Here is a 120,414-nt window from a genome sequence, read left to right on the forward strand (position 1 = left end):
ATTGAAATGTAAATTAGTTGGAACACAGACTATTGTTATCAGTTTGTTTGATAGAGTTTAGATGTATATGTTAGTATACTACCATTTCCCCCTGTGCCATCCCCTTAATCTAGTCTGCATTTTGTAAAAATTATAATAACTGCAGTTTTAGGTAGCCTCATTGATTACAATACCCTGTAAAGTTTTCCCATGGGAGCTCAGGTCTAGCCATAAGGCTTTGACCTCTTCAGCACTGTAATTCAGATCACAGTTCCAGTGCAGGTTGTGTCCAGATCTTAATACAAAATAGCTTGTACTATCCTAATAAATACAACCAAGCTGTGTCATGGGAAATGTACTATGTTGCTGTCTTGTGTTAAAGATGTCATAAACACATGGGATTTCTACTCCTTTGGTCTGTTCGGTTTTATTCTTTTGGTCTTGTCAAGCAGTGTGAGCATGTCCCCGGAGAAGCTATCTTACCAGTGTCTCTTTCAAGTAGAACAGTTCCATTATTCCCCTTGTGCAGATTAAGATTTTTTTTTGAAGCTGCAACTAAGAAGGGTAAATTTTGAAACAAGTTAAATGCCAAACTTTGCTGAAATCAGTGGAAGAATAAAGCCTTCTATCTGCTACTTTCTCAAAAAAAAAAAAAAGAGAAAAGTTAATCCTACAAAAAGACTAAGAAAATGTAAAAACAAAAACAAAGAAAACCCAAAATCACAACACTGTAAACTGTACAATCAGCTGGAATGGGTTATATATTCAAAGCTTTATTTCCAAACTCACCAGATCTTCTGGAGGAAAGCCATCTGGAAAGTATGCTTTCCAGGTCTTTATTCCTGATATTGTCAAACTTGCTATATGCTTGCAGGTCAATTCCACAACATACAGATATTTCTGTACTCATTCTGGTAGCCACTTGTTTGTGAACTCCAGATGTGTGACAAGCTTATGTTGCCAATAAAAGTAGTGTTATGGTAGATTATCAGCAAACTTGTGATGCTATTGACATGCATGAGCACAAGTACTTGAACATTCTTTTTTTGTTTTGATTTCCTTTATTCCCATTATTCCAGCAGTCTGCACGTGAAAGCTGTAAAAGTAAGAATTTGCTCTCATAAACTTGTCCCATGACTATTTCCTGTATTCATTTGGTGCTTCAACAGATAAGTAAGATTTTTTACAGTGGCAGAGATGTTTTTGGAAGAAACACAGGAATGAATTTGTGTTCACCCTGGTCTTAGCTTCCAGTGAGCATCTGCTGTAACTCACTTAAGATGGGTTTCACTAAATGTTACCTTCACTAAATGAAGAGAGCTAGGAGAGTCATTAAAATACATACTGCTTTTTATCTTCACGTATTTACAGCCACATAGGGGCAGAGTTACCAGTCTAACATTGCCTAAAGCTGAAACATACATCCCACATGACACATGAATGATTTTTAAGAGGTTAATTTAAAAATGAGAGTAAAAAGGTGTCTAATATTTTTCCTTTCTTAAATTTCTTACTATATATGAGATAAATATACCTTGGAGAACTCCATCTAACAGCACTCAAGCGTACAAATGCCAAACAGATCTCCATTAAGTAAAAAACAGTGTCAAATTAAAAAAAAAAAAAAGAAAGATTGATTTCCTATCAGTGAATCTGCAAATACTGTGATTTACTGTGGGGTGTCAGTGACATGATTTCAGATAAAGTTGATATAAATTAGATACGTAATAATCTGGCCAAACGTGCACTTAATCTATATTTTGTTAGGTTAGTTCTCAGATTCCTTAGATTAGGAGCTCATCATATTTTTTTAGAAACTAATAGCATGGTCCTTTTAAGAAGATAAATTTTTATCTTGCTCAGATGGTGTTCTCAGACTGTCTTTCCCCTTCTGCCCTAAACTACTGAGTTTAATGTCATTGTATTTATAGTGATGCTCCCTGCCCTTATCCCACATTCCTTTCCCTGCTGTCCTTTCTTTGATGTAGCTCATTTTGTTGTTATATGCACTATATGACACATGTCCATTCAGTGATTATTTTATAGCAAGGGTACTTTCCCATTGGCCTTGTTTAAAAAAGGTAGTAGGGGAATACTTGTTGGTTTCACCACATATGTAGCTGTGAAGAAGCAGGAGGAGTAGAATTCTGCAAATCATAGTGCCTTTTTTGTTGTTTACCTGCTCTTATCAATTAGTTTAAAGACAAAGGCAGAAAGACAAATTAGAGACGTGTAGGGGGTTGTTGAGGTTTTTAATCTTTAACAAAGCTGTGGTATAACAAAATGAACTAATTTAATCAGTGCAAATGTTGACAGGCATTCACAGGAACCCAGGAACTTCATATGCTTTGACTTTCAGATAGAGTTTTAAAGTTTGTCTCAGGAACTTTCACCTCTGTGCTAGCATTTTCCTTGTTCCACACTAACTTTTTTCTTTTAAGTTGTCTAGCTGATTAGCATTATTAGGTTAAACCTGTTTTAGCTGTTTGTTTGTTGTCAAAGCTAATGGAAGGACCATGGGCCCATATGTATTTTCTAGTCAGCAGATCCAACAGAAGATACTATTCCCTGTAATCCTTGTGTTTAGTGCTGGTTTGTGGTGATTACCGTTTGGGCAGAATTGTGAACAAGTCAAAAAACTGTACAAAAGCAATGTTACATGACTGCATATTAAAGGTATCAATTTCTGGAGGTTTTTGTATCATGTATTTTGATGTTTGTTTATAAGTTAATATTGCCAATAATATCTACAGTTCTCATTTGCCCTGCCTTTCAACCAGGAAGCCTTCTCTTGTAGGCTAACCAGTCAGCACACCCACAATTTGGAACCTGTGCTGCCTCTAACCCTCTAATGAAAAGGGCATGCACGGAGCTCAAAGAAATAGATGACTGTGCTGGTGTTGTAATGAAAAGAAAGGTAAAGAATGTAGAACATGAGAAGAGCTGGAATTTTGGTGGGTGCATATGAAACCATTTTTAATAAGAATATTGACATTCATTCAGCAGCTGTGCTTTACTGAATGCTAATGTGCAATAATAGTTTCAGCCAGGCACAAACACATATTTTCTCCTTGTAAAATAGAAGTAATGTATTTCCTATGTGTAAGAATTATATCCTATTATACCAAACATGGAGCAGTCACCCTGCTCACCTGTAGAAAGAAAAGCTTCCAGTTGAATTATAATACTGTAGATACCTAGGAATCAAAACAGGAAATGAGGATGGAAATAATTCTAGATTTGTTAGTACAATGCATCAGAACCTCAATTATGGTTCTCATTAGTAAAGCTGTATTGAAGTCATTGAGCTGTATTTAGTTACCACTGTAACTAGACTGTAGCTCAAAATGTGTATGGATTGAATCCATCCTCTGTGGCACCAGTTCAATTATTACTGTCAATTTACAGTATTGATATTAATATTAGCAGCTCCAAGGGTCCTCAGGGATCAGGAGACTGCCGATTAGACACCTTGGGGTACGTTTTTTTAAGTACAGTTTCCAAATATAATTTGATAGAAGATCAACCAAAAGAGAAATCAAACTTTTGTATAAAAAATATTGCATATAGTATGTGAGAAATGGAGAAGAAACTACAGACCTACAGTGTATACTGAGCCTGCAGGAAAAGATCACTTGCCTCTAGCTGCTGAATGGCATTAAGGTGTGTCAGTGCCTTTGGTAAGCTGCGCAGAGCCAGGGAAAGGAGCAAGAGACTTTTTGACACCTTTGATTTCTCCATTTTTTGTATACCATCCATTTATGTTAGTCCCATGTTACTTTGATTGAAATCAGAAGCTGCCTTGTGAATAGTGTAGGTACATGTTTAGCTTTTCACACATAGAGCAGTATCTACATTCCTCATGAAATCCTCTAATTCAGAGAAATCTTACAGTGACATCTAGACTTAGTAGAAAGCACTTCACATCCTTAATTTTTTTGTACTTTCTGTATATAAAATCTAATTTTAAAACCCTGCATTTCTTTTCAGACACAGTTCCTTTGTACAAAATCTCTATGTGGAAAGCAAGGGTTAGGCTTCCTGCACCCACTTCACACCTGTTTGATTTACTGAGCATTCCTTAGCTATACCTTACAGAGCCAAATAAAGGGCTGTTATTGCAGCTCTGTTGTGGAAGGGTAAGAGAAAAAAATCTGGGAAGAGAATCAGGACAACTGTATTCTTGACCTCAACTTCATTGCTTCCTTGATTTTCTTATTAAGTACATCTTCATCCTTGTACTTATCATTCTCTCTAATATGACATGCCATAGGGATGTGTGCAGTGTAAGTATTCCTGTTAAATTTTCTAGGACAAAACCATAGCAGCAGAAAGAGTAAAGTTGCTTGATTGGCTGCATTTTAAGCCCCTCTTTATATTGGACAGTAGAGTAAATGAAAGGTGAGAATACACTATGAAAGATAGTGTCTTGTCATGGAGAGGATATTTATGGATTGGTACAGGAAGCTGATATTGCTGTCATTCTGTGGTAAAATGTAGGATTTCTATTTCTCTTCCTTGTCCTAGTATTTACATGATTTTTTCACCTGATGTCTGTCTCTTTCAAAGACAGTTTAAGAAGCTATGATATCCTACATGGGAAAGCTATGCAACCACACAGAGCATACTAGGAAATATTTGCATCATCTTGACTTCAGCTGTGATACAGCCATTTTACAGGAAAAGCTCTGTTAAAATGTTCCTGGCACAGAGGTGTGTGTATTTCTAACCTTCCTGCAAACCATTGAGCTGTTGTCTAAAGCACGTATCAAAGTAGCTTCTCTAGCTTCTCTAGCTTCTCTTAACGTCTGTCTTAAACCTTTGGAGAGCTGAGCACACCCTTAACTGCTTTAGCCCTCTTACCTGGATTTAGTTTTAGTCATTCCAACTGGCTGTTTAGACTGAAAACAATAATGCTAAACAGAGGTTGTTTCTTTCATGTTTTTCAAATGCACAGTGTATGATCCTTATCTGCTTCCTATGGGCTCTGCAAAGTAAAATCCTGTGCCTGTAGCTTTATGGATGAATGGCACAATTGTAGAAGAGACAAGTATTGGGAACTTTAGAGCAATGATGCAGTCCGGCGGCTGTCAGGAATCAGGATTTCTATTCCTAATTCAATCACTGACCTGCTAAATAAACTTGGGCAAATAACTCTCTCTTGTCTTTCTGCCTCTGTGCCTCTAAATGTTTGTCTGCTGCTCAGATTAAAGCAGGTGGTAACTCAGGCTGTACTATGCTAGGAATGATTATCACAGAAATGTTTTCTAGAATGTAATAACCTCAAATTTTCAAGAATTATGAGAGAGGTTGCTTATTGACTGTTATTAAAGCTGGGACAGTTTTTGTCTCAAAATAATTAGTCTAAATGGACACACAAAAGGGAATGTGGTGGAAGTAGAGGAATAAGGCAGTCTGTTTCAAGGCTCATAGCAAGCCAGTGACAATAAGGATTCTTGTTTCCCCATGTTCATCAACTCCTTATAAATGTGTTTCCTACTGGACTACCTAGCTACTTTGGGTCAGATTCTGTCTTAATGATATTCCATAATGATACAATATTACATATTTACTTGGTCATCTAGAGAAACTAGTACAAGAAGTATCTTTGAAAAGATGATACCTTTGGGTTTTGGCTTCCTTTGTTCTCTCTGTTCATTAAAATACATAAAGACAAAACTCCTTTTATCTGAGAATACCAAGGAATGTGATAAACACCAAACTGCAAATCACACCTGATAAGTAGCTAATAATTATCCCAATTTTATAGTTGAGGAAATTAAGCGAGGATGGAGTTGTTTAATTTTCATTTTTTTGTGTGGCTGGTTTGTATTGGCATGACAGCTGAGTGTCCAGCCCTGAAGTTCTGACTGATTTTATGCTATTGTCATACTTCTGAGAAGAAGCAGTGCTCTTCCATAACAGGACACAGCACACAATGTAAAGCAAGCAAAAGCATTTACTCAAACAATGGCTGATATTGGGCTGCAAGTAGACTGCGGAAACTTGTCTGTAATGTTACAGATCAAAAAAATGTTTCAGTGGATATGATAACATGTCACAGGCAAATATAGTGTTACAGGCTTTCATTACAGGCTTATTGATACATCAGACTTTGAAGGGCTCTGCAAAGCAGCTTCAACTTCAGATAAGGAGCTGAAGGCATAGTGCTTAATCACTGACCATTCACAATTTTCTTTCCTTTGGCAGTTCGTGTAAAGACAGTTTTGCTTCTTGCATTGGTTCATAAGCATCTTTAGTAGTATGTTGGATAAAGCACTGATAACACAAAGCTAATTTGTTTCAGTTTTTTCTATGTATATTTTGATTATGAAGGCCTTTGCATTAACTTAAAACCACAAAATGTTATAAAAAAAAGTACAAATTCAATTGCTTCAGTCTTTGTCAGAAGAAGGATGTATCATAGAGCATGGAAGAAATTAGGGAAAAGTGAGCATAACTGTTCTGCTGTAAACCACTACTGGAGGTATTTTGTGTTCCTTTTTCCAGGGAAGACTAAATCTGAGTATGTGAGCTGTACTCCAAATTTTAAAGGAAGGACAGAGGATTCAGAGCAGGACAAAAAGATGGAAACTTGCTGGATTGTTTACTTGTGAATTTAATGTGTAAATTTAAATAACTATGTCAGTGTATTCAGCACAATTCAGATGTATGTGTAATGTAAAATAATTCTGCTTGTCTAGGAGGGGCATTCTGCTGCTGTTGCTCATGTAGAAGCAAGGACATTGTGTACTGTTAAATAAGAAGGCCTTCTATGAGTTCCAGCCTTGCAGCATGTTAGACAACTCTGAGACACTGTCCCTGGGACAAAAACACACAGAAAGGTTCTTTACTACCTCTTCCTGCTTCAGCGTTGTATGTGGGCTGCAAGTCTCTCAGAAGTATAGCCAGAGCCTACAGGAGGTTACAAACCATGGCTAGATGGAAGTAACTGTTAGGATGTTTGCTGAGCTGGCAGCTTTAATTTTGTATCTGAGCTGTAACTGAATTGAAACCCAGTTCAACATCTGTTTCCCAAGCTCAGTTTTGAATACAAAGTGGATTTATTCCAAATCATAACTAGAGGCTCTTATAATTCATGTTTTCCTGACAAGCCTGAAATCTATCACTTCTGCTCTTTTTTATCACACCCCAAAACATAAACCAGTGGAAAAAGGCTGGTTTTCCCTTCATTATTTTTCTGAGTTTCAGATTATTTTGAGAATTAAATAAATTTGATAAGACATGCCTTTTGGAGGAGGCACTGGCAGCTGCAGGAGCTCTGAATCAGCTTTCTTCTCCTTTTGGAGTATACATTCTTTTATTTATACCAACTGCATTTGCAGCCAACTGCCTGATGATGACATAAAGGAGACTCATGCCTTAGTGTATCTGAATTCTGGTGAATTATGAGGCATAGTATAAATTATGTCATTGAAGTCTTCAATGTGCCATACTCAGTCTTGGTTTCAAAATACTTTTACTCTAGATCCTCAGTTAACCTATTGCTTGGGGAGATCTGCTATTTCGTACTAGATTCTATAGCATACATATAAAAAGGAAAATTTGCTGTTCCTACCCTAGACACATAAGGCTTCTATAATGTTTCATGTTTATTAACATATGTGGGAAAAAATCAAGGCTGGGGTTCAAAGTCTATTAAAAGAGGCTGAGCATCTAAATCTCCTGGTCTGCTCTGAAATATATCTTCAATACTGTACACTCCCCATCAAATAATTATTTCCTTATTTCTTGAAGCCATTTATTACAAAAACAGCATCAGATTAGGTAAGGATATAATTCTTTACTCTGTATAAATTGCATAACATGTGAGAAACATTTACTGTCTTGAGCTGTCATGAGATGTTCATCTGTAATATTTGCTAAAGCCCATATATTGCTATTCCATTCCATGGTGATCTGAAAGGCTAGACAGTACTCAAAGCAGAGCCCTGAGCAAGAATTGCATAAACTGCATCCCTCTCCTTCAGGAGGCCCCATGATTCAAACACATCCCTCTGAGTCAGAATTCCCTCCTTCCTTTGTTGCTGCTACTAGAACACAGGAGTTTTCCTGCTGGTCTGTGCTAGTGACAGATTACACCACCTAACATGCAAATGCTGGCTAACCTGTACTGACCCTGAGAAAGGACCGAATGAAAGTGAATTAAAAGAGCTAGGATCCTGTATGAAAGTATATGGGTCCATCCTCCTTGTCTTGAGGTAGTCCGAGGTTTTGGGGGTGTTTATGCTTGTAAGAAATATACTCTTCACTTCTCTTCAGTGTCATTTTCCATACATGAATCTCCAACTAGAAACAGTTTTCCTTGGATGACTCCTATTGATTGATAGGAGCTTGACTAGAGGAATACATGAAGTAAGTTTTTCTGCTTATCAAACTACTGCGAATTTTGTGCATCTGTGGCATTTAATAAGTGCAGGTCTGTTGTCATGAGCACATATTACCTGAAACCTAAAGCTGGATCAGCTGTTGCAGGTGTAGAATATAACATATGCATTAATTGACTTAGAACTTTACCAATATGCATTCCCAGGGAATATTGAAAAGTTGCATCCACATTAAGAACAATATCTACAAACAAATCAAAACAAGACTCAAATTTGGTGCAGTTTCAGGTCATAAGTAGATCTTCAGTGCAGTCCTGGGTTTGTATTGACTAATGATATATTAGTCATAATGACTAATGACTTCATAATGACTAATCAAACAAAAAATGCTTATTTTACTTCCTAGTTCTTTAACAAAAAAATTCTGAAAATTGTTCAAGGCTAAAGTCCCAATTATAAGAGTACTAAATTCTCAAAGCAGTAGCTTGTTATTCTTGCTCCCCTTCCTGCATCCCTCTTCCTCCAGGAGCAGCAGTCTTCCAGCTGCCTGATATCATGTAAAAAAGCCAGGGTCATGTAGATGTCACTTCTTTGCTCTGTAACTTAGCTCTTTGCATGCTCCTTGATGTTGCTAGAGTTCGCCATTTGAATTTTACCAATGTGCTAATTACAGAAGAATTTGAGTATCTCCAGCAGTCAGCTTTTTGACAGCTGTGATATGTAATTGTAAGATTTACCTTAGTAGATCTATAGGCAGTCCATCCCATTATCAGTCTGTATGCTAGATGGAATAACCTGATATGTGCCCTTTTAAAGAAAATTATTAATGGACAGTGTAAAACTCCCAACTAGGAAATTATGAAATCGTGAAAGTTAGGCTTTCACATGAAATACATTGGTAGAGTATGAAATACTGTAAAGATTCTAACAGGTGAGGTGAAAATGCAGTCCCATGTCTATCTTTCAAAGTTTTAGGAAATAGTAAAAGTGTTTTCTTTGCTTTGTTTTAAATTTCTCAATTATCTTTTTTTTTGAGATCTTTGTGTATTTATGGTTTATGCTAGAAACTGCATCTGTTCAACTGAGAGCTTAATCAAATGTGCTGTTTACTAATGCAGTTTATAGGATTACTTCTTTTTTTGGATTCCCCGTCTTCTCTGTGTTCTTGTGAAATGAGCTATATTGGTTATTTGTTCAGATCTTACATGCACCTGAAAGCAGCATTGCACAACGTCTCCTCCTTCGGAACCGGGCTACAATGATACCAGCAGCATGTATATGCACTTGGTAGCCTGTAATTCTCCATCCTTTCCACATTGGGAAGATGCAGTAAACTTTACAAAAAGTAGGGCTTACTGTTTCTAAAAGAATTTGAACCATGAACTGTTTGTTTCTAACTTCTGTTCAGTGGGCAGCACAAACTGCTTCCCAGTTCACAGCCCCCATGGGGTTTTCAGAGTGTGCACTTCATACAGCATTGCTTGTAATATTTTAAGAGATTACATATCAAAACTTCTGTTGTGATCATTTAAAACAGCATGTCTGCACCATTACCTGGTAATATGCTTTTTGCTCAGCAGTCAATTTTTACATTTTTTTACTTTATTTTTAAACAGAAAGTACAAGAAGGTTTATGTACAGCTCATGAGTTTTCTGTAGAAGTGTGTTTCATTAGTAGGCTTCAGATCTATAAAGCCTTGTGCATGTGCTTCATTTTACTTACAAGTGTCATTTCCTGATTTTTGAGGTGATTATTCCATTACTGAAGTTCATTGTTTGCCAGGTGCACAAATCTGAAATGGTTTTCTTAATTTTTTCATTGAATATATGAGATTGGAGCTTTTGCAATAAAGATTTTTAAGAAAACATCCACAAACCACGCTGCAATCTTTGCAGAAAGTCTTAAATTCAAAATAATCTCTTCACCACCATATCTAAATACCAGATGCAGTAGCTTCAGGATCAGACTCTCAGCAGGAAGCATTGCTGTCCATAGACACTATTAGCAGTAGACTGTTCATGAATGTACATGTTAGAAGATTAAATTTTCTTGGCAAGCAAGGTAGCCCAGGGGTTAAAATCATGTCTCTTGGAACATCTGCATGCTGGAGTCCTTCAAGTTTTAGCATGCTATCTTCAGGATTATGCCACAGATTAAAGAGTTTTATTTTATCATCAAAGTTCTGTAACTAGAATCTCTTGGAATAGGAAACATGATCTGTTTTGCTGACTGCTCTGGGGGATTTCTTTTTTTTTCACAGGTTTGAAACTTAATGTTCCTTGACATTCACTTTAAATTGAGACTTGATATCCAGTAAATCAAAATAAAGGTATAAATTTGAGTGTGGAAATCAAGATTAGTTTAATGTTTACTATCCTCACGCAAACTGGATTTCTCTTCCTTTCTACAGAGTGACAATTTCAGAGGTATTCCTAATGTGTATGTTGACATCCTACAAACTAGATCAAGATTTTGACTATTTGTTTAATGCCTGTCATTTCATACATATATGAATCTTTTATGCATTGTTAGTTTGCCTTCTGTTTCACTGTGTGAAACTATACTATTTCTATTTTTACGTCAAAGCTTTTCCCTGTAGTGAGAAAAAGTACAATGTATGTTGGTGTATCTGATATGTATTTCTTTAATTACTTCGTAGCTTCTTAAGTTTTCATTATAAGCAAAATGTTAAGACTGAGATTATAATTTCTTTAAAAAAAAATGTAAGTATCTAGATTGTGAATTGAAAAAGTGGCAGAAATTTCCACAAGCAAGCTGTGGAGACCTCATAGCAGCCTTCCAGTATCTGAAGGGGGCCTACAGAGATGCTGGTGAGGGACTATTCATTAGGGACTGTAGTGACAGGACAAGGGGTAATGGGTTAAAACTTAAATGGGGAGGTTTAGATTGGATATAAGGAAGAAATTCTTTACTGTTAGGGTGGTGAGGTACTGGAATGGGTTGCCCAGGGAGATTGTGAATGCTCCATCCCTGGCAGTGTTCAAGGCCAGGTTGAATGAAGCCTTGGGTGCTATGGTTTATTGTGAGGTGTCCCTGCCCATGGCAGGGGGGGTGGAACTGGATGATCTTAAGGTCCTTTCCAACCCTAACTATTCTATGATTCTATGATCTTAGCAAACCCTTGTACCTCTTGTCTGTATCTTCGTTGGCCATTCTTCCATACTGTCTACCTTCAGTTCTACATCTTGCCGCCTTATTGTCCTGCTTACAGGGAAGCAGAATCACAGGTACCAAGCTGCTCAAACCAGCTCTCAACACATTCTACCCTAGAAAGGCTTGTTAGACACACAGACTGCAAGTGATACGCAGATGACTAATTCTGCTGTCAGCTCAGATCTCCATTCAGCTAAGGCTGGGCCCAAGGTAATAAACCTTCTCAGATATTAAGACAGTTTAGGTGTGCCTGTGCCATGTATCTGGAATCAGAAGCTTTGGGAAGCTTGTTGTAGATACACCTAACCTGGCTTTGTGTATTTGTATGGCTCTGTGCCCAAGCTTGTAAACTTTCCTGGAAACAGCCATACTGGGGGCTGTGTGCAACACACAGAGTGGCCTTTTGAGAGTTACTGGGGTCTGGAAACAGTGTTGTACTGATATTTCTATTACCTCTGGAGTGAGATTTCCTGTATATTCTGACAGTGCATAATAATAATATAGTAAGACAAGTCCTGAATATGCAATGGACCACTCTGCTATTGCAAATGCAGCTAGTATTTTAGAAAGATGTTTTTCATACATTTGCACTACAATTAAAATTATGAAAATAACTGTAATAGAGTTCCTTGAGGGTAAACTGGTAAAACAGGATTTGCCTTGTTAAGTAAGGAGTAAAAAACCCAAACAAACCCAAACTAAAACCAAACACCAACAAAAAAAAAACACAGACATCCAAAAACAAGCAAAAAAGAACAAGCTACCACACACCATTTTCTTCTATGAAAAAGTGTGCTTGGAAATGTATTTGTTTGAAACCAAGCATATATATGTCAGATTTGTGATATGCAGAGATACAAGTTTGCACAGGATGTTTTCACATATTAATATTTTCTGTGCTGGCACAGAAAAGACCATTTACTGATCCAGATCTCAGACTATTTTAGAAAATGTGCAATTAAAAAGGGTGTGTGATGGGGGGAGGAGGTAGACTGAGGTAGACTTGCTGGAATGGGATCAGTCTTACTCAGGTTGCTAACATACTTTTGAAAGGCGGAGTAATTTACTTCTGTACCATGGCCATCAGCTTATTAATAAAACTAGGAGAAAGAGCTATAAAGACTTCAAAAAGAGATAACTTGGTGTAATTCCTTTCCTGTTACCACAAACTGAAAAGGAACAACTCCTTACAGTGAAGAAAGAGTAAACGTGCAGTCTTGTGAGCCCTGTGATGGAGCAATATATGAGATACAACAGTACTGTGTCATCAGTGAAGGCTTCTGAGAACATACAGGATTGACATTATCTGGTTTAGACTTTACTCACTATGCTATTTAACTATTGTTGTAAGTTGTGCTCTGGTACATAGACTATGGTCTTAGATATCTCTGTCCTTTCCTCAGAATTGCCTATACTGTTATAAAGCATAATAAGAGGTTTGGTATGATGAAATAATTTTGCCTTGGATACTGCATGCATTCTGTCATGCAGCAGTTGCTGTGAATCGAGTGGAAGCTCTTTCTAGTATTTGAGCTGGATCTTCAATGAGGGTAGGCAGCTGCTGCTGCCAAGTCAGCGGAGCTAAGCCAGTTTGAACAAGGTAAGGATTTGGTTCCGTACACTAGTAGTAGACACAAGTGGTTGCTGATGTATTTGAACTATGAGAGCACTACCTGATTACTGAAGGGGCCTGTAGGAATAGGTTTTGCTATACCAACCAGAGAGGAGAGACTCTTATTTTAGATACAAATAGCAAAAAATAATAAATAAAAAAAAAATCTAATATTGAATACTGACAGCAGGAAATCTTTTGTTGTACAGAAATGTATTGAAAAGCCAAACCCATCACTCAATGGTTGATACGGATAAACTACTGGCTAAGTGTAAAATTGTGAGCCAGTCTCTTAATCAAAGTGGTACATTGAGTGTCACTTAGGAAAATTGAAAAGTAAATACTTAGACACTCCTAGTAATTGAATGGTTCTTTAAGTGTAGGTGAATAGCCCCACCTAAAACCAGGCCCTATCACTCCATATTTCATTCATTGGATGCAAGTTCTCTTGATAAAATTCTATATGGAGCAATCTTATGGCACAAAGACACAGAAAATGATGTAAGAGATCTTTCCTTGATTTATTTTTAAGTTAAGCAGAAACACAGGTTTGGTTGAGTGTTGATATCAAGTGGGTGTGCATCATCTTCAGGCTGGTCGAGTAATATTTGTAAAGGGTGCAAGTACAAACTGGATGTCCCAATACAGCAAAGCCATGGACGCAATAGTTAGGCATGTGATGGCATGCATGATACTCTACCTGATGATCAAAAGGGAAGAGTGCTTCTTGAAGCCAAACCAACAGGTATATCAATATTGTGAGGACAGCTGGGAGGGTGTGAAACACTAAATGGATGGACACACACAGGTGGTTATGGATGTACTCCATTGAGTCCCCAGACTTTAAAATGTGAACATAAAATGTGTCCAAGAAAGTGCTGCCTTTCCTTTATCTCTCAAGAGGAGCTGATGTGCCCATACAGTGGCTGGATACTTTAACCTGATCAATACAGCTAGACTAATTTGGGAACGTTTTGGTCTCGCTGCAAACTCAGAAATGGCAATTCCTTTTCTGTGAAACTCTTTCAAGGCCGCAAATGCTAGATCCTAACACTGTTAATATCAAGCTTTTCTATGTATAAGAGAAGAAGCACAGTCTTTGTTAAGAATGTGTAGGTTTATCTGTGGGTTTTCTGAGAGTGCCTTGCTGCTGAAATTGAGATAACTGTTAGGGCAGCATTTCTATTGCTAACACGTTGGGAAAGAAGGACCATAGGAGTCAACACAAACACCAGGATTAGAAAGAAAAAAGTTAAATACAGTATTTGAATTTCTGTAGCTCAGCAATTGACTGTTGAGGGGACTAGTTTTGGATGAGGTTGACAGGGGCTAAAAGGCGTGGCACTGAGTGTATCACTGCAGTGCAGTTTGTCAGGGTGGTAATGGGACAGCCTCATCAGCAGCTTGTGCCAGATGGCATTAATGGACAGCTTCTGATGTGTAGCAGCTACTGTTAATTTTCTATTACAGATTTTCAGTACCTTTTAACTTGTTACACTTACTTTTAGCTATAATCTAAGGATTATTAATCACAATAACTAGTTACAAATTTTTCTTGTGTTTGCAGGAAAAGAAAATACAAAGTTAAAGATATGCTAACATGTCTGTTCCAATGGACTTTTTTTTTCGTAAAATACAGCTTTCTAGGCATTTTCTTTAAACCCTCTCATGTGGATGGACAATTTCACCTTTCATTTTCTTCCTAGCCTCTAAATGCTGTTTTCTTTGCTGTGGCCAAGGCTCTGCTCTACTTGTCATGTCCCATTTGCTGCCACCCCAATCAAAAGCAAGTGATTTGGCACATCTCTGAGACAGCTGTTTTAAAAAACAATGTTCCAAGGACATAACTAGACGCTGCTATTCCCGGGAACCAGCCTGCCTTTCAAAGCCCATTTGCTTTATTTTATGTGCTGCTTCCTGTTCTTTTCACATTCTCCTCTCTTTTGTCTTTTAAGCTTGAACTGTAGAGATTCTCAGGGACAGATTATAACTTTCATCCCAGGTGAGATCAAAGAGGGTCTGTTAGAGGCCTGGTTGTCTCTTTTTCACTTAAAAAAAAAAAAAAGCAAACTTTCCACCATCTGCTAGAGCCATCAGATGTACATACATTGTAGTGTGTGGAAGAGGATCTAAGGTAACTTTCTGAAGCTGTTTTCAACACCTTCCTCTGCCCTTGACAGTTTATTTTAAAGGATCTAAATGCAGAATCTGAGTTTGTGGATTATGGCAAAGGAATCAGTGGGGTAGGCTCACGAATTCATTTCCAGCTGCTGTATTCCTGTTGAGATACCAAAGTACCTAGACAAACTGAGATCTGATTCATTAAAATACAGGCAGTGCAATGTAACTTCTAAAAGGTGTTCACTGTTCTTGAAAATTCCACTGTTAAATTCAGAGTAATAGGTCAGTATGTCATACATGCAAGTGTTACCTGGGAAAAGTTTCATAACTGCTTTCCTGGAAGCGTTGCCCCATTTTATCTCAAAATCTAAAAATTTAGTGTCAAGGTCGGCTTTTACAGTCAGGAGAAGGTAACGGATACAGGGTCTGCTCATTATCAGAACCTCCATACAAAATTGATCCCTTTCTCCTACTTATCATTTTTTGGCTTTCCCACTGCCTTTTTACTTTCCCTCATCTCAGCATTCTGGATTTATATGATGTGTTTTGGTTCCATATGGAATAATTGGTGTCACACACCAATACTGCTGAATTAACTGGTTTCTAGCCCCAAATGGAGCAATCAGAAGCATGCAGTTAGTTGCCTGTGCTGAAATAGTCTTGTGTTACTAAACCCATAATTGACAACTATGGCAATAGTTAAAAGAAGGGGAAAATATGGTTACTGGATATGGAAATCACTGTAGAGTCTGTATGTTGGTTCTGTACAGGAAAGAGGAACAGGAAATGGGAAAGCTCCCTTATTGTCAGCATAAGAATTTAGCATGGAGACTTGAGCTGGGGGTACATGAACCTTCAGGAGAGAGACTGAGGAGGGGAAGAAAATCTTCAGTAAGACATGGAATTTTGCCCTCAGCTGCAGTGACTTGAACAAGTATTTGAATTTAATGTATAAAAAAACGCAGTTGAATAAAAGGGTTGGAGAAGGTGGGAAAAGACAGAACAGCAGGAACTTAAGAAAGCAACAAATTCTCAAGATGGCTTGAGTTGAGGAGGGCAGAGGGGGCAGCTGCATTACTACATTTATTCCTTCCCTGTCATTAGAGGTTGTGCACGTTTTGCATGTGTATGAAACATCATTTCTCTTAGAGCCACCCTTAGCTAGCAGCATTTGTATGACTTCCATAAAAGATCAAAACCAAGTTCTGTGGACTTCATAAAATCCCAGGAATGTCCCCTTTGGGAGGGTCAAACTCTGCTGGGGAAAGACAGAATAGGAGTTTGGTTTAAATTTTTGTTCAGTTGTTACTCTGTAGGAGTACAGCAACCTAAAGGCTGGTAGTTTGGTGACTGAAATCTTGGACATGAAGGGTTCTTCCTCCAACATATGCCACTTCATCTAATAAATTTGTCATTATTCTTAGTGTCTTGCTTGGTTGTCCACTTCCAGAAGGGCAAAAAGCACAGAGAGGGCCAGAAGAACTTACAGAAATTCTAAGGAAAGTCTTCTAAATCTGGAGAAAATTATTATAGCAGCTGAGAAATACCACTGGGGTGATGGTAACTGTGTGGTGTATTGTTACCTAAGGATATTGCATGGAGATCTTTGTTATGCTAGAGGTTTGCTCTTAGGGTAACAGGCTTCATACCTGCAGTTCAGTCAATACAGCAAATGAAGGTAGCTGTGATATAGACTAGATTTTTCCACGTTACCAAAATGTTTATGACCAAACTGCACATTATAGCCTCAAGGCTTGCAAATGTACATGATGCTTTGAAGAAGAATGTAGTGTGTGAATTCCTTCAATGTATATACTCCCTGATTTCCCCCTCAGGTATAGACTCCTGCATTTCTTCATTTGAGACTTCTTTAGCATGTTGTACGCCAGACTGCATCAGACAGTTACTTCAAAGTTTTGTTTCTTGCACTGCACTAAATTTGTTTGTTTGTTCTGCAGCCAAATGCAACACCTTCTTCAGCTGAGGAGAGTTTAACTGAGGATCATCCTTCTGAACCTTCCACAGAGATTCTGAAATGGTGCACTGCCATACAAGTGGAATAAGAGGTGAGAGAGCACAAAAGATTGTTATATGCTGGTTTTGTTTGGCATCTGGTGAAAATTGGGTATTATTTTATTCAGCATTGAGTTACTTAATTGGTGTATCCTGTCAGTCTCAAAAATTGCAAAGGATCATACTGTGTGTGACATGACTGTCCATGGTTTATAGCATCAACCTTGATGTGCCTCAAAGCTTTCCTGTAGAATACTAGTAGTAACTACTTAAATACACTTCTGGGTAATCTGTTATTGAGTTGGGCGAGGATCAACATTGTATAAATTCTGGGACAGAATGTAGAGAAGCCAGTTTTACTTGTCTTCTGGGTGAAGCTGGTAGAATATAGACGTGCTTTGCTCTGTTTCTGGATTTCTTTGAATTTTTAAGTGTATAAAGGTAGTAGGATTACCCTGTGTATACCTGAGAACAGAATTTGGATTCCATAACTTTTTAGGCATACTCCTAGATTGATCCTCTTGATACTAGTTTGTGGGATTGCTTTTATCTTATGCAGTACTCTTTATATTAGGTCTCCATGTGGCTGGTTATTAGTGAGGTGATGGTTCATGGAGCATATGTCCTAAGGGGAGCCTGGGATTTCTAAGTGGGTAGTCTCACAATAACCAAAAGAAACCAACTATTGCCTTTTTGTCCTGCTGTCCACTTAGCTGAATATAATTGCTCAAGCACAGAAAAGCTTTTCAGCACAGTTTCCCTGGGTCTGGGGAGCTGCACTGTGACTAGTCTTGTTACTACAACAGCTTCTGTAGCCAGTAGCAAACATGAGAATGGTGCAGTGACTATTGTTATATCCATTTGGTCTCAAACCATGAGAGAGGTGGACTACAGCTGGACTGACTGGAAAGTAGGGTTTGGCACAAGTCCAGGCTGAAACGGGTTGTTGATGCTGTCCTGCAAAAATGTGTCATCGCAGCATCTGTTTCTGATAACATAAAAATTTATATTTATGCAAAATGTTGGCTGTTCTATTTGGAATAAATCTGTGTGAGAATGTGAGTAAATAAAAGGCGCTTATCAAAAGAAGCTCGGTATGAAAGGAACTGTAATTTCAATTGCCATTGATACTCATTACAAAACTAGTGATAAACTCATCTGCTTAGGAAATAAATGTCAGTGTACTTCTGTAATTTAAATGAGAACTTGTAATATGGAAAATACGCTTCCCGTTCAGATCCTTAAAGGTTTGCTTTGAAATGGGAGTCCCCTATGATGTCTATTTAATTTTCTTTCCTTGTTAAAGTGTTGTGTCACTGATGATATTTCTGCTGAATGTTGCCCAATTTTAACATTGAACATCTGCACAGGGACATTATAAATTCCCAGGGGAATTATGGGAAACAAGCACACTGGTAAACAAAAGAGTAACTAAAATCATTTGTAGGAAATTTAGTCACTTTGTTGGCTGTCAAAGGTTATGGCTTACTAACAAAACATTTTTGCCTTTTACAGCTAGATCAAACATTAAAGGGAAATAAAGCTTTTATAATAAATGCAAGGGAAAAGTTATGGTTTGTGCTGTACTTAATAAAAACAATTTTCATGGGTAAGTGGGTGTCTGGGGGCAAATTGCTGTAAAATATATGTTTGTAATATCCTTACTACCCCCACATAGAGCAACTTTAATTTATTCTTTCTGTGCAGAAAATTAAAATTTACTAAAATGCCCAGGATTCCATAAGATAATATATAGATGTAAATGTCATGTATTCAGTCTGAAGCTAAAGCGTATTATCTTGGTGCCAATGTTCTGGGTATTTAACAATTCACTTGGTGTTTTAATTCTAATTATGGCTTTTGTGGTCAGACACTGAAATGATTAGGCACAAAATTCCCATGCAAGTCGGTGGGAATCTCGTGTGCAAGTTTTGCAGGCTTGGGGCCATAACCACATGCAGGCTATTTCCAGTGCAGATTTTGCCAGAATCCTTTGCATTCAGCTCTTTGCAGGGAGGAGACTGAGAACATAAGTGGTACCTCTTTGTCTCCCACTTCCTTCTCCCAGTCTTCCTTCTGCTCTATCACTTTCTTCTGGTTTTCTTTGTCTTTCTTTCTAGTTTATTCCCTATAAATTGACAGCATTAGAAAACCTTGATCATCTGCCTTGCATACTGCATCACACAGTGATACAGACTTAAATTATGTATGTGTTTTCATAAACTGTTGTGTCTATTTGGACTTAAGACTGGAAGAACAGAAACGGATGACCACTGCCTAGGGCAGTGGGATCAATTCTTGCTTGGTCATTAGGGGCTGACTTATTAAACCTGACTTATACGTATCTGCAGTGGAAGCTCAATACTTTCAAGAACTGGTCTCCATTCACATTTTTTCTGCATCTTTGTGTGCTGGATTAATCAATAGCTTGCTCCCACCCTGGCAGTATTTCAAATGCTGAATTAGATTGATTATTTTCTTTCAGTGAGTACCGAAATGATCTGCAACTATTATCCAAAATACTACAATTTAAAGTCTTACTGTAATGTTCAGGACTGCAGCTGAGAAGCATTGTTCTTTAGTTCTTGCCTATTCATTTTTGAGGGATAGAGCTGTTAAAATGGGTGGGAGGCATTCTGTCACACAGGAACTGTTCTATTTTTTCCAAATGTATAAATATTCAGTATCTTTTGGTTTTATCTCAATACATCTGTCTGCAGTTCCTGCTCCCTTCCTGCCCCGAAATAAATAGACCTGTTGTTGAAATAAGAGAAAGTATGTTTCTATATCTTCAGAATAGAACTAAAAATACCTGCTTGACCTGTGGGTTTTAAGGCAGCTCACAGTTGTGGTTAACACTAGCCCCCCTGCTGAGATCAAAGTCTGGCCCCATCCCGCTTGAAACACCGCTGTCAGTACCTTGTTGTTAGGCAGAAAGTAAGAGAGTGTTCCCCTCTGCTGTGGAAAAGCAATGTTTATTTGATCTTGGGCCTCTTCTGAATAATTTTGCTAAATCTAATTGCTCTTGATGTTTAGCCCAGTACATCATGGGCTTTTTCAGAAGTAGCTCTTTATGCAATGGGTGAAGCATCAGAATACAGTAAGGACCACTTCAAATATCTCTCATCAAGGCAAAGAACTCTAGATAGATTACTGCAGATCAATCTGTACAAACCCTGCATAAACACTAAAGCTCTTTTAAGTTAAAATGTGCTTAAAAAACCCTTGTGTTATGAAAGGTGAAATACTCTAACTAGTAAGAGAGTTATGTAAAAAGAGGTAGAGAGGTCTGGTTAATTCACTCATTGCTGTCAGTTTACGATGAAACAAAACATATGATTAAAAATTATATTTATTACCATACATTAAGATTTTATGTTCCCAAAATGTAAGCTTCCTGTATGTCAAATGCCACCCCTCTTCCTAAAAGTGAGGCATGGTTTTAACGTGAATGATGCTATTGCTGCTGCATATTGCTTGTTTGAAACCAAAACACTTTTACTGATAATTATCGTGAAGGACTTTGCAATGGGCTCTGACATTTGGTTACTGTTCACACTTATGGCATGCAAATGATTTGCAAATTTTGCTGCTCATACGTAAGAAGTTTCAGGGTGAAACCCTAAATGAGACAAAGTAGAAATTTCCTTTGAAAGCAGAAAATGTAAGTGAGCTTTGCTGATGTGATATCATACTGAATGATCGTACACTGGGTGTTAAGCAAGGGTGATTTGTACTGCCTCCGTTAACTGTGAGACTGGGAAATGAGGGTGCTCTTGCAAAGTTCATTGCTAGTTAGATGGCATAATCTCTGTATTAAAAATCTCTCTTCTTGACACTTCAGACACCTCTGTTTGACCTATATATGTCTGTGCATGCTTGCATCAAGAATGATGTCAGTCTGAATGCACGAGGGTGCTTTAGGCATATGCAGAGCACAGACTGGTGGATTCCAGGTTGTCTCCCTTGGGCAAGAAGAGACCAGCTGCTCAGGCACCATTTGTTTCCTCCTTTCTATTACTTTTGCTGTAACCAAGGAAGCTGTTAAGTTAGGTATATATAGTTGACAATGCAGTTGTCAGACCCATTTTTTTAATAACTGCAGAAGTGAAAACACCATTAGTAAGGGCTTTTGGTTCCACCTCACACCCTCTCCCTTGTTGAGACAGAAGCAGGCTCATTCCCTTCCTGTCTTTTTTTTTTTCTTCCCAATAAAGTGTTGGATGGCAACAGCTAAGAGTACAGAAGAAAGAGTGGGGCTGCTTTGAGGTCAACTTCAGTTTTCTCTCCATTCACCTACACAAAGCCATTTAAACACACTTGGCCCTTGAGCCTTCTTGCTTAACTTTTCCAAAACTCTACGTCTCACCACTGGCTTTAATTTTCTCTGCCTGTTCTTTCATTTTACTTCACAGAGCAGCCTCTTATTACCCCTTTCTCCAGCCCCCAACTGATTAGGTTGCTGGCTAGCCTTCCCATTTTTCCTACTTTCCTAAAGACATTCCTGCAGTAACTATATGTTGCTTCATTAAAAATGTGGTGTTCTTTACCTTTGGACCACAGAATTCTGGTTTGTTTGCTTAATCTGATCTGTTTTGCTTTGCAGATCAGTCTTGCTCTGTATATGTTTGGCTGTGCCTAGGGGAGAGTCAGTTACACAGAGCTGAATGGGATGCTGGGCTGCATGGATCTCAGTCTGAGCCAATATAGCTGCTTGGATTTTGTGTGGTGTTGAGAGGCTGCAGCAGAAGTAGATCTATTGTTGCTTTGTGACCTAAGGGAAAAGAAAACTCTTTACTGCACTAAGCCTATCTACTTAATGAGTAAAGGAATTCAGATCAATAAAAGAAAATAGCAGCAGATCTAGAGGAATTCCCTAGGGCCAGATGCATTATCTCACAGTCTTCATACAGTATTTTACTTCTGTGCAGTTCAGGAAGAGCTTTTCCACTGGTGCTAGACATTGCACCAGGTTAAGTGTTGGTTTTTGGGTTTTTTTTCAAAGGCTATTTTTAGCTTGGGAGATTGGAATTATTCCACTCCTTCCACAGTCACTGGTGGAAAACAGGCTGCTCTCAGACATGGATCAGAGCAGGAGCTTCTCAGGCTGAAGTTTGTTATTCTTCCCCTCTGCTCAGTTCACAAGCTCTGGATTTACCCTCTGTACAGGACTGAGTTTTGTTCTGAGAGGATGAAGTGATCCCTCCTGGTACACACTTGTGAAATTCACCTTCCTTTTTCATTTGATGGGAGATTTATAAAGACAGAACTCCTCTAGTCATTATCCTTGGCATTTATTTCAACATTAGATAGAATTTGTGATTAAAATCATGGCTCTGATATATTATACTAAAGTTGGGGGGGGGGGTAGAACTTCTCTTAAGTGTTATGATGAGTTGCTTTATTTCTAGGTTTTTCAAAGCTCCTCCCAAAAAACCTTTTAGTTTAAAGACTTTAAATTCAAAACATTTATTAATAATGTAAAGGACTGCCTGTCACTCAAAAGCTATAAAGAAACTCTGAAATCAAAGTGAAGTAGTTTTTCATCAAAGCATAAAACCCCTGTAACTTTGGTAACCAGCTTTGGTGGTGCTTTGCTTTGTTGGTAAACTCACTTAAAAAAAAATCCCATATCATAGTCCTCAACACACAGTCACAGTCTATCTCAGCTGGTCACTATCAATCTGGATGGTACAAAGTACTGAATTGTGAAATTTCTGGATTCTATTTCTTGTTACTGATTTTTGATTTTCAAGTAGCAATTATGTCCAGATTTTTGAAAAGTTCTCAATTTTTAGTGCTTTAAAATTTGAGGTATCTGGGGAGAAGTCACTGCAATCCTGCAGTTTCCACTGTTTTTAAAGCCTGAACACTGCTGTTTTTGAAACTAATGCTTTTCAAAAATACCACATTTGATCCATATGTAAAATGGGTGTTGCAGCCAAAGAGCAGTAAAACATATCTAGCTATATATTTACTAAGTTGTTTGAGCATCTTTGAGCAAGGGGAAGGCTGAAGTTTCCAGCATAACTCAGCCTTGTTAGTACACTTACTGGTCAACTGCCTTCCCCTGAGAGCCATTAAGGTCCTTACTGAGGGTAGTTCTTAGTATCACATTACAAGAAAACAATGTTAAGGCAACCTCAAAAACAAAGGTGACTGGCAAAATGTTTTCTCTTGGTGAAAATGAGCATCACATTACATTTCACTACTATTTGTTTGCTTTGGAAAGGGGGGCTAGGGATTTTCGCCTTGTCCTGAGGGCAGCAATTTGCTCACCTTACACTTTCTAGTACTGAAAACATTTGTTCAGATTACTGTGTTTTCATCTGATCTGCTCTGTTGTTTATGTAGAGGTTTCTTTTCAGTAAAATCCAATATAATTATTGACACAACTTGGTCTGCTCTCTAGATTATATCAAACTGGCTGGGACACACAGTAGGAAATGGGTTCTCTTTGTTGCTTTAGGTCACTAAAACTCATATTGAAGTCAGATAAGCCAATAGACATTCCAAAGGGATGTCTTGCTGTACTTCCAGAACCTCCGCACACAGTATTTGGAAACAGATCTAAATGTACCTGACTGACTTTAGGCTTCTCAGTAAAATGAATGTAATTCTGATTTGTGGCAGTGGCAAATTATGTTGTAGGGGCAGAGAGAAGGGAGGTGTGGGAGCAGTCAGGCAATGAAGCTGGAAAATGTGGGTAGAGGTCTGAGGGTGATGGAGTCTGCAGGTGAACCCCAAGAATAAGTTAAGAGATCAAGAAACCAGGGTATACTTTAGAGTGTGTTTTGTATATGGACAAAGAAGCCATAATCAAATCCACATGCTTTGGTTATGGACTGTATTTGAAACTACTTTCCCATCCGATAAAACTTTCATCTTTTTCTCAATACATATCATGTAAGCCCCAGTTATCTCAATTTCTCTTAACATTTTAAAACTCTGCCTCAGTGGCCAAATTTCTGGCCAATCCCTAGAGTAGAATTAGTTTCTAGATGTACAAGAATGGATCATGACTACCTTGATTTGGAGGGGACTATTTCTGATCTCTAAAGTTTATTTTTACTTACATAATGCTCTTGTTCATATTTAATAGAGATTATCTTTTTAATAATAAAAATGCACCACAATTGTCAGACATCACTGGGAGTTTAACTAAATGAAAATGCTGTGATACTTCACATATAGTTCTATTGAAGGTAATGACATAAAACCTCTGTAAGAACTGCTGAAATGTCCATTCTTTTGGTCCAACAACAGTGAAAACTCCTGACTGGCACTTTTAATTTGTGTGTGTGACCTGGATCGTTCAAACTGTATCTGCAAGAAGAGTGGAAATCTTCAATAAGAGTTTCCAGCACCATCTTCCTGTTTACATTGTTCAGGGGTAGTTACAGAATGTTAACATGTAGTTGCTGTTTATGGTTAATGATACAATTGAGGCATCTCTGTGCAGTTCTCAGCCATTTAAAACTGTCATAAAATAACCCAAATAACAGGGTGATCAAAGCAATATCGCTGACTCTGTGTGATAGTGTGACTGCAGCACTTGCAACCATTACTGTAGAGCACTATTAATATATTTGGAATAGCACAAAAGAGATGTTCAGGTTACAAAAAACTATGGTTCAGACCAGGATAGAATCATAACACAAATATCCAGCTCCATTTGCTCTCCTTGAATATTGCCAAAACCTATCTTTCAATGCCTTGTATAATAGGCCTAATTTGCAGTAAACAGGTTCCCAGCATTTATTTGAGAATCAGTATTCATTGAAGCAGCATAAATCAAGCATACAAACATGGAGATTCCAGAATAATTAGAAAGCCTTTGTTGTTTTGATGTTTTTTCCTCCTTCCAGTTGAGTACTTAAGGCAGGTGACTTATGATTTCTTTGTGAGGGCTGTGATACATATGCTTTGCTGGGTCTGGATGATTTCAGAAAGTAGTGTTTTATTTTTCATGAAAAGCTTTTAGTTGTCATTGCACGGAGTGTTGCATAAGTCAATGGTAAATCAAACTAATAGATTTTAAAAATGAAGCGTTAGAAGGTTTTGTAGTTTAAAAGAAATCACAACAAAGCATGAGTGCTGACTTTTTATCACCCCTCCTTTGAGACCCAGTTTATTTCATCATTGATATGAAGCATGTAGAACAAAACAAGATGACCTGTTTTCATCCTTGGTATAATTCCACTAAAGTAAAAAGCCTTATGCCAGGAATGCATTGGTCCCTATGTAAAAAAGGTCCTCACTCTTCCCAAGAGAAGACTGAAACTGGATTCTGTCTGTTTTCATCAACAACCTTTATCTCACATCAAGGGTAGCTGATAGAATGCAAGGAATTCCTAATACGAGTCGCTTGTCATTCAAGTTCTTCTGGTTGGGGATACAGTGTTTCTGGCTTTCTTTGGCAAGGTGAAAATTACCTTGTTTAGCAGGGCCAGGGACTGAATGTGAAGCTGGCAAGTAACTTACATGTGTTCAGTTTCTGTAGGTGGTGAATAATATTGGAGTGATTTTGAGGTTTGAGTATAAATTAATCATAATTATGGTGTTTTCTTCTAAACATATTTGCAGTATGGGGATGAGTTTTCCATGCTTCATTCAGGGAGTACTCCAAACTTGACTGCAATAGCATACCAGTAATATCAGAAAGGATAATGCAGCTTTTAGATTCTAGTGATCATTTAACCAAGGGATTTTTGATTAACATGTGCTCTACAACAGCATCCACCACATGTATCTCTCAATAGGTAAATTGTTATTTTCTAGCATGTGCTAGACACTAAAGTGATGGTTACTAAAATGCTTCCTTAGTAGCTTCCATATATATAACTATTTTATAGCTATTTCACATTACAGAAGAGTTTGCTCCTCAAAGTAGGTGCACTTCTTGTAGTTTTCTGTGGATATTATAACAAAAATTCTTTCTAACTTTATAGGTAGACTTTTACCTTAATTTCTAGGTTTGGCAGTGGAAATAACAATACGAGAGAAGCAAGAGGCAGGAAATGTCTAACATGGTTGCAGTCATTTGCCTTGCCATTTTCTGTCATTTTCATTTCTTGGTACAGTGAGAACCCTTCCAAAACCCTCTGAAACAACCTGCCACTGCAGCTTGCTTGACACTGCCAGAGTCTGAAAGGGACATTGGTTAAAGTTAGTGGGTAAGGAAAACTTTCAAGATGTTCACTATAATAATTTATTTTGAGTTCAGCAATTTAGGGGGCAGATAAGTTGTCTAAATCCACTTGGGGTGATAAATCCTCTAAATTTGTGATAGATCTGAATAATTTTTATGTTTTCCTTGAGAACAGCATTTGAAAGTACAGATGTGAGGATCATTATCTTAATGACACCACAAAAGTCTGGGCAGTCACAAAGGCTTTCTCACATAGTCAAACTGTCCTGGGAGAATCTAATTTGCTGTTGAGGTATAATACCAAACAAATGCTTTTCATTAAGGAGCTACATGAAACAGTATCATTCTTACAAGAGGACTAGGCCTTTGAAATGTAAACAAAGTAGCTCTCAAGGTAACATGCCTTGCTTTTAATTGAATCTGCCTTGAAACCAGCAGTTTCCTTGGCAGAAGAAAACAAACTTTTACTGGCACACTGCTTCACCCCTCTAGTTTTTTCCTTACCACATTTGGTATCAGGGGAGGTTGTAAGAAAATGAATACTTTTTCTGAAGTGCTATAAAACCTTATGCTGCTATCACAATGTTTGAATTCAGCTCAGTAGTGGCAAGATGTTAATATGAGGGTCTGAATTGCAGCAGTCTTCTGTTTGAATGTGGACCATGCATCTTTGCTGTTACCTGCTCAGTGGAAACTGAGCACATCTTGGCCTTGCACAGCATTTGCTGCTGGGAGCAAAGTCCAAACTCTTGGCATGCTGCTTTACTTTGAAAACTCATGATTTTATATCCCATGCATGTACCACCAGTAAAGCCTTGACGTTATTCAAGTGAGGAAGACATTGCAGGACTGGTGTGGCTTTTCCTGCTTTGCAACAGTCTGAGGCTTGACTATCAGCAGGTATTCAATTGCTGATACAGGACCCTATATTTATGAGGACTTTTCTGTACAATCACAGCTATATAGGTATAAAAAGAACCAAGCACAAGCACGTATACAAATTTAATTTATAAGAAAGTCTGTGCATTATGACACAAAAGTACAGACACTAAAAAAAAGGAATTAATTTGGTGTAATTCCAAAGTCATGGTTACCCCCACTGTAATGTATATTTTGTGTTCCTTTCTTCCCTGTATTCGTGCCAAAGGATACAATGGATGATCTGTTAGAGTAGACAGAATTAAGAACAAACACTCAAGCTCAACCAACTGAACAAATGAAAAGAGGTCCGTGGGCTACCATATATATAGCCCAGAAGAATAAGGTACCCAACATTAAACAAAGCATATGCAAGCTTCAAATAACATAAATGCAAAAAGATATGATTCAAGCATTGTGTGTATATATTTATTTTTGTATACATGCAACTAATTGTGCAAATATAATTGTGTTGGTATTTGCATACAGTAGAACCATGAACTGAAAATGCATCTATTGAAATGAAAATTAAATTAAATTAAATGACTTAGCTATAGGGAAAAAAAAAAAACAAACATTTTTTTTTGGACCTGGAGACACGGTTAATGGTTTTTGAAATATTTTCTGTGTTGACATTGTTGCATGTATGGAAAGAGAATTTTATCAGTTCTGGTTCTCCTAATGATAACTCAAGTCATAAGACTTAATTCTCACTGCGAGTCGTCAAGATAGTCCATTGCACAGTGCTGCTGTTTCAGAGCTTGGAAACTGCGGCAAGGAACAACAAATACATTTGCTATAGACATTAATAACCTGCAGTTATAAACCACCAATCTCTTAAATTCTGTAATCAGCAACTGTCATGCATTAACACATTCTTTGTTAGCTGCTTGTAATTTAAAGTGGAATGTAAGAGAATGTATACATTTCCACAGTGCAGTCTGCATGCACACTGTCCCATTTTGGGTGGGATGTATTATGGAAAATGTGAAGACAACTCATCACTGGAAAGTGTGTGTTTCCAGTCATCAGGAAGAAATGTTCAGCTAAGTGGAAGTAGGCTAGTATTAGTATAGACTACAAAACTACATAGTTTTGTAAACTTATTTGTCAGTTCTACACTTTTAATGAGAAGCAACACCCTAAGAACTCCTGGGGTTGGCATTTTCTTTTGGTTGTGGATAGTGTTATTTTCTGGTTTGTGAGGATAAAACTTGGTTTAATGTTTTGAGAATAATCACTGAAGTCAGTGAAGAGCCTCTGGAAGTGCATTAAATCAGATTTAAACCTGCAGTGAGGATATTCTGAGAATGTAACTTCCAAGTTTAGTCTCAGCAACTGGAACCTTTTTGTTGAGGTTTCTATTTGGTGTGCAGTAAATGCAGCTTCACCCTCTCGAAGAATGTGTTTCAACTAATTTTTGTTTTATGGGTGTCAGTTAAGAATACCATGTGTTTTGATGTCAGAAGCTGCTGCTTTTTACTTTGTGGCCTTGTGATTAGCAGCTTGTCAAACTGGGGGGTTTTCTCTGTTTGAGCTATGTCTAAAGTTTATGGGAGGTTTTACACCTGGACCATGAAAGCTCCTAAGAAATGTGGATCTGATTTCAACTGCAACATCCTCAGGATTTCTGTTTGATTCTTAGGCTCCTGTGTAGGGAATAGAAGGGCACATGCCAAACCTGATGACGAATTCAGAATACAGACTACCTAGAAATAAACCCAAATCTTCATACATGTAATAGGAAAGGATTTTCCTAGCATTTTCTTTCTGTTCACCAGCATGGCTTACACCCTATATGGGTATCAATGTGCTTTTGCGTTCCTTTAAGTGTGCAAAATCTTGGTACCAATATGCTTTTTTCCTGTAGCCTGTGCTAAAACCAAGAGCTATCCTGAACAGAATGAAAAAAAAAAAACCTATTATGAAATGTCATTTAAAGCTGAAACTTAAATTCAAAGTGAAGGAAAATGCTTGCTCTGTCTGTCTCATATTTGTATGCAAAGAGGTTGCCTTGGACTGTTGCCTGTGTTCTGATGGACATCTTTCTTTGGTAATTTAAACAGTGAAAGTCCATAGAAAATAGCAGGTTCATAGAGGAAGTTAAAGAAAATTACAGAACATCCACAGCGTTATGGAAAATACAGCACAGGCACATCTGCCTGCCTGGGAGAGCAAAAGCAGATAGAACCTTGACTGCTGAGAGTTAGTGTATCTTTGAGGGTAAACTGAACTGCTGATCAAATCTTTTCTATATGACTACTTTAGATTGAGTTCTGGTGAAGACTGATTTGCCTAATAAGATATTTACATACGGTGCATTTCCTTCTCATGCTTGAACTGCATGTTGACTACCTGCTTACTGGGCAGGGAGGCAACACAGGATAACTTACACTGTATGTGTGTATGCTCAGCTATTTGAAGGCCATTATATGGGGTACTAGTATTGTCACAGTGATAGAGATAATCCTTCAGTAAAGCCTCATAATGTAGCAACCCTATGTACCTTCAAATGTTGGGTAAATTTTGGTGTAGTATTCCTGGAACTGATGTGTGGAACTGCAGTTATGAACTAGAATACCTCTATGGTATGCTCTGCATAAGTGCTGGGGGAAGGAGAAGATGATCAAAGGAGATGATGATCAAGGGTCTTATTTCTTTGCCTTATTTAGTTCTTGTTGCTACATAAATAATGCAAATATAAGTGCAGTCACAGGGATCCCAGTCTTCCCTCAGCTATGAATATATTCCAATAGATTTAGCCAATTATAACAAAGAGACAAAAATGACAGAAATCTTTATTTATCATAGTGGAGCTTCTACAACACTTAAACAGCATCAATAAACCTTCATTCTTCTTTAAAAGGTTTACTGTATGAATACCAGGCTTTGGACCATTCTGGGACCTGAATTAAAACCATCCATTGGGCAGTAGCATTGCTGGGTAGGAATGGAAAGGTGGGCAGCTTGAAAAGAAAGAACAAAGTCATCATTCCAGTGGCTTTAATTTGTTAAAGATCTTGTTAGGGCTATAAAACTTTACCAGGTACTGCAGTCTCTTAGTTTAAGGAGTAAGGTCTGGTTTGGTCATTTCATACCAAGCCATTGTTCAACTTCCCAGCCTTGAGGTTTATAGGCTGTCATGTATTGAGCTGTTCCTGAACCTTGACTTTATTGAATACTTTCAGAGGTTGAGGTTGTCTTTCCTCTCCTTCCTGCCTTAGATTATTAATACCTACTTGAACCTAAAGTAATTCCACCAAATATGTAGCAGGATTTTATATATTCTTTTAGAAGAGAGAAAAGGTTTTGTTTTCTCTCTCTTCCATGCAATAGCTCAAAAGAACAAAGCAGTTAGGTAGCATATCGTTTTTTGCTGCTTCTAAGCACCATCTTCTAATAATATGGTTAATATCTCTAGCATTCATCAAAGGATTATTTAAAAGAAACAGAGTCTGTAGGTGTGATACTAATTACATATGTGAAGATGTATGTTGTGCCAGGGCTAAGTGTCTGACTTACTGGTGATGAATGTAAGAGGGTAAGGCAAAGGCAAGGCCACACCAGGAAAACGTCTGGTTTTCATCTCAAATTGCTTTGGTGATTATACTCCCAAAGTCCACAAACAGACGTTTGTCATATTCTTATCCTGACATGTAGGGCCTGAATTATAGGTAGTTCCAGTAAATGAAGAGACTATCCTTTTGGCAAGCTTTGGATAATGCCTAAAAGCACAATTCACTGCAGGGACAGGTACAACTCTGAGCCAAATGTTATCTAATTCATAAAGATACATACATTTGCACAAGGACTAATGCAGGGAAACAGGGTGACAGGGCTTGCTCTCTAGCAATTTTCTTTTTTTGCATAAACTTTGCAATTAAATGTCTTGGAAAGACAATTCTCCCAAGAGCAACATCTACAACTGTTCATGGCCTGACATAATCCTGCCCTGTAGAGCAGGTCTGGGGTTTGACTCCTTTTGGTGCCCTGGGTAGAGAGACCTGCAGTAGGTATGAAAATACAGCAAGTTTCTTTCAGCCATAATGACTATCCTTCGGCCTTGCTAATGGAAGAGCTTGAAAGATGCTTCTTACTCCTGACAAAAAAAAAGCTTTTTGAATTTCTAGGAACTCTTTCAAGTTTCCTGAATTCACTTCACAACCAGTTAGAGCAAATTGAAAGATAAATCTCAGGAAATTCATAGGGGAAAAAAAAAAACAACTTCAGAGAAGTTCACATTAGGCCTTTGGAGGGCAGTGAATGGATGAGTGTTCCTGAATTCATGACTTCTGTGACAGTTAGCTTCAGAGAATTTGCAGAACAAGTGAGTTTGACCCATTGTTTAGTAAATGTTGCACTGAGATTGGAATTAGATACATTAAGTTGCTATTCTGGTTCCCTTATCACCTGTGTGTAAAGAATTTGGCAGTCTGTATTTTAAAGTATTATTAATAGGATTTTTAAATTACACTTGTGCTTGAATGAACTAAACGCTTCCACATGACAAATTGATATGAATGGTTTTAATAAACAGAAAATGAGAAGTAGGTTCATCTGTCCCTGGGGGCTTAGCTGGTTCCATTCATTCTTCTTATTAAATCTTGTCTGTATGGCACTGTTGTTCACGTTGATTGATTACCTGCCTTAGTGCATAAGCTTGGGTGGGTTTCTCCTGTGCTACCATTTCATAAGGCAGTGAGATCCCAGGCTTGAAGAAGTATCTCCACTAATAGGGAAGATTAATAGATACTCTGGACCAAAACTTGCCTTGGCTACAATAAACATTCTCAAAGGGGACTGGACAGCAACAGATGAGTCAGAACTGCTACAGCTTAGACTGTATTTTGTCAGTAGAAATGCTTCTAGCTAACTCATTTGGCAAGAGATTAGAAGCTGAGCAAGATGAACTTCACTCTTTCCCTCTTTAAAAAGAAAAAGAAAAAAGCCCCAAACACTATAATATCAGCTAAATATTAATAAAATCAAACTGACCTATAGAAACAAGAGCAAGCATTCCTCTTTCCTTTCCTGTGAAAGATAATCCCCACTACATAGTAGCAGGCTTTAATCTGGAATAAACGCTATGAAGTTTATGACCTATGTCAGCAAGCGCTCATCGTAAGAGTCAAGAAGGGATGTGTCTGTTTTCTGCTTTACCTTTTACGGAGTATTTTTGTGAGCACTTGATCTACAATTGGAAGAAAGACTCTGCAGGAATACCTGGGACCAGTAGAAATAGGGAGATTATGGTAACTATATTATTTCACTGTTTGACATGGAGAAGCAAAATGAGAAGTAACCAAACTGATGATAAAATTATATTTATTCTAATACCATAAAGTATCATCTAAATGAATTTAAAGTTGAATTTTTAATAAAGCTAAAGCCAAGGACAGTGGAAACATCAAAAGCATTAGACTAGATTCTAGGAACTGTAACCGTGCAAAATTAGGGATGCTGGAGCAACTTCCCAGTTGTGTCATGGACTTTGAATTGCTTCTGACTTTAAAATATTCTGTTCTAGAGACAGGATATAAGAGGAACCCTGTTTCTCATTGTGGAATTTTCTACTGTGCATCACTTAGGCATTACTTAAAGAATTCAAGTGATGCATAGACCTTGCTCAGACCCTTACAGAAAGATGAACTTAATTTACAGTAAATGTTATCATTTAAGATGATAAATTGCATGATTTGGATTCTCCTGTCACATCAAGGTAGATGCACATCTGTGTCATTACAATATATGAAGTGTCCCACCCTATTGAAGAAGCCAATGCTGATTACAAAGGGGGAAGATACACCGTGATGACCTCAGATTGTTTAAATATTGATGGGATTATAGTGTTGTGACTGATGGCAAATACAGGTAACTTAAGGTCCTTTCCCATGCTAACTACTCTATGAAACTATTTAGGTTATTTAAATCTTGCCACACCTTAAGATAAAGTCACCAGTCTTCCTACAGGTCATCAAGGGTAACTACATCTTAAAGTAGGCATAACAGATAGAAATTCTTGTTTCTATATACTGGCACCCACCTATAGCCTGAAAGGATATCTGAATGGTCTGCCCTTTTGGATCTGTCACTTGCCTTTGAGGTGTGGTCTCACGGTAGGCTCCAAAGTTGCATTTGAATATGACATCTCCAGCTACAAAGTCCTGATTTTCCATCAGCCAGCAGGAGTTTTAATGTTGATTTCCATGCAGGCAAATTTGGTCTTTTTTTATCTGCAAGACCAGCAGCCCCATTTCTCAGAAGGCTCCTGCCTGCAGAGGTTTACAATACGAAGCTCAACACTTCCCTTGCATTTGCTCTCTCATTGCGCTTGGACAAAGCAAACATCAAATGCTATGAAATCAGGATTTTAGTATTTTACCCTTGCAACATACCCATTATATGGAGATATTTAATGAAGCGAGAGGCCAAAAATGAGTATCAGGCAGACTGAAAATAAGTAGCTTGAAATCATAATCGTTATGAGTGTGTACTTTGATATTTGAGTGGTAGTTTGCCAACAACTGTAGTGGAATGGCATAATGGAAAAGATGACAACATCAAGATTGTTGTGACAATGTCTGATTGTTATTTGTGTGTAATTTAAGGAGTAACCTAATCTTCTGTGCTAACACACATCAAAGAAACAAATCAGTATTTCAAAGAGAGGGCAGTTTTATAATTTCCAGACTGTCATTCTTATACTTTTCTTGTACAAACTATCATTAATTTTGTGCCAAAAAGTACATTTTCAGCATAGCTCATTTGCCTTCTCTGAAACTTTTTCTCCACTAACCTTCCTTATAGCCCTTAGTTTCAAGATCTCTAGCTGTGTATAACCTATACTTGAAGGATGTCATGTAACAAGAATTGCATTAAACCTGTGTAAAGAAACGTAGTTCAGTTAATATGTGACAAGATTGTACTTAGTTATGTCTGTGCAAGATAAGACAGTGATCAAGTATTTTCAAAACATTGTCCCACCCTTTTAAAATTATATTTACCAGTTTAAAGCTGCAAACCACTTTAATAGCAGGACATAATCAATCCCAGACTAGCAAGAACTTACAAGTATCCACAAGTAGTTCACCCGTACCAAAAGACCCTGTAGGCATTTCAGTGCCTGATACATGTGCACATAGGTATTTATTTATAAAACACACATGGTTGTACCTGTTATGTGCATGCAGTATATGCACTCTAGTATTCAGGTAAGCAGTTAATTCAGTTTGCCTATTTACTTTTGATGTTTATGAATAAATCTGTGTCCAAGAACAGGCTTTCCATGGGTAAAGGCTATGCAATTTAGTTAGTTATAAAAGAACTTACCAAACTAAGGAGGACTGCCTTGGTTTTAAGAGAAGGTACTGTAGGAGGTCTGAAGTGATGTGTATGTACATAGACACACAAAAAAATATTTGTCTTACAAATACATACAAATAAAAGTACATAGTTATGCAAATACATATACATATTATTTTATCCACACTCACAGGCTGCCATTTGAGAACGTGATGATTCCAGAATCAATACTAGCTTAATGTTATGCCTTGTTTTGGTGTTAAAAACATATAAATATTGTTGGGGTTGATTTTTAAGATGACTCAATTTCCCGATCCTGCTCCCAGCACAACCCCACAAACAGCTGTGTTATCAAAACTGGTGGAATGTGAGCTAGCCTGGGAGCAGCAGCATCCAGCAGAGGCTCCTCTGGAGGGAGAGTAGGTACGTGTTAGGTCGGTATTGCTGCTGGAGACAGCGTATCCTCAAACCCCATCCTTGGAGATCCGTACATACACTTTAAAGTACAACCTGCCTTTTGCATATAATAAGGGAATTCTGACAGTGTATTGGCACACCCACCAGGAACAAAGCTTCAACAGGCACTGTCAGCTGCCCCAGGGCATTACCTAAGAATAAAAGATTGAAAGGTGTGCTGTGGGGATGATTCATATACCTGAGGCTCTGACCAGGTGCTCTGCAATTAACTTCATTAACCTGCAGCTGGAGTGAGTTCAGAGTGAAGGTTAGCTATGCTCAGTTCAGTTGGTTTAAAATCTGTGCTGGGGATTATATTCAGTTATTTATATGGCTGGGTTTGGGGGTTTTTTTGTTGTTGTCTTGTGGGCTTTTTTTTTGTCTGGCTCTGCTGAAATGCTAAAAAAAAAAAAGAATGCTATCTGAATGCTGAGCTTTAATAATATTTAATGCAGGGTGTACGGGATTTCTCCTTCTAAAGTTAGAGGGAGGCACCACGAAATGACATTTAGAGTTAGGATGACATTTATTTGGAATATCCACTAACTCGGAGTAGGTGGAGACAGACAGCTTTGAAAAGCAGACTGCTCACAGGGATAACCCTTTTTCAGTTTTACAGAACATGGCAGGGCTTAAAAAATGTGCCTGCCTTAGCACATGGACAGACTACATGATCTCTTTTGAAATCTGCGCAGGATCTTTTTACCCGCTGGGTTTAATTTCAGAATCCAGTGCAGTCATTACAGAAAATAAAATTATGTTTGTTCTTTCATCTGGAGCACAGAGCAGTATCAATTTTTCATTCCCTCTTCCTTTGCATTCCCCCTTCAAAAAAAAAAAAAAAGAAAAGAAAAGAAAATGTATAGTTGGAGGAATTCACCCTATAGCTCCCCTAAAATGTCTGAACTTCAACAGCTGCTTTGAATTGATTCTGTATACTTGGTTGCCTAATGTGTGCAACATGTAACACTGGTTCTGTGCTCTTGAACAGGAGATTAACAAAACTGGGCTATTTTGTGTACTGAACTTGCAATCAGTCTTGAAAGGGCTATGTGTCCCATTTGTCCCAAATGTCTGAATTTTCTAGTTACTTTCTCATGGAGTAACAGTATATTCTAGCACTGCAATGTCTGAGCATTTCCCACTCACTAACATAAAGCAGAATGTTCTTGATTTAAAGACAGGGAAACACAAAGTTAGACAATGGGCTTGTGTACACAGAGGCATTTTCCAGTAATGCTATACCATTATAGTTAACCCATGCTGTTGTCTGTGCACTTCTGTATGCAGAAACAAGTACTTCATACTAAGTGGGTCTTTTCCCCCACCTTGTTTCAATAATTTCCAAATAATAAAACTAAATATGAAAAAAATAAAATAAAGTCTGGACATCTGAAAGTGATCTAAATGTAACACTTCCTCACCATATTTCATACTGGTATAATTTCACTGTATAGGACAGCTTTGTGTGTCTTACTCTGTACCGTGCTGCCAGTTTGTGTATTTAAGCCAGACTGATTCAGTCTTGTGCTTTGGCATGGGAAACACAGCCCAGTACAGATACTGGGTTTTGTGATGTGAGGATGGACTGTGGTTTAGCCTGTGAGTGAATGTGAGGCTTAAACAGCTTACAGATACTCTGTCCTAAAACACAGGCTGGTCAAGTCTCTCTTGTCCTGCAGCCTGACATCCTGGAATAGAGATTCTGTGAGCCAGCTACATTAGTTTTTAGTGTCATCAAATGAATTACAAGCTGCACTACAAATACATCAGCTGTGGCTTTTGGACAGAACCAACTCTATACGTGACCTTTGTTTTGTGAAACTTGACATGCCTGCCTTAGCTTCTGGGTCAGTCTCTCTAGTGCCTCTTACTTGTGAGATACACTAAGCATCTCTTTTTTGTGATCTGGAAATAATAAGTAACATTTCAAACAATGGTATTTAAATTTCTCACTTTTCATGCTTGCTGCAGAGAATGTGTGATTGTCATCATGCCCTTAAAATGCCAGATGGAGAACGTCCAAGAGCAACACACAGCAGTGATTAAACCCATATCACCCATTTGTGGTACCTAAGAATACAGGAATGTGGTTTGGATATGTAGGTCAGGGCAAAAGTCTATCTAGCATGTTACCCTGTCTCTGACTGTGCCCTCTAGCAAATGCCCAGGGTAAAGTCTGAGAATGGGTAAACCACAAAGCTATAGTGGATTTGGTACTTTCTCAATATATCATACTATATATTGAGGAATAACATATACCTATGGGGAATATCATATACCTACCATATACGGATGGAAAACTTTGAATTACTAGATTTTAGTTCAAATCTACTGCAGGAGCTGCATCATGGAAGTCAGATTTCTTTTGACCCAAACTGCTGGATACTAGTGAAATTCAAGTAGGTATTGATTTATTCTAGAACAGGTGAGAGCAGAATTTAATGTGAAGCTACCAGGGCATGCTCTCCATTTTGGCATCACCAACAAAGAATCCAATGCTGTAAGGAGACAAGATAGTCAGTTCTGTAAGTCCACAAGCACCATAATGTGCCTTTCCTGTCTGGCTTTGGAGGGTTGTCCAGTGACTAGCAGATGTTGCTAAAGATCTGAGAAAGAAAAAAAATTCATTCAGGAGAAGGAGCAAGGTTTGAATTAGAATGGCGGTATTTTATTTCTCACTGGGTTCTTCTTTCAGTTTCTTATACAGGGTACATACTCTGTATCACATTTTATCCTTCTTTATATTGATTATAAAAGGACTTACCTGCAATACTGAACAAAGAGTTTATTAATCCATACCTGCAAAACACTGAGAGATGTGGGTCTCTGTTATAATCTTTTTTAAAAGGCTCTTACGAAGAGAATAGAACTTGAGACAGGAGGGTAACTTATGCTAGAATTGGTTTCTACATGCTAAGGCAGCTGATGTATCAGACTGGTCTTATCATAGTGGTCCATATGGAGTATGAGAGAAGGTACATTGCAGGTTTCCAAACTGATTATTTCAGATTTTTATTTTTTTTAATAATGTTAAGAGTAAAAACTTTCCAAAGAGATAATGTGATAAATCAAAGAAAACCAGTCTAGTATCAGGAAAGTAAATGTCTCTTACTCATCTGAAAAATTATTTGAAACCCTTTATTCAGAACTTCAGAAAAGAGTGCTACTGTGGCTGCCACCATCTTTACTGTGAAGTGCCATACAATGTAACATGTAGTGCTATAAAGGAACTCTGTTAGATAAAAGGACCTGAGAGATCTTTGCCATTTACTTTATGAACATGTGAGAATCCTGTATTTCTGCAGCAGGCAAACGAGCTGGCCTAGGCCTCTTTGGCTCACATAGTGGAACGTCAAGGACAAAGGGAGGATACGTCAGCAAGCTGCTGCATTTCAGCTCTTGTAGTGCTCTCAGGGGCTGAAGTTGGGCCAGAATGGCCCTTTCATTAGGTTGCAAATCACTTTCTGACTCTTCCAATATGCTTTTGTCCCTCCTGCAAGGATTACTACTATTAATCTGACATTTAAGTAGGTAGATAAAACTGGTCCATGGACTGTTAAAGGTTGAAATTGCTACTATTATTAAATCATGCAAATGCAAATTACCTTAAGACAACAACTTAAGTTAAAGATGGTTAAAAGACATGAGGGTTTTCATAACAAGGTATGGAATTTTAGCCTGCTTCTCAAAATAGAGGATTACCTTCAATTCATTAAATAGATTGCTAACCTGAGTTCATTGCATGACACTGTTCAGACTACTTATAAAACTCTAGAACTGTTTCCTTCTTGCATGGGACAAAGTGGGGCACTGTAAAAGTCTAAACCAGTCTTCTGAAGTGACAAAGACCATAGAAACCAAAATAATAAGTTGTATGGGAAGACACAGGATAAAGAGAACTGCCTTGTCTATTGCATCCCAACTCTCTGCTCCTGAACAGTTGATGAAAGACAATGCCATCTTCTTATGAAACAGGGCTATTGCAAAAAGCATGTAAGAGAATTAAAGAGTGTAGTTGTCAGTGGTTTTCAGTGAGGGAGATTTTTCAAGTTTTGTAGGTCAAAGCTTCTAAGTCATAGGGTTTTTTCTTTCTTTTTAATATTATACCAAGTGTAGAAAAAGTGAAAATACACTGATTTTCAGATTTTTTTATTTGTTTCTGGATAAGTGCATCATCTTCATGTTTCTTAAATCTGGATAGTTACAGAAGTACCAAAAGAATATATAATCTTATTTATTGCCTTCTATGTCACAAGTTGGGTGATCTTTATAAAGCTTTAAACAATTTTCTACTTCGATGTAAAAAATGTAGAAGTATCAAAATTGAAGACTTAAGATACTTAAAACAGATTACTTTGGTAAGAAACAGGTTGTGAGTGATGAACACTTGGTGGCATCTTTGACACTTTTAAATCCTGGGGTTGAGAATGAAAACGCTGCACATCAAAGTACCAGTTCTGTTCAAGCTAGATGATGCAAATAGTTGCACTGGAATTATATTAGGAAGATACTTTAGTGATGCTTTACAAAAAAACATAGAATCATAGAATTATTTAGGCTGGAAAATACCTTTAAGATTATCAAATCCAACTGTTGACCCAGCACTGCCAAGTCCACCCCTAAACCATGTCCCCAAAGTGCCATACCTACACATCTTTTAAATACCTCCAGGGATGGTGACGTCCCTGTTCCAACACTTAACAACTCTTTCAGTGAAGAAATTTTTCCTAATATCCAATCTAAAACTCTCCTGGTGCAACTTGAGGTTATTTTCTCTTGTCCTATTGCTTGTTACTTAGAGAAGAGACTGACCCCACCTGACTGCAACCCCCTTTCAGATAGTTGTAGAGAGCAGTAAGGTCTCCTCTTAGCCTCCTTTTCTGAGGCTAAAGAACCCCAGTTCCCTTAGGCCTTCATGAGACTTGTGCTGCAGACCCTTCACCAGCTTTACTTTTTCTTTGGACCTGCTTCAGCACCAAAATGTCCTTTGTGTAGTGAGGGGCCCAGAACTGAACACAGGATTCCAGATATGGCCTCACTAGTGCCCGGTACAGGGGGATGATCACTGCTGGCTGTGCTGTTGCTGATACAGGCCAGGATGCTGCTGGCCTTCTTGGCTATCTGGGCACATAAGAGCATGAGGAGTCAAGATTCTTCTGTAGCAGGGTGGTTCATTTTTTCTTAAATCAGAGAAGATTAAGGGCTGGAGATTAGCATTTTTCTTCTCTTGCATCATCCGGGTTGTACACAGGTAAAGTAAGTTATACAAAATAGTGCCCAGAAGTGGGAGTTCCATGGACCTGGTTCATGTGCCTGCCTGCAGTGCCTGGTGCAAGTGCAGCAGTAGCCATGTAGACCCTTCAGACCCAAGAGACTCCCATCTATTGTTAGCTGCTTGCATTTTTATTTGTGAAGAGTTACATTCGTGTCTGAATGAGAGTTTTAAAAAGATTGAGTTTATCCTGAAAAGTAAGATTGGGAAATTTCCGTATGGAAAATAGGAGAAAGTGACTGGAAGAGAACTAACTAATCCTCACTATCATATGCATCTTCCTGTACATTTATGCCGTGCCGAGCCTAGATTAGGTTGCAAGACATGCAAACAGTGCATGCAAAAAGAATGATGAATGAAGTCTATTGAATGGTGTATATACGAAAAGAAAATCTGTGCATTTTCTTTTTCACTAGGCCTGTCCTTGGTTTTAATCCTTATAGAACTTTCTGCTGTGGCCTGTGCTTTAAAATAATATCCCTATAATATTAGATTGTAAGTGAAAGGTTATTCTCCTATCTTTGTGCCATTTTAGAATTATTGGATTTATTTCTGACCAAGGATCTTTTTTTATTCTGCTTTGGCTTTAGTTTTGTTTGTTGTTTTTGTTCCTAAGAGGAGAAAAATACTGTATCTTTAAATTAGGAGTAGTTGAATAATGAATCTTCGGCAGTGAAAAGGCTAATGCGCTGTGGAAGAGAAGGAGTTTAATCTAATTTAGTTGGAGGGTGTCTGTCTGTGGTGTTGTTTTCTGGACTGTGGGAATAGAGGAGGGAAGCTGCCCCAGTGAATGGTTCCTCCTGAGCCAGAATCAGTGGGGAGTCCCTTAGATGCCACTGATCCGAAGCCAGGCCATGAAAAGGGGATTAAAGAAATGTTCTGATTTGCAATTCACACTAATGCACCCCGTCGAACCTTTGGTAATATTTCAAACCACATTTCAAGGGAAGTGCCCTTAAAATAGCCAGCTAAATTGTATTAGAGCAATACTATACAACCCACTCATCCATTTATGATTTGTTTTTGGTTTTAATTCTTTTAACTGGTGGTGGTGGTGGCTTTCTAAGGCAATCAAAACTTTTGTGCATTGTGAATATTTGTGCTTGCATGGGAATATTTCTCAGTATGCCTGTCCTATTAGGCAGACATGTTTATTTAAATATTGGAGGAAAACTGCTACAAGGACTTTGGGGCTACGAAAGAATAAGCCCATTTGGTTTAAAAATAAACAGTTTTGCTGCGTGCCATTTCATTTTGTGAATGGCCAGTGGAAATAAAATAAGGAAGGCAGGCTTCTAAAATTGCTAAAACAGTTCCCAGCTTGCTTTTCTCTTGGGTGATGTTTTTCTTTTACACTTGCTATGTTCTAAATGGATAAATTTTTATATATGTATATATATATATATATACATTTTAGAATTTGTTACCAGAATGAACAATGTGGCAGATGTAAGCAGTTTGCAAGTGCCTGAATGAATGAATACAATTATAGACGAGGACAGGATTACTGAGAGGGACTAACATTAAACTGATCTCTATATTTTGTGTAATAAACAGCTGGCTAAAAATATGAAAGCTGAAAACAAGGTATAGGTACTGGCTTCAGTATAAGATTAGATATCAGTTCATGTTCTGACACAACACTATTGTTAATCATAAGTAATTTAGACTATTTTACCAAAAATCTTTAATGTATTAATTAACTCTTCAACTCCCTGAGCTTATCATTTCATTCCTTTTTGCTGCTGAAGTGTCAGAACATTTTATCTCTAATGGATTATTTGGGTTTTCTTTAATCCCATTTCAGAAAAACATGCCCCGCACTGTAATTTCTATTGACTCCAACATGTACAGAATAGATGAAAGTTTGATTTCTACCGTCCTCAATATCAAAGTATTTTATTAAACTGTCACTGCAATAGATTACCCAGTTTAAACTTTGGCATTGTAGGGAAGAGAGGTGTCTTTTTTTTTCTTGTCTTGTTTATGGTTTGCTTTACCTACAAAATACATAGTTATGGTTTGAATTATCACAGGCCTTATTAAATATTTGGGGGTTTATAATCTTTTGCTTATGGGACAGCAGAGCTGGACTTTAAGATATAGATGATTCCTCTGCACATTTTGGGGAAGTGGGGAGATAGATAGATAGCTAGAGGGAGAAATGCATCTTTCCTGTGAGTTGGCACATTATTTGAAATCATGTTTAATTATAAAGTTCCATTAAAAATCTTTTGCTTAAAATTTTAGAAGCCTAATAAGATTTCCATTAATTTAAACATATCACTATTCCCACAACGGCCCAAATGCTTTCTTTTTCCTCTTTCATCCATGGTTAAATATGTAAATAAAATGTCTAAAGTCATTCTTCAAAGAAGACAAAAGAAAAAAGAGCTGAGGGAAAAGACAGCCATAAAATTCCTCCCAATTCTCCATAACATTTGCCAGAGGGGGGCCAGCTCCTAGCCAGGGCCTAGCAGCAGGGGTGCCTGGCTGCTCCATAGAATCACACATCTCAAATCCCACACACAGGAGAAAAAAAATAAAATAAAATATCTTTTCAGCTGGAGCCATCAAAAGGCTCTTTTCATTTATTAGTTACAGAGGTATCTTCCAGTTGCTGATTTCTCAGCGCTCTCATTTTTTCTATAATAGCTTTCTATTTGTTGGTTTCACTGACTTCAGCTCCTTGAATGGGAAAGAACCACAGACAGCCCTTTAAAAATATAGAAAGTAAAAGAAATGATCTAAAGCAGGATGCTAAAGTAATGGCTGGAAAAAACAAGGCTGGTTTAAATTGCCACATAAAAGATCAATTAAGAGAGGCACAACTACAAAGGTTGGGGGTTCCCTCCTGCCCCCTTTTTCTTTTCTCACTTTCTTTTGTATTTCTTTTTGCCCCTTAGGAAAAAAGGATACTATCAGTGCTATAGAGGAAAACAGACAATGTATTTAGATTAATATGAATGGTGATATAATGTGCTTCATAAAAATACTTGCTGAAAAAAACACCATAGTTTTACTAAAAAATTAAAACCAAGCTTCCACGCAACAACTTGAACAAACCAAATATTGAATATGTTCATCTTATTTCAATTCTAATTTCCATTATTATTTAAATTCTACTTTTTAAAAGTAGAATTTGCTTGTCCCATGTAAAAGCTTTCCCCACACTTCCCTCCTACCCCCAGCTGAGCTCTCCAGAAAAGGAATCAGGATGCATACAAATACTAAGAAAACAGGCTTAGATTAATGAAGAATGGAGATGCCCCAACACACACTCTCTCACACACATACATACACACAGACATACTAAACTAAATAAAGGGGGTTTGCCCATAACCCTGCCTGCTTTTGTAACATTCCCTAAGGAATTTCAAAGTGCTCAAGGAAAGGTCAGCCCCTAAGACCAACACTCTATAAGTATAATCTCCTCCATCCACTGAAAAGACACAAGAAGAAGGACTACTCATTTAAAACATTTTTATGAGCGCTTTTACTTTTAGGCAGAAACTAGCCACATCTTCAGGGGCTTAAAGACAACCATTTAGCCCTAGTCCTTGCTTGGCTCCATGTCACCCTTATCACAGCTGAGGAAGCCAAGAGTTTCCTTTCTAGAGCCTAGCGTCGTATTAACTCCGACCCTGCGGGATTTGGTGGTTTCCAGGAGAATCCGTGTTCACTTCGATAAGAAACAGGCACTAATGGAAAGGCGCCCGGGTTGTGTGGGCGAGCACGAATGCAGAGAAGGGAGATTTTCCTTCCTCATTAATATGTTCGCTAAAACTAAGCTCAAAGGAAAAAAAGGAAAAAAAAAAAAGAGCCAGTCTTTTGACTTCTGATCACAGGTCTCCTTTTTGGTCTGTAAAACTGGGAATTCTAGTTTGGCGTGGGATTTAACTTCCTCCTTCTAGCTCTGATAGACCAGTAAGCAGGATAAATCTCAAAGCTTGATTTAAAAAGTAAACACAACTCACTTCAGAACGATCCCTGTCTGCAAAACCAGTTAAGTGCCTTTTCTACAGTGGATGAAGTAACTTTCCCAAGGGGATGTCTCTAGTTCTCTTAGGGTTCCTTATTTAACGAAGAGGAAAAAAGAAAGGGAAAAAAAAAAGGGCAAGCAACTTTTGAGTGATGCCATCCTGTGATTAAAAGCATAACCAGGTACAAAGCCTGCCTGTCCTGCTCATGTAGGGAGTCGAGACAAAGCAGGACATTTGAAAACAGCTGAAAGCAGCTCTGGTTTATGGCCCTGACAGCGAGGACTTTACAGCACTCGCCATAAAACACATCCTCCGCCCCACATCCTCCTCTCTGCTACAGCATCGCCCCCCCACCCCGGGAGGCACCACCCCCCCTGCCGCGGCTCCTCCTCTCCGCTGCCTACCTGAGTGGGGGCTCGGCCGGCGCCTTCTGCGGCCCGGGGCTCGCTAAACTTTGGGAGAGGGCAAGGAGAAGGGACGGGAGGACAGGCAGGAGGGAAGAGAAACAAATGGGGCTTTTTCTAATCTGTGCTGATCAAGGAAAACCTGTAGGGGTCCTTAAGGAGGTTTCAAGGCGTTCCAAGTGATTGGAAAGTAATCACCGTGTCAACTTCACCTTTCTTATGCAAAGTGGATGTCGTATGCGAGGCGGATCCTGTACGGGGTTGTTTTTTATGTTTTGTTTTTTTTCTTTCCTATTTTATTTCCATCCTTGGACTCAGCTGCCCCTAAGCCCCAGCTGCTCGGGCCGCGGGAGCTCCTGCTAAGGCGAGGAGCGGAGCGGGCAGCGCTTACACACACGGGCCGGCCTATTGCAAACCCAGAGAAGAGGGCGGCGAGAACGGGAAGGGGGGGTGGGATTTAGGCCCCCCTCTGCAGTGGCTTAGATATTTCCTCCTCCTCCTTTATTCTGCGCTCGGATAAACCAATCCCCACCTCTCGGCAAGAAAGTCCGGAGCAGTGATCCGCTCTAGGGAAAGGAAAATCCCCGGAGGATCCCCTCTGGACCGAAACGCCGCCCGGGACGTATTCAGTTTTGAAGCAGCGGTCGCTCGGTTCTGCCCAGACCCGAACTGCTCCGGCATCGCTCTGCCCGTGCTCCGAGGACGCAGCGGCGAGAGGAGGAAGGGTGGTGGAAGGATGGATCGTAAAAGTGAAAGCCCAGGGAACAGAAAGTTGCCGGGCTCCCCGCAGTAAGTGCTGCGCATCTGTGAACTGCGGGTACTTTCTCTTTCCCCGGCTCTTTGGGAAGTTGCCCTCCCGCCTCCCTCACTGCTTGGCCCGGGCTATGGTGACCTGCGCGCCGCCGCCGCCCGCCTCCGAGCCCCCGCGGGCGGGCCGGGCCCGGTACCGGTGCCGCCCCGGGCAGCAGCCGCTCAAGTGACTCCGCCGCCGGGAGCCGAGCTCCGGCCGCACGCTTGGGGTCCGCGCCGCTGCGGCTGCCGCAATGGGGCCGGCGGCGAGGACCGTCCTGCAGCCCCTGCTGGTGCTCTGCGGGCTGAGCGGCCTCTGCGCGGGGATAAGCTCCATAGACATTGACCGCCCCGGTGACGGAAGGTGCCAGCCGATAGAAATCCCCATGTGCAAGGATATAGGGTACAACATGACAAGGATGCCTAACCTGATGGGACACGAAAACCAAAGGGAAGCTGCTATTCAGCTGCACGAGTTTGCCCCCTTGGTGGAGTACGGTTGCCACAGCCATCTGAAATTTTTTCTGTGCTCCCTCTATGCCCCTATGTGCACAGAGCAGGTTTCTACACCGATCCCAGCCTGCAGGGTTATGTGCGAGCAGGCCAGGCTGAAATGCTCTCCTATTATGGAGCAGTTCAATTTCAAATGGCCAGACTCCTTAGACTGCAGCAAACTGCCCAACAAGAATGACCCCAATTACCTTTGCATGGAAGCCCCCAACAACGGGTCAGATGAGCCACCGAGAGGATCTAGCATGCTGCCACCAATGTTTCGGCCGCAGCGTCCCAGCAGTGGCCACGATCTGCAGCAGCATAAGGACAGTCTGAGCAGAACCTCCTGTGAAAATCCTGGCAAGTTCCACCATGTGGAAAAGAGTGCTTCCTGCGCACCTCTCTGCACGCCAGGGGTTGATGTTTACTGGAGCAAGGATGACAAAAAATTTGCTGTCATTTGGATTGCCATCTGGTCCATTCTGTGCTTCTTCTCCAGTGCTTTTACTGTACTCACTTTTCTGATAGATCCTCAGCGTTTCAAGTACCCCGAGAGGCCCATCATCTTCCTCTCCATGTGCTACTGCGTCTATTCAGTGGGGTACATTATTCGCCTCTTTTCAGGTGCTGAAAATATCGCCTGTGATAGGGACAATGGCCAACTCTATGTCATCCAGGAAGGACTGGAGAGCACTGGCTGCACCATTGTGTTCCTGGTTCTGTATTATTTTGGTATGGCAAGTTCCTTGTGGTGGGTAATCTTGACTTTAACTTGGTTTCTAGCAGCTGGGAAAAAATGGGGGCACGAAGCGATTGAAGCAAACAGTAGCTACTTCCATTTGGCAGCATGGGCCATTCCGGCTGTGAAGACCATCATGATCCTAGTTATGAGAAGGGTGGCCGGAGATGAGCTGACAGGGTTGTGCTATGTTGGAAGCATGGATGTGAATGCCTTGACAGGGTTTGTGCTCATTCCTTTGGCTTGTTATCTAATCATTGGCACTTCTTTTATTCTCTCTGGTTTTGTGGCCCTTTTTCATATTAGGAGGGTGATGAAAACAGGTGGAGAAAATACTGACAAGTTGGAGAAACTTATGGTCAGGATTGGTGTCTTCTCAGTCTTATATACAGTGCCTGCAACTTGTGTGATAGCTTGCTACTTTTATGAAAGACTTAATATGGATTATTGGAAAATTGTGGCAACTCAGCAGAAATGCAAGATGAACAACCAGACAAAAAATTTAGACTGTATGATGAATAACTCTATTCCAGCAGTAGAAATCTTTATGGTCAAGATTTTTATGTTGTTAGTGGTGGGCATTACTAGCGGGATGTGGATCTGGACTTCCAAGACCCTTCAGTCCTGGCAAAATGTTTGTAGTCAAAGATTAAAGAAGAGGAGCAGGAGAAAACCTGCGAGTGTTATCACAAATAGCGGCATCTACAAAAAACCTCAACATCCACAGAAAACTCACCTCGCAAAATACGAATCGACATTACAACCACCTACTTGTGTGTGACCAGGTTTTAGAAAAGACTTTATCTCACCTGGCAGACTTATAAATGCCCACAGTAGCAGCCAGAAACTAAACAAGTAAATGGTGCTTTTTTTTCTCTCTCTCTCTCTCAGAACAGTTTAATATCTCAAGGCAAAAAATGTATCACGCTGAATTCAGGACCTGGTGAGAAGCTGAAGGTAAATGTACTCATGGAAAGGTTTTCAGTGAAAGGAATATTGTGTATTAAACCAGTCTCTTCTGTTAATAATCTGTAGTTAAGTACTTCATCCAGCCCTCAGATTTATTTAAAAGAGATGAAAACACCCTATTTAACTTTTTCATGTAGCTGAGCTGGATTTCCTACAGGTTTCTGAGTAACAAGCTATAGTCGGGTTTTCTGGAGCAATGATTTGGTTTTGAAAGTGCCCAGTGAGCATTGTCTCTGCAGGGAAACTAAGGTCCCGAAGAGGCCTGTCCTCAGTGAGTGTGCTATCCGGGAGAGCAACTCTGTGCTAACTTAGAGAAAGAGAGAAATCCTTTACAGCTCATCTCAGCCTAGTGAGTTTCGAGTGCCTAAAAATAGGTTCAATCTATAATGCTCACCAATATTCTTTCACTAAAAGAGAAACTTCCTGCACCAGACACAAACTTGTGAATAAGAATAATGTGCAATACATTTTTTTCTTACTATGACATGAAAAGAGAAACAAGTATTTTGCTGTACATAAAGACAACAAAAGAAATCTCTTAACAAAAGAACTAAGAGGTCTAGTCCTCAGAAACCCTTTAGTGTTACATTTTGTGTCTTTTTAATGGAAATCAAGCCAATGTTATACACGTTGGGACTGATTTGTGCAAAAAAAAAAAAATGGGGGGATCAATTCAAAGAGACCCAAAGAGCTTATTGACTCTTTCTATTGTTAAACAAATTCTCACTATGAATAGATCAAGAAGCACTAGATTCTGCAAAGGGAAGCTTTGTATAGAGTGATGCTCTTTACTGTGCTGGGGTGCACAGTGTGTGCTGTATATATTTGTAATATACAATTATTTTTCATGCTCCACTATTTTATTAAAAATAAAATATGTTCTTTAGTTTGATAATTTTGTGTGTTCTAAACTTTCTCTGGTGTGATATGTGGTTAATAAACTTGTTTTCTCAATAACTTGCTAAAAGCACACATTGAATATAATACTTGTTATACTTGCCTGCAAGTATAAGCAGATAGAAGAATTTCCTCCAAAGATATTGCAAATTGGAATTAAACAAATGGGATTTTGAAGTCCCATCTTTCTGTGAGCCCCTGCAACTGAGAAAACTGAATGGGAAGAAGCTTTAGTGATGTAAAAAAGCTGCAGCATGGAGAGTAGTACCGTGTTTACAGAGCACCTAGATTACAGCAGTGACCCTCAGTTAACACCCCTTTCAGATTTGCACGGGGTATGTTCAGCATATTAAAGATAGCCGCCTCACTTCAGTGCAGTGTGAATGCGACTCAGCCTTGACTCTTCAGGGATTTTTCTTCTACCACTACTGAAAGTATCAGTGTTATTTGGGAAAAGACTTAGGGAAGATCGGGAGAAATAAGAGGGGAAATAAAACCACACTATTTGAATACTGCTTTTGGAAAGCTAGCTGTTAAAACTGTGTATGCATTTTCAAAAAGTTCAGAGTGGAGCATGATTTTGAATGAACCTGAAGTTTTCCATGCAGTTGGCTGACGGGCAGTCTGATCACCTGGGGAGATAGTAACATAACCTCACTTTCTCACACAGGCTGTTCTAGAAAACCCTTTATCAGGTGTCTCATCACAGAAAGAAGAAAGGTCTTAATGGGTTTTGGTGGCATGAGGATTCCTGTGACAGTCATCTTGTGTCTAGGAACGGTAACAAAAGGATCTTTTTTAGTGGTCTGGTTTTTCAGTTTATCTGTGCAAATGTGACAGATAAATGTCTTCTTGTAGGCTTTTTAAGTGTTTCTAGCAACAACTAGGAACTTGTATGACAAAAATCAAGTTGCATGTATTATTAATAATCTTTGTCTAAATTGCGTATCTACAAAGCAGCTTCCAATGTAAAATTTATCTTTTGGGGGAGGAGGAAATATATTTTTCCTCCCTTATGCCTATGTGCTCTGTTTGATACACAGCTTTTATATGCCCTGGAAGTTAATCCTGTCAGAGGACACCCTGCTGGAGCCAAAGTAGGGCATTCCGTGAACCAAAACCACTCCTGAAACTACTGAATTAATGCCTCTCCATCTGTATATGTTCTACTTAAGATGAATGATATTAGATCTGAGAAATACAGTTTTAAAATCACCTGTGTATTGTAAATTGCTACAGGAATCCTTCAAGTATGTGTTTGTTATGGTGCGTGGCATGTTGTCAGTAACCTACCTGACTCACACCAATTTCATCTCTGATATAAATGTTAGTGCTGGTTTTACCAGTGACAAGATTTGTTTAGAGAATGGTTTCAGGCTTCACTCCAAAATACATTAGCCACTGAAATAAGCAGCTCACTATTTTTGTAGACTATAGACAACTATTTGCTTTCATTGTTGATCATGTATTTTTACAGTCTGCTACTAGGAGTCTGGAAGAGGCAAAAATTGAAGAAAGATGTTCAGCAGTGTCTGAATTCCTGCTGCCTCTCTGAATTTAATCAGTCGTCAGCTTAGGCCCTTCATTGTCACCAGAGCAGAACTGCAAGTTCTTCTATGAAAATACCAAATATGAATGCTTGGTTAGATGTATCGCGTTACAAATAGATTCTTGCTGAACTGTAAACTAATTATTTAGATTTTATTTCAACTTTGCAGTTATTCAATTATTTTATTTTACTGGTAAGCAAACTAGATTCTTCAGGTATATAATGATGCTGCTTTCATTAAATCAGATCTAATGTACTGTAGATGCATTGCAATGATTGTCTTCAAGAACATCTTAAGAGTGAATTATTTCAGAAATTGTACTTCTTGATGTCCCATAACTCCAAACAGCCTAAACAGTTTCGTACTGAAGTTGCTAGTTAAGGAACTGAAAGCTTACAACTGTTAATGGAAAGTGATATACTTATTTTCACAACATTTCAGTGATTGAATATAACATTATTAATAATTTAACAGAGAATCTTGCATTAGAAGGCTGCATATTAGCAAAATGATAATGATAAAACAAGTAAGAAAATCACAAAAACCATTCTATATTAAACTTACTTGTCACAGTAATTTTATATTTTAGTAAAATCATGTTCATATTTGTTGAATTTTATTGGATTTTTCTCTTAGTACTCTCAAGGCCTGTTGGGTATTTGCTTATCAGCAGGCTTTTAAGAAAAGTATCTCCATGTAGATGTATTAACAATATAGTCACTCCATCGCAAACTTGTTGAGGAAAGAATACGAGTCCAAATGTCTTTCTGGAAAGGAAGTTTCGTCACAGTCCAGTGGCATTTATCAGATAAAAGTAGCTCAAAAAAAATCATTCTGTTAGTATGTAGATATACTGTAAGTCAAGAATCAGACGTTTGCCACAGGCCTGTGCACAAGTGCTCTGTTGTCTTTGGTCAGAGCTGTAGATGATCCATGAGGGTAGTAATTGTCTCAAAGTAGGTAGGTTCTGAGGATGCAGACTGTGTCTCAGCATTAAGTATAGTGCAAGCACCATGGTTGAAAGGATGTGAAGAGCTCTATCAAGGAATGTTCAGATCTGTTATCAGATTTTCCCTAAAGTTGCATTTTATATGTATGTTATTAAAAAGCTATTTTTCACATATGGCTGTCATCCTATGGCTTCAAACTCTATGAAAAGCCCAGTAACAACAACTTCTGTGACATACACATCTCTTATTCTAACACTTAAAATCCATGGCTTCAAGGGGATAGTTCTGTAATGATGGGATATTATGTGCTCAGGTGGTCTTTTGATGACAGGTGGTCTCCAAAAACAGATGGCCTCAAAAGAGGAACTTTAGCGCATTTTAGTTTAAAACATTTACACATTTCTTTAAAAAAAACTTGAAATGTTATCCTTGTGTAATGTTTTTAAGTATTTTAGACAGAGTAGCCGAGTTATTAACACTGACAGATGATAAATCAGGGCATCCTTTAAAAGGTGGGTGATGGTGATTATGTGGTCTTGCAGCTTGCTTTGATCAGAAGTGACAGGCCTGTAAGGTCTGTGCCACTCAATCCCCCCTGAAGGGAGATCAGCACCTGTTTGCACTTTGAGGCTCCTCTACCTCCCACTGCCTTCCAGCACTATTTCATCTTTTCTAACATACTTGATGTTTATTAGCTATAAGCAAAGTCATTATTCATTTACAAAACACTCCTTGATGGAGCTTACTCAAAACTGTATTTCAGTAGCAGTGTTTGTGCTGTTACAGTTAAGGTTGTATAACATTCCCATAACAAAAGCTTTATTTTCAGTGAGCTGCAAGTTAAATTAGCCTGGGTGTTCATATGAACCTGTTTGGGTTTTTTTGTCCAAACAATAGTGTATATATCACCTATGAATCTGTTCTGCTTGAGCTTTCTGTATCTTTACATGTGTATCTAGAAGAGAGGGATGATCAGGTTTGAGAAACAAAACAGGTCCTGGTTTTTAAAGTCAGATTTTAGCTTTAATAAGTACTGTTCCAAATAGCTTTTTCTTACTTGTGAAATGGAATGGATATTTCTACGAAATAGCACAAAGCAAGGCCTTGACTTCACCAAGGGCCAGATGGCAGATCACATAAGCAAATCTCTACAGATTGTCCAATGTTGTCTGTAGAGGACTTTGGTATGGACTTGCCAATCTAGATGCAAATACATGCTGCAGTCAGCAGTGTCTCATTAGTTAATTCTGGTGTGTCTGAGAACAGATGTGATTTGTGCCTGTCTGGTTTGGAAGTCCAGTTCTGCTTTTCCTGTAGTAAAAAAGTTAAAGCTTTGGAGAGCTGGACATCAAAGGCTGGACTGAGTGATCATTGTGTATATTTGTAAGGCATTGTTTAAAAAGGAATTCCTTTTATTTGTTGTCATTAGTTTCTTCCTTCTATTCTTCAAGATCCCCTCACAGATCTGCTCCACTGAAATCAATGGGTGTTCAGCTAATTTCAGCATATGCTTTGAATTGGACTTCCTATCCCAGGGAAACCATGTGCTACAGGAAAAGTAATTATTTTGACTTTTTTTTCCCCCACATCAGAGCATTATTTTGCAAGTCCTGATAGGACATAAATTCATTATATAGAAAAAAAAATCAGTGAGGGACATTATTTCAATTATATTTTCAGAATGTGAGACTGTTAGAATGCACAAAGAATAGTGTGATGCAAAACCAAGTTTCATTTCAAAGTGGATGTTGACCATGTTGGGATGGAGTGGAAGTTTGTATTTATTTATTTAACATAGGCTTTTTGAGAACACTGCACATCTGTTTATTGCAGAATGCTCAATATTAATAAATCTGGATTTTCTGCTGGCAGGATACCCTATCAAGCATTCTTCACTTGCTTTATATCTCTGCTCATGAGCCTGCCTTTTACTAGGGGCTTAGACCTATATTATCCATGGGAGCTATAGATGAGCAGCAACATTTTGAGTTGAGCCCACAATGTGCTCCTTGTTTCCTGCTTTCTTCACTGATCAGCACTTCTGTTCCCCTTCCCCTCTCTTCGACTGCTGATCAGCCTTTCATCATCTGCATGTGACTTGCTTCTGTTACCCTCCTCTCAAGTGATCCCATCCTTTTAGTCTCTAATCTGCCCACACACAGCTTTCTGTGGTACTGGCCAGTAGCTATGACTGCTTTGAGGTTTTTTTTTGTTTGACATAAACGAAAAGATATTTCAAAACTTGTGTTTTATCTTTCTTTTTGGGTAAGGACTGTGGTAAGAAATAGAGGTTCAAAGTTCTGAGCTACCAAAGGTGCAGATGAACACAGGCGACTGTTGAGAAAAGACTGCCAGCTCTGAGCAGGTGCCTGAGACTTCAAAATACACTTTGTGGAAGACAAGCATTGTTTGGTTCTGTCTTGTATATTTGCTATTTTTTGTTTCCTTTATCTGAGACTAATATCTTTGTGAAATAATAAACAGCAAAGGGAGAAAGAACATTTGATCAATTGATAAAATGGGGAAAAATCCCACCTTGCACTCAAAAGCTTTTAGCCTGAGGAGAGGTTTGTATGCTTCAAAGCTTGCAAGTTTTTCCCAGTTATACCCAGCTGGTCTAATAGAAACATTCTGTCTGCCTTCAGCCCATCTTTCTCATATCCTTAGTTCCTCACAGCTATAGCAATGCTACCCTTACAACTGCATTACGAATAGCATCCGTGAGACTGATTTTGACCTTCATACCTCCTTAAACAGATTTAAAAACTGGACTATGATCCCTACAGTAATTTGATGACATTAGAAGTCATGGTATTGAAATCTGAACCTTTGATATTCTTTCAGTTAGTTCATTTCTTTTTTTTAAAGATTTTAGTGAATCTGGTAAAAAATATTTCAATTTCATATTGTCATTATTTTGTCTTGTAAATGGATTTTTCAAGAAAGGACAGATTTCTATTGAGGTTTTAGGCTTTTTAATTACTGTAGGTGTTGTGTTGGGTTTTTTTAATCCTGTCATCTTTTTTTAAAATTAGATAAAAGAACCTTTTTTGTTCTTTGGGATACTGATTTTAGTAACGAGATATGACAGTTTCCCTGGACTTCTCATCCTTTTGCTACACTCTCAATGAAGCCTTTTAGTTTCTTCAATAAGTCTTTCTTGTTTGACATAGGACGTGTTGGTAACATTTTTGTAAGTTATTCATAGACACTTAGTAGAGAATAAAACCCAAGTTACATGTCTACATGTGATTTTTATGCTAACTTGATCAATTTAAAACCAGATTTAAAAAAGTATTTCATTGGGTTGATGCAATTCCCAGTGTAGGCATGGTGATAACTGTAAAGATAGTTTTAAGGACAGAGCACCGTACCATGTACCATGTAGAGTAAATTTGAACTGTAGGGTTTGGAAGATCAAGTCTCACTTTATATGTTTTGCAGATTTTTTTTTTTTGGGGGGGGTAAGGTGTTAGTGATTTCCCTCTTAGAAATTTTGTCTGTTGAAGCATAATGTGACGACCATACGCTCTCAATGCAATAGTACCATCCTGCTAACTAACTGATGTATGCTTCTGAAACAAATTCTAGTGCGGTGACCAGGGGAAGGTTTGAAGAATAATCCAGTTCAGAACTCCAACCATTACTGGTTTTGTTAATTAACTTATCTGGGGCAACAGGTTCTCCTGCATGGTGCATTCAAATTTCCACCCTTAGAGCCCCCATAGTTTGGTCTGTGAAGGGCTGTATTATGCAGCTCTTTGATCAGTTTTGAAAACTACTCAGAGCCCTTCATTTGCAGGATACGATAAAACAAACATTTTAAAGGCAGAAAAAGGTATGTTCTCTCCTCATTTTTTAACATCCAAATTCGGCTTCAGATGAGCTGTTGATGGTTAGTGACCTCTGAACAAGGTACTTAATAAACCAGCTTCTGGTTTTATTAGGTAGTACAGGAAACACCAATGAGACTGGAGTATTGCTGCATTTAGAGTGGAGATCAGCACAAGAACGACTGGACAGGGTCCAACTGTTTGTTTATTTCAGCCCTAGATAATCAGAAGCCGCCCTCTTCTGTGTGTATTGGAAATATTATGAAATGGAACAGTTGTGAGTTTGCCTTATCCTCTTCCAAATGCCATCATCCACAGGGTTGCAAGGCATGACACAACATCAAAGCAGAATCATAGCCAGAGTAAGTGCTCAGTGGATCATACACTCTCTGATAAAAAAGCAGATCCCATTTATCTATAAATATTATGTGTTTCCTAGAAAAGCAAAATTCTGAAAGCAGCAATTCAGAAGTTATTTTGAGAACTGAAGCTTATGTTTCCATTGTACAAAATGTGCACTCAAATCTCTGCCTGCTAAAACTCCCAAGTATCTATGAAGCGCAGAAAGTGAACTAGTGGCTTTCTTTTTAACTTGGGAACCGTAAGGTTCAAAAGGGCTCAAAGTGTCAGTGACCTTTCTGTGAAATTTGCTGAAGTGTTGGGACACAGTTTGCAGCTTTCATCTCTGCACTGCAGCTGTGCAGAATGGAGATCTCTATTGTGCAATGTGGACATCCCCAGACTCACTGTAATGCCAGTCAGGAGCATAGCTCGGGTCCTGTCATCTCCCATCCTGTGGTGAATCCTATAGTACCTAAACCACAGTCCATGTCCATGGAAGAATTCCTGTTTCCAGATTGAAGAGGACCAGGACTTCTTTTTTTCCCCCTTTTTCACTTACAGTAGCAGTGGCTGTTTAAAACATCAACAATGGCAGTGACAGGTTTTGGTTTTGTGTATGCTTTTGTGGTAGTTTGAAGTAATTTTGAGATATAAGCTGTTTCAGTTTGGCAACCCTTTTTGATGTCCCTTTCCTGCAAGTAATCTCCATTTGACTGCATGTTCCCACCTTCTTGTGTTAATGATCATTGTTCAGCTGGGTATTTACAGCTTCAAAGAGCTGCTGTTTGAAATGCAAGCTTAAGCAAACTATCCTTGTCTACAGCAGAACTCAAAATGCAGGAGACTGATGTTCTGGTTCCTTGTTTAATGTGTTTAACACAACAGACATATCTAAAACTTGGCATTTAAAAACATCTACAAAAACAAACAAGTTGGTTTCATCTGCATAACAAAAAGTTTCTTGGACTTGCAGGGAGGTTCCTTTGAAATGCACAATTGTTTCTGTCACTGATGGGAGAGGGATCTGGCCAGTAAGAGGCACAACCATTTCAGTGAGTCAGATCTATACCTGCCTCATGTTAGGGCATTTAAAACCAAATCAAACAAAAAACTGCAGGGGCTCTACCATGATATATTTTTCTTGAAGTTGTCTTTTTAAAGCATGATCCAGGGCAAGATTTGCAACTGATTTTAACAAATATAGAATCAGTTTGTGACTGATCAGTTCATAACACGGTTCCAGTAACAACTTCAGGTCTCTCCAGTGAGTGATTCCTGACTTGGTTTTATATTATATCTGTTCAAAACCATACAGTATTCGAATAACTGTAGTCTGTGAGTAGTTTAGTAAATGTATGCGACATAATATCCTTTTCTATCATCACAATCTGACCATATGTAAAACTCTCACTATGAGAATATTGAATATGTTGATATTTCACATCAGTGAATCATATTTCAAGTCAGGTTTATCTTCTGGATTTATGCTTTAAATGTACAAGCAGCACTTCAGGAAACTATGTAGTGAGCTTTTTCTTTTTTATTTTTACAAAGTCCTCCCTAAATTATCTCCTCTTTATTCTGGTTATTTGCAGAAGTAATTTCTGAAAACAAGGAAACTAATTAGCAAAGCAAATTCCCAAGTTACTGAGACCTGTTCATGTTAGGAAAGGAATGACTGGTTTCCATTTTTTTCTGTGTTTCCCATGGGATGAGTGACACATGACTAATGTGTTACTGGTATATCTTAGACCTCTGATGAAAAATAAATGCTAGTACAGTGAAAACTTCAGTAAAGTAATCCCTTTAAGTATACTGTGGCATTCGGTGGTGCTGTTGAGTAAGGCCCAGAACCATGTGGCAGTAACCACAATAGTTGCTCAGAACTTCATAAACTTGAATATGCTATCTTAGATATTTATATGGTTTCAGTTAATGTAATATCTGCTTACTTCAAACTAGCATTTGTTCATCTAAGTATTAACACCAAAGCTACATCATCCTATTAGAGATGGTGAACTGAAAAGCAACCAAGCATGGACAAATCGTTCCCAGGTAGTAAGGCAGGAACAAGTTAGCAGACAGGCACAGCTGAATGGCTGCAGGCAGTGTGTGGCAGCTGACTCACACGGGGATGGAGGGAGAAATCACCTCCAGTCAGCTGAGCTGGGAGCCCCAGTTTTTAGATACAGCATCAACAGTATCTTACATCTGCATGGAGCAGTGGTTCCCACAGGTGCTGTGGAAGATGTGCTTTGGGATCACAGCAGAGTGTCACTGTCTTTCAGGAACAAGTTATAGCTGACTGATGATATCTAGCCAGTGTGCGCCCAGTTCCAGAGAATTCATAAAGCAAGCCACTAGACTTGTTGTCTCTCATGGGGCAGACTGATATCTTGGCAGGGCTCCCATATACTCCTGGATTCCTGTGGGTAATGGGGAACCAGCTTTTTTGTATAAGGGCAAGACTGGTATCTTGCCTCAGTGCTGGCTCTTTCATCGTCATAAATTCAGTGAGAACAAAACCTTGAATTACCAGTTTTCAAAGTAGGAGTGAAGCTAAGGCAGAGCAAGAGGTGTATGGCTTTTGAAGGGGAGTTTAAATGGTAGAAAGTTGGAAGGGAGTGGAGCTCAGTCTACGTAAGATACGTGAACGCTTGGTGACTTACTGAATTCTCATTGTTTTATAAAATCAAAAACCTTATTGAGTGTCTAAAATTCTATTTTCTTATTTTATAAATGTTCAGAAAATAATATTTATAATGAGGTTCTGGGAATAATCAGATCTTCCTAACATGGGCAGTAAAGATAGCAGATAGCTTTTCCTAGGACATTATGATTGTGACATACTACACTAGCATCTCCAGTCTGGCACTTCATGAGGCAGTTGCACCTCAGCTTTAGGATGTTCCAATATAACTATTGATTATTGATGATTTATTCTGCTAGTGTATAGTTACTGTATAGTCAAGAGATTCTTCATTGCAGTCACTCCTTTTTGCTGGAGAAGCTTCATTCATCTGCCAAAATCTAACATTTGCACAGGTTATCTAAGAAGATAATCTCCATCAGGAATTTAAGACTTAGTTTTCATTAGTTCATTTTGTCTATGTACGTATGATGGTACCTCTAGAACTGAGTTCAGAACTGCAAAAAGACAGGCAAAGTATCCCTTTTTCCCTTTGGAAAACTGAAGTTTGCGGAAAATTTCTGAGAAAGGGTGTGAATTACAAGATGTAGGATTATTTGCAGGCATTCTCTGGAATTTTCACAAAAGAAGCGGTGAAAATCAGAGATGATCTTCATTGCATGAAGAGGACATTTTGTTTGCAGAGCCATTTCACAGACAGTGAAGATAGCAGCTGAGATCTGCTGTGACAGAGTCCATGCTCTGTACAGCCTCTAAAAGTTAGGTAAGTGTAAGAGAGATTTGAGGCAGCTGATCTTCTGAGCGCTGTGAATCATTCTTGTTAAGAGAAGAATAAGTTATAAGGCAAGTTTAGAAAACCCTATTCTAGCTCTTACTCTCCAAATAGGAATCTTCAAAACATGCTGGAAATGATGTGACCACATTGTATTTTACTGCAGTGCCTGCTGTAGGTTAAGGGTGTTTTTGAACTGCATTCTCTTTGTTCATGCTCCTGGCACAGGCTGGGGTTGGTGGCTGTGCTTTGGGAGGCCTGTGCCGATTAAAACCAGTGCTGATGCAATTACTGGAAAAGCATCTTTTCCTGTCAGTTAGGAATTTTGTCAGTGAGGAAAAGGAAAAAATGTCCTGTGTTTCTATTGTTTCCTTTAAGCTGCTCCACCTGTTAATTAGGCCATACACCCTCAGTAAGCGCAGTATGGACAAGAAAGACTGGCCTCAGTAATCTTAATAACTGCAAATACCAGTATGTCTATTGCACTTGGGCTTCAGCAGATAAATAACATTCAGGGACACAGGAAATGCAGAACACCTAGAGAAAGCTCAACTCATATATAGGAGGAATGAATAAATAAAAGGGCTTTATCTCCAGTGATTTATCAGTTATCATTGTGTTTTGAATTGCATAAGGGTAGGAGGGGAGTGATGCCCCTTTCCACCCATCAGTCTCCACCCATGGCAGCATGGTGCTCATGGAATGTTAGGCATGGGAGATAATTAAAAGCATTGTAATAACTCTATAGAATGTGTCACCATTGCCTGAAGCTTCACCATCATCTCAATTCACACCCTATCCCTTTCTTTTTTTGCTCCACCCAAGCTTTGGTTTCCTTCACCCACTCATGACTTTTGCACTATCTTTCCATGCTGCTGCAACAGCCTCCCACTTTCTGTTGCCTTTCCTCCAGAATAACAACTGGTCTGTTCATCGTTGTGCAGCTGTATACATAACGACTGAATTCATGGGGTTATCAAACAAATCAGTATCAGCCACAATCAATATTCTTATCTATTAACAGCTCACCATAATATACATGCAGGTAGGATAAAAGCCGGGCTGAAAGTACATTATACAAGTTGAGCAAAATCAAAGAAATAAGCATGTTATTAGTGAGGAAACATGAATCTCAGCTAGTCTATCTCCTGTGCTGAGTTGACATTCATGCCAACCCTTTTACAGAGGGCAGGTGTCATGGTTTAAACCCTGTCGGCAAGTCAGCCACCCAGTTTCTCTCTCACCCGCCTCCTCCCCCCCTGCTCCCAGAGGGATGGGGAGGAGAATCAAAAGAATGCAACTCCCACAGGTTGAGATAAGAACAGTCCAGTAACTAAGCTATAACACAAATCACTACTGCTACCAGCTATAATAATAATGATAAAGGAAATAACAAGGAAAGAGAATACAGCACCTCACCACCCGTTGACCAATAACTCGACCCACCTCACCTGACCGAGCACCAACCAATACCTATTCCAACCCTGCAGTCCCCTAGCCCTTCTGGGTAACTCTCAGTTACATCCTGGGCATGATGTACTGTGGTATGGAATATCTCTTTGGCTAATTTGGGTCAGGTGCCCTGTCTCTGCTTCCTCCCGGCTTCCCCTCCTCCATGGCAGAGCATGAGATTCACAAAGTCCTCGGTCAGTCTAAACATTTGAGCATTAACTAAAAACATCCGTGTTATCAGTGCTGTTCCCAGGCCGAAAGCTAAAAACACAGTGCTGCACCAGCTACTAAGAAGGAGGAAAAATGACTGCCACTGCTAAACCCAGGACAGTAGGGTAGATGTGACTGGTTTATGACATGGATATCTACATCATGGCCAGAATAATATGTGACTTGAAGCCACTGAAATTGATTCCTGTGGAAGCGGCATTTGTTCAGTAATGCTTCACTGATCTGCCTTTTCTTTCCCAGTATATGGTGCCTTACAAACAAACAGGTTAAAAAAAAAAGGAGAATATCACGTAAGACACAAAGGCTCAATTCCTAGCTCAGCTAGGAACCCGATTGCTAAAGGGTTCCTCTGGTGAGCTACAGGCTTTAAGATGGCAACCCCAGTTTTATATCGGCCATATAATTTCTCAGAAGTGAGTGCAGATTTCTACTTAGATTATCCAGTTTTTGAGATGAAATGCATCAGCTTGAGTTAAAAGGCAAATCAGATCTTGGCAAAGCTTTTATCAGTAATGGACCATACAGAAGGATCATACATTTTCTGGCTGACAGGACCGATTCTGTTCTGTTTGATAGCAATACCATTGAGAAGTTATCCCATCAGCTTCAACAAGATTCATAGATGTATTCTATGATAGCTGAGAAAGTACTCTTATAAACTATGTATGTGCCTTTTCTCTTAGCTTCTTTTCCTATTTAGATTCTGTTGGAAAGCAGACATTGTTTTCCATTGGCGAGTTCTGAAACAAAGATTAAATGAGCTCAGTAAGTGTATGGAAGGTATCATAGCTTAGGAGGGAATATGGAGGTAGGTATTTCACTAGCTAACTGTAAGAGACAGAAAGGATGTTTTCCATTTTTATGTATAATTTGACTACTTTTTGTCCTCAGGGGTAATCAAAACTCACTGAAAAAAAACCCCCACATTATTGGATTATTATTATTTTTTAATATGGGCTGTTCTGACTATTTTAAACCCTTGAGTATTAAATGTTGTTTTGCTAATGTGGGGAAGGGATAGCTCTTACAAAAGAAATTCCCCTTCTATCCAAACTAAAATCTCATCACATCTTTCTGACAACAGTTAAAGCTCTGGTTATTTTTTTCTCTAAAAAAATGAATGGAGTGGAAATATTGTCATCCTCAGAGCATACAAAGTCAATTCTATTTTTTACCTTTTTTTTTCCCCATTCTTTCTAGTCCATGACAATTAAGCTCTATGGAAAGTCCCAAATTTCTTTGCATGGTGATTCTAAACCCCCTTTTTTTATCTTTCTCTGAAGCACTGGAGGTTGGCCACAGCTTAAGGGTGGATTTGGCAAGTGGTATTAAACTCTTACAAATTCCTGTCTGATGAGTCTTGCTCACACACCCAGAGTTAGGCTGATTGCCTGATTTGGGGTCAGGAAAGAAGGAATTTTCTCTCAGGTCAGACTGGCACAGATCATTGACTTCTTTAGACTGCTTTTTTTTTGTTGGTTTGGGTCTTTTTCTTCTGCAGTGTGCAATACACACTTGTAGAGTAATTGAACAAATACAGTGCTTAGCAGAAGCATAAATCACTGGTGATGTACTTCATCTTTTCTGCCCCGTTCCTCGTAGTAATTATTACTATGTTCTTCAGCCTTTTACTTCAGGTCTAAACTTCTCTATGTGATGGTGGGAAGTGTCTGTGAAAGGTTGGGAGCAACAATTTTGTGGACCCTTCTGGATGAGCCTATATTGAACAATTATCTCTACCTTGAGGGGTCCTGGGTTTCATGATTCAGATGCTCTTTTTCAACAAAAAGCTCCTATGAGAAAGAAAAGCCCTGTTTGAGACAAACAGTATTTTTATTGCTATGAAACTAAACAATTGATCTGTTTATCTTTGGTTATTACATCTGTAAAATACCAAAATAGTAGTATTTTGCAGATATAATATGTTGGTTTTAAACTCAGGTGATGCAGAATTTTGTAGGGGGCAGGGAGATTCTGGGTCAGTACTAAGTTTTGCACTATGGTAGAAATCTACAGAATTTCATCCTTTCTGATATCTGTAAACATGGCAATATCTGTTTCTGCAGACTACTAGTTCCCAGTGAGAATGACTAATTCCATGTCACTCCTGTTCAGGTTCCTGTGTGACACAACAGAATCAGCAGGTGACTCAGCCTGTATAAGGATCTAGAAACCTCCAGGCTCTCTGTCCTTTGTTTGATTCAGTTACTAGACCTCAGTGAAAGTACAGGGCATGAGTATGAAGGCTGTTGTCAGTACCACAAAAATGCAAATTGAATATGCAGATCACCTATTTACAGATGCAGGCAGGTCACTGAGTTGGTAATTGCCCCAATTACAAACTCAGATGCAAGGATATGGAAATGCAAGAATGTTTATTTCTGTTTTTTGAGCAATTTGAACTCTGGGTACAACCTTACAGATACCCAAAGTCCTGGTGAAGACTTTGGCACATCTTATGGCCTCCATGAAGTTTCTTTTCTGATTCTGCAGTTCTGTAGATCATTTCCCACACAGAATTTATGTGCTGAAAAGTGCATTTTCTGGATCTCCAAGAATGAACATTGACCTCATTTTATATGCCACATACTTCCTTCTATTCACTTTCTGTACCAAAAATTCCTTTTTGACTTTGGTGGATTAGAAGAGCAGTATCTCTTCATCATTCTTAATAAGGAATAATAAAAATACTCAACATCATCTGTGTTCTGTTCTAAGAAGCTGAGTAGTTCACGTAAGTATTTGTTCAGCAAGATTTTTCTAGCAGTTCACTTTTTGTTGGGTTTAACCACATTAAAATATTATCTGCCAGGTGATTTCTCAATTCTTGTAGTGTTCGGTAGTCCACATGAATAATATTGGCTTTCAACTATATTAAAAAGAAAGAAAAGGTAAAGTGATAACCAAGGCACATTCAGCTCATTCAAAGCTTCATTGATTTTGTAGGAGATTCCCCAGTTTTCATCACCTGAGCATTTCACTGCACAATATTTAAATGAATATTTCATGTGGTTTATATTAAAAGTAGACACGAATTCTACAGAAACTTCTGCTTTTTTTCTGGCTCATTGATTTCCATGGTAAATGTACCAGTCGCCACAGTTAAATAATGCTTTTTTGACTGCCAGTCCTCCACATTCATCTTGAACTGGGAGAGTGGGATTCTCTCCAGTCAGTACTTCATCACTGTAATTAAAGTCTCATATGCAAGAGTACACCTTTAGTAATACTCCTCCATTAGATTGATTTCATCAACACTTGAAAGGTTCTTTTGCAATTAATGATTTTTCACAAGCGTAAACAATTGTCCTGTGATGGACAGAAAGATGACAACTGACATTACTAAGGGTGGCCAAAACAGAAATGATGGCCTAACTGATTTAATTTCTTTTAACTGGAATATTGATATCATTCTGTTGTCTTTTATTTATTTATTTTTTTACCAGGATTCTATTTTTTGTTTTGGTTTTGGGTTGGTTTGGGGGGGTGGGGGTGGTTCTGCTTACAAAGGAAACTCCTGCCCTATCCAAGTTAAAATCTCAACACCGCTTTCTCACAATAGTTTGCCAATAAACTTTGATGCTTCCATTCCTTTTGTCATCCTCAACCAACACTGGATGTACAACCTGAAATCTATTTTGGCTTGGTTTTTTTTTGCTGTAGATCATCACATCCAAGCTGTATGGAAAGGCTTAATTTTCTGCTTGCAAAACACACCTAAAATCCTTCTTTTCTTCCTATATATATGGGTGAAATGCAGATACCGCATATTGTACCTTAGTACGTATAATGTTTTCCTGCCCATACCAATGAATTCCATCTTATCTCAGTTTTATCATCAACATGTTACTACAGAGATTGTCTTCCTGATATCTTGGTTGGATTGTTGTGGCATGATCTTCTTGTGGCTTGCCTTTACAAGATGCCCCTTCTCCACCACTTCAAATATTTACAAGGCTGTTTGTGGATTTCATTAGCTAACGTCTTTCACATACTACCTGTGTCATATCCACAACTACTCCTCTTGATGTCACCTTTATCACTTATTATTTTTCAGTTAAGCCCCTTTGCTTTTTTCGTATTACCTCTGTGTACAGGTGGAACATCTCTTAAGCATCTCCTAAGTAATTGCATTGTAATCCCTGTAATACCTTTTAAGATGTCTACTCTGCTGTGATGTCTATGCAAAAATAGCATTGGTTAAACACCTGGTGTAATATAATTGCTTCTTGTGCTGACTGGTATCAGTGGCCAGGTTGCACGTTTTTTTTTCCCGGGTAGAACCCTCAGTTCTTTTTTATGCGTTGGGGCATTGCAAAGTGGAGTCTGATCCATCACCAAGGCTCTTTAGCATAACTGCAGTGAAAATAATACATGATTATAATTATTGTGGGTAATTGTGTGACAACTGGCATTGTGGTTTGTAAGCTGGCTAATCAAATGTTCTGCTTCAGGATATCAGCTGATTGCCTCTTTGGTTGGGAAAGAATTATTGTAACACTTGTAACTAAGCCTAAGAAAAGCAGTCAGGTGCATCCTTTCCTTTTGCCTCCCTCTAAAGCATTTGTTGTGTTTCTGAGTCATAATCACACTCCATCACATTAAATGCTTTTTCAGAAGTGACAGCCTGTAATAATAGCTCTTCCCCTGTTGTCCCAACAAGGGCCCCATTCAGGTCTGTTTTAAAAACACTCTGAAAATCCCACCCTTCCTTACCTTACTTTAATCCTGTTCATCTTTATGGTAACAAACCCTTAGATATGATTCAAGTATAAACTATGAAAATGTGTAAAAATACTCACAGCTGCATGAGTCTTAAGGTTTTGTTCCCTCTTGATTAAATGTTTGGGGTTTTTGCTTAGCATTCATTAATGCCAAAAGAGCCTTTGATCTTTCTTCCACGAGGGCATGGAATCTGCCTCTTGTTAGCCTGTACCAAGGCTAAACAGGTACTGAATTACTTTTGATTACACAGCTCAACCTATTTAACAAAAGAAGGATATTTTGTTTACTTATCTATATCTGTAATAAGTCAGGAGCATCAGAAGCTTGTGGAGAGACTGTACAATGAAAGCCTCCACTGACCTAATCAAAATTGGATGCCATTTTGGTTTTCAAAGAATAAACTTTTTACAGAGCAAGGTCAATAGAGCCTCTTAAGGTGGAAGACTAAGCATTCTGAATAAGGAGGTCCCAGAGTCAAGGGAAAGCCACTAATTTATGGCAAGCATAAAACAATTCAAGAAAGCTACTAATAGGAAGGTTTTCCTGCCTTTGTGGAGCCACAGGTGTGAGTTGGAAGGCTCTGAGTCAAGCTCTATTGAAACAAGCTTTCTCAAGTGTTATAGATAGGAAATGCCACTTTTTAATGGCTGGTTTAATAAGAGAAGAGGAAAAATAGAGGAAAGAGCAGTAAAATATAGAAATGCAACAGGAAAGAAAGGAGAGTGAGAAATGGAGCAAGAAACTAAAACCAGGTCCTGATCTGATTACCTCCCATTCAGCTCTGCATTTGTTCTTCAGCATCAATGTGGCAAGAAGAAAGTGATGTTATTTTTGAGGTGGTGGTTGCTGAAGAGAACCAGACCATAGGACAGGTTTCTAAGGTTTTACACACAATGAAGCATGCTGTGTGCTGTGGTGCACGTCTCCCTTTGCTTAGACCTTTCCACACTAAGGCTTTAGTCTCTCTCTGGCCCAATTCCTACATTTAAAATTGGGAAGACAGTATTGTTCACAATTATTGGAGGGAGAGGGAGGGAATCTCATTCATTAAATGGTGTGAGAATGCTATTGCTTTGGTAATAGAGACCGTATAAATATATATAAGAAACAGAAAAACTATTAAAGGGTAGACAACTGTAGGTGACATTTTTGACCCATTTTGAGTTTGCCATACCAAGTAAATAAGGCTAATATATTCACAGTGTTTGTCTGTTCCCTCCCTATGTTTTTGTTCATTCTATCAGCTAATTTCCACTAAACTTAAAAGAAGGGTGGAGATCTGAAGAACTGAAATTCCCACATATTTCAGGAGTTCAGAAGTCAGTGTGTAGAAGTCAGGGAAGGTGTTGTTCTCCTATGCTCAGTATAGGCAGCCTGGTATTGCAGGCATATCTGATGGCCTAGCAGTACATACATACCAGCTGTTTAACCAGTGCAAATGTTGATTTGTGCCTGTCAAAGCTTTTCGTACTTCTTGCTCATCCAGGAGGGCAAACAAAGCTGGCTGGGGAAGGTGGGAGAAAGCTGCTTTGGGGAATCACAAAGGCAATAAGAAAAAACAGGATATATTATGGAAAAGGACTTAAGGCTTGGTTTGGTAGTGGGAGGATCCCTGGAGGTATTGCAAAGGTTGAAGTTGCTTTTACCTAGAGGTCTCTGGTGATGGAGGGAGGCAATATGGAGACAGGCATAGGGCTTGGTTTTCATTCTGGAAAAAAGGCAAAAAACGTAATAGAGAAAACTGTAAACTTTTAATTTTTCCTATGAGAACATTAAAATCAGAAATAAAAAAATTAAGAGGGACAACAAACAAAAAAGTAAGGGACAGATATTGTTGATCTCTACAGTGATTTGATAATTTATTTGTGCTTTTCCTTATTCAACAAATTCAAAGCTCTTATTAACTCTAAAGTCAGCATTGTTACCAAAGAGCAGCTGGTACAGTGTAAACATGCCTGCCTCACCACAGTCTTAATTAAAGAATTGGGAGCAAACCCACAAAAATGGAGCCATGGCCATTTTTTATCCCTTTCAACTACATTATACATGAACTTCAAAATCTAACTAAAACAATTTAAATATTAACATGATTAAGCACATTCAGTTTCATTTCATTTTTTCCCTTTAGTTAAAATGAGTTTATTAGTGTAAAGATATTCTATTAATTCAACCTCTGAGTTAAAATCAGAACAAGTTAGAAAATCCTAGAGTCACCATAGTCTAGCCTATGAACTCTCACACTTTGCTTTTGAGAGAGCTCTCTTTTTCATGCAATTCTGCTGGAGACAGGGTAGTTCTAGCTGTTTACAGGTAAAATATGTTTCTGTTTGTGGAAGAAGTTGTATTATTAACCTCCACTGTCTGCAGCAAGGTAGAACAGACTCTGTACAGCTATACATCTAAGAGACAAGTGCAAGCAAGCAAACCACAAGTACAGTGGGATACCACTGAAGACAAATGTATTGGAGCCCTACCTCCTCCTGCGGCCCAGGAAGAGAAGCTGCACATCTGGGATATGCCTGAGAGGAGGAAAATTAAGTTTCTGTGAGTGTTTGGAGAGAGGGGGAGTCCGAAGATGGAGCCAGGCAGTAAATGGCAGAGGCTGAAAAGGCTGTGTTTGTATGGATTATTTAACAGGTTCCTGATCCTTATTGGCAAACATCACTTTAAACTGATTTTCATTAATCTGTTTCCTAAATCATTCTAATAATAGTTAGCAAGTTACATACTAAGGTATGTGTGATGTGTCTGCCAAACAGTCCTTGATGTCATGCACAAACATATATTTCACACGCACAGCCTGGGTGAAAGAATAAGCCAATGGACCATTCTGAGAGCAGGGGTACAAAAGGTTTTTTGCTCATAACACTGTAAAGTACTTGGAAAGTAATTAATGGCTTGCCCACTCTGATACAGGAAGTCTGAGTCCCCATACAGATTAATTTTTAGGTTTTCTGATCATAGTTTGAAGCCAGGACAGGACTATATTCTCCTTGCAAAATATTCTGACAGTACAGAGTGCCCATCCAGTCCATCTCATGTCAATGTGAATGAGATGCTTTTCAGATATCAGTGCTTTCCAGATAACAGTAAGGATTAAATGTTCTTTTGTCCAAAATAATTTAGCACAGAGAAGTGATACCAATGGAGACACATGTCTGTTTCCAACCCTCCCTGTGTCGCTTGTCAGCATTTTCACGTAGGTCCCCTGCAACACTCAGCAGTTACGATGCCAGGAATAATTAATATCTGGGTTTATTTATTCTGTATTGTTTGTGCTACATAGAGGCTTACTGTGTCACAGACAGACTAAATGAAATCAGCCTATATGGGATGATTAGCCTATACAATTAAAGCCACTCAAGAAGCTGAGATCATCCATTCTGACACAGCCACTCTGTCTCACACACACACACTTAAATAGAGAAAAGGATCTTTAGCTTACCAGGGAACAAAGCTTGGTATCACATCCAGCAGGCCCTAATTCAAAACCCAAGAAGAGGATGCTATCTAAATTCCTGAGATGTTCAAGCTAGTTTGTTGGATGTTATGGATGCAAAAAGCCCTTTGATGATACAGTCATTCGACTGAGGGGAAGGGAACAGCAGCTGTTGAGTTACTTGCAAGTTCTTCAAACAAGGCTTCCTTTTTTTTTTTTTTTTGCCTCTGCATACTGTTAGTCCATGGTTCCGTGTCCTGTTAGAACAAGTTAAGATGAAAATCTCATTTCTGCTTATTCTTGGCCCCTTTATTCTCTTCTGCTGAATGAATGCTTTATTTTGGTTGTGTCCCAAAGCAGAACTGTGACATTTTCTGTTTTAAAAATAGTAACTAAAGTAGAAGCAAGGTTCACTTTTGTTGGTTTTGTTTCCAAAACTGATACAAGGCCCAGTACAGAGCTCAACCATCCAAACACTGAGTCAGTGTAATGGAAACGATGGTAATCTGTGACAAACATGCAGAAATTAGTGGCTGTTGTAAGGGAAACCAGGAATTGGTTTTGCTGGATTTGTGGCCAGTTGAATAGTAATACCAACTGCTGCATGGCTTTACACTGCCATGTTTGTGCATTGTCTCCTTTAGACTGCTTTGGTACACTAGAAATTTTAGCTAACAGTGTTAAGAGTTATTTCAGTGGATCATTACCGTTGTTACCTTCTGCTATGGTGAGTAGCTGTGAACAATACACCAATAATTCAGGAGCAAGGAACTTAAGGAAATAAAAATGTTGAGGGATGGAGGCTGTAGAAAGGCAAGTAAGGAAGTAGGTGACCTCTGAAAAACTGGAGGAGAGCAGGGTCTTTATGGATCAGAAACCAAATGAGTAAACAAAATAGCTTTTGTTCAAATTTTAGACACATTTACCTTCCCGCTTCTCTATACAGTTACAGTTATACAAATATATTTAGCTGTCCTGCTACCACTCATATTGTAGCAGCACCTCAGAGTTTCAGTTCTGGCTCAAGACATCTGTGTGCTAACATAGACCAAAAAGACTGTCCCTGCCCTAAATAACTTTTTCTAGCTAGTACAATATGATATTAGCAGGGCTTTGCAGCTGCAAGAATCAACTGTGAAAAGATATTAAATCTAGGCCACTGCAAAAGAATCTAGTGAAATAAGGGGAGGGATGGAAAAGGAAGGAAAGTGAAATAGTAAAGTTTATCACTGGGAAAATATGTCCCACTTTTGAGGTTTTTTACTCCCATGTTCGCCATTCAGAAAAGGGCACAGGTGAAGATGAAAGGGAAATACTATAAATCACATCACAAAAAATGGCAACGTGACAATGTGAAAAAACCCGGACAAATGGTTTGTGAGACAATTGCTGCAGCAATACCGGAGACGTCAGCACTCCAGACACAAGTGTTCACTGAGAGCAGGGTATAATTAAAGGCAGAATTTGTCTTACCTGACAGGGGAAATAAAGTGAATGTACCAAAACCTGCTGTCCTACACACTGATGGAAGAACAAAACAAAGCTTGACACAGCCTCTGATGTTTGAAAATTACTGAAAGTGTCATGATAAGAGCAAATGTTAAGGAAGGCTTAAACAGTTTGACTAAGGGGTGTGATGCATCTCATTATGCAATGATAGGTAATGACTTGATCCAGGCATGCCTTCGAACCTATTACAGATCTGTTACTTCTTTGACTTGAGCACTAAAAAATCTCATGGAAAAGCCCAAATGTGAATTTTGGAGGAATGCAGAAGTTTTGCTTGCACGGCTAGGTCAGGTACAGCAATGTATTGGCTAAAGTGATTATTTTCTAGGTTAGAACAGATTTGAGGAGGTGATATAATATATAGTGATGGTATAATATACAGTGATAATGATATAAATTGACTAAGGGAGTAGAAAAATGATTAAGACAAGATTGAAGCACTCACTGCCAGATCAAATGTGCCTGCCCATCATAGTGTAATGTGGCTTGCCTGCCCATCATAGTGTAATGCAGGTCTCAACCTGGCAGATCACTGTGTGGCACTGTCACACTGAGTAATAGTACCACCAAAGTGGAGTTTTTTCTGCCAGTGATCTGAGTTGCTGAAATCCTACATTGTGGAAGAGGCTATCACCTGAATCAGTCTTTGCATATGGCTGTAAAATCAAAATATTCGTTATTTTTCTATCTCAGATCCAGCTCCTGCCTGCTGGGAAAACTCAGTGCAGCGTAATGAAGTAGGTGGTGTGGTATCAGTAAGGAAATGAACTTCTGATAACTTAGTTGAAGCAGAATATTTATATTCATCAGATCTTACTGGTACATCAGTAAGAACTGGAGTTTCCCGGTGACCTAAAGGAGAGCTTGTTGGCCCAAGAACACCCATATTTTTCCTTCAGCTGTATTTAATACTCTGATAGTATTAATTCCTACTTCTTCCCATGAAACCTGGTCTGCCCACACACTGCGAGGACACTGCAGAGCTCTACTGCTATTGCATCGAGTGCAAGCAGATGTTGGTGTAAGTTATTAACTGTCACTTTCAATTGAACCTGACAAGAATGAGTTAATGGAGGAGCTCCATTACAATGGTAGACAGGAAAATAAAAGCCACACTGAATCTACTTTTCTTGTCTCCCTTGTTTTCAAAGACAGTGCTACTGGCATAACACAGAATGCCCTGTGCATTCATTTGCTGATAATGCTTCTCCCTTTGGGAGTGAGACACAGCTACTTCATGGATAGAGTAACTTATTCAACCACAGAGAGAAACCTTTTCCTTCCTTTAAACTGTTCTCAAACTACGAAAGCAGCTACTGATGATGACCTACATATTGCTGGCTACTTTTCTCACCAATAGCAATTGAAAACTGGAGATAACAATCTTGTTTTTTCAAGTACCTAAGATCTTACTGCTTTCATTTGTGTTTCTGTTACATTTGCCAAGTAAAACTAAGGGATGTATTGTACTGGGTCAGTCTATACCAGAGAATTTTAGAAAGGCTTGACATGGGATCTGATATCTTTATTTATAGTTAAAAATATAAATTAGCAGGTTTAATAAGCCAGACAGAGAACATAGGACAAAGCCAGTCATATCAATTCACCAGTGGAAACGCACAAACCTTGCATTCAGACCAAGAAGTTCACTATGAAATGGAATAACTAAGAGAAGGCTTTTGCCTACTACTTAAGCTTGAATGAAATTGGGGTTTGTTGTCATTTCACTGTGCTGATTTTAAATCACATAGACCCATGTCAGATTATATGCATGGTAAAGTATTTGAGGAGTGATTGTGTCTCAGACCACTCTCCTGCAAAAGTGCCTGCATATATCATGTCTTTAAAATGAAAATATTCTTCAAGAAACTTGAGATAAATTTCATACACATTTAAAGTTAAATATATGTGCAAGAGTTTGGAAGTGTGCGTACATTAGTTGTCATATGCAAGTTTTCCTGCTGCACCCATGGGATTTTGCATTGTAAAGTCAAGATTTCTGCAGATACTTAGATTTAACTACAATTGCAGTATGACAAATTGTATAGCAACACAGTGCAAGAACAAGTATGTCTTGTTTTGGAAGTTTTCTTTACACATTGTACTTCAAATGTTTCTTCTGAAAACTAATTTCTGTAATTGTAGCTACTTCCACAAAAATGCTAGTGAAGTGCTGGGAATACACACTTAGCACTAGATATGATGCGGATGATCAGGGGCCTGGAGCACCTCCTGTATGAAGACAGGCTGAGAGAGTTGGGGCTGTTCAGCCTGGAGGAGAGAAGGCTGCGTGGAGACCTCATAGCAGCCTTCCAGTATCTGAGGGGGCCTACAGGGATGCTGGTGGGGGACTATTCATTAGGGACTATAGTGATAGGACAAGGGGTAATGGGTTAAAACTTAAATGGAGAGGTTTAGATTGGATATAAGGAAGAAATTCTTTACTGTGAGGGTGCTGAGGTACTGGAATGGGTTGCCCAGGGAGGTAGTGAATGCTCCATCCCTGGCAGTGTTCAAGGCCAGGTTGGACAAAGCCTTGGGTGCTATGGTTTAATGTGAGGTGTCCCTGCCCATGGCAGGGGGGTTAGAACTAGATGATCTTAAGGTCCTTTCCAGCCCTAGCTATTCTATGATTCTATGATCAAATACAACATCTTTCCTCATCTTCATGCTCTCTGTCCTGTATATTTTAAGAGTAGTTACCAATCCCAAATCTTCCTGCATTGGTATAGTGTTGGAACACCTTGCCACAAGCTTTTCTTTTCTGGTACCTAACAGATCAAGTAAAATTCTTGGAAGATCACCATCCTCTTTGACTTTTTCCTGATACTGTCGTGTATTTCTAGCTGACATCCATAAAGATAATGTCGTTATGTCTTTAAGCCTTTCTGGTAATCTTTATGAAGATGTTACACCCATGCACAACATCTGCTGAGCCATTAAGTCAGCCCCATGCATAGTGTTACAAGTACCACCTACACCAGTTGCTGCAGGTGGTTCTTAAATTTCAAAGACTGTCTGTCAGGACTTCTTAACTACTGCCCTTCAATTCCCAGCTAAAACTCATTTTCATCTTGCAGTTCATTTTGAGGCTCAGCCCACGGGAGGTTTTTTTACTGGGGCGATGTGCATTCAAAAACCTGAAATAGTTGGGCTCTTTTGAAAGTAGCAACACCCCTCATCCCCTTTAGAAGTAAGTACATATGGATTCAAAGCTATGAGCTTTTTAAACTCTCTTTATTCCTATTTTTTTTCCTTCCAAGTTGCCCTTGATTTTGCCTCTTTGTTGCTGGTTTCTCCCCCTCTCCCTTTAGTACTGTCCCTGATTCATATGTCAGAGCGAAGTGCATCTGATCAAAACATGGCAAAGTTGCTGGTTCAGCACTCGCAGCAGGGGATGGAAGAAATGGGCTATGTCTAATCCTACTTTGTAATCACTGTCACAACACTGTGACACTGCCATTTGGCACGTAGGAGCAACACCGGAATTTGGAGGAGATAATGACAGGTGCTCATAGCGCATCTAGGACAGCACGTGCTGCAAAACAAGTCCTTTACTTACCTGCTCAGACTTCAAAATGAGTAGCACATTGGTTTCAAACAACAACCTGCTGTTAAAGAGTGTGCAAGATAGTGCAAGTGGCAGGAAAACTGAGCAGACTCTAGAGCAATGTCTAGGTATGTGATTGTAGTAAATTATTTCTATATTCAGCTCTGCTTAGAATGAAGTGGCTGTAAGAAGCTCAACTAGGTAGGGTGGTGGGTTTTTTTTTAACTTCAGCCTAAGAAAATTTTGTGGGAGGAGTCACTTTGGAAAGGTGGGAAAGCCTTTACCCTCAGGTTGCCTCAGTAAGAAGCTCCTGCTGTGATACTTGAAAGCCCAATAGACATGTCTGAATTTATAATACACTCTTGAAGTATTCATTCATAATCCTGTAGGGATTTTCAAAGCCACAAAGAGGATGTATTTCTTTTAACTGGCTACAGGGAAAATATTAGTTCCTGCTGTAATAAACAAATAGTCTATTTTGGTGCAAGAGGAAAAATTTGAAGAGTCGGAGCAAAGGAAAGGGAACAGTTCTGACACTCCTGGAAGTTTCTGCTTTCTAAAATATGTGATATCCCATGAACTACTTCTATTTTCTCCTCATTCTTTACTCCCTGAAACTTCACTGGTATAACCGGGTGCTCCACCAGTGTAAATCAAAGTCATTGTATTCACACCAGGTAAACTCTTTAGCCAGATTGCGGTACAATTAAAAACAAGGGAATACTCAGCTATAAAAAAAAATTAAAAGTGTCTATTTTTGCCTTGAATCATTTGTCCCACAGTCTCCAGGCGTATCACAAGAGAGGATCTGTGGCACTGCATCTCTGCTTCGTGCAGCCACTTCTGTTGCTTCCACAGTTTTGTGTGGGCTTGTGCAGGCAAATTATGGTCAGAATAACCCAGGCCTCCATGAACATGGGCCAGACTGGTGATGAGTGCAGACTGGGATGAGTATGCAGTGGGTTTCTGCTGCTATAAGATTAAAACTGAGTTTGTGTTGTTGAAAACAAAAATAGCCATTTCTAATCATTCTTTCAATTCCTAACCCGTGTCAGCAAAGTGCTCCTGCAGACTTTTACCTCTTTGGCAGCATGCTGGGACAAGCCCTAGTATGCATCATGGATGTTGGAATTTAAGCAGTATATATCCTTTGTGCTTTATGTGCACATGAAGTAAATGTCAGAAATTAGCACAGATGCTTGCTAGAAGGTGAGGTGGCTGCAGATTCTGTGCTGCTACTGCTGAAATCCCACACTCAGTGGGACTTTACTCTTCTGACTTTTGGCCCTCTGCTTTCAACACCTCTGCAGTGAAAGTGAGATGTAACAACGTGTTTTTAGCCAACAACAGCCTACACCTTTACCACTAACCCATACCAACCTTCTGAAAGAAGGGGCCTATCCCATTCATGTTTATTTTGATTTCTTTGTGAGTGATGTGATTTGCTGTTAGAAACAGAAAAGGAGTTGAATTTGAATTTGTTCTTATATTTATTTATCTACTCTAGATCATTTAATACACTTATTAATCTATACTTTAGGCAAGGCATGACAGCTACTTAAATTTATCCAGCCCTAGCAACCCAGCATAGGAAATAAGAAAGAACAGTTTATCCAAGTGAGGCTACAAGGAAGCTTTAAGCAGGCACAGTGTAACTTCATCCATTTTGATGAAAAGAATCCAAAAAGATTTGCTCACAAGAGAGTGTGCAGCACCTCAGCTCCTACTGAAAGTTCCAACAAATCCTCTGATGACCGTATGTGATCAGGACCAAGTTGAACTTGTTATGTCACCACATTTCCTGTAGTGCAAGTTGTTTTTGCTAGAAGTCTGTTAATCCAGTGTGGAGTCAGTCCAGCTTTGTTCAGCTTGCGAAATCAGAGCCCGAGGTGGAATAGATGCAGATCATACTATTTGCCCACATCAGAGATCCTTCACAAGATACCTATCTAAGAGAAGATATGGAGAGAGAATTAACCTACTTGAATAACTAGTGGTTTTAACTGCTCTGAATTACAAAGGTTTCCCTGAAGAAGGGAACTCAAGTTTACCTGGATGACCATGCTTTAATTATACATCAGTACAGGGACAGCATTCTTACTGTTGTGTCATAATTTTACATTCTGTCAGGCTTAATGAATCAACATACACTGCTGCCCAGTCTGAGGGCTTACAGACAAACACATTGTAGTCACCAAAGGAAATGTGACATTCTAAAAGCCTGGGACAGCAAAGGGGAAATTGGTGGACCAAGCTGAGCACTAAGAATTCTTATCAACAGAGGACAAGGTTTGTTAAATTGACAGTAAAAAAAAAAAGCACCCAGAAACCAGGTAAATGGCTGAACTGCAGACTGCAATGTAAGCACTTCAAATTCACCACGACAAATTCACTTTGCCATCTGAACCTCCCATCACCCAATCTTCCCCTACCTTATTTAGAACTGAGTAACAGCAGAGTCTTATCTTGGGAAGTCACTCTCAGCTCAGCTGGCTAAAAGTATACTGGAAGCAGCATTTTCCTCTATAAACACATTAATTGGAGTCCATTTTCCTCACTCTGTATGTGCATAACTTGCACTACTAATGGGAGCTATGTGGGCTTGTCAGTTTGCTGGAAACCTTCTTCCTTTGGGTCAGTACAAGCTCAGCCGTTTTTCTTGATGTACAAATTCATCCATTTTATTAATTTTCCTCTTTGAAAATAATGCTTTTACTTCTGTAGTAATACAGGTATTGAGATGAAACCTGGTATGTCAGGTCTGGGTTCTAAACATCATTGCTGGTTGTTATGAAAGATGCAAAAAGTCACTTGGCTGTTGAAAAATGTTCTCATTTGCAGAACTGAACATTATGAATTGGAATGGTCAATGGGAAAACAAAAATTTAGTTTAGAAGATATCAGAGATCAGTAGATATTGTTTGTAATGCAGAAATCAGTCCATTTGTAATGACTTTATAAACAAATGTACTTATACTTCATTTTGGATTTTCTGTGTATTTGGACCACTAGCACATTGAAAGTGTGCATGAAAATACAGGTACAGGAAATCTACAGCAAAATACTCTGACATTTATTCTGCTGCAGATTTTACTTCCAAGCCCCACTGAAAGAGAATTTGGGCATGATGTGGACTCCAGGCCAAGCTTGCATGCACCAAACTAGCTTTCTTTTAGCGTATGCATAGATATTTTACAGCTGTGAATTTCACCCGGTGAACAGAACTTGTCCTGGGTTTCTGCTCTTTATAAACTGGCTCGTTTCCTGAAATCCCAGACACTTAAACTGTTCTTTAACTGCCTAGATTGGGAAAGTTAACAGTAAACTGTTCTTCTTTGTGAGCAACTTCAATTTTTCATGCATATTTCATGTAATAATTTTCCATCTTAGTGAACTGAAGTCCACATTTAAATTCCTTAATATGAATTCTGCTATTAAGCCTTTGGTAGGGAGTCCTTTTTTTCCTCTCTCCTTTAAACTACTTTGTATTAAAATAATTACTTTTGTTTCATACATGATCAGAGACTCACCTGACCTGTCTCTGCAAGAGATTTGACAATGCTCAGGTCAATATTTTCCTTAGTAAGAAAGCTCTTTGTACAGCTTACCCTGGGAAGCTGTTGAAAAGTCTGAGCTGCAGCTAATAACAAGATTAGTTTTCCCATTTGGCAATTACAACTTCCGTGGTGCCTGAATGGTGGAGGAAATTACTGCAAGTGGAAAACGAGCAGAGCAGAAAGGATGAACACTTCAAAAGACAAAGATTTTCTCTGTCACAATTATATTGCAGCTGCCATGAGCTAATCAGACCTCGCAGATAATGTGGGGAAATATCATTTGGGGATCTTACAGCCAGATTACAAAGTAAAGTGAAAGCAAACTGGAATCCTGACTTCAAATTGAAAGGAAAAATTGTCTTTAGATGCATACATGTGGCAGCTACAGATGTAGATAAAAGGTGCAGATATGCCTCCAGGAATATAACTTTGTCTATGGATTCAAAGGCTTGCATCATAGGCAGAGCTGGTATTGCAACCCATTATTAAAAGTGACCAGTGTTAGCCATAATATGATCCTGTGCTAAGAAAACTGATAATTTTTACTTTGAAGCACTCTAGATACTTTATACTCTGGAGTAAAGACTTGGAATTTGGCAGGAGGATGTTCTTTGCATTGTGCATAGGCTTTTTGATTTTCCTTCAAAAACTCACATGAAGTTACTGAAGAGAAAACTTGCTATAGTTTATCATCCATAAATGAGCAGTATGAATACCTGAATCTCTCAGCAAGTTTGATCCAACTGTTCTTTCACCTCCTCCATCCCTGAGACTGATTGGCCAAAGAATACTAGAAATGGAGGTCGCTGCAGAGTGTCAGGAGAAAGCAGAAGTGTCAAGGTGAGAGGGAGACATGCAGTTGCTGAAGAATTTTAGTTTGCATAAAGATCTTGATAAGACAAGTTGTCAGGATAAGGAGACTGGCACTTGGAGTCAACGGGACCAAGAATTAAAGAAGAGCTCATGAAGAATTTAAAGCGTGTTTAATCACAAGCTCGCATAAAGAGAGAAGATGGTTTCCTAGTTAAGGAGGCTGTCCTGGGGAGCTGAATTCAGCTATGGAGCGTGATGCCAGTGCAAACATTTAAACCACATTTTTCAAAAAACATTAATAATTTATGTATTTCCCAGTCCACATCTAACTGGAGATTCTTAAGTCTGATTTGAAGAAGAGCAAAGCAATTTACACTTAATAATAAAAACTACTCTGAAGAAGATCAGGCCTTCCATGTCTCAAAGCTTAAATTAATGAATATTTCCAGACTTCATATCTCTGCAATTCTCCATCTGTTAAAAAGGATAATATTCTCTCATCTCAATGTCATATTGTAAAAATAATTCCTCCTATGTGTTGAATGATAAAAATAATAGGAAAAATAATATATACAAGGAAAAATAGGCATCATATTGTAATAACTGCTGCTAATGGTGCAGTGAGGGCTTTATAAATGCCCCTTTTGTTCAGCAGTGATGCTATTTGCTGGTTGATTCTGTTGCAATAGAACACACCTGCAGACACACCCAATGCAGTGTTGGTGGCAGTACGGCTGATTCCTGCTGCACTGCTTTTGCATTTCCCATGTACTGTTGCTCAAGATTAGGATAGCCATTGTTATAGCAATGGTCCACAATACAGTGTCATCATTTCAGAGAGACTGCATAACTGGAACAAAATGTGCTGATAATGAGACTTCATTATTGGCTGAGAAACCACAGGAATTAATGACTTGAAGACTTGACAAGTCCTCTTAGGTTTCTTTCTTCATTCCTCAGCCAGAGAGAGATTCTTTTCAGTTCACCTATCTTCAGAAAATGCTGTAATACCTTCTTTATTAGCTGAGTTTCTTCATACCTTTAGAAGCATGATGAACATAAAAACTATCACCCTGTCCTCCTCCAACTCCAAAATATTTGAAAATCTGAAAGTAGAACTTTGAATGGCAGAAGTGAGAAATGTATTAGGATAGATATTGTAAATGTGAGAGCCATGGTCTAAAGGTGATGACTGTGTTTTATTGTCAGAGTTACAAGCAGCCACCACATCCATCCTCATGGAGAGAAGGCGAAGTGGTCATAGTAAAAAAAAAAACGCTTTAGAATCACAGCATTAGGGAAAAGCTAACCAACAGCTAAACCAGACATTATATGGGTAAAAGAGAGCACCAGACTTGAAGAAGGGTTTGTTTCTAAGATAGCTGCCTATTTCTTTTCCTGTTTATTTTGAATTACCTGCTCTTACTGCTTTCTACCACCTTTTCTATAATCTTCGAAAAAACAGCCAGCATTCTGGCTGTGTACCTTCTGAAAGAGTTCTGCTTCAGGATTATGAGATGCCTTCTCACACTCCTTTGAAGAACAGCTTGTAACGTGCATGTCCAAGTTTGCGATGCAATTGTGTGTAAGTCATGATGGCAGTGCTCCAACACATGGGGAGACGACCTCAAGTGATAAAACCCACAAAAGGGTAGATGTCAGGGGTTGCTAACTCTTCAGGCTTATTGGTTTAGCCTTGTGGCTAGAACCCTCCATTAAGTTGCAAGGCATGAATCAAGGGTGAGTGTGAAGGGGCAGATGGTGCTGAATCTGACTGTGATTTAAATGAGACATCCATGGTGTATGAGCCTTTTTGCTATTGCTTTATACTAGGGTAAAATTCAGCCTTCTAAGCATAACGTGGAAATTACATTTTGGGCTAACTGCTTCTGTCCTTTTCTGATTTCCAGGTGTTCACTGTCAGATTAATGTTAGAGGTAGGATGCAGGTTAGGGCTTGTATCCATGTGATTCTGTATCACAGTGTGGCAGTTTGAAACTATTATGAAGTAGTTTTACAGATTAAGGTATCTATATCACATCTCTGACTCCTGTAAGTTTAGTGATAAGTGAGAGGTACTTTTATACTGAGATAACTGTGCTATGCTAAGAAGGAAGACATACCAGTAAGCAAAAAAACCCCAACCCAAACTCATAGATAAAATAACCCCAAGTAGATCTAAACCAGTATTTACAGTAGGCTTTATGCTTACCCCTGCAGAAAAAGATGTTCCACAAAATGTTTGCATTTCATTTGATAAAAGAACAAGAGCATTAAGTGCTGACTGGTTCTGAGTTTTAGCTTCTGCTAACCTTTCCGTCTTGCCTCTAATGAACATTTAATTGGTTCAAGCTATGTTTATCCCTGCAGTGAGCTGGCAAGCCCAGATAACTGTCTAGATTCTTAGGTGATATAAATAGGCACGCTTCCAGTGAGTTTAAGGGAGAAATGCTGATCTACCCAGCTGAAAGCTTGGCCTGTTACATTTCAAGTTTTAATTTTTTTATTCTTTTTTCCATATGGAACTGTATCTTCTGACTGAATGTATATGCTTCCTAAGCATAAGCCTTAGGATGGCAGATTGAATCTGCCTAACATATCTTCTTCCATCCTACAGCCTTGTAGAAGACAGAAGGGAAGAGGATTTCTTTAAGTTAGATATTTTCTAGTAATCTTGTGTCAATGGGAAATCCCTATAGTTGCAAGTTTGATCTCTGTGTCTATGTATATAAACTTCTAGGGAACAGATGAGAGAGCAGCAAATGCTATTCAAAAATAAATACTGTAATTCCTGGGGATTGTGTATCAGTAGAGCTAGTTGTATATTGCAGGCAGCTTCTTCTTGCAGCACTTTATATGATCTCCTAACACCCAGGTAATTGCACACTTCCTGCCGAATACAGTTTTTGGAGAGAGATTTTTCAGGGTTGCCAATTTATAACCAGAAGTCTCTGCATGCATTGACTAAAACTGGAAATTACTGACTTGGTTGCAAATGCATGTGAATGCATGTGAGCAGAAGTTGATTCTGGTTTGATTTTTTTTCCCTCCAGATTTTTCAGCTTCCCATTGCAAAAAAATATATCCATATCAAATGGACAAGAAGCAATGTCTGTTACTCTTTCCTTACACAGGTATGTATGAATAACACATCATGCCTGCCCGAGTAGATGAGCTGCAGGCTTTTGCAGAAGTGGCAGGGAGATAGTAACAGACTGCCATGAGAGAAAACCAAGATGCTTTAACTCAATGCACATGTTGGTGAAGAAAAAAAACCTAAGGGAAGGCTTCCTGGTGATAGTAACCCAAAGCTTTTTGGAGGGGCAGTAAGCATTTATAATGCTACTACTATTATATGTACAGGAGGATTTTAGCTACTATACCAGAATTGAGTTTGCAATACTCCTCAATGTTTGGGGAAACGAATAGAAAGGCTGCCCCATGCTGAGCAAGGACCTTTTGTACTCTGTAACTGTCAGATCTGACGGAATGGAAGCCACTGAACAGCTCTGTCGTAGCTGAGGTAATGATTCTTGTTGACTGTTTTCCCGTTGCTGCAAAGATAGGAAGAGTCACACTGTGCCTGACATCTAAGGAGATTCCACAAGCAATTCACCTGAGTCAGCAGGCCCTTTGCTGCTGCCTGCAGATAGAAGACATGAGCCAGAATTGGGCTATCTAAAGCACACCTCTCGGGGGGGGGGGGGGGTGGGTGTGTTGGGGGGAGCCTGCTTCGTGCCTAGAAAAGGACCAGCTTTCATTATGCAGTTCAAATATCTTATAAATATATGTACTATAGTGTAGTTGTTTCCAGTCCTGATCAGCTTTGAGAATCCCACCCTTTTCTAACTGCAGCCTGTCACTTCCTTGACTAATCCTTCCTATAGCTGCCTTAAGTTAACACCTCTTTATTTCAGAAATTGGCTTTTTCAGTTTTATACTCCACTAATTGGCTTTTTCACCCTCTGAACCTTTTCTGCTTCCTCCTGCACGAAACCCAGCCACTTTCACCACCTAATCCCCTCTTTCCACACTTCGATTCCACCATTCTCTTTTCCCTTCTTTTTATTTCCTCCTGAAATTAGTTTGTTCTCTTTTGCTACAGCCCCTGAGGCTCTGGTGTTAAAAATCTCAGACTTATGTTGTGATGTTAAAAATGTCTGACTTTCTCTGACTTTCATTATCTGACACTTGCGAAATAGGCTCTGATTCTATGAACATGTATGGGCATGCCAACCTTAAATTTGAGTGCAATGAGATTTGTGCCTGTGTTGCCAGCTTTTATGGTTTTATCGTGAGTTGCATTGTGTTTGTGTTTCTGTTTCTGAAAATCCAAATAGAAGGAGTCCATGTTAGAACGGTTCTGCTTCACATAGGGAAAAAATAAGGAACGTAAAAAAGAACTTCTAATATTCCTACTTGTAGAAGGAGACAGTTAAGTGTAAATCATATAAATCTGAAAGTCAGAGGGACAGCAACTCAGTTGTCTCCCTCTATATATATTTTAAATATTTATTTTAATTCTCGTCATTGTAATCTCATAATCTTATTGAAGCTGATACAGATTTTGAATACCTGCAGTTGGCAATGCTGAACATGCAGTTAAACGTATCTGCAATTATTTGCACTCACTTATTAAGTTATCACTGGATTTTTCTAAGCAGAAACTAAATCAGTCAGAAAGATGGATTGCCTATACAGTAACAGAACAATGCTGTGCCCAACACATACAAAAGATTCAAATAAAGGAAAACAGAGAACCAAAGCTGTGCTGTTCCAAAGGGATATTTTGGGAACATCTGGTCTGCACTGGAAGAAGCATTTCTCCAAAAATGGGGGGGGGGGGGGGGGGAATCAGACAAAAAAGTAAAATCTTTACATGTATTCAAAAGCAAAACTTTAACGAACAGGCTTTGATCTGCAAATGTAATTAGCATTAGAATTAGAGATGGAATGGAGATTTGTCTAAAAGCATTAATTCAAATCCCACGCCTGATATTTTCTTATCACTGCTGTAATTCTAACAGTGCCTGTGGCAGATTCAGAAATCAGAAGAAAGGGACAAGGGCAGTAGGTCTCCCACTAGCAAAAAAAAAAGGGAGGGGGGGAGGAGAGAAAGGAAAAAAAGTGATATGGAATTAATCTATAATATCCCCAACCCAACTCTGTTTTCAATGTATGAATTATTTATCTTCCAATCTCCAAACGCCAATATATCTGTATGCACCATTACTTTGATCTCATGCCGCTACCCAGCACTGCAACGCCTAAAATAAGATGGCTGTAGAAATCTATAGGCTTCAGGTATATTTAATTCCAGTAATAGACCTAAACATCAACTACAGGTTGCTTTTGAAAAGTCTGGAATAACCTATTTTCTTGAAGCTGTTCTTTCTTTTATCCTCCTGTCATTGTGTGTGTGTGCATTAGGACGCATTGTGCCTGCAGTTACACCTGAGTAAGCCTTATTGAATTACAGCTGACTGCAGTTACTGTAACAGGGAGCAGAGTTGGCCCTGGTTGTTTGGTAGAACGTGAGCTGAGATAGAAAGGTTAAAATGGTCTCCTTTGTAATGTGTGGTCCTTTGTATTAAGATAGCTAATCAGTATTTGAAGGGATGTTTGAATTTAGGATTAACCTCGTTCCGGAGTCCCGTGAGCATCAGAGCATACATACGTTCAGACAAAGCTTTTTGTTTGGTCAACAGTAACAGCTTCTATGCCTCTTTCAATGCGGAAGAGAAGGCAGCTCTGTGCTTTGATTCCTGTGTCATGGGGCCTCCCAGTTTAGTCATATACGTTTCTTTAAATGTGCTTGTTCCTCAGTACTGGCCACAAGGCTGCAAAAACTTTCAAACCTGTGACATCCCTTAAACATTACAGATTGTGTTCATGCTAAACTAGGTGGCCAGGATACTACTTCCAAACAGAAGTCAGAGTTCATATGCCAACACCTCTCGAACTCCTTTCCAGCCAATTCATTAATTTTTGAAATTGTGCTCTCTTTAGAAAGAGAAATAAACACATGATGATTAAGCACTTATCAGAGGATTTGACCAAACATTTATAGTTTTCAAGTCAGTATTTTTATTGTTATTACTGTTATTAAATTTGCAGTTTTGCTTGATAGTGTACAGTTTTTACTTCCCCCCCCCCCCCCATTTACTAAGAAGGAAAATAACTTTAGCAGGAACAAAGGCTGAGAGGCTGAGCAAAAGGCAGCCATAAGAGTCTTATCAAAGCCCCAACAGAGTGGGAATAATTATTCACACTCTGTTGGGGGCTCTAGAAAGACCATCTGAGGAAAGGGATCACTCAGTCTTTTCAACATGTGAAATTAAAGAAAACCACTAGAAATTCAGTATGGGGTGGGAGGGGGAAGTGAAACAGGGGCAGCTGCAAAAAAGACGTGGCTTCTCCTCTCACACTTCATTCACACCATTAACTGACCACTAGCCAAGCAGGCTGTGCTGGACAGTGCTCACAACAGTAGTTTCGTAACAAATCTCTCTTAGTAACTTTAATGAAAGGATAATAGCAGAGTTGGAAACATGACTGGATTATAAATCATATTTAACTGATGTGTGCTGCTCACTGAGTCTCACCGGTGTGCTAGTTGTTTATTCTGCAAATGTAGAATAATACATAAGCTTTAACTTACCAACCTAATTGTTCGATTTCAAACACCTTTGTGTTATCTCCCACACTTGCCTTCATTCTTGAGAGGCATCTCTTAAGTATTCATGGTACAGCCTTACATTGCATCACTGAAAACTTTCATTTTTAACTATTTGACTGCTGCTTTTTGAAGATCACAAGCTGTCATATTGACTAATATAGTTTCACTATTTTGCTGGACTCTCCCATCTGTATCCATTTCTTATTTCAAATGGCAGCTTTCCCTTAGATCAACTCTCTCATTTTCTTATGTTTTTCATAAAACCTCCATCTGTGGAATCCTATGACACATCTTCAGCATTGCAGTAATGCAAAAGTCAGTAATCTAAATACGCTGAGATTTGTCAGATTATCATCTTCACTATCTCTCTGGGAGTTAGACAAATAATTTTATCTCCATTACACAAATGGGAAACTGAGGCAGGGAGGTGTGAAATGACTTACTCAGGGTCACAAAAGAGGTCTGGGGAGAGTAGGGATTTGAATATACCTTTTACAAGTCCAGGGCTAAATATATTGACCACTATGTCAACTTTGAGTTTATTTTAGAAAATTATATATATATATATATATATACATATATGTAGTTAAAACTATTCAAAATTAGTAACAAGGCTTGACATCTACTATGCTAACAAGAATTGAAACAACTCTAGTCTTTTGTAAAGCAGGGTCTATCTAACTAACTGTAGATAGCCTTTGGCATATCAGAGCTCTACTCAAACTGTTTGAGAGTGTTTCTCCTCCTGAATTGCCTCTCTGAAGTTCACCTCAGGGTAAAGTAACAAATTGCCACACTGGGCAAAGCCTGTGATTTTTTGAGCACTGCTGCATTGTTGCATGCTGAAGCACCACCATTGCTTGTAGCTAACTTCCATTCCATCAGTGGCCCTGCAAAGAGAGATGTGGTTGCAGCAATATACAAAAATGATTGTTGGAATGATGGGGTTTATGATCTTCTGACGAAAACTGCTTGTACAAGCTGGGCTGAATGTTCCACTCCAGCCATTCACACAGCTCACAGTTTGCTAGCTCAGCACATTAGTTCACTTTGTGTTATGTTTAAGAATTATTAATGAGGGGCTTGTAATGCTTGCTTTATGTTAATGTATGATTCAAGACAACACTGGCAGGATTAAAACCTCAGTTTTAAATGAAAACCTGTTACTGGTTTTTGTTTGCTTGGGAGTAGGTTTTACATTAGCTTTGCAGTTGGCTTTGCATTGGAGATTAAGCTGGTTATTGCCCAGATGGTACCTCACCTGCAATTACAGCCAAGCTGAATGCTTTTCTTACTCAAATACTTTTCCTTCTGACTGAAGTAGCTTTTGAATAAGCACAAGTAAAATTAAAGGTGATCTCTCTGTCCTTTGGGTTTCCATTGTGAAGCTGTTTCTTCACTATGTTAAACAAAAGACACTAGGCAGTTTTCTGGCCTGGGGTTTTCACACATTTGTTGAGAAGCAAGTTAATAAAATGCAGATTGACTCAATAGGTAGAGTACCAACCAGGTACTGAGTCACTGCTTCATCTCTGACTAGCTTCTGGAAATAAAGGATACTACTTATTCTTAAGAAATAACAGGTCTTCATCTCCCCACCGTGTCTTGGGAGCTCTGCCACATTTTTCTGAAATGTTGGCATCCTGTTGCCATGTAAAAAAGCCCTTTTTCATCTTTTCAAAATCCTTGGGAATGAGCATAGTTTGCATTCACCGCACCATTTGTTACAGTACTGTGACTGCTGTTTATCTGCCCTTTAATAGGCTGGCAGGAACTTCACTGCCTGACCTGGGATTCTGGACAGTGACAGCACAGCAGTTCTGCTGCCAACAGGGGACCAGTGCAGGCAGTTCCCTAGTCTTAGGCCCGTGAGGTCTGTGGGCTGGCAGCTCTGGAGGAGAGGTGTATTAGGTAAGGTAGAATACTAAGCTCAACATTTATTTTATGTGCAGGAAAAGGGGAAAGTTTCCAGTCTGAATTAATAAAAAAAAAGGCAGACCAGAGCCTGAAAACAGCCTTACACCGGCCAAGAAAATTAATTAGGTGATGTAAACGAGTTACCTACATGTCTAAATATTGCAATCCTAAGAATAAATAGAATCTATTCACTGATGTGTGCCTGATGTTACATCATGTTTTACTACTTTATTCTATGCATTCTGCTAGTTTCTAGCTGATATGCCATGCTTTGCCACGGTGGTGAAAATGACAGGCGACACAGTAGAACCAGAGATTTGGGAAGTGATTGCTGCAGGTAGAGGCTGGAGGCAGAACCAGACCCCCGAGTGCCTTGCTAGCTAAATGTCAATTGGCCTTTCCCTGTATGGGCTAAATCTTGATGGGTTTATGTTAGGAAAATTGCAGATCCCCAGCACTATATTTTACCCGCAGGGCTAGCTGAGCTGTGTTAGAAATGTGCTGTATACCAAGGGAAAAGTATTCTCTGGTGTCAAAAAATTGTTGGTGTTGCTTTGATTATTTCTTAGAAAAAACACTTTCAAAGTAAAAAAGAGGATTTCTTTTTCTTTTTTTTTTTTTAATCTTAAAGGGGAAAAAAGCAGCAGGGAGTTGCTTTTCTTAGTCTATCTGCCCTTTAAAATCCAGCACAGAATACCTTATTAATTTATTTCCTCTTTTCCAGCATCACATTTTGAAAAATGCCCCTCATATTGCAGATGTACAGCTGAATTATTACACCCAATGCAAGGATGGAGGAATTAGAAACAATTTCTCTCCCTTTCTCCCCAGTATCAGGGACTGGTGGCCACATGGCAAGAGCCCTGCTGATTTTTCCTCCGAAGCGAACTAAAGCAGGTAAGGTCTGTCTCTCTCCACTGACACACAATGTAGGGATGTGCCGCTGTTATAACCCCTGCGCCACAGTTATTGTTAGCAGGTCAAAGCACTGAATATCAATAGACTAATACCTTCACCCCTCCAACCCGTCCTCTGACTGGAATGTACACTTCTATTGCACAGCTTTCACCTTTGGCCCTCACCATCTTCATGGCTCCACACTTCAAAGAATCCTGCTCATGTAGAAAATGCCTTATTGAAGGAATGGTCATAGCTGCACAATTATTTCAGAAAAACTCAACATTGTATTTCAGCTGAGGACAGGAGAACTGGCGAAAGTCTGAATCACTTTCAAGATTCAGATCTAAATCCTGAGGTTTAGAAATATGAAAGTCAAAACTACAATAGTCCAAACACACAGAGCCTATTCTTTGCGCCTTGAAATGTGGGAAATTAAAGACCTGCTCTCAGTTTGACTACTCACCTTTCCATTTTCTGAGGCACCCAACAAAGTTCCCTGTGCTAATGAATACAGGTTTTGATTGTTGGATTACACAGATTATTTTCTGTCATCTTCCAGTCCTTTAAACAATTGCTTCCTTTGAAATCCCTTACGCAAGAAGCATATGACCTTACAACACTCCTATTTCTTTTGTATTTAACATCACAGTCCTCTCTGTGGTTATATACAATATGGGGAAAGCTATAGGTCAGGGCTATGAGGTGGTAGCTAAAAACGTAGGGTGCTCAACTATTGAATTTAACACAAAATGCACAGAAGAAAAGAGGGCTACATGGAGAATGATTTAAAGGTAAACATAATTTTTTATATCAAATTATCTTAGGGTTCCAAAAACCCAAAGAAGAGGTGGTTGCACACACGATAGGATATAAATCTGGGGACAAAAGGAAATTAAATGAAACATAAACTCAGTTGCTGAAACAATCTGAGATTAAAACTTGTTTGAAGTGTGGTCAAGAATACCCATGCATGTTGGAATTTCTACTGGAAAACCTTTCCTACCTGACCAGTTTTTCTCTGTCCCTCTCTTTCTGTGTCTTCTTTGCTCCCTGAAATGTTGTCCTGCTGGTGCACCAATACCAATCTGTCATGAATTTTCCATAAACATATTCCCATAATCAGCCTTTCTCCCGCAGCTGGTATTCAGCCACCCCTCCAGCTCTCGTACCTTCAGTCTAGGTGTTATGTTGTACAATGGGGGCCAGACTGTCTATCACAAAACAACAGAGGAGCATCTGAGCCTAACAGAGAAATAGTTTCTCCCTGAATCTAGTGCCAAAAATGTTTCACATTTGCACAATGTCTTCCATTAGCACAATACCGCACTTCACAAATAGAATTACCTATTTTTGATTATCTTTCGGAAACAGACGGGCAACATTTAGAGAAACTGAGGCATTACTATTAAACACCAAAAAATGTTAAGTGCCATGTAAGAGATAAGGAATATTTTAAATTCCCTGTGAAGCCACAGACATGCTATAAATGCAGGGAAGCTTTCACCTACCTTCTGAAGGTGATTTTTTTTTGTGAATGTTTATTATGAGATTTGTTGTGCAGTACAATTCCTAGATTGGGATTTAAATGCAAGAAAACGCTGTGGGCACAACAGTCTTGAAACAATAAATGGAACCTAACTTTGTCTAACTCAGCATTTAGAATTTTTATTGGCAGAGACTTGAAGAACCAGAAATCATAATTCAGCATAATCCTTCTATCACTGCTCAACTTTCTGTCCTCATAGTAAATTATTTACCTCAGCAATGACTCAGTTAGCAAAAATTTAAAGGCTGGATTCCAGCACCCTTGCTGTTATTGGTTGACATTATGCAGCATCCTGTTGAATGCTACAAACAAATTATTGAAGGTAGTACAATTCTATAGCAAGAAAGGTATCAGTAACTGTGTTAATAGTCACAGTACAAAAACTCCTTGAAATCTCATTTGACAGTCACCTCACAGATTTGTATCACAGTGGGGCTGTGAAGCATTACTCACTTCACAGCCAAATTCCAGGTATTGGAAAACCACACCTGGCCCTTGAATTTCTCAGTTCAAGACTTTAGGAGGGGCCTTATAAGGAACAGTCAGCCATCGCACTCTTTTATGTCATAATTCTCCTTTTCTGTACAGGTAAATATAAGTATCTGTCATTTACAGTGATGTCTGTGTATTCTACACCACTGCTTTAACCTTTGGCCATATCTTCTGAGGGGGTTTAGAGTGTAATGACTTTAGCAATGTTTGTGTGCCCTGGCATGACAGCGATTTTTGGAATTGTTTCCCGAGGCTTCCTGATAAGCAGAACCTCTTTAACAGAATACAGTGTTTTGTCTAGTTACTCACAGGACCAAAGTTGTCTGCAAAATACGAGAATTTGACCTTTCCCATGTCAATATATAGGCAACAAAAAATACAACCCTATTGAATGGCAGAAGTATTTCACCCTAGGGCTTTTTAGTAGAATTGTAAACTCAAATACTTGCTCAGTAACCAGCTATGCATTTAGCTATTTGTAGCATCACAGTTGATACTTCTTTGCTTTGTATGTTGATCAATCACTGTGGAGCAAACTAGTTATTAGATACTTCCATCCTGATCATTATAGGCTTTTCATACCAACTGTGGCCTGCTGTGCAGAAGGAAAGAAGCAATGAGGGATCACATTTAAAATGTCCAAGATGAGCAATTAGATTCAATAAATGTAAGAACCAGCACCTTTCTTCATAGGCAAAGTGTGTCTTAGTGATAGCACAGCACCAGTAAGTCAGAGGTGCTTCCAGAACACTGCACTGTGCACTGTGAGGGTTTTTGGTTGGCAGTAGTCCTTAAGAAACACAGTGTTTGCATTGCTCTGTTGAAAGTTGAAATGATAAATTTCCCATAGAATATTTTTGAGATCAGATAAAATAATCCATATGCTACATAGGCGTAGACGTTTCATCTCTTACTTCTTTCAGCTATCATGAACTGAGAGTTATCATTTCAGGTTTCTGGAAAGCACTTGATGCAGTCAGTTCCTTTTAAAACATATTTTGTTGAAAGCTGTTAGAAAATTCAATAAGGAGACTTTGATCATAATCCATTCATTGACTTTTTTGGACTAACTTTTATATGGGATTTAAACTGGATTTGAAGCTTCTGTTTCAAAAGCAAAGCATATTTTCCAAATTCCTGCAGTGCCTCATGGCATCAGCTTTGCTTTTGAAATAGAGAATGAGGATGCAGAGATATTAAAGCTAAGCTCAGAGAAACATGATTTTTCACCCCCTCTAGAAAAACAGGAACATCCTTGCTCTTCCTTTGAATACATAATTAGTGCTAATTGAAGACCCATGACAGAAATTTATACAGCAGGACAGGATGTAGAATGCACGGGAGGTTTTGATCAGTGGCAGGGACCAGCGAATTAAGATCTGCAGTTTTCCACTAGATGGAACCCCATGTCACATGCGAGACCTACATGTCATAAGTTGTCCTCTAGTCATACATAGTCGTCATAAGTGGTTCCCCAATACAACTGTACTGGTTCAAAATCTTCATCTGTTGATGCCTAAATGAGATGCTTGCTTAAAAATCCTAGACTATTTCATGAGACTTCATGCCAGCACTGAACTCACTACTGTTCCTTATAGCATGCACATGGATGTATGTGTGTCTCACATGCATATCTCAAGCTAGCACACACCAATATCTTGAGGGAGCAGTCTCCTTTCTGTACCTACTAAGGTAAGGGTGACTTCCACAGTTGCTAACTAATGTCTCATTTCTAACTCCCCCATTCATCAAGATGAGAAAATTGCATAACACAAAATCCCAATTCTGCTTTTAAATTTTTCCAGCTGTTAAGCAATTCCCCTGATCCAAATCAAAGTCTGCAGATGCTCTGGGAGTAAAGTCTCTGTTGAACTAATAACACATTCTGGCTGCAATTGCATTATTAAGAATGTTCATGATGGCTCCATGAATTTGCCTGGATGTGGATCAGCTGCTCCTAATTCAGTCATATGCTACCTAGTTATGTCCTTGGTATCATTATCCTTTTCTGATATCTTATGTTCTTCCTTCCTTCAGAATCCTTAGGTCTTCTTCCATCCCCCTCAATTTGACATTAAAAAAGTATCCCACTGCAGGGGTATATCCAGACTAATGTGACATTGAAATGCCATTGCCAGCTTTGGGAATGTGTATTTACAAGGCAGCTCCATTTTTGGTTAAACTGACAAGCAAAAACTTACAGCTCACCAGTTCTCTGGCTTTTCCACTTATGGATGTTTGCTCTAGATCCAAATGAGTATATTCTTTACTCTGGAACTAGAAGAATAATGCACTGCATTTGTACAGTAAGAATTAATGGAAAAGACATTCAGAATGTGATCTGCCTTTATGCATTTGGGGCTCAATTCAGCAAAGTGCAAAAAAAATGCTTAATTTTCAGATAAATTAAAATGTGTTTTTAAATATGCATTGAGTAAAGAAGTTCTGGCTTGGAGGGCAGGAGGGCCAGCAGAGACTCCTCCTTGCATTCCCCCAGGCCCAGTTTCCTCTAGGCTGTATCATGGTGTTCCTTAATAGGAGGGCTTCCTTCAATATCTGGGTCTTCTGAAAGGATTTCTATGGAGCTTTTCATTCAAGTTACTCCAAAAACATCGCACGCTGTCATGGATGGTAAAAAAGTCTAAGAGACTTATAAATATTTCCTCTGCTTCAGCAGCACCAGACTTTACCTGGGCTCATTTATCCTATTGCAAAGTAGTGAAGATTCAGTCACTTGCTCTCAGTTTTAGATTTTTTACTTTGCTAATTCATGTTGATACTTTATGCACTTAGAACTGAAATGAAAAATGGTGAATTTTGGTGTAATTAAGTATGATGAGGTTTACCATATGTTCTGCTTTATGTCAGTGTACATGTAAAAGCTATGAGTAAGTAGCTCTTCTACATCACACTGACCATTTAAAACGATTGCTCTGAAATGGAATTATTTTATTTTCCTGTACAAAACACGTCAGTATAAAGATTTGCGTTGCAGTGGCTGATAAAGAAAATCCAATAACCAAGCAAAGTAAAACCTTCAATAAAGTCATAAGCTAAGAAAGACTTGAAGAGAAACTGTTTAGCTGTTCTAAAGTAATCATGTTACATAGTGACTATGGCTTGGTGCAAAGCAGTTCTGAAAAGTTGAAGAAACAGGATGTTTTGGACAGAGAGAGCAAATTGAACTGAAGAAATATTTCTGAGGTTAGCAGTTTCATTCCCTGTCAAATTGTGCCTTCTTCAAAGATTAATTATTTCAAAAGGTGAAAATGGACATAAATAGGACAAGTCTTTTTTTTTAGTATGAGGACTTAAGTGCAAGGTTTTCACTCTGTAAAATATGTGAATTGATTTATTTTGTCTGATGATAATGTAAAAACATTAGATTTGTATTACATGGTTTGGTGAGGACAAAATAGAATTTCTGCTATACTGCAAAAAGAGTAGAAGAATGGAAGTAAAACACTTTTCTGTGCTGCAAAAACAGTTATCCCTTGGAACAGATACATAAGTGACACTAAAACCTTTGAGAGAGTATGGGGAAGTGAATGAAAATCTCTGATGTTCTGTTAAACAGGTTGAAATAAAAATCTTTAACAGGATTTGCTTTGTGATACATGCATGAAGTTGGACATCCTCTATTGGCAGATAATAACAGCATGTGATTTCTTTTAGTTTGCTAGGAAGCTTCTGCCATTGACTGTAGTCAGAAACAGTAAACAGCGCAGATGATTGGTCTGATAGAGTCCCATGTCTGCGAAGTGTTCTAAGTAAAACTCTGATGCTCTTATGAAACCCTTGTGCACATGTTCTAGGTTCCTTCAAAACCTAACAAGAAAGTTAGTTCAAATTCAATTCAATAGTTAGTAAATTCAAATATTTATTCCCCTTGATGTATGTTTTAGCCCTGCTTTACCTTTAGTCAGATTAGCTTATTTATTCTCTCTTGCTATTTAATAATTATGCTGTGCCACCAGAAGATAAGCTGGGAATGAACCATGGATGAAAATCCCAATTGATTTTTCCAGGGTGAGTGTTTTGATTTTGGTCTCCCTTGGAGAAACCAGTAGAAGTGTCAGTACTTGCAGAAGGTAATGTGCTTCCAAGGCAGAACCTGGGTGTCTGCAAATTCCTGTAATTCAAATGGATCTGTAATGTTTACAGTGATTGAAGTTATGTCCTATATTGCAATACCCAAGAGTCTTCTGAGTTCTCCAGTGTGGTTTATGGCTGGGCTATCCACTTAAAAAAAATAAACAAAACAAAAGCAAAAGTGAGTAAATGAGACAAGTAAATGTCTTAGGTTAAGATGCTCCATAATTTATTGCAGATCTATGAGAGAACATTTGTAGATTCCATTTAATTCATTTAATAGTAATGCAAACATTGATATAAATTAAAACTCCGGAACGCTCTCTCACATCTTTTCTCTCCCCATGAGAGGTGAATGAAAATGATTTATTACTCTCAGATTATAATTGCTTAAAATAGGTTATGATGTAAGAAAAAAAAAAATCTAATCCCTTCTACCAGGCAGGAGCAAAATTCTACAGACAGAGAAATTACATCTAACGCCAGTGTGTTAAGGAAGAAACATTCTTCTTCTCCCTTTGGGGAAACTGTAAGAACATCTTTTTAGAACTGTCAAAATTCACAAGCTGTAATAAATTATTCTTTTTCATTACCCATTTATTAAGTAGGCTGTTTGGTATAATAGCAGAAAAAATCTGTCTAATTTTTACAGCATTACACTACTGTGATTTCTCATTTGAAATAGACAAGTTATCAAGAGCAGTGATGTGTTTTATTTTGTACATTGGGACCATCTTTCCTCTGAATTCTGATGAAGACAACTTTTGAAGCATGTAATACTCTGTCTGTCAGGATGGTTGCATGTCAGGACAGTTACATGTCAGGACAGTTACATGTCAGGATGGTTACATGTCAGGACGGTTACATGTCAGGAAGGTAGGCTGGCTCAGTGGAATTACTAACCTTAGGGCTAGCTCATACACAGAACTTTGACTGCAAGCGTAGGTAAGTCATGTACACAATACCCACTACTGCATTTCTGCGTCTCTTTGCTAATGTACATCACAGTGTTCAGTACTTCTCCCCCTTCAAAATGCTGGATCACATCCTCTTTCTCTGTCAGACACTATGGGACAATTTATGAGGAAGGGAATTAATTTACTGCTTGTAGTAATTGTATTGATGGGTCTGATTCACTCTTATTTACCATTACCTGAAGAGCTGAAGTGAACATCATATGCAAAATTTAGTACCATGTTAAACAGGAAATCCAAGGTAAAACAGACCAGCAAGGAACTCCACAAACTTTAGCAATGTTGTAAATACTGGCTATAAGATGCTGCAGGGATCTCACCAATTGTAATGCTAATGTGAAATTCTGAATGAAACTTTATGCTGGATAAATGGATAAAACCCTGGCTTAGAAGATAAGGAATCTGGAATAAGGTCTTGGCTCCGTCACAAATCTCTGTATGAATTTGAGAGAGTAATTTATTGAAGATAATAATTTAGTCTATTATAAATATATGAAGGTATAATATTATAATTACATTACTATAATTTATATTATATAAAATATATAAATATATTACAGGTCTGCCCAAGTAAAGCTGCCTTACCCCTGGTGGTGGAATTGAAACAGTAATGACTTTGGTTTCATAAAATGAAAGTCAAAATACATATTCTTCTGGTTTGCTTAAGCTGGAGCAAATGTGCACACTTTACCTAAGGTTTATTATGTGCAAAGAGCTTTTGAACAAAAGATCCAAAGCCAAAAAACAAATTGTAAGTGGTGATTATAGTGGGTTTATTTAGAGCACTGTTAGGTGTCTCACTTGTGGGCCACATTTGTATCCATCCTACCCATGCTCAGAATCAAATGTCTGAGGTATAATACTACAAGTAACAACTGCATTTTCATATTCAGGGCTCTGCAAGCTCAGGGGAGGTGTCTGGCCAGATCCTTAGCTGGCAAAATGAACTCTTGTGGGTCACACAACATTACACCATGCTTCCCCTGTGGTTCACTGCATTTTCTATATGGGCTTGTACACATGGTATCATGTAACTACACAATGTAGCTCAGATAATGTGACTACAAAAGCAGAATGAATAGACAGCTGCAATAATATTTTTATGAGGTATGTGCGAGACCTACAGTCCTTCTCCATCCCCTAGAAGGGACACACAATGAAAACAGAAAGACAAAATAAAAGCTACCTATCTCCTATGCCCTTAATGGCAACAGCAAGCCCAGAATGCTGCCTTGTTGGCTTTGGTTGAAAATATATAAATAAATGGTGGTTATAAAACTCACATTGTATCTTCACAGCCAGCAGCGACATAAAGCTGCTTTCTTCAGCTAGGAAGTGGATTACATTTTTATAACTAATCCACATCTCTTGGACTGAAAAGATTTTCTAAGTCTTCCCTCGCTACTCTCTCTTCTAGGTCTGTGCACAATAAAAGCTTCCTTCCACCTTCTTCCACCCACTTCCCAAAAGTATATCCATGGTTCTTTTTTTGGACTTTGTGCCTTTTATTGTTAAACAGGATTCACAGACAGGGAAAAAAAAAACCCAACCCCCAAACAAGGCAGTGCTTCACTGATCCATAAAACCGTTATAGGCAACATTTCAGTTTCAACAAGTGCCAAAAATTCTCTCCCCCCCAGTATAAAAAATAAAGCAGAAACAAAAATAACAAGGCTATTAATCTTTCATTAAGTTAAAGGGATGAAAAGGAATCGCTTAAAGTATCATTCTTTACTTGCACCACAAGATTGGATGCCCCCTGCTAACTTCAAAGGCTCGAGAAGAAGCTGGTTAATATTGTTGGCACAGAACCAGATTGTGGTTTACTTTAGTTTTTCTGATTTTTTTCTCCAACAAAAGAAAACATTAAGGCTTGGACACTGATTGCTGAGTAACAGCTATTGAAAGAGAGTGCCTTTTGTGCTGCTACCACTAATATGTCAATTTTCAGACATGTAATAGCTGTTCAAAAAATCGTGTCAGACTCTGCATGAGGGCAAAAGTCTGTAACATTGCTCCTGTTTGTTCTGTGGTTTCGGATCAGATACAAATCATCAGTTTTCCCTGTATGCCAGAGTGTTTGGATTTGCAATAGCTTCAGTGAAATATGGACTTTATCCATCCCAAGAGAAGTAATAGATCCCCCATAAGCCACAAAGTCACTCACCTACTTCCCTACACAATTGCTATTACATTTTAATTCCTACCCAGCCCCAAAGCTTGTGTATATTGAAAACAAAGCTAATTGCTACTGAGTGACATAATTTTGTGGTTACTTCTCTTTGTGCAGGGGTTTCTTGTCAGTGTAGTGCAAGCTGTTAAGCTGCAGCTTGTGGTTGCTGCTGCCTGGCAAAGGGTACATAACAAGAAGCAGAGAAAAGGAAGGCAGGAAGTGTTTGTGATGGTTTGATGATGTACTGATAGCTTAATGTGCTTGGCTGAGTTGTGTGGTGCAGGCTCATGTAAATCCATGTTGCTTTTTGTGCATGTGTGGCAAAGGGAGAAAACGTTCCATGTATTTTGCTCTTTTTCTGATAAAGAAATAGCTCAGTCTCCATTGCACGATCAGCCTTCAGCCTTTTTCCTTAAGTGGATAGTAAGGAAATACATACGTGATGATGCAAAGCGAGGCCTCCTGGGCTTTGAGTACCTTAATTCCCTGGGTTTCAGTGCAACTTGTCTTGGGCACAATAATTGTAAAGCCCAAAGAACCTTCCCACATCCACACAGAATAGCTGCTGTGCCAGATGCTGCATGTGTAAGCAGTGGTGTCTGGTTCGTCAGCTAAAAGCAGACAAGGCTACTCAAATGGCATAGGCACGGGGAGATGGAGAGGCCTGGCTTTACCCACCAGTGCAGCTGGCTGTGCACAACTGGGAGAACAAAAAGCCCCACTTGTGCTGCTGCACAGACCAGATGGAAAGACAAACCTTGAAGTTAAAATCTGTAAATGGCCAGTTCTATAGTAGCTGGAAGTTCTATTCCTGTAAAAGCAAAGCACTTCCAGCATCAGGTCTGGCTAATAACAGCCATGACACTAACTTCTAACATATAGGCACTGAACTCCAGACTTCTGCTGACCTGCTGTAATGTCTTGGGTATAAAATGGGATGAGAAAGTACCAGCTAAAAATTTCAGTGCAGTTTATGGAGTTATTCTGCATATAAAGGGAGTAGGTATTTTTCAAATACAAACTACATAAAAATAGTGTAATTGGAAATATCTATTTTATTTCATCTGCTGTCATTCACTCCCCTATGGCAGCACCAACTGGATCTGACCTTTTGAATCCATATTACCAAATGATGCAGATATATCCCATTTGTCCCTGTGAAGTTCTTTTTCTATTTACATCAGGCTATTAATGCATAACAACTGCAAATAAATTTGGATACTTTCCCCAGAGTGTATTTCCCCCAGCATCTCCCTGTCACGCTCATATCCATTATCTCCTCTAACTATTCCCTCTGGGCAAGATTCAAAATTCATCATATAACTTACATTTAATCCAACAGTGTTTGCATAAGGCGTATATACATTCTTGTGTATGCCAAATATGACAGATACCTGAAATTCCTTCTTTAAAACCCTTTTCAGGGGAAGTCTATTATGCTGTAGCTATGATGAATAATGGCTCCCTACCTTCTAATAAACTATGTATTTTATTTGTCTGAGTTAACCCATAAATTCTTTGGGGTAGGAGGAAAGGGCACGGCCATTATCCCTTTTGGGTTTTTCAAGAAGCAACATATATTTCCTGCACATATTAGCAACTGGAGGCAGCTGCACTCTTTGGGAGGCAGATTTCCCAATGCTTGCTATTACCAAACACTTTTCAGTTGCTCCTAGTTCTACCAGATTGTGTCTGTTTGCCCTGAAATGTGGGATCTCAGATGGCTGGCTCAGGCATTTCTGGGCATATGGTGAAGGGTAAATTTCTGGTGGCTTTGTGTTAAAATATTCTGTCAGAGCAGGAAAGCATAAGTTAGTTTTAAAATCCTGATACTTCAGTGTTAAGCACTACAGAAAGGTGCATTAGGAAATTAATAACTCTGTCTCAAGGCCAGTTAGTGCTGTGTACACACCAAACACTGGAGATAAAGAGAAGCATTAACCAGCACTTCCATGTACTGAATGAGGCATGGGTTCTCTGGGGGGAAAAAAGCGATCATGTAATTCAGAACCCTGCCATAATGTATAAGGAAGCAGGAGGCTTATCCTGCTCCATGAGCACCTCAGCTCCTGGCATTTTCTTATTTTTAAGTGCTTGAGTTTAACCTGAATAACTGTCACCTAACTTGCTTCTCTGTGTGTATAACAAATATTAGAGACTAGTGCAACAATGCAAAATGCAATTATTTCATTTGAGCAGCTGTATGAATTGCATCCGTTTCAGGTAGAATGGCTCCTTCCCTGAAAAATTAATTTTCTCAATCTCTCAGATTTTTTGATGGGGTTTCCAGCTGGACACGACAGGGCGTAAATTCTGCAGAATGTGAGCAGGGATGCAGAAACAAGAGCATCACCGTGGTGTCCTTCCCAGCCATGGGATCTGTGCTATCCCATCAGCAGGGACATTATGCTGCGTTTTTGTCAGCAATTTCCCTCTTACAGTCTCCCTGACTTCAGTGACCTCTGGATCAGGCCTGGGCATGTGTCATGGATGTAAGCATAGGGAAAGATTGTATTTTAACACTACATACAGTCTGGCTGCATGCTGCAGCTTTTGACTTTTACTGCATTTATGCTTCACTTTGTGTAATGCTTATCTTGTAAAGAAGAGGTTTAAGCTTGGCTAAGCAAAAAGACTTTTCAAGAGGGGGACTGGCTGGTTCAGGCTTGAGACGGCTGTCTGTTAAATGTTATATTAATGATAAGATCCTAAAAGAGCCAGTCGGGGGTGAGCAATCTTTTTCTTTCCTTCTTTACACTATCTTTGCTGAAGTTTCTTTTCCGCTTGTAGTGAGGGGGAACAGTTTTCTTTTGCTCTCTCTCTTTTTTTTATCACCAACTTCAACCACAGGGTCAGCTTTGATTTGGGTGAGTCAGAAACATATTTATCTCTGAAGTTCCCCTTCTGTGCCTGGGAATGAAGTGTTTCTCGTCATCTCAGAAGAAAGAGACATATTTTAAATAATAGCAGTGCCAAGAAAAGAAAGAAGAGGTAATGATGGGTGTTTGTTTTACCTGCTGTATAGTAGGCCCAGTTTATATGTTGCTGGTACATGTATGATTTTAAGAGACTTAGTTTCTCTGTGACACTGTTTATAGTTTGTTTATAGAAAGAGATCTGTGCTCCAGATTTTGCTCTAAACTCTGCTCAGCTCAGACAGTTGTTACAGCAGATAGACTTGACCTAGTACTCACCCTGTTTAAGATGTGTTTTATTTTTGCTGGCATTCCATAGTTGCAGGAAGCACTCAAGCCTTAATCTGGACCACTTGTCAGGTAGTGAAAGAAAAAAAACAATTTAGGGAGCAGTCCTTGTGAGAAACCATACATGGGTTTTAGGGAGAGCTCAGCAGGTCTGCAAATGCTGCAGGCAGCTTTAAAATCCCCAGTTTAAGATGGACCAATGAGGCTTTGCTGTTGATGCCCCAAGGGAAAAGCCAAATGCAGCGCTCATCACAATGTGAATGCCTATCAAGAATAAACTGAGATTTTGCATGGTTCGATCATCCTCTTCCTGCCTCCTTCTGCAGTTTTGGTGGAAACAAAATGCTTAGAAACCTGGAAACCCTGGAAACATGCTGGTTCTCAGACTCTTAACAGGTATCTCCATGGTCTTCAAGACTGAATTCTTTTGTCCCCGTAGCTTCTGTCCTTGGGCAAGAGGAGTACTTGCCATCAGTGCAGCTGCCTATCTGTTCAGAGGGCTGTGTGCATTGAGGAGCAAGCATATGCTATTCTTGGCTGTGGTTCTTTGTGAGTATTACACATCCTGAGAAGGGTCTTTGTAATGTTTTTGGCTTCTGCGGTCTTCCCTTGCTGTACCCATAGTAACTGGCCTGTACGTATGCCTGGTATCACCAATGCCAGGCTGTTATACAGGATCCCACATGGTGTACATTGTAGTCTGGTAAGAAACTCCTAAGATTTTGAATCTCAGAGCAAGCAGTATTTGCTTCATCTTCCTTTAGTATTTGAACTAGCACTTTTTTTTTCTTAGTATGGCTAAACTAGAAAGAATGAATTTCAAGTACACTTCAGAGATACTGCTGTGAGCTTTGATTTCCTTATTTTAACCAAATGCACAATTTGAAAGAAGAGGGTCTTGGAGCAGATGCAGAATGTGAGCAGTGGGTGGTGCTCAGCATCTCTGAGAGTTAGCCACAAGGATTTTACACTACATTCATGACACAGGCTTAGTAAGTAGCCTGCTACTTCTACAAATACAAAGAAGAAGATTGCATATGTAGTTTCAGATTACTTTGAATTACGCAACAAAACAATTCAGATGTACTTGTGGCAGATTTGGGGGTGGAATTCGCTTTTTCTATTATTTATCCAACTGCATTTAGATAGATCAGAGGATTAGAAAGTTCTTCTGGTAATTTTTGGAGGGAATCTTTTGATTTCTTTATTGCAGATCCCAGTTGGAGTGTTGCAATTGCTACTTTTCTGCAAGGTATATTCTCTCCAGTGCCATTATTGTCTTCCCTTTCACTGGACAATCCTTTTGGAAAATGAACTCATGGGAGGAAATGGGTTGCACAAAAAAAGGAGCAGTGGACAAGTAATTCTTATGCATGTGTCCACGGGGAAAAGCTACTGTATATGCAAACCTATTATTCTGTGCAAGCACTAATGATATGTGGGGGCTGCATTACTGGAATATCTAAAGTGTACAAACCCTCTATAAGTTTCTGAATAACCTGGGGTTGAATGCAGCTATGTGGTATATCCACATGAACTTGAATTAATTTGGTGAATGTTTTGGTACTAACAATATGTAATTATAACTTGTTCTTACTGTAATTAAAATGAACTGATTTGCTGAGGTGATCAATCATTTATGTCCACTTGGGAAAAAACACATTCCTCTAGAGTTATATCATACAAATTCATATTAAAATAGTGGTCATAGTGCATTTTGGCTTGTAACAGAAATGTTACTGCTTAAAACTTTTAGAACTGCACCAGTACAGACATTAATGCCTAAATAGAGAAGGACAGATACTCAGCAGATACAAACTGCTGTCATTTATTTCCACTGAACTGTTGCAATTTATGCCAATTGAGAGAATCACTGTAATGGCCACTTCTGTCTTCACGCTGAATGTTGCCTGAGTAAACAATTAGTTTTAGTAATTTAATGGAAACTCTGCATGTTTTCCCACATGCACTAACCTCAGTTTCAAGATAAGAAAAGCACACAGTGGAGATCAGCTCTGGCACAGATTATCCAGGCTAAAGTCAAAGGGTGACAGCAGTAGCTGCTACTTGCACAGTTTCTCCTTGGATGGGAAATTTGGATAAAGGGACAGGAAATTCCACAGTGCTGATAAAAAATAATTCAAGAGTATGATGCTAACAAGTATAGCTTCATCTTGCAATAGCACTGCTTTTCATTGTCTGTGCTCAGAGCATTTCCGCCACTGACTTGTCAGGTGTTGAAAAGGATGTTGATCTGATTGCCACTGCCTTGTGCTCCAGACTCTTGGAAACTTGGCAGTGATTTTGTATTTCTGAAAGCTTCATGGAAGCCAGCCACTTCTAGAGTGCTTCAGGGTAATTTTCTCTCAGGCTTGTTGCTCCATGACTTCTGCAGAAGATCTGTTTCACTACTTTCCTGGCGTGCTAGCTTTCAAGCTACATACCTGTGAACAGAGTATGGGAGGAAACAGGGTTCATGTAGAAGGGGAAGACCTAGCATGACCAAATAATAACCCATGTATGGTGCAATTTCCAGTGAAATTGATGGTAGGAAAACTGCTAAAGATTTTAAAATTAATTCTTTTACCCTTCTTTCGTGGACTTTTTTTCTATCCTCTAAGACAGGAGTTGGACTATTTAGCTGATGTCTCTTTTTTGTGCTTTCCTTTCATTTGACCATCCTGTGTTCAAATTTACTGACAGAAGCACATAGCCCTGAACACCGAGAATATGCACAGAAAATAAGACTTCTTCATAGATGTCTTTGGATAATGTTTAATGAATTAATGGGTTAAAGAAAAGAATGGAAGGAGTAGAAATAGCTTATATTTTAATATTTTTTTCAAGAAACCCTTAACAGATGTACACATCCAATTCTTATCAACCTGGGAAAAGAAATAGAAAGTTACTGAAGCAAACTACTCAGCCTAATACGAAGATTACTAGCCACCCTGGAAAAATTACATAAATGAAAAAACAGGCTTCGTTTTCCTTCCTCTAGCAATGCTCTCTCAAAGAGACCTGAGACCAAATCTAGTGTGATAAATCATTCCTGCTAATACTAACTATTGTGAAAAGTTAAATGTAGAATTGAATGGCAATCTTGTCAGACTATTTCTTCCTTAGTTGCAGCATACATACCATGATGCATTCCTCAACTGTTGTTAATTTAAAGTTTTGAGGCTGAAGAAAGGATATTCTGGAAATGTCATGCTGGTCCATGTGGGTTAACTTAGTCTGAGGCATCTGCATTTTCAGCTTGAGGATTCAAAGTGACTTGGTGACAGACTATTTTTTTTCTCTCTACTATTTCTCTTTAATCTGAAAATCAAGAGTGCCAAGAATTAATATTAGAATTATGTGCAGAAGATCATTAGCACTATTATGAAAAACAATTCATACCTTAAATGAGAACAAATAGAAGAGGTTTTAGATGTGCATAGATAGAAAAGAAAATGCTTTCTGTTTGGGAGATTGTACAGTGTATTTCACTAGGAATGGTAAGAGGAAATGTTAGTTTTGCTAAGAGGAAATCACGCAGATTTCAGATTTGACATGTGCCACGGGAAAATAACTGTATGCAGGCAGTTAAGATTTTAGATTATTTTGGCTTTTGCTTTTGTAAATAAAAACCTCGGGCCTATATCATTATCTATCCAAATATCTAGACTCATTGTCTTCAAGCTTTTAACATATGTTCTTAAGTACATTTTCAGGAATCAGTGTAAATACCTTGGTTTTGGTAACACGTTTCCTCTTAGTCCTTTCTCCATTTAGGAGCTACATAATTCTGACTAAACATCCCTGTACAGAAAGAATATCCCACTGCTCAAAACTTTTTTACTTTGCTCAGTTCTGTTTTCATTTAGAGCATAGTCAAAATTCCATACTTGATCAGACTAGTGGTATAGTTAGCCCAGTGTCCTGTCTTTAAGAAAAGCTAGTAACAGATGCTGCATAGGAAGAGAAAAGGAATGCTTCAGTTAGTAACCCAGGGGTAACCTGCCTGCAGGGAGAGATTTCTCCCCAAGCCACAACAGTCTGAGACAGAGTTATGCCCTGAAGTATAAAGTTTTATATCCCTTTTAAAAAACAGCTAGCATAATTTCACAAAACTTTTGTGAAGTATCTGTTTTTTCATAGAGTCCCATTAAGTTCTTGTCTCCACAGTTCGTACAGTTCAATAAACCAATTATGCTCATTATGAAAGAGATCTCCTTATTGCCACTTGTCTGTTAGATCCATTTCAATTTAATTAAATGGTCAAAAATATTTTTTTCCATCTTGAAAATAAACCCCTCTTTGTAACTTTTCAGAAAATAACTTCTGTACTACTTCTGTATATTTCATTTGGAGTAATTCTGGGGTTTTACACTGATGAGAGATTATTTAAGCAACCACCTCACTTATCTGCTGTAAAAACAGTATTTTAAAGTTGCACTTTTCTGTGAAAGAATCTAGTTCAACATGTAATTCTCTTCTGTCTTTGTAGGATCGTTTGCTCAGACATAATGAATTCTGCTGAATCTGATAACTTTATTTCTCATAAAGTAATCACAGTAAAATAATGAGCTACTGTATCATGATTTTTGCTTGCCTTTTTCATTTGAAAAAAGTCCTTGAGTTCTTTATTAGTCTTCTTGTTTTAAAGGACTTGTCTTCTGCCAGGTTGAAAGAAAAGAATTATTCAGATTCTTTACATTTGATTCACCATTGCTCTAAAATAATGAACAGTATCCTTTCTTATAATGACCCAAAACATCAAGGGTGGCTTCCTACTCACTATGAAAAGGCATAGGTCCAGCTTTTTCATTGGGATAAAAAACTAGTTAATAAAATCAGCACAGTAGTTCAGACATGTTAGCCTGTTAGAGCTCTGACAGGAAAGTCATAGATCTTAAGAAGAAGAAGAAGAAAGGGCAGGAGAAACAGAGATTCATGGGAGAAAGAAGGGGGGGGGGGGAAATGTGATTTTAGATGGTATCAAACAAAAGAAAAGAATGTTGCTGTCAGTCCTCTCCCACTAAATTTGTCTCTGCCCAGTTCAATGCTGGTTCCACTGCTCAGGTCAGCGGTGCATTAAAATGCAATAAAATGATAATATTTCTCGAAAACTGGAACCATCTTGGAACTACTTGAGGAATTCTTAAAGGGACTGATCCCAAACCCACAGAAGTAAATAGGACTTTCTGCATTGTTTTCAAGAGGCTTTCAATTACCCAACAGTCCTGCACTATTGAAACAAATGCTGAATTGGTTATTGGCAAGGTATTTGTGGGGAAGCCACTTCTACTGTTACTAATAGAATTGATCATTAATAGAAATGAAACACCACACTATTCCCTGACATGGTAACACCACCACTCTGTACAATAATTTATGTAATGAAAACCATCACAAACTTCAGATTTGTTAAATATTTGAAGAATTAAAATTCATCAGAAGTTTGAAACCTGTTGTATTAAAACTGTCGGAAAGGGCTTGTATTTACTTCCCAACCATCACATTTTAGAAGTCTGTGCACTTTTCCAAGTGCTATTTCATGTCCTGTTCCCAGTGATGACCTCTACAATCTGTGCTGGACTTAGGTATTATTTTTTACTGAAATGAGATCTCTTTAATCAGCTTTAAAAACATTGTGAACTGAAACTGCTCTTATTTAAAAGTTTAACTTTACTTTCATCAATTTATAATCAGAGTTCCTCTGGTATGTTTGATTCCTGACAAACAAGGATAAAAGTCTTGTGCCCCCATTGCTAATGAGATGATAAAACAGCAGGGATCAAGTTTTTAATTACTACAGGCTATGCACTGGAGAGGTACCAGTGATATTTTCTATTGCATGTCTAAGTTGTAACTTCAGGCTTATGACAGTCATGCTGTGTTCCTCTGCCTTTGATGATCACTCATCTTTGTCTCCTGAGAACATACAAAAATTTCTGAGCTTGGATCCTGGGGGGCTTGCAATTATTGCTGTAACCTGGCACAGGTTTCAGTGTAGTACCATTGCTGCTCAGTGAGGATCTGATATTTGAATGGAGGGTAGGACATACAAAACATCTATGAACTTTTCTTCTCAGACAATCTGGATTCTCAGTCTAGTTGCCCCTTTAAGAATTATGCTTTTAATTAAGCTGAAGAATCACTTAATATTGTTTCATTTTTTCCTATTAGAAGCACAGTTTATTTATTACTTTCTCATACATAAAGGATTAGGGCCACAGGCATAGAGCAATACTCATTTTTGGCACTAGGGGACTCAGGTCCTGGAAAATTGACAGTACAGTTTTTGGAAACGATCATGTTTATAAACTTGTTGAGCAAGTTTTTTTCTTTGAATGAAATTAATACTGGTATAAGAGATTAAAATGCATTTTCTGGTAATAAATAGCACCATTACTAGAAAGACAGAGCTGAAGCTGATGATTTTGCAGAACCATCCTTCCTCACCATGGTTTTACAGATCTCCACCTCACTGATCAGCCTGTGTATATTTGGGCATTACTCTGGTTATTCAAATGCTTCTTTTATCTTTTGCTCCGTTCCACTCTTACGTAAGAGTGACTATTTCCTCTGGCACCGGTGCAAGACAAACAAAAGAGCCACCAGTTCTGCTAACATAGACAAAGCCCAGATGAAACCAGAATGAGGATGTTTGTAGGTTACATAGAAAGTCACCTCTCACGGTTGCCTTAGGACAGAATCACTGCTTTAAATTGCCAGAAATGTGTGGAGAGGAAAAACAAAGAGGAAAAACATTGAAAGTATCTTCTCACTGACTTGCTGTACGTTTTTTTCTCTGAGTTTGAGAAATCTGAACATAAACAAACTAGATTCTTCAAATCAAGAAGAGGCTGTCCCCATACAGGCTGTGTACCCACCAACCAACATTTGCTCTGAACCCACTGCTACTTCTTTTCTGCCACAGCTGCACAGCTCTGCCACTATCCCACAGAAACCTACAGACATAATTTCCTTTAAACTCTTTTATGCTGAGAGAGCACTCTGTGAGAAAATTATTTCCTCTGTATTTTGTGTTGCCCTTTCTGTTTAATCTCTGCTTGATATGAGAGAGGTATCTCTCAGCCTTCTTTCCTAACAAAACAAAGCTGCTATTCCTTTCCTCAGTTGCTTCACTTTATACTTCCTCTGTGCAGCTAAATCTTAACCAAGCAGGGAGGTTTCCATTTGGGGAAGGAGTTAAGACCACAGAAATAATGACATCTCCAGCATGAAGTGGAGTCAGCATGGAGAAAAGATGAGTCTGGGAGAACGTAAAATACAAATGAGGAAGTACTTGTCTAAACTTGGAGATTTTACAATAATATCATTTGTGTATGGGCAAAATACCACAGGATGTGCCTGCATTCAGAAATGCTACAAAATACTATATTAGAGCAAACTTTAACTAATATATTAATTTCAGCAAGAATTGTGGGTTGTGATCTGACTTGGATTCTCCAGAGACTCCATGTCAGATAAATGCTACAGAAATCAACAGATCAGATGAGCCACTTCTCTCTAGCTTGAGTATAAAAACCCCACTGCTTTGGTAGCCCCATCCAAAGTGGCTGTAAATAATCATTCTTAAGAAAAAAAGGGTGATAACATTAACTTCAAAAAGTACTTCACAAATTTGAAAACATCTATTACATAACCAACCATGATTAATGCACTTGGCTATAGAATTCAATTATATTTTAAAAGCAAATCATGAAGGAGATTTCATACTTGTTTTCTCTTAAAACTGATATGACAGATCAAAAGTGTTATTGCTACAAATACTGAACTGACTAGAAACCAAATACAATGTAAATGCACTGATTTATTTTACAAATGTAGGCCATCCAAGTGGTACACTATTGTTCTGTAGAGGCAATCAGTGGCGTTTAAGAGCTATACAGTTTGTATCAACTCAAACCAATGCATAAACAGAATCAAGAGACATTTAATATGCTACATAATGGAACTTGAAATGAAGTTGACCATAAAATGTGTATAATCTGCAGAAATCACTACATTTTAATGATCAGTTTCCTAGAAAGAAAATGTAAAGTGTTTAGAAGATTTAGCAAAATGTGTGCATAGATTGAATAAATCATCATGGGCATCAATTATATCTTGAAAATTGTGTACTGTTTGTATAACATCAAGGACTAATCTTAATCACAGCTACAGTGTAACTAACATTTTCTTAATGAGTGTTGTTCTATTATAAGATTAACTTGTGCTGAAGCTGAAAGAAGCTAAAAGAACTCCAAAGAAATCTGAGAAGTACACAGGGCAGCAGATTGTTCGGAAATACATTGGATTTTTGGCCCAAATGCTGTTCTACTTTCTCATTCCATGAGATATCTCATGGGAGTACAGCAAACAAGAGCTTGCTTTTTTTTCCAGAATTGTAAAATGTAAATATTGCAGTGGGCTACAAGAGCAAAACTGAAGAAAAAATTGTATAAAATAAGCACATTACATTATTATAATCCTTAATATAGAGGTACATCAGTTACAACTCTTAAGTTTCTGTGTTTAGTTGCAAATCAAGCTTGACTGACATATTGTATCTATATTGAATGTGTACCACTGTAATAGCTCTGACACAGCAGCATCATTTTATCAGCTAAGCAAGCTATTAAGTGAAGGCCAGAGAACTTGAAAGACTCCTGAATCAAAACACAAGCAAAAAACTCCAGTGAATTCATGTTTATCATCAGCATTACAAAACACTTTAGGATTTTATTATTAGAGAATACTATTATTTAGTTTACTACAGAGCAGGGTAGAAAAACAGTAGTTTGAGAGGTGACAATTCATTTTGTGGCCACTCTAGCTCTTGTCCCCCTCCTTGCCCGGCTTACCCAAAGGGGAAATCATGGTCAACTGCTTGCTATTTGTGTTCAGGATCTTGTTAACTCGGTCCATTCTCAGGCTGCTGGTCATGAATGAGATCTAACATGGGATATAAAGAAGATTGCCTTTATATCTACAAACAGTTTATGGGAAGCAGCTGGTTTAGTGTGAAAACATAAAGTGTTAGTACAGAGATCATTCAGCCCTGAAAACAGGCTCTTCAATGCAGGAGCAGAATTTTCTGTTATACTAAAACTATACCACTATGAAGTTAAAGGAAGAATTCCAAATGAAAATATTCCTGTTTACAGAAAAGCGAACATAACTCTTGAGGCTACTGCCATACCTCAAGCCTATGATTTCTATATGCTGAGAACAGAAACATTTGCATTTGGAGTCTCATTTTTCTTCAGCAAATTTCTTTTCTCTGACTTTCTCACTAAAAGAGCTGTAGTGTGTATCGAGAGCATTATGGTACTTATACAAAAGGAAAACTAGATAATAGGTGGGGTTTTTTTATGTCAAAAGATTGTATTGCTTTTCTCCTACTGCTGGGTGGTCATAATATTTAAGTCATAAATGGGCAAATGTCAAAGCAGGTCTCCTGCTGTGCCTGACTCCCTCTAATAATTAGGTGCTGGTTTATTGTTCTGTGGCTTAGTTGTGAGTACAGCTGTCAGCTGACATAACTGGTAATGGAAGGACCACATTCCTCATAGCTAGACAACTCCCTTCAAAATTCACAGCATATTTACAGCCATGAGATTTGCAGTATCAGGTTCCAGACTATAGCTGTGCACTGCAAAATAATACCTGAACTGATGTGAATGCACTGTTATGTGCATTTAACATAAAAAAAATATTCATACAAAATAAGAAGATAATGTTGGGAGCCCATCCATGTGTAGACAGAAGGCTCCCATCTGTATTTGCCTAAGGAAAAGTGCAATAGCCATTTATGCCTTGCCTGTCTTGCTGCTGTTTGAAAGGTGTTTTACCATCCTGCTTCAGATTCTCTCTATAGGCTCCTGTGGTACTTCAAAGGTCAAAAAACTTCTGCTGGGCCTGATAAACTAATAAGGGAGAACCTTCCTGTCCTGACATATCTTTTCTTTGAAGGCTTCAGGTGGCAACAGAAAAGCTTGCTGTGCTAAAGTTATTTCCTGGGTGAAAGGAAATAAGCTATCTTGGGAAAGAGGGCTTACGGAATGATTGGTGCCCCATTGCATGGGCCACACGAGGAGCTGACCTGCTTGAGGTGACTCTTTGCAAGGTGTACTTCAAGGACACAGGTCTGTGTTTCCCCCTGCACAATCAGTCATGGGGTGGCCCACAGTGATGATGATTCTAGACACCTCTTGTCACCTAAAGCAATTCGGATGGCAACAAGAAGAAAGTATAGAAGTAGGAGGTGCTGTTCTCTGAGACACAAGATATCCTCTGCACTTGAAAGCTAGGTGTGAAATATTGTAAGGGTGGTTCTCAGAAAGAGCCACTTCAAGAGGCATTCTTGAAAAGGAAGTTACAACTTCTTGCTACTCCAGCCAAAAGGTACACAGGTTTAATGCTGCAGGATTATTTGCTCTTTGTGTACTTAATAAAACATGTCAGTAATGTGCTGTATAAAAGCTTTCCCGTGGCAGCTGTCAGACTTGTTACAAGTTGTAGTTGAGCAACCAGTCAGAACATGCGGTTTTCTTGGGGAGAGGATGGTTATGAAGATTGTTGTGTTTATTCCAGAAAATTAAATTAGCTCCTTGCTATTCTATATTCTAGCAATAAGTTCCTACCGAAAAGGCACCCTCCTTCAGCAGGGACTTAGGAAAACAAACAAAAAAATAGCTCATTCAAAGCTAGTAGTGTACAGGAAGGACATTTAGAAAGAACTGAATCCTTAACATCTCAGTGCCCAGCTTTATTCAAGGCAACAGTCTCTGTGGCACCTTTTTTCCTGGGCAGAATCCATATGGTCCCCTGTTGCCAGAAGACAGGTAAGAGACCAGACTTTGGACAGAGAATTTATTTGCCACAGCATGCTCCTGGATACTGAAACGATAAGAAAAAGTTTACTGAGAGGAAAACTAACCAATAGTGTATAAGTAAACATTAGGGGTTTACTGGCAGTCCCATACTGACCCTGATGAAGATGTTCATTTACTTTAGCTGTTATTTGAATACGAAAAAGCTAGAGTGAAAATAACAGCAAACAACATAAGACATTTTCCTGCTTTCTAAACAGTGGCTAATCCCCCACCCGACTTCTTGCTAGATAAGAAAGTTCTGGTGGTGGCTATTTGTGAGAGGCTTCATGCAGTGAGAGGTTTTTTTAATTATTTTTGCCCAGGAGACAAATGTGTAACCGTATGGTTTCTCCCCCTGCTATGTTAAAAATGCATTTGTATTTTTTCAAGCACACCCCGATTAAAGAGGGCACATCTGTTTTAAGTCCTTCTTTATGAAAATTACTGAGCTTCCTCTGAAAGCTTATCTTTTAATTTCAAAATTCTTTGTAGCAATAACTTAGATAATAACCAACCATATTTCTGTCTTCTTTAGGAAAAAAGGGAGAGAGAGAAAGAAAGCACCATTTTGAGCTTTGAACTCCCCCTTCCTCCCCTCCTTGGGTCTCCTTTGAAAAGGCCCCCCTCATTTGCGTTTAAAATGGATGTTTCATACTGGTTGATTAGTGTTAGTATGGGATACCAGCCGCTCGGAGCCCAAGGCTCAGCTTGAGATCTGCGGATTATTCATCAACTTCCCCGGCAGGGGGGACCGTTCCTCACTCTCGCCGCACAGCAGCAAAGTGTTCAGCTTTGCTTTGCAAGGCTCTTTTTTCCCCCTCTTTTCACAAAGTTTTTCTTTTTTCCCCTCCCTCTTCTTCCTCATGAAGGGGTTACTTGAGTGTACATAACACTAGATCACTTTTCATACCGAACCTCCCCCTCCCTGACCAGCTTGCTCACTCTGAATAGCACAGAATGGGATCGGGAGGTATTTACCATATGTCTGTCTGCTTACAACCATTGTTTAAGGCAAAGATCATTTAAATACGTAAATTGAGGCTTGGAGAGGCACTCGGTTTTATAACTCTATTATGGCCATATTATAGTATCTTTTTTGTTCTTTTTCCTTAGGCCTGCTTGATATTTTAGCATATATTAAGTTACAAAAGATGCAGAGGACATATGTTAGCATGTGTTTGCATTAACAGTATTTCAATAACATTCATCATCATCACTGTTAGCACTTTGAATCCAGATCTGAACAGACTTTATTTATATTTTGTTATTTAACATTAACTACCTGTGTATGTTTGTAATATTTGATTGCTATTGTTGCTATTATTACTCATACCTATTAGATGATGCTTCAGAATCCTTGAAAGGGAGTTCTCCTTGTGCATAACAAAGATAAATAGCAGACAATTTTGTGCTCCTCAAATCCAGCCCACTTTTTTGTCATCTGATCTTACAAAAGATGAGTTCCCTACAAACCTGGGTCCCACAGTCCCAAAAGCCATTATGGATACAGGAATACAATTGCAACATGAAGAGTTTTTCCAGATATTAGTGAGCATATATATTTTTCTTTGCTGCTTTGTCTGCAGCTGCCTGAAGGCATTCCTTGAACATACTGACTACACACAAAATTATGTCTACAAAAAGGCAGACTTACTTTCTTTCAACTTTAGCCATCTAAAACAGGCATGAACCTTGATGATTAGTTTAGATGAATGTATCACTAATGGAAAGATACAGCACCTGCAGAATGTGACCATTCTATCAATACTTAAAATGGAGAAGAATATCCTCTAGATATACTATCCCCACTGAAAGAGTCCAGATAACTCATTTGGATCAAACTTCTAATTTGTAGATAGCAGAGATTGGATGAGATGATTCACTCTTATTAAGTATGATTTGATGCAATGATCAGAATCATTAATTCTTCTTAAAATTAACAGCTACAATGAACTAAATTTCCTCTTTTGTTTCCTATTTTCATCCCTGAAAATTCTGAAAAAAATATTTTTCTTCTTTGGTACTTTCAGTGAAAAATATTTCTCTTTTGGGACATCTTTAATCTGCTTACAAGGAGGTTACTAGGAGTAACAGAGCACAACACTGTGCAGACTTTGATAAGAACTTCACACCTACATGGGCAGCCACAGTTTCCCATTCCTAATGAATATAAACTAATGATACGTTTTCTGAACCTATACCTCCTTGCTGAGCTTTCTCACCATGAAACCATGGCATGTAGAAGTCAGATGTGTATTTTAAAATACAAATGGCCACAAACACTGCAGTTGTGCCAAGCTCAAGGCTATGGATGTGTATCTGGCATGTTCCTTCAGGAATTGTCACTGTACTCCTACTAGGTCCTGTGTTCCAGGAGGGCTCAGGCAGGAGCTGTACCCAGCTGCTCAACCTCCTCTGTTCAGAAAACAAAACTGTGAGGATCTATAAACTAAGTGGTCAAAGAATGATTTTAGGCCTATCCAGGGTTAGACATATGCTGAAGAAATTATGCAGACTTAAGTTAAGGATTTATGTGCCTGTTTCTCTCTGAAACTTGTTTGGGGCACAGGAATGTTTCTTTTCACAGCCCATAATGCCTCCTTACTCTTCTCAGTTTGGTGTCTGCTGAAGCATGTCCACAGCGGTATCTGAGTGCCGTTCAGGTTTGCTTCATGTGAATTCTGCCTCTTTCTTCTTTTTCCCAGGAGGAATCCATGTAGTAACTATAAAAATTTAAATGCATACATAGATATATGTGCATATATATTCCCTCCTGGCTCTTCGGCTGTGGGAGCAGACGCCAAACGTTCATGCTCTACTCACTCTGCTGGGCAGCCGAGAGCGGACACTGCAGATTTTGGATGCAAATGACTGACAGGCACCTCAGCCAATCGAAATAGAAGGGGGGGCGGTGTCGAAGCGGACGAGACTAGGAGTGATTTACAGGCGCCTCAGCCAATCGCGGGATTCCTGCAAAGCTTCAGTTTTACAGTTGTTTCTCTACTTGCAGTACGCAGTTTTGGCCACAGGAGGGCAGCAGCTCCCGTTGCTCTGAGCCACCCCTTTGCTTCCCCTCCCGCATCTCCGGCACCTGCAGTACCGAGCTTTGGACACAGGATGGCAGCAGCGAGCAGTGCCCCGAGCTACGCCGTGCCCCCCCCACCTCCAGCTCCTGCAGTACCGACGCTTAGACACGAGGTGGCAGCACACGCTGCAGAAGCTACGGCCTGAGGGCAACGGCCGTTCCCCTCCCCGTTGACAGCCTCCGGGGACCCCAGCTGCTGAGTGGGGACAGTTTGCAATATTGGGGCTGGGGCAAAGTTGCTCAGGGAACTTTTATTCGAGATTCTTTCAGGCTTTTATTGCTTTGGGGGGATTTATAATCACATTCTTCTCTTTTGCTTTTTATTTTCTTTACGCGTTTTATTTATTTCCTTTTTCATTCATGTTTTTCCAGCTGTCCTTGTCTTTTATTCTCTTTCAGTAACTTTTTTTAGGCGTCCCATACCTAAAATGAGATAAGAAATGGGCAAACATGGGTTAGAAAATTAAAAAAATGGTTCAAAACGCCTTACAAATGGTCCAAAGTGGAACACAAGTGGCCCAAAATGGATTAAAACAAGCAAGAAATGGGTAAAAATGGGTTAGAAGTGGGCAAAAATGGCTTACAATGCGGGAGATGTGGATAAATATGGGACAGAAACAGCCACAGACTGGTCAGAAATAGCCCCAAAAAAAGCTTTAAAGGGGTTAGAAATGGGAAAGATGGGTTAGAAATTGCCAAAAACGGCTTAAAACTGGTAAGAAATGGGCAAAACTGGGATAGAAATGGCCATGAATTGTTCAGAAATAGACTAAAATGGCTTAAAATAGGGTAGAAATGGGGAAAAATGGCTTAAACCAGGTTCAGAAATGGGCAAAAATGTGTTTGAAGTGGCAAAAAAATTGGTTAGAAGAAAAAATAGTTTAGAAATGGACAAAATGGCTTAAACCAGGTTAGAATTGGACATATACGAGTTGCAAATGGCTAAAAATGGGTTTAAATCTAGTTAGAAGTGGCCAAAATTGTGTTAGAAATGGTCAAAAATGGCTTAAAGCTGCTGACAAATGGGAAAAAATGGGTTAGAAAAATAAAAAAGTCGCTTAAACAGAGTGAGAAAAGGGCCAAAAAAAAGATGGAAATTTAAAAGAATGGCTTTAAAAGGGTTAGGAGTGACCAAACATGGGTTAGAAATGGCAGAAAGAATTTAGAAATTGCAAATAAAACAGTTTAGAAGTGGGCATAAATGAGTTAGAAACAGCCATGTTACGGCATCTTCTTGGAATCAGTGGGTAAGTACACACCTCTGTCCCTGCAAGTGCTGCCCGGGGCTGCCAGGAAAGCCGATCTGTGCAATAGGCTGTGTGTGTTCTGGTCTGTGAGCCCCCCATCAGCTACAGTACAGGTGAAGTCTTGTCACTGGAAAATGTTGAGCAGATAATACCCTTTAGTGAGCTAGAAAGCGGCACTAACGCTGCCCGCCTGGCAGGCTAGGAAAGGCAGATACATTTGGGGTTATGCACACAAAAGCTCTACGTCCTGCCGTGGTTCCAGTGTCATTGCTCTTAGAGGTAAATGGAAAAGCAGCCTCAGGCCTCCTGCTGGGCTCAGGGATCCATCAGCTGCACCAGAGCAGCTTTGCCTGCAGGATGTGATACTTGCTATGCTGGTAAGTGACCAGTTCAAATAGGTTGAAATCAAAGTGCATTTGCCCAGAGCTGGGTGTTACTCGCATTGGTACTGGTACTTGTGGTAGCAAACATCTAATGTGACCCACCTGCTGAACAGAGCTCAGTACTGCAAATAATAAGCCAGTTTCCCCTCCCTGGCTGCATTAAAACAGGCTCCTCCAGATGAATTTAACCTCATGTCAGCGAAGCACTTTAGCTCAAGGTGCCAAAGACGAGCTTCAGCAAGGGCACAATGCCACCAGACACACCAAAGTGCGTGAGGACGAGAAGCCCTTCCCTAAGAAAGAAGGGTAACTGTGGCCTTGGGCTTCTAAAGAGACCCTCAGCAGCTGTAGGGAAACGCCTGCATTCCCTGGGGTTCTAATCATAGGAGCACAGAAAGGTTTTGGTCGGAAGGAACCTTTAAAGGTCATCTGGTCCAACCTCCCCTGCCATGAGCAGGGACATCTTCAACTCCATCAGGGTGCTCAGAACCACATCCAGCCTGGCCTTGAATGTCCCCAGGGATGGGGCATCCACCACCTCTCTGGCCAACCCCTGCCAGTGCTTTACCACCCTCATTACAGAAAAATACTGGGGCTGACCTGCAGTTCCTGGTTCTCCCTCCCTCCCTCCAGGCCTTGCCTTCTCCTCAGCAGTGCAGCTCCTAATTCAACAAAGACAACACCAAGAGCTGCAAACTCTGCTGGCAGTACCCAAATGTCAAGAGGAAACCAGGGACTTGCATTGTCACAACATCCAACAGGATGATTAGAAAAACACTGGTAATTCCCCATAGCCATAGAGCTGCTGCAAAACAGCCTGCAAGCAAAGCAATTGCTGTTTAAGCAAAAAGCAGCGCAATGGTCTCCGAGCAGGAAAGCAAACCAAGCTGAGATTTCCTGGGACAATGTTTTCAATTACGTGAATGTAATTGACTGGAAGGGAAAAAACTTCTTGAATTAAGCACGTAAACAAGGTGAACAAAATAATTTCTTCCTTGTTCAAGCAGAGGATGTGGTTTTGCTCTCATTTACTGGTCCCAGGTAGGAGAATCTAGATCTTTCCGGCTGTTAAAGTGTCACTCTGCATTTATGCCAATGTAAGAGGAAACAAAGTCCTGCATCCACATCTTGAGCCCCAGCTCAAGAGGGACGTGGAGCTGCTCAAGCGAGCCAGAGGAAACCATGGAGCTGCTGCGAGGGCTGGAGCAGCTCTGCTCTGGAGCCAGGCTGAGAGAGCTGGGCTGGGGCAGCCTGGACAAGAGAAGGCTCCTGAAGGGGAGACCTGAGAGCAGCTCCAGTGCCTAAAGGGGCTGCAGGAAACCTGGAGAGGGGCTTGGGACAAGGGCCTGTAGGGACAGGCCAAGAGGGAAAGGCTTGAACCTGCCCAAGAGAGGGGAGACTGAGCTGAGCTCTGAGGCAGAAGCTGTTCCCGGTGAGGGTGCTGAGGCGCTGGCACAGGGTGCACAGAGAAGCTGTGGCTGCCCCATCCCTGGCAGTGTTCAAGGCCAGGCTGGACACAGGGGCTTGGAGCAACCTGCTCTAGTGTGAGGTGTCCCTGCCTGCCTGTGGCAGGGGTTGGAGCTGGATGAGCTTTAAGGTCCCTTCCAACATGAACCATTCCATGATTCTGTAAAATGTAGAAATGGGGAGGATAACTACAGGCAAATTACAGACCAATCGATGAAAGCAGAGAGTAAATGGATTTCCTCTCTCGGCAAGGTCAGAGGAGCATGCGCTACGATTACCAGACATACCTCCGCTTTCCTCTCCTGCTTCCCAGTCGCAGAAACCTCTCTTTCCTTTTTGGTCTTTCCTGCTAAAACGGCGCAACTCTCTCCAAAGGTTCTGCTATTAACTTGAATTTTGTGCTTCTGTCCTCAGTGACATGACTCCAGCTTTGACTGTGGTCTTTGATCACTGTATCGCAGCTTCAGGAGGGAGAGCTGTGTGGGATGGAGAATAGATGCTAAGGCCACTGTTTCCACCATGTACTTATTTGTACATAACATGCAATTAAACACAGGAAACTGAGCACCCACACAGCAGTACACAAATCCACTTCTGCTGCTGCGACATAGATGGCCACTAAAAACAAGAAAAAAACCCATGTACTACCATGCCAAACCTAATACATCGGTGCTGCTCACACCAAACCATACACTGGGAGCTTCCTGCCAGCCTGTACCACTTCAGAGCTTGCAGTGGTGATATTATGATATTAACTTGAATTTTTGCACTGACTGCTAGGAAGGCAATAAAAAGAAGCATTTTTAGCAAGTGATAATAAAGCTATTTCATAGTATCATATCAATAAATAAAGATACATTCATCACCATCGTACATCACAGTCCTCTATGATAGGCAGGAAAGTGCCAAATCCCCAGCTGCCCATGCCTCCCTGGGCACGGGCCCTCACTGCAGGGGCACCTCTCCAGCTCACAAGGCAGTTCTGCTTTCGGAGGCAGCCTCCCGGAAGGATGCAGCCATTCCATCCTGTTTCAGGGCAGCACCTCTCCAGGTGCTATCATTGCAACCGGCCACAAACTTCCCCTTTCTTGGGGGAAGAGAGGGAAACCGATGTGTTTGACTCCTGGAAAAGCTTTGGGGTGTGATGAGAAACATCCTGCACACAGAACAAAACAATCGAGCACCTTGGGGACGGCCTGGCAAACTGTTTCTGCAGCTCTCCATGGGTCACAGCACCCCCAGTGTCTCTCCGCCCCACCCCCGGGTTTGTCCGTACCCCAAAGACCACGGTGGTGGCGCCGTGCAGGAGGTGGATGCCGAGTCCGTGCAGCAGCGGCGGCAGCAGCTGTTGCCGTGGAGTCCGTGACCCGGAGCGGCAGCGGGGAACACGAGTGCCTCCGGCAGGAGGGATGGGAAGGGGGACACGGTCGCCGCTGCAGGCCGAGACAGCAGCGCCGCCCCGCCGCGACTGCCCCCCTCCGGCTGCCGGCCTGCCCCAGACACCCTCGGTGCCCCGGTTCTACCCTGGGCCGAACTGACCTGTGCCGAGCCGTTCCGTACCGCATTAGCGTCTGGGATGTCGCGCATGCGCAGTACCGTTTCGGGTCTCGAGCATGCGCAGTAGCGTCTGTGATATCGCGCATGCGCAGTACCGTACGGGAGCCTGCGCATGCGCATAAGCTTTTGATGCCCCGCGCATGCGCAGTAGCGTCTAGTGCCTCGCGCATACACAGTAGCGCTTGAAACCTTGCGCATGCTCAGTAGCGTCTGGGATCTTACGCATGCGCAGTAGCGTTTGGGACCTTGCGTCCCTCTCAGGCGGCTTTGTCTCCGCTCGGTTCTCTTCGGCGTGGCTACGAGCGGGTGACGTGCGCCGCAGCCAATCAGAGGAGCGGAGGGGCGCTGCCGGAGCTGGGCGGGACTAAGAGTGATTGACAGGCGCCGCAGCCAATCAGAGGAGTGGGGAGGCTAGTGTAGAAGCCGCACGGAAGTGGGGCGGGACTAAGAGTGACTGACAGGCGTCTCAGCCAGTCGGGGTGCGGGTTGCGCCGCCGAACCGGGGCCGGACCGTACCGGACCGAGCCGAGGCGAATCATGGGGGTAACGGGACTCGGCGGAGGCAAACGGGGGGGGCAATGGCAGCTGTCGGCTCCCCTGGGACCCTATGGAAGCCACTCCGGTCCCTCCGGGCGGCTCCGTCCCCCTCAGGCGGCTTCGGCTCCGCTCGGTTCTCTTCGGCCGGTTCCGCCGCTTCGGGAGGGTTCGGCTTCGCCTCAGCCAATCAGAGGAGTGGGGGGGCGGTGTCGGAAAGGGGCGTGGCTAGGAGCGGGTGACGTGCTCATCAGCCAATCAGAGGAGAGGGGGGGGCGGAGCCGGAGAGGGGCGTGGCTAGGAGCGGGTCACGTGCGCATCAGCCAATCAGAGGAGTGGGGGGGCGAAGCCGGAGAGGGGCGTGGCTAGGAGCGGGTCACGTGCGCCTCAGCCAATCAGAAGAGCGGGGAGGCGGAGCCGGCGCCGGGCGGGACTAAGCGTGATTGACAACCGTTGCAGCCAATCAGAGGCGTGGGTGGGCGCCGTCGGCGCCGGGCGGGACTAAGCGTGATTGACAACCGTTGCAGCCAATCAGAGGCGTGGGTGGGCGCCGTCGGCGCCGGGCGGGACTAAGCGTGATTGACAACCGCCGCAGCCAATCAGAGCAGTGATCCGGCGCCGCCGGAGCCGGGCGGGACTAGGCGTGACTGACAAGCGCCGCAGCCAATCAGAGGAGTGGGGGGGCCAGTGTAGAAGCCGAACGGAAGCGGGGCGGGACTAAGAGTGACTGACAGGCGTCTCAGCCAGTCGGGGTTGCGGCTTGTGCCGCCGAACCGGGCCCGGACCGTACTGTACCGAGCCGAGGCGAATCATGGGGGTAACGGGACTCGGCGGAGGCAAACGGGGGGGGCAATGGCAGCTGTCGGCTCCCCTGGGACCCCATGGAAGCTACTCCGGTCCCTCCGGGCGGCTCCGTACCCCTCAGGCGGCTTCGGCTCCGCTCGGTTCCCTTCGGGCGGCTCCGGCCTCTTGGCGTGCAGTTCGTAGTTTTGGCCACAGGAGGGCAGCACCTCCCTTTGCTCTGAGCCACCCCTTTGCTTCCCCTCCCGCATCTCCGGCACCTGCAGTACCGAGCTTTGGACACAGGATGGCAGCAGCGAGCAGTGCCCCGAGCTACGCCGTGCCCCCCCACCTCCAGCACCTGCAGTACCGACGCTTGGACACGAGGTGGCAGCACACGCTGCAGAAGCAACGGCCTGAGAGCAACGGCGGCTCCCCTCCCCGTTGACAGCCTCCGGGGACCCCAGCTACTGAGTGGGGACAGTTTGCAATATTGGGGCTGGGGCAAAGTTGCTCAG

The 120,414-nt window shown here is 39.6% G+C and overlaps 1 protein-coding gene and 2 long non-coding RNA genes across 4 annotated transcripts; 2 read left to right on the top strand and 1 right to left on the bottom strand.

Moving 5' to 3' along the window:
* The first annotated feature begins 17,191 nt into the window (after positions 1–17,191).
* Positions 17,192–114,650, top strand: LOC115945843 (uncharacterized). The gene is made up of 3 exons (XR_004550177.1): positions 17,192–17,301; positions 87,424–87,489; positions 113,854–114,650. It is a non-coding gene; the product is annotated as an uncharacterized lncRNA (long non-coding RNA).
* Positions 44,749–48,621, top strand: FZD10 (frizzled class receptor 10). Its single transcript, XM_005145172.4, has one exon. It carries the CDS (start codon positions 45,781–45,783, stop codon positions 47,536–47,538), a length of 1,758 nt encoding a protein of 585 aa, XP_005145229.3. The 5' UTR covers positions 44,749–45,780; the 3' UTR covers positions 47,539–48,621.
* On the bottom strand, positions 114,160–118,637 carry LOC117436850 (uncharacterized). Of its 2 annotated transcripts, none has more exons than XR_004550176.1 (4): positions 118,565–118,637; positions 117,313–117,501; positions 115,188–115,302; positions 114,160–114,351 (listed from the first exon to the last, which is right to left on the bottom strand). It is a non-coding gene; the product is annotated as an uncharacterized lncRNA (long non-coding RNA). The 2 variants fall into 2 exon arrangements; XR_004550175.1 differs by lacking the exon at positions 118,565–118,637 and adding an exon at positions 118,302–118,557.
* Positions 118,638–120,414: the final 1,777 nt, after the last annotated feature.

This window comes from Melopsittacus undulatus, chromosome 12 (genome assembly GCF_012275295.1).
Source record: "Melopsittacus undulatus isolate bMelUnd1 chromosome 12, bMelUnd1.mat.Z, whole genome shotgun sequence".
NCBI classification, from domain to species: Eukaryota; Metazoa; Chordata; class Aves; order Psittaciformes; family Psittaculidae; genus Melopsittacus; species Melopsittacus undulatus.

What these genes read in the sequence shown, in the direction of transcription:
- FZD10 (XM_005145172.4), top strand. Translation starts at nt 45,781, where the DNA reads ATGGGGCCGGCGGCGAGGACCGTCCTGCAGCCCCTGCTGGTGCTCTGC.